The following is a 105,033-nucleotide window of genomic DNA, read 5'->3' as shown; positions in this document are numbered from 1 at the left end:
CTGTCCACCTTGATAAAGTTTTATGTTTTTTAATGGCCATTAATCTTTTTAATCTCATTTAAGTGTTTGATATTTATTCATTACACCTTTTTAATTGTGGTTCCCTTTTCAGAGTTTCAATGTCTCTAGTTCAATTTGACATTGGAAAATGGCCAGAACATTAAATAACTCGACACCAGGACTGAAAAGGCCAACTTCAGGTGACTAACGCTGCTGTTTGAACTATCCGTTAGTCTTCCTGGCGAGTTATGATCGTTATGATCATAATCCATTTGGCTAGAGAAAGTCCTTTACAACTTCTCTCACTCTGCTTTCTCTCTTAACATTGTAGACTAGATGTCAATATTGGTTTTATGCTTTTTCTGTTTTTCAATGATGTTTTGTTTTACCTTTATTTCCTTTTACGTATTTTACTACATTTAATTTATTTTTATCTTTTTACTGGACGTTTGGCACAGATAGCCTAGCTGCTTTGTGCCATAAAACACTAAATCAATCAATCAATCAACACATTTACATATGTTTAAGCAAATTGTTTTTGCTAATCACAAACGTATCTTTATTAAATATAACTATTACTGCACGCATTATTTTTACTTAGTTTTAATAACAACACTAAGAGAACTGAAATGCTACAGGAACTGTATTGTGTAGCGGAAGGATTTGTTTGTCTGATGTGAAAGGCTGAGACTTTTTGCAACTTGTAATCCGAAACAACACGATTAGTAACTCAGATCAAGTACATTCCTAATGTTTTTAGACCTAATAAAATCTTCACTGCCTTTTATGATAGTCGAGGTCTTTAAATCTGTGCAAATTTCTTTTAGTTTGGTAGAATAAGGGTTATAAACTTTTCTACGATTCAACTGAAAAAGATCATAGTTTGTATGGCACGATTGATATCAGGACCGAAACAAAGTCCGACTCTCGAGACTACATTTCTACCTTAAACAGCGGCATTTAGTGAGAAGATCGTGAAGGATTATTTAAATACTGCAGATAGTGTCTGTACTTTGTACGAGTCGTGGGTCGTAGGAAAATATCAAATCATGCTTTTATTCGTTTGTTTGAAGATAAGCACAAAACTATACATTGAGCTATCTGTGCTCTGCTCACAACGGGTATGGAAACCCTTGTGATAATGATTTTAATAAACTATATTCTGCAAATTGTGAACCCGTATTCTGGATCGATTTTTCATATATTTAAAAATGGAACAAGTTTAATACCTTAGACTTACCTTACGTAACCAGTTCATTGAATCATGAAAACCGAATTATTTTTATTAACTTAATTTATAGTTCTGATGCAACTTAGAATTTGTGATACTTACAAACTTACCACTGATGGGGTTGACAGGGGAATACATTTTTATTACGTACTGAACACCAAAAGCTGGAGAAGTATGTATGTGTGTGTGTTTTTTTTCTTATAGCAAAGCTACATCAGGCTATCTGCTGAGCCCACGGAAGGGAATCGAACCCCTGATTTTAACGATGTAAATTCGCAAACATACCTCTGAAATAACGGGGGGCGCTAGAGAAGTGTTAGACACCGATACACCTGACACATGAAGTTTGTTTTTATTTACCACTCATGACAGTGAATTCGTTCCAAACGTCTTTTTATTGTATTTGTTTATAACATAAGCAGCTCCTTGGTCGCCCTCCGCTAGTACAGCGGTATGTCTACGGATTCACAACGCTAAAATGAGAGATTCGATTCCCCTCGGTGGGCTTAGCAGAGAGCCCAATGTGGCTTTGCTATAAGAAAACACACACACAGATTTCCTCGGACACCATATCATGGTATCATTAATTTGACAGTATGTAATTATCTCAAATGGTCCGCTAAGTAATATCAATTTTCATCCTTATTAGAATAAAAACCTAATTCCGCGAGAAGTGAAACAAACATGGTTTTGTAAGTGGTATGTTAGAATATCGTGGAGTTTTGTAAAAAAAAATGTTTCAATATATGTCTTGTTCGGTCTGTGATTTTACTTACGTATATTAATGATACCATCTGTTTTATTAACTTACATTAATGATACCATTTGTTTTACTTACTTATATTAATGATACCATAGATTTTACTTACTTGTATTAATGATACCATCTGTTTTATTAACTTACATTAATGATACCATTTGTTTTACTTACTTATATTAATGATACCATAGATTTTACTTACTTGTATTAATGATACCATGTGTTTTACTTATAATAATGATACCATATGATTTTACTTACTTATATTAATGATACCATATGATTTTACTTACTTATATCAATGATACCATATGATTTTACTTACTTATATTAGTGATACCATATGTTTTACTTACTTATGTTAATGATACCATTCGATTTTACTTACTTATATTAATGATACCATGTGTTTTACTTATAATAATGATACCATAGGATTTTACTTACTTATATTAATGATACCATGTGTTTTACTTACTCATATTAATGATACCATATGATTTTACTTACTTATATTAATGATACCATACGATTTTACTTACTTATATTAATGATACCATATGATTTTACTTACTTATATTAATGATACCATATGTTTTACTTACTTATATTACTGATATCATGTGTTTTACTTACTTATATTACTGATATCATGTGTTTTACTTTCTTATATTAATGATACCATGTGTTTTACTTATTTATATTAATGTTACCATATGATTTTACAGTTGCGACAGAAAGTGTTCGTACCGCTGCGTTGTGAGTAGTTTTTTTCCTCATAACTTAAAAAGTATCACGATTAGGATAATGAAAGTATAAAATATTATAGATATACACTAACACACATCTACATAAATTTCTATGTAAATTGAACGACAAATAAACTGTTTATAAACAAATAACCAAACATAGGAGGGGCAGAAAGTGTTCGTAAGTCTACTTTAATGGTTAGTTTTGTTGCCTTTCAGGTGAATTACTTGGCGCAATCTCTCCTCATAGCCCTTCATGATCGTTTAACAGTACTTGACTGGTATTTTCTCCCATTCTTGTTTACAGAAGGCCTCCAACTCTTGCAAGTTTTTCGGATGACGCTGATGAACCCTAGTCTTCAACTCATGCCAAACGTTTTCAATTGGGTTGAGATCGGGTGACTGCGATGGTCACTCCAAAACGCTTATATGGTTTCTCTACAACCAGGATTGCACATATTTTGATCTGTGCTTCCGGTCATTGTCGTACTGGAAGATCCAACGACGCCCAAGCTTTAAAATGCTTAGAGATAAGATCTGGAAAAAAAACTGACCATCTTGAAGTTTTTATCTAAAATGGAAAAACCAAAAACTTAGACACTGGGAAGTGGTGCATAAGTTTGGTTTGGTATGCATTTCGCGCAAACCTACTTGAGGGCTATCTGCGCTAGCCGACCCTAATTTAGCAGTGTAAGACTAGAGGGAAGACAGCTAGTCATCACCACCCACCGCCAACTCTTGGGCTACTCTTTTACCCATGAATAGTGGAATTGATCGTCATATTATCACACCCCCATGGTTGAAAAGTTGAGCATGTTTGGTATGACGGGGATTCGAACCCGCGACCTTTAGATTACGAGTCGAGTACCTTATCTAATTGGCCATGCCAGGCCTGATGCATAAGTTTCTAGAATATATAAACCTTGATAATTCTATTTCTTGCACAAAATGTGTATTATGTTGAACAGAGTTAGCCGTCTTAATTAAAGTCAATCCCTTAAAAACAAAAATAGCTCTAGGAGGATGCTTTTGAATGCCAAAATGTCACGCAATATGAATAATACACAAGTGTTTCTTTTTCTGAAGAAAATACTAAAGACAATGAACTTCAACATGTATTTTTATGGACTTAATAACATCTCGTGAAAGTTTACAACTTTTTAAAATTGAATCGTAAGATTAGATTAATTATTATGATTGATTAAAAACAGCACACGGTATCAGTGGAATTGGGTGTGTCTCGAGGTAATCAAAGACTAAAAATATATCATTGGATGCTTATATCTCTTTATTGAGTTATCGACCGCTGTCTTGCTTGTCACTTTTTGCAGTGTATGTCGTTTATTTTGATATCCTTAAACATAATATATTTTTATTAATTATTTTTAATTATCAATATTTATTAGATTTTGTTTTAATTTTCCATTCCTTTTTAGTTACACCTAATATTACAAGGGGAGAGGATTGTTTAATTTTTAAGAACGCCGGGTTTTTCAACCCCAATATCCTTCCAGATTTTGGATTTAGTTCATGGTACGTCATCACTCATGTTATATACAGTAGTTATAAAAACAAAGCGTGTGAGCAATGTGCGTGTCCTCTGGTGCAAGAAGGAGTTTGATTTATTGTTTTTAATTAATTATTAACCCTAACTATGGCTACTCCAGTCTGTAAATGTGGAGGTAAATGTTTTATTGTTTAATTTATTGATAAAAACTAAGGAAACTTTAAGGTTAGTTTATAATAATTAAAATAGTATGGTAATAAGAATTGCCAGTATGATTACCATTAACAAGGGATTGAGTGTTCCGTTGGGAAAATTCTTGCTTCTCAATAGTAATAATTGTTGTTTATTACTATATTTTTGAAGTTTTATTTAAGCCTACTAAAATGGATTGTTCACTTTAGGCTGATATCCAATTGTGAATTAGTTTAGTTTACGTTCGTATTTTATTACAACAAGTAATAAATGTTGGATTCCAAACAAACATATTACACAGTATTTTGGTTTAATTTCTAAACTTTATTATACGAGATAGGCCTAATATAGTAATCGCCTGTTTTTTTTCAATGTTTCTTCCTTCCATCCCTTCAGTTCTTTTGGAAAGTTGATCCTATTCGGAGTCAATAAATTTGATTTAGTTTTAAAAGAAAGTTTTGATCGTTAAGTGTCCTGACAAATGTTGGCTTTAATTATGTAATAGTTTTTAGTTTGGCTTACTAGATGGATCAATAGGTCTTTTGTTGTCCCTGAACTTTGATAGATTCTAATGCCTCCTGGCACTAAACTACAACTTTTGAATTCGTGGAGCTGCTGTACTTTAAGAGGGTTGTTTAGTTTAACTTGCCCATATGTGTAACAAAATCTAATATGTTCTAGAAGACGCTAATTGATGGTTAATAGGTAGTTTCCTTTTTTGTTTTCACTGAATGGTAATATAAATGCAAAGTTTTATCTTCACACTTCTTCTGCCATGAAGAACAAAACAACGTTTTATAAATCTTTATTAGCTACGAAAACACAGTAATATGGGAGCCTAATCATACGTGCAATTTACACATGATTACTTGTAGTAGTAGTCGTACGATATATATATACTTCTATTTAAAGATGCTGCGTGCTCGTGTGGCGGAGGGTGGACGTGCAGCAGTGAAGGCGGATTTAAGTGTACTAGGTATAGCAAAATAGACGAAACAGAAAAAAGTCGGTGGAAGTGTACAGGTATGTAAGGCCTAACTCTACTTAAATATATTTAAATTTAAACCATAAATACTTTCTTCGTTTATGATCACGTAAAGAAAATTTTAACTTTAATTTCTATTAGCCCTAACTTTCATTTATTATAAATTTAACCTTTTCTATCTTGTAACTGGGTGAAAGAGTGTTGTTATTAATGGAATTGGGTTAAACTGGATTAATGCCACGAGTGGGAAACTTCAGGGCTCAGTGTTAGGACCTTTACGTTCCATCACAAAACAGGTGAAGGTGCGGTCAATAAATTATTTAAATTTGCCGTTATCGAAGTTTTGAGCGCTTCTGGTTTCGAGGAAGTTCCTACTGCGTTATTAGAAGTTTAGGATTAAAGTTTGAATGACGGTTCCATTAAAATTAAATGGAAGTTAAGACTTAAAATTTTTAATAAGTGCATGCTTCTAACAGCTCCTCATGAGCTATCGTTGATTGACGGGAAGTCATTAATTGGGTTTTGGATCCAACCACGTTTACCTGTTGATTATTGGAATTAATCTGTTTGGAGACGGACAGAAACAACGTCACCTTGAAGACTCTTTATCTGATGTTCTTTGATCTGGCAAGGAAACGTACGTTTCCATTTTCAAACTGATTTTTTCCACTGCACAATTATTTTTTTTGTACTCGTTAAGAAATAATCGACACAGCTAAAAACATTTCTTCCTATGTTGGAGTTTTTGTGTTTTTTTTGTGTAAGGAAACAACCAGCTTCAATTCCATCTCTTCAGAAACAGTGTGCTGTTCGAAGCTCTTAAAGAATCCATACCATCTTGTAGCACTTTTTTAAACTTTGTATTAAGTTATTTTCAGCTAGTAGTTTTCTGTCTAGATGTTGTACCTGCCACACAACTACTTACATGAAGCCTGAATCATTTCTTGATTACAATCGATACCCAACACAGTTACTCTAATAAAGATTGTTTGTGGTTGAAAAACTCGTTGAGAAGGAAACGCACGTACACAGAAATACCAGAAGCTTGCATTCTAACATCTCCTTTCATGAAGTTTATGAAAATCTGACTGAATTTGATGTGTTATCAATAGCGTCTTTGTGTCGGCAGGTATTGGACCTGTATGTTTAGATACAGAATCACGTGATAAACTTGATGGTTTCACTATGCCTGTCAACGTGCATAATCTCTCATGTTTATTGTATTCTAACGTTTCAAAGAATCTTACTGAAAGGGTAACCTGCTTTTCAAACAAGCTTTTTTTTATACTATAAATTGTTTCAATTTTTTCTTGAACTCTGCCTTTACTGGCATGTAGGAAGAAATGGGGTTATTTATTGGGTCCTGTACTGTCCAGCAGATTTGGGTTAGACATGTAAGCCTCACTTTTGGAACATCAACCCTTAACTTCTTTCACTGTTTTCTCATAGGGACATGTGAATGATTGGTACCTTCAAATTTCCTACCTCCATTACACTTACAGAAACCATTTTTATACTCTTCTATTATTGTATAATATTTAAAAAACAAAAACTTCTGGGGCTTATGGATTCTTAATACTAACCTAGCACACGCCTAATATTTGCAGTAGAAACCATTACAACTATAATTCTTTGGTTCATGGTTGAGGACATTTCTAGACTTTTTAGCAGTAATAATTAGGACCTTCATTTGCTATTGCTTAAACATTAACCTGTTCACTAAATCCCCAAATGGGACGAGTTTGCCAATAAAGGTAATTTAGTGCATCAAAGTTTAAAATTATAGTTTCTTAAGTTTGTATAGGTAAATGAATTTTTAGTTTTGAAGTTGTTTGGTACGTAATGAAAGACTACTTTTCTTTTTTGTGCCTCAGCAGGCTTTTAATTTTCAAATTATATCTTAACGACAGATTAGGTTAAGAAACCTTAGCATGGAAGGTAGGAACACTGTACTGTCTTTTGAGAAGTGATTCTCGAAGTAAAATTAATGATTCTTGCACTGGTTGTAATTTATACATCACAAACTTTCTTATAAAGAGAAACCTGAACAGTTGATTTTCTTGTTTCTGATCTGGACAAAGTTAAAATCTATGGTGATTGCATTTCTAGTAATTCTAATCACTAACTTCATAACGCTGTATAAAACTTCGTACGAAGATACACTATCATAGAAGATTAATATCTGATACAATATATGTACTTTTTGATTTTTAAAGATTTTGTGTACACTTGCGGTGGAGAGTGCAAATGTAAAAAGGAAGATAGTTGCAAATGTACTACGTGCAACAAAACGGTCCAAAGAGATAAAAGTCAATGCAAGTGTACAGGTATGTAAACTGTTCTCATAGTAAGCCAAAATCATGATTTTATTAGTTTTTATTTTACTATAATAAACAATTATTATCCTAATAATGTTGCAGCTTTATCAACTGTTTTTATTATAGATGGAAAATCTTGTGAGTCGTGCTCATGTAGTAAAAAACAATAACGTTCCTGTATTGCTGGGCTGGACTGAAATGTGAATCAAACATACCAAAAAGATTTTAATGAAAATGTGGTTTGAAATTATTTTGTATAACATTGTTCATTTTGCGTTTGAAAATAAACTTTAAAACATGTATAGACGTTCTGGTTGATGTATTCGTGAATAAGCCTGTTACATTTAACTTTGGGGTCTTCAATGTTTGTGGTCATTCTAAACATCCAAACCCTTACCTGAAGTACATCAACTCCTATTGGTAAAGAAAACTAAACCCAACCAAATTGAATAAACTGGTGTTGGTCCTACAGCAATTTTGTAGCATGGGGTTTCATTCTGCTGTGAATATCGAACTGATTTTGTCGATACAAACATTCCAAACCCTTAATTTTTTTCTTGTTGGAAATTCTAGTTTTACCACCACTTTCAAACTATGAAACTTAATTGAATTACAAGGCTTATCAATATTACTTTCAAAACGGCAAGTTTGATAATTAATTTTGTATCAAATATTTGGTTTAATTCTTTTAGACGTCTTAAACATTCAAATTTTGTTTGTTAGTGGTGAAAAGTGAAAGATTTCAAATTATCATTTGTCCATAAATTATTAAATTTCAAAAAATAAATAATTACATCAATCAGACCTTAACTAAAGTGGGTTTTTATAAGGATTAGTTTCTATTTTGTTTAATTTCGTCGTTCCCCGACAAAAGTATTGTCGAAATAACTATTTGAAATATTTCTGTTAACGTAAACACTTGTATAAAGTTATTGGTCCCATTTAACTGTACTGTGGTAGCACGATATTCTCCTAAATTAAATACAGTTCAGTTATTTGGGAAGTGTTGATAAATCTCCTAACTATAGTTGGAATAACGTAATATCCAATTTTATCTTGCGTTATTACAAAAAATGGAGACTGGAAAATACTACAAACGTAAGGCATCAATAAAACAGACTAAATTACTGCAGAATTTTATCCAAACATGTTGCTGTTTAAACCTTCCAATCATTCTTCTGGAGTGACCATGTTCATTTTCAACTTTGTAAACTTGCAGGACTTGCAAGATTAAAAGGAACTGTATTTACATAAAAGATTTAATAAATAAAAATGTCTGAAGTAGTGAAGTTGAGGATGAAACTTTCTTCAAATTGAACAAGTATACCCATGATCAATACAAGTTGTGGAAAACAGAGGACATTGCAGTAATTCTTGGCACTTCCACGTTACTGAAAATATCTAATTCGTTACCATTTACCATCTCTCTGTAGCTGACGGATCAGAAAATTTGATCAAGTAAATGGGACCCTTAGTGCTCCATGTGATGACAGTTATATAGCAGTTCCACATTCCCAAAATGTCCAACACAATACAACTATCTATGATTGGACTCTCACAGATTAACACACTCTCGACCTCATGTAATTTATTTTGAGTCGGAACACTAAAAGATTTGTAGTTGCAGGATATTCAGAATAGGAGAATGAAATGTGTCATTGTAGGCCGCTGGTGATGAGGATTTTCTTTGAGAAATATTGCTCACCATTAGGGAGAACCAGAAGTGTTCGGTGGTTTCTGTGTCGATTAAGTGAATTCTTTTCCACCATAATACCCACTGCAAGTATTAAGTCCTGATTTCATTGCCCAACTGAGCCACCAGGGAGAAGTGTTGAATGGACTAACAAATGAATATCATATATTAAAATCTGATTCCAAAAGAGAAGAACTGATAACTTAAAGATAATTAGCACTAACATCCAAAAATGACCAAACCAAGCTTGTAAACGATCAGAACTAACAAAAGGACCTTCATTAAACGAAGTATACTAGCTGTCAGAAATAAGGGTCAACACTGAGAACAGACATTAAACAAATGAAAAGTATCAAAATTCAACTATTTTGTGACAAATAACTACTAAGTAAATGAGCGAAAAAACGTGCAATATAAAGATAGTTAAACACTTGGTTTTTAGTCATCTGTTCTACTGTATAGAATCGGGGTTCATTATTTTTTTTTCAATTAGAAATAATCAAAACCTGTAATTGTTAGAATAGAGATAAAAACTTAAATCAATGATTCTAATAGAAAGAAAGGAAGACTGGAATCCTCTTTTATAAACAAAACTAAAAACCGTTTTGTGTGTGATAGAAGTACAAACTTGGGCACTCGATAAATCGAACTCCAAACTTTAGGTTTCAAAGATCTGAAACTATTTCTTGATAAAGTGATAAGTGGGAGAGAGTGATCCAGCTGAGAAGTAAAATTTAATTCCCTTGTATGTAAAGAAATCTATGTAATACTTCTTAATGTCATTATTTCATCTCATTTACTTGGAGAAGTTAGAGAATTTATTGGCTGCGATTGTAGCGTTGCGCGAAATTGAGAAAAACAAACAAAAACCACAAGAAAACTATATCAAATGTTATGGAAAGCACACCTACGGATTTGTATATTCCTTGGTCGTCTGTTCACAATAGAAATCATTGTATGAATATTGTTAACATAATTGTACAAGGTCTCTCTGTAACACAGACTGGTCCTTCATTACAGTGCTACATCCCATAGTAACAAACAAAAGACAATACTATGTGTGTAAAAACGGCTGGTTTGTGTTGAGAAAATTTTATGTAGAGGAGCGAACAACGTCTTGACCTTCTTCGGTCATCGACGTAGACCATTATGTCTACAGATGAACTTTTAACTACAAGTTGTTTGTGTAATAAATTCTTCATTTGTCACTAAATGTTTGTCACTTATTTTAACTTCACGTTTTGTCATACATCTAATTTTTGTTTCCTATTTATATATAAAAAAAAGAGCACCCTGCAGTTGTACGTCATGCACGTGCAGAAAGTAAGAATGAAATTTCTTGTATCCGTAAGGCTGGTTTCTATTTAACAATTTTATTAAATTGTTATATGATCCCCCAGTGGCTCGGCAATATGTCAACGGACTTACAACGCTAAAAACCGGGTTTCGATACCCGTGGTGAGCAAAGCATACATCGCCCATTATGTAGCTTTGTGCTTAATTCAAAACCATAATAATAACAACAAGAATGTTATATTATTTGTTACATTGTTTTTTCTTTGAAAATTAATAGATTTAAAACGTGAGACTTTCTATTTATCAAATAAAAATTACTTTCGAAGGAAAGTTCGTAAACACTCGATGTAAACCTTCTAGTTACAACTATTGTTGGGTAGGCATTGTCAGGTGGGTTAAAGCAGTCGACTCGTAATCTGAAGGTCGCGGGTTCGAATACCCGTCTCACCCAACATGCTCACCCTTTTAGCCGTAGGGGCATATAAAAAGTAACCTAAGAGTTGGTGGTGGGTAGTGATGACTAGCTGCCTTCCCTCTAGTCTTATACTGCTAAATTAGGGACGGCTAGCGCAGATAGCCCTTGAGTAGCTCTGCGCGAAATTCAAACAAACAAATAATACACCTATTGTATTCAAACCTTAAGTCATTATTCACGTAAGTAAATCGCAAGGTGATTCCAGTGTGAGTTCGGGAACTAAATGACCTGAAATTGATTTCTCATTTACTTCCATAATTGTACTGTACAGAGTGAGAGATTGTATTTGTACCACTAAATTTTTCAAACGTTGGAGTACATCTTAACTGTTACATCTTATTTAAGGTTATCCTTCACCGATTTGATACCAGTAAAGTACACGTAAGAAATGATATTATTTTTATAGAATGTTTACATCAGTTTATCAACGTCCTTAATACCAATATCTACCCCCCCACACACACACACACCAAAAAAGAAAAAGTGAGTGTTCGCCAGTCAACCCTTATTCTATTATACCGTTCACCGGTTGTTACATGGAAGTAATTTACTTTAAGGCTATCTCATAAATACCACTGTAATACTTCATGACTGTCCACTAGATATAACTGTAATACTTCATGACTGTCCCCCTAGATATCACTGTAACATTTAATGACTATCCCCCCAGATATCATTGTAATATTTAATGACTGTCCCCTAGATACCAGTGTAATACTTCAGGACTGTCACCCTAGATATCACTGTAATACTTCAGGACTGTCACCCTAGATATCACTGTAATACTTCAGGACTGTCCCCCTTGATATCACTGTAATATTTAATGACTGTCCCCCTTGATATCACTGTAATATTTAATGACTGTCCCCCTAGATATAACTGTAATACTTCAGGACTGTCCCCCTAGATACCACTGTAATACTTCAGGACTGTCTCCCTAGACATCACTGAAATATTTAATGACTGTCACCGTAGATATCACTGTAATACTTCAGGACTGTCCGCCATATATCACTGGCACCAAATGAAATGACATACTTATAATTATGTTCGGTAATGATTATGTTTTATAAATAAACGTTTATGGCTAGTCAACAAATTATTTAAGCTGTCAAGAGTAACAGTATTGACTTTTAATAGGAGCTGCGGTACTTTACTAAACTTAACTGTTATTTCAGTACAAGTTTCGAACTGGAGGCGAAATAAACAATTCTGTGCATGCAAACAATACATTATTTAATTCAAAAAAACTTTGGTGTTTGTTTCTATATTGTAAATGGTCTAAAACATCACAACTATCCACCTTCTATAGGAGAAAGAGAGAAGTGACAGGTACTCACAGTGTGAGGGTATGGTTTTATTCTTTCTTTCTTTCAATGAAAATTAAGGCTAAAAACTGTCTCGATTAAGTATTTATAATATAAGTAATAAAACGATCAGTTTTATGTTTGGTTTGTTAAGCACAAAATTACACAATATAACATTTGTGCCGGGCCCACGACGATTTAACTTGCATCTTTTGCCTTAGCACCTTTCAGTGGAGTTTTTGACTCCTCTAATTTGTTCATCTGTTGTTTTTTCTTGGACTTAACTTTATTACACTTTAGATTATTAGTCCTAATGAACTTACGCTATTCTGTCTTCACAGTATTAAACTTATTTTATATAACTGTTTTTTGTTTTTTTTTAATATCTGTTGCAGAATTTCCTGCAACTTTAACCATGACATTTCAGTGTATAAACTGTTGTATAATATTTACTTTTTTTTTTACAGATGTATTGTCTTTCAGAAGTAGATCATATGTTGTGCTTGTGACAACATTGTTTCCACTGAAAAATCAACAGTATCTATATGAGTGGATCTTTAAGAATGATGAATGCTAAAGCTGGACCATGACTAATATTTTTATTCAGTCTGACAATCACCAGTTGAACACAACTTGTTTAGTGCAGAGAATGACTTCAGATGATAACACAGTCTAATAACTCCTATTACCGCATGCACGTTCTGAAGTGTTGGCTAATAATGAACAGATTCAGTCTGTATAACCTGTGTTTACATTCCCTAAGAAACTTGCTTTGGTTGGTCAATAATGAACACTTTCAGCCTGTATACACTCTGGTTACATTCTTTAAGACACTTGCCTGTGTTGGTCAATAATGAACAAATGCAGTTGGTAGACACTGTCTGTTTACCTTCAATAAGAAACTTGAATGTAATAGCCAATAATAAACAATTTCACTTTGCAGACACTGTCCATTTACTTTCCCTAAGAAACTTGCTTGTATTGGCCAGTAATGAATAGTTTCAGTCCGTGTACATTGTCTGTTACATTTCCTTAGAAAGTTGCCTGTTTACAGAACAGGTTTTCACCTTAAAGGTCGTCTTTCCTGAAATGATTTAGGATTTTATTTCGCTCAACTCATCGGACATCTTTCCACGTGTGACCATATCACTCAAGTTGGTAAATCCACATGCAGGTGTAATGAGCTCTTAAAAATAATTGTATTTATAAAATAATGAATAAGTTCGTACATACTTAAATTCACTGTTGACAAAAATAAACGTGTTTTAAGTAGCGTAGTTTCATCAAACTAGCCCGTGGTTTATCTGTGTTGTCCACCAGGGGTATCGAAACTTTTTTTTTTTTTAGCATGGTAAGCTTTTGTATATATTTATGAGCAAATGGGGAGATCCTTATAAGTAACTTTATTCTGCTAAATGTTACATAAATATATTCATCATTTTCACTGATAAAGCAATTACCAACTTTGTTTCCATCTTTACTTGTTTGTTAGGAGCAGAACTACACAATAGATCATCTGTACTATACCCACCACGTGAAGAAAGTCTGGGTTTTACTTTGTGAAACATATGGTATAACTTCACCTCAAAACTAGGGTCTAGCTTAAAATAATTAAATATTTAGGGTAACAAAGTGAATGAACACCTGTATATTTTAAACGTAAAAAAGGATATTGTACAGAAATATATCACATTGTTGCATTAGACATTGATGTACATATATCACAGTTGATGTACATTTCGTAAAATCTTATGGTTTAATCATTTTGGATTCCCAAACTACATCATACAACTAGAAGTTTATTCCTGATGATAAAAATAAATGAAATTACAGATTTTTTTAAACAACAACAAATGCTGTATGTAAAGTTGTATCAATCCATTTGGTATTTCATTGTACTTAATGTAAAGGAAAAATAAATATTAAACAACAGAAACTTTTGATAAAATTAAAGATACTTTTATTAACACCTCTCGATCTTAATAAAGCTTACAACGCTACCTCATTTTCGATTGTGGAATCACTGGAGAAATCCGAATACACAAATAAATATATACATTGAACTGTCCATTCACAATATTTTTGGTAGTTTTCTTTCTGAAGGACATGGTGTTTAAATGAGATGGTCTCTTACTCCTTGTCGTATTCTCCTGTCCTTTAGTTCCTCGGCCTGGCATGGCCAAGCGCGTAAGACGTGCGACTCGTAATCCGAGGGTCGCGGGTTCGCACCCGCGTCGCGCTAAACATGCTCGCCCTCCCAGCCGTGGGACGTTATAATGTGACGGTTAATCCCACTATTTGTTGGTAAAAGAGTAGCCCAAGAGTCGGCGGTGGGTGGTGATGACTAGCTGCCTTCCCTCTAGTCTTACACTGGTAAATTAGGGACGGCTAGCACAGATAGCCCTCGAGTAGCTTTGTGCGAAATTCCAAAAACAACAACAACAACCTTGAGTTCCTCTTACCTGATTAGATAGGTGGTCTAGTGAATCTATTGTTAGTGGTTCTCTAAAAAAAAAACCCACAAAAAACCATAGATTGTCGTTAGGTTGACTTTTAGATGGAAAACTTTTCTGTACTTACTTGGTTGATCATTCTTTCACTAATTTACTTTTAAAGTTGGTCTTGTCTTTGACAGTCTGTCCTTCTCCATACTTCAAACCATATAATTGACTCTTTTTTAATACAATGTTTGATATTCAAATACAGATTTAATTTTTTAATTAATCCTGTCTTGAGACAAGAAATGTTCCATCATATCTTATCACCTTAAAGAGAGCGAGTATTGTAAGATTTAACGTTAGAGTGACTTTACCATATCACATATTTCACGACAGTGAAATAACAATAATTACCGTTTTGTATATGAATAAAACAAATGTTGAAATTCATGTTAGTAAGAATAACAATTTGTGGCGGAACAAGTTTATTTTCATGATTTTACAAGGAAAACGAATGTTTCCAAAAGGGGTGGTCGTAAACCAAGAACAAAGATAGTTAATGTGCGACAGTTCAGGTTTATATTGAAGTGTAAAACTTACCTTATTGATGAAATATAAAAGATGGTCTCTTTATAATTAAGTTATTTATTATTCCAAATACAAGATAAACCAGAATAAATATGAAGTGAAAATAAATATATATCTATTAAAACCTTCCAATATTGTCAGGTTAATACTTCGGTCCAGCCAAAGTAAAATATGAACTTCATTCCTTCTTACTACACGTGCACGACTCACACGAACAAGGTTCTCCTACAAAAGTAAGAAACGTTAAATTAGTTACTAAAACACCAGTTCGGCTCATTTAACCTAAATTAAAGTATCAAGTCCAACGAGATATCCACACTTTAGGAGAGTTAAAGGTCTAAATTTAAGTATTTAAACTGGACAACAACAAACTTGATAGAATGAAAAAAATTTTAGAAAAGTAGAACATATACATTTAAGTCCAGTATTTCACTGGTGCCACGTGCGTACGAGATGTGTCGGTGTTGTATCATTTAACAAAATCATTAGTTTCAGCTAGAAGTATTTTACCAGTTGAGTTTGTACATAAATGCCAGCCACTGTTACTTCAGTATTATTTTGATTTCTTACTACCGATTCATAAGAGGAAAGTATTCTTAGTTCCTGAACTATACGTTCAGTTTTATACAGTAATAGTATTCCTCTGGATCTCTCTTATCCTTTCTAATGATTGAATATCATTTTATTTTGAATCTATAGTAGTTATAGAGGGCTGTTTCACTAATTACAAAAACATCTGGTTTTTTGGAGTTAGTTATATCTTCAATCTAATGTTTCTTGGAAGCAATAGCAACCTGGATGTTGATGTGTAGTACTGTTAATTTATCCATGGTTGTCAGAGTTCATGATACATATATATATAATTGTTGCTGGTTTTTCCTGACTGTGTAATGTTTTTTTGACTGTTGCAGCATACGAGTTTGCTCGTGTTTGTGGTGCAGGTTGTTTTCTGGTTTGAGTGGTAGTTGGTTTTGATTGTTCTTGGAATATCTGTGTTTTTGGCTTGTGCGTGTTTGGATTTTTAAGTTCGTATAAATGTGTTAATTTTTGTATTTTTGACATCCTTTATAGTTTGCCGCGTGTTCTTCCCCACAGTTACAGGATTTATGTTTGGGGTTTTGTTTAGTACATTGTGATATGTGGTGGTTATTTCCACATCCTACACAACACGCAGTTGCTTGGCATATTGCTGCTACAGGTCCAAACCTTTGGCATTGGTAACACTGTTACTACCACTGACGGTGTTTTAGTTTGTTCTACAGTGTATCTTTGATACCACATTGTGATACCATTGTTTATTAGTTGTGTTATCTCCTGAGTGTTGTCTGTAACTACTTTAAATTTGTTGTTGTTATGTTTGAAGTTATGCGTTCAACTAAAATATATTTTATGTTTTGTTCTGTTAGTGCTTCTTTAATGTCTTCTATGTCAATGGAGTGGTGCAATCCTCGGATTACGAAAGATCTGGGTGTTGACCTTGCTCCAGGCAAGTATATGGTAGTGTGACCCGTTTTAAAAGTGTCTGAAGGCCGTTATTTTAACAATCGACACGTTTTATTCCACGACTAGCCTCTGAAGGGTCCAGACGTGACAAATCATCTCTTGACATGTTGCCTTCATCGCACAAGCTTCCTTCGACGCCAAGATCATCAGTACCCCCGCTAATTCTTGACGAATTACCGTTGGATTTCTCTCCTTGTCAAATTATTGCCTTCATCGACCAGTTTAAACCTACAGTCTAGAATCCTTCGCCGAGGAGGCATATTACTGCAGCCTTCAACACTCCAGGATCATGATTATCCATGTAGACCATAGAAAACATATCAACGTTCAGTGCTCTCCTACCAAAAGTTCAAGTTGCCTATATTCAATATTTATCAAGAACGTTCATTTGTCTATAACACCTGCTGAAATTCAACATTCTCTGGAAACAACAACCTCCACGAAACTCCATGCAGCTCACAGCAACCAATCTTCAAAATTAGTTCTGTTAATCAGAATATCCCTGGTCCAGTAAGCTTTTCATCTTCATGTATGCCAATTATCTCTGCTGCAAGCAGAAATACTTTAATTAATGCTAAGAAGGAAGACAAAGATACTCCCAACCAACGTTGATGTTACCCCTCAGCAGCGATCCAAACCAAAGAAGGCAGCTTCATGCCAGACTTGACCCACGTTCGTTAAGACTACAGACGTATCAACTGCTACAGATAAACATCACGTTCAGCAAGAAGACACCTATCGTCCCAGATCGAAATAGAACGACTCATTGAGACAGATAGGATTGATCACTCAGTTTTGTATCCGCGAACTATCTTTATCCTCCTGGTGCTTTAGATCGATCTTTCAATCAGTCGCAGACTTAACCCATGTGTTTTATAGTTGTATATTATTTGAGTGTTTTTGTTATAAGCTTTACTAGCTCTCAATTTTCTTTCCAGCAACTTCCGGGTACGGTCAGGGTAGATTTTTTGGCGTCCTGATCGTGAAAGTGGGTTTTCTCGGGGTACTCCCGTTCTCCCCCCCCCCCAGCAAAATCAGAGGTTTTTGGATCTACAGATCCCCATCTTTTCTTTTTTTTTTTTTTTTAAATAGAGTCAGTATTTAACCTCCTACTAAACTCCTGCGGACAACCATTGTACCTTTGCCACCCGATTGGATTACAAATTCGTTAACTTTAAATCTTGTCGGTTTAGCTATTAATAATCAATCACTAGCCCAGTTACATTTCACTTTACGAGTATGGCGAAGAAAAAAAAAATCTACTGATTTAGTCAGCTTCTTTAATTTTGTGTTTATTTATGTTTGTTTCTTTATTTAGTATTTGAGTGTTTTCTATGGTTATGTTGTGTTTATTTGACTTGCAGTGTTCGAAAACGTGTGAAGGTGACTTTTTCTGTTCTTTAAATCTGGTTTCCATTTTTCTACTTGTTTCTCCAATATAGAAGTCGTGGCAGTTATCACATTGTATTTTATAAATAATGTTGATGTGGTGTTTGTCAGTGTAGTTTTTACATCGTATAGACCTCAGTTTTGTCGTTTTGACTGAAATGTCGTATTTTGTTACTAGTTTTTGCCAAATGTTAGTTATTTGTCTGCTGATGTCAGGAATATATGGTATACAGCAGTATATGGTTTCGTGATTTTTTGATTCGCGAGATATATTTACTTTTGTTGGTTGATTTTGCTTTCTGTCTAGGTGTGTGCGTATAATGTTTTCTACGGTTTGTGGAGGAAACTTATTGATGTTGATGAAGTATTGTTTTATTTTGTCTAATTCATCGTTAATTTTATCTGGTGAGCATAGTTTTATGGCTGTGTTTATTTGGTTTCTTAGTATGTTGAGTTTTTGTTTTGTTTCATGTGCTGAGTCCCAAGGAATGGGTAATTTTTCGGTGGATTTCTGTTTTGAATTGTGTGTGTCGGTTCTTGTAATTTTGAGGTTAAGAAATGATATTTGATTGCTTTCTTGCTGTTCACATGTGAAGTTAATGTTGGGATGTATAAAGTTAATGTGATTGAAAAAATTAAGTGTGTGTTCTGTTGATGCGAATCCTGCAATCGTGTCGTCTTCATATCTGTACTATTATAGTAGTGGATGTAATGTTATGTTAATTGCTTGTGTTTCAACTTGTGTCATAAAAAATATTGGATAGAACTGGTGATACTGGGTTGCCCAGTATGGCTTAGGCCATTTCTTTGTATATAGTTTTGGTTGTTGAACATGAAGTTTGTCTTTATCGTGGTGAATTCTATGAGAGTTGCTAATTGGTTGCTGGGAATGTCTATAGTGGGGTTAGGGTCTCGGATATAGAGTTCTAAGGCTATCTTGCAGGCTTCAGTGGTTGGAACTTCTGTAAAGAGGGATATAACATCGAAACTGGCCATTAAGGCTTTATGATTAAGTTGATTTAGATTAGACTTGCAATTAAAAGAGTCTTTGATGAATGAGCTGGTTGATGTTACATATTTGGAGAATGCCCATACTATGTATTTACCAAGATTGTAATTAAACGATTCATATGTGGACATTATTGGTCGTAATGGACAATCTGGTTTATGAGGTTTGGGGATGCCGTATATTTGTGGTGTGCGCGAGTCGGTTTTACGTAGGTAGGAATAAAGTGTTTGTGAAATTGTGTTGGCTTTTTTTCATCTGTAGTAGTAATTTGTTCAGTTGTGTCTCGTGTGTCTTTGTTGGATTTGTGTGTATTGGTTTAAATTTGTTCGTGTCTGATAGGATGTTCTTCATTTTTTGGATATATTAATTCGTGTTTTTTTCCACATCACTGATTATTAATGTCTCTTTTTGTAAGGTTGTTTTTTAGTTTTCTGTTTTGTGAAATTATGTTGATGGTTTTGTGAGAAAATTCTTTGAAAAAATCACTGGTTTGACCCCAGTTACAACATTTGGGTGTTTCTTTATCTTTTTTAGATATGGTGTTCCCCACCACAGCCGCAGCACCTCGGTGTTGCTAAGTAGACTGCAGAAACATGTCCATATCTTTAGCAATTGTAACATTGTGTTACTACAATTGTCGGAGTTTTTAGCTGTTCTACTTGGTATTTTTGATATCAAAACGTTATTCCATTACTTGTTAGTTTTAGAATGTTGTGACTGTCGTCTATGTCTATACGTAGAAGATTTGTGGGTGCTTGTGTTTTCTTCGAAATTATTCGCTGTATATATTGGTATGTGGAATGCCTTATTCGTCTAAAGCTTGTATAATTGATTCAAGGTTTATGGTTTGATGAACCCCTCTTACTACAATGGCTTTAGACTGCAGCTTACTTCCTGGCAGGTGGATTTTAATTTTAGCTGGTTTGAAAGCATCTGCTGGCCATTTTTTTTACTAATCTGTTTAGGTCAGCCGCGGCTTGTCCTTGAACAAGGACACCGCCTCTGGGCAAACGCTTGATATTAACAATAGTCACATGCGGCTTGCAGCGTTTAACCTCTGTCGCAAGTAAGGGTTGATTGTATTGGCCTGGAATACCTTCTATAATGATTGAGAATTGTGGTGGTTGTTTTTTGTGCAATATTGTTACTTATTTTTTGTTATTTCTGTAATGTTTTTTTTTTCCTTTTTGATGCAACTGTAATGAAGCCTTCTTGATCTTCGGTGTCTGGCTCACTGTCTGTGGTATTTTTCACAATATTATTTTGAGCGTTTTCAGTAGATCTATCAACATCCACGGTGTTTGTTTTTACTTCTATTTCTTTTACATTGTTAGTTATTTTATTGTTAATTGCAAGGGAAGCTACCTCTACCTCGGTATTAGTAACAACAACTGCTTCTTCATTTTCAGAATTTTCCGTAGAGTTAGTTAGTTTAATCATTTTTCTTACATTATTTTCATTTATATGCAAAAACGGCTCTTCTATGTTGTTCGCTCTTCTATGTAAAAGTGTTTTCTCAGCCCAAACGAGCCGTTTTTGCATATAAATTTCTCAACAAGTGGGTTTCTCGTCATCACTGATTATTATTTTCATTTGTTTTTTCTGCTGTACTAAAGTTCCTTTTTAGCTATAGTACATAGCGCTAATAATGGTGAACTAATTAAATTACTTTTCGATTTGCCACCAAGACTTGACTTACTTGTTTTCTGTATATCCTGATCGGCATAGGTACTTTTTGCGTGTGCCATAGTTTGTCCTGGTCTGATTTTAATCTCCAGGTGAGATCTTAAACGCGGTTTCCCGCTCTGCTGTCAGTGATTTCTTCAGATGGCCGCCGCTGGCGTAGTAGTCTTTGTAGTCAATCGCACTGGTAGGTAGGTATATATTTTTCGGCTGTATTAGGTGGGGAAGACCCATTCTATTCAATCTTTCCTTTTTAGCGTTGAGAGAATACATCTGTATCTTTCTCACTCCCCAAAATTCACCAATTCGTTCCAATGGTATCTGGGTATTTTGCCCTGGAGGGTCAGGTTCACTTTGACCTCTTCCTCCTTCCTGAACTTATTTTCCTTAACTGTTTGTATGTTAGGTCCTTTTCAGGGCAATGTCCATTTATAGTCTATTATTCACAGTAGTCAAGCTAGCTGGTGGCAATTTATTTATTTATTTTTTATCTGATTATTATTTTAAAATACATAAATATGTAAACTATAAATATAATATTTAAAGTTTATATACATACATATTTTACTTTACTTTATTTTTCTTTATGTTTAAAATATATGTTAATTGGGGGGAGGTATTTAGGATTTTCTTCATCATGTATGAGGTACCTATCTAGTTCGCATAATAAATCATTTTTCATCCAATTTTTGTTAAAATATCTAATTGTAATATTTAGGAGTCTATCTGATATGGTTGGTATGTTCGAGTAATTGTGAATGAATTTAGATGATGTTGATCTCGGGGCTCTGTATGCTGTTGTGAGAAGTATGTTTTGTATTGTTTGTAGTTTAGTTTTGATTGTTTTATTACTTACAGTTACCCATGCTGGAGCTGCATAGTCTATTACTGGTCTTATATATGTTTTGTATATTTTCAAAATGTTATCTATAGATGCTCCACTGTGTTTACCAGTTAGACTCCTAACATAGTTGGTTCTTCGCCAAATTTTATTTTTAATTTCGTTGACATGATTGATCCAAGTTAATTTTGAATCATAAGTCAGACCTAAAAATTTTGCTGATTGGGCAATCTGGAGTAGAGTGCCATTCATATATATTTCTAGCTGTTGTTTTCTGTGTTTTGTCGATTTCGTAAAGAGTACCAGCTGAGTTTTTGCTTTGCCAAAATTCACCACCACCTTTCCGTTCTAGGTATTATATTGAGCGCGCAAACGTTTCGTGTGCAAAATAAGAAGTAGAGTAACCAATCATAGTTCACTATTTGGCACGATATATTCCTTTTGGTTCAGTTAGCTTGAAAATAAACAAAAGAAACCTATTAGTGACGCCTAAATAATTGTTATTCGTTGATCAACGTTTTATTGTTGTGTCAATTAGTGCTTTTTCCGAGCTTTGTTTAATTTGATTTAATACATTCAAAAGTCGTGTGAGTTGGCCCTAATTGAGTGTGTTTCATGTTGCGCGAGTTCTTTCGTTAATCTGTGTAGCATTTTGAGAATTCGTGTCTTTTTTACGTGTGCCCGCGGACTCGCTGCCCTCGGGGGTAATAGACTCCCTAAATTAACTTCTAGGGCAGGGGCAGGTAACTCCATGGCCACTGGATAACATAATTGTGGCTAACTCGAGTTTAGGAATCAACTTTTTCCATAATTTATTTTTTTATCGCAAATTTGGTAATCAGCAACTGCACTGCCTCACGTCATTGCTAATGTCGGGCGCTTCATCACTGTCACAGACTCCACCCATTTTATAACGTCAGTCTGGTTTAGATGTTTGTTATCGAGTGTGCGTTGTTTTGCATGCGCTTGCAAATATATTTTTATTGTGCAACTTTCAAGTGTTTAAATATATTTTGTTATTAATCCCATAATATGGATAAGTGGATACATTGGAAACTAAAGACTCCAGGTGATGGTAAACAGACTGTTTGTATTTTTCTTTAGCACTAGATGAGTCAACAGATGTTAGTAACACTGCACAGTTGATATTTTGAGTTCAATATGTAACTTCAGATCTTCAAGTGAGGGAAGAAATGCTTGGTCTTTGTGGATTACAAGATCGAACATGTGGAGAAACATCTTTGAAAAAAATTCTTGAAATGTCAAAAAATTGAATCTGGATCTTAAAAAACTAGTTTGTGTCACAACAGACGGTGCTCCCACCATAACTGAGGCGAAATTAGGATTTGTTTCTCTTTTTAAGCAGTATTTAATTGAAAATAACGTGAAGCCCACCCAGCCATCTTTCCATTGTATTTTGCATCAGGAAAATTTATGTGCTCAGATGTTTAAAAGTGATTAATTGAAAAATATGATGGACATTGTTGTAAAAATTGTGAATTATACTAGAAGTGGAAGCTCTCTCATCCATCGACAGTTTGTTGAGTCTTTGAAGAAAAGCAGTGACTGTACTTTTGATGATCTGACTCATTTTGCATATGTAAGATGGTTAAGTAGAGGAGAAGTATGGGAATGATTTACTTCCTTATTTCCTCAAATAAAAGAATATCATGTTGGAAAAGGTAAGATTGAAAAATTCCCTGAAATTGAAACTTTTGTCATGGCAGTGTGATTTGCACTTTCTGTGTGACGTGATGGCTCACTTGAAAAATTTGAATACGAAGCTTCAGGGAAGAGGTAAAATAATAAGTGAGCAATCACAAGCTATTCATGAATTTCAATTGAAGGTAAACCTCCTTGTAGAACAGTTACAAAGGAATGATTTGACACATTTTGCGAAGTTGAATAGTTTTCTAAAAAATAATAATGACTATGATTTCTCTGATGCTAAAGATGATTTCTATGTAAACTGGATCAAAAATTTGAATCACATTTCTCCGAATTTAAAAATTTGAAATTGATATTTCAATTATTGCATGATCCATTCAATTTGACTTAGGAAATTTCAGTAAGGAAATTATATGTTTTTTTGTCTTTGTATAAGTGTGGATTTGAAGACGAGATGCTTACCCTGTAAAATGTAAAACATATAAAAGGTAAACAAAAATGTTCTATCAGAGAGATGTGGCTCACTATTTTGATAAATGAGAGTCTTCTAAGTTTAAAGATAGCAATTTCGACATTATTTTCCATGTTTGGATCCAAATAGATGTGTGAGTCAACATTTTCTACGCTAGATTTTTCTCAAGTCTAGATACAGATCTTGGCTTAGTGACATAAATTTAGAGGCAGAGCTAAGATGCTCATTGAGCATAGATACTAAGCTAAATTTCACGAAACTTGTTGATGAAAACCTCCATCCATCAAGTTTTAACATTGAAGGTTAGTTGAAATGCGATTGTTTTGATTAAACTAACATGTTTCAATTTTTTTAATAGTTTGGCCAACGTTATTTTTATTAGCCACAGTTGTGGCCACTATGAGAAATAAGTTGCTCACCCCTGTTATAGGGGGTATTCATTTGGAGTGCTTGCAACATTTTGGAGGAGGGTGATACGTGGCGACCTTGTCGTCGTTCACAGTTGCCCAGACTCTTTTGAATAAAGAAGATTTGCCTTTACTGGATTAAAGGTTTCAGTGGAGCCGGCTAGACAAAACGTTAAATGGATTACGATTCTGTCAGCTCCTTATAAATTACCTCACGACGCGATAGCGTCGGAACTAAATAAATATGGCAACACAATTAAATTATAACACGAGTCGTATGAAACGGACCCAGGAGTGTGCACGGCAAATAGGAGGGCATGTGTAAACATGAAACAGCCCATCTCCAACTTTATACAAATTAAAGGTTTCACGCTCATGATTCACTATCTGGGCATACAGCGAATGTGGGCTTGGTGGCATTGTGTCATCTGAGAACATGATACCAGGTTCGTAACTGACGTGTGTGGTTTTTTTCTGTTCCTGTCGTCTGTTCAGAAAATTTTATTATAATTTTTGGGTGTAATTTGTCGTTCCTGTTTGACTTAGAGTGAATCAGCTCTAATTTATTTTGTGTGCGCGGTAAAGAATATCGTAAGTTTTCGTCTTTGTCTAGTAGCTAAGCTTCAGCCGGTATGGCTGCGGCCATCCGCCTCTACTCTATCCGGCTACGACTATTAAGATTCGTAGATCCTGTGGATACACTACCTTCAGTGGTAATAGATGCTGTGTGTAAAAAATTTGGGGGTAATCATTTGAGTGTTTACAGCATTTTGGTGGTGGGTGATATGTGGCGACGTTAGCGTCGTCTGCAGTTGCCCAGAGGTTGTTACATAAAAGTAACTTCACCTTTAATGGGAAAACAATTATAGTGGAGCCAGCGGGATAGAACATTAAATGGTTAACCATCACGTCAGTACCTTATGAACTGCCCCATGACGCAACTTCAAACTTCTGAACTTCAAAGGTTACTGTACACTACTCCATCTTGGGCGTATTTTGCTACACTTCCTTCCAGTGCTACAGTGGGAGTGCAGACAGATCTCTTCGTGTCTCCAAAATAATAATTTTCAAACCATGTGAAAAGTCTTTGCTCTCCATGGTTAACAAAGTTGATGAATCAATGTCAACAACCATCTCTGTCCCTATCATTCGTTCCAGCAGATCCCTGGATCCACTTCCTTTGGTTCGGGTCCATCTTCTTCTCCAGCCACAAGATGCAGAAATGTCATTCGTTTACTCCCTCAGTTGCTGGAATCTTCTTCCAACGACAGAGACCTGCCTAATCGACCCAGGGCAGGATTTATGGAGGTCGAGAGACCTCCTTCAAATAAAGAAAATGAAAAAAGACGTGGTCGAAAACAGAAGGGCTCTCCACCCAATTTGCCTAAACATAAGTAAAAATGGTCACTTTGATACAGTGGAACTGTCGAGATTTACGTTTTGATATAAATGACATCACTGTGTGGCTTTGTTTACAGAAATTATTTCTGAAACTTGCTGATACAATTACCTTTCAGCAGTTTCCTTGTACAGAATTGACAGGTTCTGTGATAGACGAGTGTATGGAGGGGTGCCACTGTTGGTTGATCAGCATGTTCCCACCCTGTCTTTGCCACTCGACACATCCTTGGAGACCATAGTCATCCGTGTTTCCTTGGGTAGTACCATCACTGTTTGTTTTCTCTATCTGTCTCCTATGATCAATCATACCTTGATGCTCTCGTTGAATAGTTGTCGTCTCTCTTTTTAATCCTGGAGACTTTAATAGACATAATCCCCTCTGAGGTGGTGCTGATATTGATGAAAGAGGTTGCGTCATAAAGTGTATGCTTTAAATTCACAACATTTCTCTCTTGAATACTGGTTTTTATACTTATTTTCATGTACCTAACCATTCTTTTACTGCTATTGATTTCTATGTCTGCTCCCCTTCACTATTCTTTGACTTTTCATGGAAGGTTGACAGTAACCTACAGGACAGTGATCATTTTCTTATCATTTTGAGAGAGACTAGCTGTGATCGATGCCACCCAACCCATGTGCCCCGGTAGAAGGTGAATCAACCCAACTGGCTTTCTTTCATTGCTTTCACAGAACTTGATTCTGTCGTCGTCTGCAAGCCATCAATAGAGGATTGTGTAGTATCCAGGCAACTGCTCAATGTATTCCTAAAATCTCGACACGTTTTCCACGGTATCCTCTTCCGTGATGGAATCCTGCCTGTCACATGGCACGGAAGGCTCAATAATAGGCCTGGGATACCTTTTGTAAGTATCCCACACCTTCAAACTGTATCACTTTTCAGCAAGCATGTGCACATGCTCGGTAGGTAAGTCAAAACCAGAAGAAATCGTGGATTAAATTCATAACCCACATTTCTTCTACCACCAGTTCCAAAGTCATATGGGACAAGATTCAGAAGGCCAGTAGGCAGTATAATTCTGTTCTCCTATCAATCTTGCTCTCTGATGGTCAGGAGTAACTGATTCCCAATAGTTGCAGCAAAAGATTTTGTTGGGTATCTAGCACTTCTGCTTCATCCTCCACCTTCTTAACCATCAAGACTCGGGCAGAACGATCGTCTCTTTCCTTTCAGTCTGATCTGTAATCGCTCCTTTGCACTGGTGGAACTTAAGCTGGCTCTTCATCAGCCTGACAGCATATCAGTTGGACCAAATGATATACACTACGAAATGTTGTACCATCTATCTCCTACTTCTCTTGCTATTGTCCTGGTTGTTTTTAACTGGATTTGACAAGATAAGGTTTTTCTTGATGCGTGGTCCCAGGATATTGTTCTACCTTTCTCTAATCCTGGGAAGGATTAAAAGATTCCTTCAAATTACTATCCAACTGCTTTGGAGAGATGTCTCTGTAATATCTTGGATAGGATGGTTAATGCTCATCTTGTTTGGTTTCTCGAATCAAAGAACATCCTTTCGCCCACCCAGTGTGGATTCCGATGACAGCGCTTCACTGTGGACCACCTGATTTGACTTGAAACTTCCATTAGAGAAGCCTTTCTCAAGCGACAAATCCTGTGACAGAATTATTTTACCTTGATAATGCTTATGATACTACATGGTGGTATGGCATTTTGAGAGCTCTCTTCTTATAAGGGTTGCATGGCCTTTTGCCCATTTTTATTAAAAATATTTTAATAAGCAGGCAATTCCAAGTACGTGTAGGTTCGACACTTTCCCGTTCTTTCCTACATGAACTTGGAGTCCCTTAGGGCTGTGTTTTGAGTGTCACACTTTTTGTTATAAAGATTAATGCCATCACTGGACAACTTCCTCTTACTGTTGCAGTGTCAGTCATCAAACACGAGGTTTATTGAGTGGCAGCTACAGACTGCCCACAATTGTTTACTGAAGTGGACCACAGCAAACTGTTTGCATGCACTTCTGCCGCCAACAGGGTATTGACCTTGATCTTGAACTCCGTGTCGGTGAATTTTGTTTCCCGTGGTCCATGAGGCGAAGTTCGTGGGCTTATCTTTGACTTTAAGCTGACCTTTATGCTATATATCAAACAGTTACTAGTCAAGTATACTAGGGCACTAAATATCCTTTGTGTCCTCTCTTCCATCTTTTGGGGAGGCAGATCAATGCTCTGCACTAAAGATATATCATGCTGTTATTCGATAGAAACTGGACTATAGGTCTCTTGTCTTTGTCTCTGCCAGGACCATGACCTTGAAGATACTGGACCCCATTCATCAACAGGGGCTTCAGCTTTGCATGAAGGCTTTCCATACTTTCCCAGTCCAGAGTTTGTATACAGAGTCTCATGAACCCTCTCTACAACTTCGCCGTTTACAACTGTTCTTATTGTATGCTTCAAAACTTCGAACCTTAGCACATAATCCTACCTGGGGTTATGTTTTCCTTCCTCAGTGGGCCATGCTTTTTCAGAACAGATGATTGCCATTGTTTCTTTTGGCCTTTGTATCCAGACACAGTTGGATGAATTGGGTCAGTCCTTATATGACATTACTCTATCCACTGGTCAGCCCATTCAACCATGGCTTATTACCATCTCCAAGTGTGACCTTACTTTGAGTCATGTGAAAAAAACAGACACTCCCGATTTTACGTACCATCTCTTATTTGCTGAACATCTTTCGAACCAACCTTCCATTCCTATTTATACGGATGGTTCGAAATCAGGTGATTCTGTGGGCTCTGCCATGGTTTGTTCTGATTCGGTGATTGCACACGTAATTCCTTCTACAGTCTCTCACCTTGTGCTCACCAATATTCAAAACCAACTGGTTCATTTCACTTTAATATCGACTTCTATTCACTTCTTCTGGATAGCTGGTGACATTCGTATTCGCGGGAACGAGCTCGCTGACATCACAGTTAAGTCTTTCTATAGTTAAGGTATATAGTACAATAGTATTATCAGTAAAGACCAAGATTATTTTTAGGGATAAACTTCCAAGATTTTTTTACAAATTTATACAGTTTTGAAAATATGTTAATTACAAGCACGATTATCAAGCTGAAAAGCTTGAAAATAATAAGTAAAAAATAAACTAAAAAGGTTTTATTTAAGCTGTTTTTTCGCCATATTCAGTCTACGAGGAATAAACTTAGTATACAAGTTAAAGTGTTAATTAAGCAATACTTAACAATAATGCTATAACGAAACTCTTGCTTGCATTATGCTTGAAAAACTTTTACGCAAAGTGGAACCCCTAACTTCGCGAAATTTTTATCCTGTGTGCATGTAGATTTGCAATACGGGTCACGATGTTTCCGTTTCGCCACTGTTTCCTGAAAGGGCGAGCATGTTTGGGGCGACCGGGAGTCGAACGTCTTAATACACTAGGCTATGCCGGGCCTCCGTTTGATTGGAATTATTACATGTAGTAGAAGGATTTAAGATAAGAACTTACGTAAATTATAACAAAAAGTTATTGACAATTTCTGCATGATGAAATGCCCGTATAATCAACATATCTTAACTAGTCAAATACAAAGCTAAACCATGATTATTTGCGTGCTTACCGGGGGTATCAGACACTGGATTTTAGAGTTATGAGTCTTGAGACATACTACTGAGCCCCTGTGAAGCCTGCTGAGATGGAAACTTCAAGGTAATAGATGATTGAGGTGTTTCAGACGACTAAGTTGATAATAAATAAAGTGAAAATGAAGGTGTTAGCTCAAACATTTCAAGTTAATTCTGGAAAAAGAACTAATTTTATAGTATATGCGTGCTATAAAGAAACATTCAGGTGAGAGAAAATTATTTGTCTTTGACACGTAAACAAGAAAAGCTGGTAAATAACTGTGATTGTAAGTGTGAGAAATAAATTCGTAATAGATTAGATGTAAACTATATTACCTTATTGCTAACTGTTCTACTGGATAAAAATATTAATAAGGGAAGCATATGTAAACATTGCTAAAACGCAGTTATCCAACTTATGAAAGAATAAAGTTTAGTCATTCTTATGGTATGACGCATTTTACGAGCTGATGAAGAATCATTGTAATTATACTTGTCATTAGACATTATTAACTTTTAAGCACTACGTTATTTATCTAATTCCTTACGGATTTTCATGGATTTGATAAGAATATATAATATTAATATTTCAACCAAACTATATTCACCGTATCCACTGCCCACAAGAAATTCCACGTGTACAGGTTGGATGACCTCTTGTCCTTCATTGTAGCTTGTAGAGTCCTTATTAGGTGATAAAAGTTTGGAGACGGTTTGAGTGGGTATTGAAGAAAACTTTGTTATGAATGACAATGATGTTAAAGTTATACTTCTGGAGTTTTTGGAGTCATCTTGCTGTCTGATCTTCCGAGTTGCAGAACTCACTAACTATTCAGTGCCACCTGAACTGTCTGAATTGTAAACATTTGTCCATTTAAGTAGTAGTTGTAGGGTATGTCTTCAATGTTTTAATTCGGATGTTAGCTAGAAGACGCTTGACTTTAAGATCCTTTAAGTTAATAACTAAAATAATCTAGATGACTTCACGAAAAGCTAGTAATTTGAGAAGTATCTAAAAACAAAGCTAGATTATAATGTGTTATCATTATGTGAACTAGGTTTTGAGTGATTTTCAACAAATAATTAAAAGACGACTTAGGAAGGTCGAAACGTTGTTCTCTGCTTATCGATAAAAATGTTAACACTCATACCAGCCGAATTTAGATCATTGTTTTAGTAGTGATGAAACGATTAAGAGAAAGCCAAGCTGAAGGATAACGAAAATTAGAAGAAGAAGAGGAAAGGAACAGAAGATTGGAATAATGAGATAAAGAATTCAAGAGAGGAATTAAAAGGATGGATGTAATATTTAAAGAATAATTTACATCAAGAATAAGTCTGGTTGAAGACAAGATCGATGAAGATATTACAACAATAAAATTGAAGAAGTAGGGAAAGGTTGGGGCTACATGGTTGAATAAGTTCAAAAGAGTATTAATGAAGTCACAGTTGAAGTATTAAAGACATCTATAAAAACAGAAATATTATAAAAGCAAGATAAATGAAGTTGAAAAGAGCGTTAGTGACAAAATAACACTTGAAAAACGAAATGACAAATTAAAAGGTAATATGACATGGCTATATAATCTCCTCAGCAAGACAAAATTAACTCCAAAGGTAACCAGTGCTAGGAAGTATCATCTATTGTAATTAAGAGTCAATGATGTATTTTATAGAATCCGGCAGAAAAGGTCACAGCTCATCCACCATTCATTGTTCTCGAAAATACGTCATGAGAGAATATCCATTTGAGTAACTCCAGCAAAATCTCACAGCTTGCTGAAGAGCCCAGGGTTCCTGTCGAGATGACTTCCAGAAATCATCAAGGATGGATCTACCAGTGTTTTCACTTGATCACTTACTCAATAAGAATTTAGGTTTGATGATGAGAATTTTTTTTTTTTAGAAAATAAAAGTTTGGAGACGGCTTGAAAGAAATGCTAATACATTATCCCAGAGACCATGTGTTGCTAAAGTATGTAAGCACTGTGAAAAGACGGAAGCCCGAGATAGTAAAGATTACCAACACAACATACAACAAAGCATAAACTATGATGTGACATATATTTATATGTGAAGATGAAACACTCGTGAACTCCATCTTTCACCGAACGATACCTAGGCAAAAGATATGAGTTCGACAACAATTACCAGTTATTTAGTGACTTGATAAAACAGAAAAACCTTCATCACAAAGAGTTGCTTCCATACAGCCAGAAGAAAAAGATTTATTTTGGCACAAAAGATTTATTTTGCTTACAAGATAGCTTATTATATCAAAAGTGAGGAAATACTAATGGACAAAAGCAGTGACTATAGTAATACCTCCATTATCTCTACAATCAACAGCACTGCATCATCTCTACGACATTCTACTGGCTGAACACTCAACTCGAGAGTATTTATATTGTGGTTTGGTTACCAGCGGTGTCTATGGAATTGGTGTAAATCCTTGAACTATACTATAAGTATAAAAATCAACAAAAGAAACAACGCTTTAGAAAGTTGTTCCTAAGGTGTTTAATCTTCTGCTACAGAGTAACAACGGAAATAGATACATAATGTTATAATGAACTATTTTACAAAAAGATCAAAAGCATATGCTGTTCCTAAACAGGAAGTAGAAACTCCAGCATGGAAACCCTTCATACACTTCATTTTAAGAACTGGCATGTTTATAGAACTTCGCTTATATTAGGGATAGTATTGTTTTGAACCAGCCACGTTTGCAGCAATTTTTTTGTTTTTTGGGATACAAAAACCAGTACAACAGCTCTTCATCCATCTTTTCATGTCTTGTGGAGATATTTCATTGTATTCTGTTAAATCAATTAGCAGTATTGTAAATGAATATAAAAAAAATGTAGGATAAAGACCTACCACTATTACTAGTAAGCTATTATACACCAGCACGTGAAACTACAGTCAAGAAACCATCGACACTGATTCTTGGTTAAAGCACCATTGTATCTTTTGTATTCCCATACATAGAATGGCTATTCAGAGGAATCTTACAGAAAATGTACGTGGAGAAATCTCCTGTCATACATAACGTAAATCAGTCAGTGATAAAATGAGAAGTCGGCCTTTGTTTTTCACTCACTCTAGTTGGGTTATGGTTTGTTTTTGTGGAATTTCGCGCAGAGCTGCTTGAGGGCTACCTGCGCTAACCGTCCCTAATTTAGTAGTGTAAGATAGCTAGTCATCACCACCCACTGCCAACTCTTGGGCTACTCTTTTACTAACGCATAGTAGGATTGACCGTCAAATTATAATGCCCCCCACGGCTGAAGTAAGCCTTACTTTACTTACTTTACTACAACCTAATTTTCATATCTTTATCTTTCATGGTATCTCTAAACTGGTCACTTGCCATTGAATTCACCATTTTATGAGGAGAGTCTGCTTAAGATAATTGGGAAAGTTAAACGATAAGTTTAACTAAGTCTCCTCTATTCACTGTACTCTGTTTGGATACTAGGTTCTGGTGTGTCACTCTAAACCTGTTGGATAAAGTTACCAATACTAGGTATTTGTTATGATTCATATCTGAAAAATTATTTAATGGTGTCAAATCTAGTCCTTTTAAATAGTCATCACTTTGGAAATTATTTCAAACTGAACTTAACATGCCTCCTTGGGTACCTCTGTGTGTATGATCCACTGGTTTCTTGATTGGCCAATGTTGAATTGGTCAGTTAAATTCTGGAACTTAACTTGGTAGTGTTATGGCTGTAGTTCAAGAAGGCTCTACAGTAACAAAAGACACAACAGTAGTGGTAATAGAAAGGAAGAACTTACTTTGTCTATACCTATATTTTGTAATAGTTGGTATTTGAGGTTGGTATTCTTGAGCTTATGCAGAAAGAGATGTGACTAATTTTATATTTGAATTCGTCAATTCGTATTTAAATTGTTTTATTTTAACACTTGTGTATCATTTCCTACCTCAATAGTCTCTCTTTTTTTTGTACTACTTTGATTTTGTATTTACAGGGTTACACATTTCATTCATATTTTCGGTATTTGTATGTCGTCCCGTACTTCTTCAATCTTATTGATGTAATCCCTCTGTTTTTCTCTTATCACTTCACCAGTTTTGTGATCAATCATAATTATTTTATTTTTATTTCTTCTTTGAATACTACACTTCTCTCTTTCTTTCAAGTTCTCTCTCTTAAATGCCCCCCAGTGGCATAGCGGTAAGTCTGAGGACTTGCATAATGCATAGCATAGATATCTCATTGTTTAGCTTTATACTTAACTTCAGACAAACAAACAAATTTTATTAAATTATCTTCTCTTATTTCTTAATCATTTTAATTTTTTTTGTAATTTTCTCCTTGGTTTTTTACATTTTCTCTCGTTATTATTGACCTCTCTTTTTAAATAATTTCACAATTTTCAGTAACTGTTTGTTTACACTGCCATGTCATCTGAGGGTCGCGGGTTAGAATCCCCGTCACACCAAACATGCTCGCCCTTTCAGCCGTGGGGGCGTCATAATGTGACAGCCATTCCCATTATTCGTTGATAAAAGAATAGCCCAAGAGTTTGCGGTGGGTGGTGATGACTTGTTGCCTTCCCTCTAATTTTACATTGCTAAATTAGGGATGGCTAGTGCAGATAGCCCTCGAGTAGCTTTGCGCGAAATATAAAACAAACCAAACCATGCTGCCGTGTAAAATTGCTATAAATTAAGATTAATTCAAAGTGCAACTCATGTAAGGATAACAAAATAATTTGTTTCTTCTTTAAAGTATCTACAAGCTGTCTTGTACATTGTTGTAACTTGCACGTGTTAGTTTGCAATTCACGCTCAAACAGAAAATTCATGTTGTTGTACAACATCTAACGTAGAAATATAAGTACTTATACAATTTCCTGACTTATTGAACAAATAAATGAATATATGCGCTAACTGACAAGATTTCAAGTTACGATATTGTAAAAGTGTTAAAATTTGGAGTAACGTTAAAAGAGGAAATAAAGTAGCATCTCTCAATTGTTTTCACTAGATAATTTGAGAGAATCTGTGTGTGTGTATGTGTTTTCTTTTGGCAAAGCCACATCGGGCTAAATGCTGAGCCCACCAAGAAGAATCGAACCCTTAATCCTACCATTGTAAATCCGTAGACTTACCGCTGTACTGGAGGGGGGGACTTGAGAGAACCTCTCAGCAAGATAGCTACGATATCACAAACTTTAAGAAACCTTACAAATATAGAAAAGAAAGGGAAAAAAGCAACCTTAAAACACAGTTAGAACACTATATTGCCACGTTTCACGATCGCATTATAAATTTGTTACATGACATATAAGATACAGGTAACGATAGTTACATTAAAATTGACAGCACGCAATAAACTGAACATCAATTTACTCATATTGTTTGAAAGTAAAATATCGATCTTTTTAGTTTGTTTTAAAATTTCGTATATTTCTATTAATGTTGTAAGCCTCTTGAAGGCGTCATACTCTAGTGTCATCTATAGTAATTTTAAGTTTTTGAGAACAAACTATTAAATTAAATGTGGTACGTGGAGTTTGATATAAATATATAGTTAGCACATTTTTGCGTGTTAAAATTATAAATGAAGTTTTTAGTGGCTGTACTTCTACCTTTAGAATTTCTTGTAGTATTTTTCAGAAATAAAAAGTATTGACTTTGTAGTTGAATCTATGTCAATTTTCTTCTCTGACTCTGTGATTGAGCGTTAGGCGTTAGTAAGTTGTTATTGCTTACCCTCAGTGCTCGTTGTTAGGTTAAGGGTTGATTCAACGGTAAGAGTAAACTGAGATTGTAACTTTTCAAGTATTGACATTTCATGTTTGCTATATGGAATGACTTCTGCTGTCTTACTCATAGTGGATACTTTTCAGAAATATATTTTATATGAAAAGGGAAAACTATGAGAACGTGACTTCATCAATGTTTTGGACTATAGTGCAGTATATAAATAGTAAAGTCGTACTACTACATCTAGTGTGTTTGTACTTTCAGTATTGGCAGTAGTATTACTGCTAGTTTACTACTGTTGCAGTGGTGACTTTAAAGGTTTTGTTGGTAAGTACATTTCATAATTTGATTGTTTAGAGAAAGGTAATAACAAATTTAGACATAAGAAAATGAAAAACAATCTGAGTAAATTAAAGAAGGAACTTTAACATTCACATAAATCTATCTCGTCTCAAGTTATAATTTGTAAAATGTATTTTACTGACGTTAAGAACTGTACTTTAGAAACCATAAAGACGATTATCTTTTAATTCGGCTATAAAACCAATTAACACACATGACGATTAGGGCAGGAACTTGTGTATACATGGTGCTGTATTTAGGATAAAATTTGAACTGAAAAAAGAGAAATTGGATAAGAGTATTATATATACTTACCTTACTTAGGCCTACTGATGTGGCCTTAAGTTGTCAAAAGTAGACTAATTGAAACAACATCAGACTTTTGTAATAACTTTAAGGTGAAAAATTTTAAAAGTAGAAAATTATTTAATTATTTTGGTAGACAGTGTAATGAAAGAAAGAGTTGACTAGTAGTAATAGGGTCTGAGAAAGACTTGTGATGTTTATTGGAATAATTATGTAATTATAACAACAGACAAGGAGGGACTATTTGGCTGGAAATAGCTAATGCTTTTATGTTTTATTAGGAGTATTGACAATACATTGTGGATGCCTGGTGGATATTTAATATGACTAATAACCTAGGTATCTGTAATATTAACTTCTAATTTAAAGCAAGCTACTTACATAGATTAGAATTAAAATGTACACAGTAATGAGTAGAACTAATTAAATACAACTATCATAATCATAATGATTCGATTATATTGTTTATCAGTTAGGTTTTCTTACTTTTAATATTATTTGTAACCATAAACCAAATATTTTCATATATTTCATTAGGTATTGGTTATTTTAAGCCCATAAAGTAATCTAATAATGAAGAAAAACATTATAAAAAATTAACGAACATAAAATTAAATTAGAAATAATTAAAATAAAATTACATATACTGACTATTCTAACCAACAGTTTGTCTGGATTATGGTGAAAGTTTTACTGGTTAAGGCTGATTTCCAAGTAGAAATTACCACTGTTGAAAAAGTTGTATTTGATTTTGCAAGTTAAAAGATTTAAGCAGTATGAAATGTACAAATTAATAATGGAAATAAGAATTACTTTCTAAGTATAATAATCAGTGTTGTTAATGAAAATAACTTTGGAAGATAAGATAGGATACAACTGTTTCGATGTTGTTGCTGGACATTAAGTAATACTTATAAAATCTGCAAAGTTTGAATATCTAAGTATCAGAACAGTATCTTCACACATGGAGTATGTGTGAATCTGATAACACAGTTGGTCATTCAATTATAAAACTAGAGGGGAACTTGGTAGAATGCATATCTCTGTCATATAGCAGTGGTTGTATTCAACTCTCATAAAATACAAAAATATGTTCATCATTATCAATGGGCATGGATCATTCTTTGCAAAACAATGAATAATAATATTCTACATGTATCCACCAAGTTTAATAAAAAATGCTCACATTATTTTGGCTCTATAACTCAGTCAAAAATGATCAGATTTTGATTGAACTCAGTGGACATGTGTAGAATATTATTCCTCATTGTATTGCAAAGAATGATCCATGCCCATTGATAATGATGAACATATTTGTTTATTATTGTGGTTTTGACACTCCAAATATTAATCACTTCTAAGCTGGGTTTTGTCCAAATCCATTTAGCTGTTTTTGAGAGATCTTGCTAACAAACACATAAATGGAAATGAAAACAAAGCCTCTATCCACCTTTGGTGGTAGAAATAATAACTGAGGGATTTTAAGTCTTCCAGCAATAACCTGCTCTGATAGTTGTAGACATTGTAGTGTTGACTTCTATATTATGAATCATGTGTAAGACAGACTGGGAACTGTCAAGCTTAACATACAAACATCAAGGGGCTGTTTGGTCCTTTAAGGCTGTACAATCACTCCTGAGAAAAAGTCAAGAAGATTTGGAAATTTTTCATTTCCTGTGTTACATCAAATAATACTAGTATACAAGTTATATTACAGTTTAAGACCCAGAAACTGGAAACAAGTCATGCTGTAGATAAACAAACTTTAAGTAAGTTATAGCTGAATGACGTAGTTTGCCTAATAAGTTATAGTGTGAAAGCAAGCCTTGGATCATAGGTCATCAACCTGGTTTTTGTATAATTATTTAATATTAAGTGTTTAAAACAATTCAAACATGAATCCTGGAATACTAAACTTTAGTCATATTGGTAACTTTAAATCCTTGTTTATTTTAGAGTTGACATCAATTTAAAATCTACTTATTTCTAACAAAGAAAAGACAAAATGTAGATTTATTGAAATGTAAATTTGTAGTGGTGCTGAGTTGTATAACAAATGTTGACCTACATTTAATATTCAAGCTAAATTTTAAAACATACATCTTGTACATCAATGATAGATTTGAAAGCTGAGGTGGTTCTTGTTATAACATTGCCAATTATAACATTAACTAACCAAAATACAATTTATTTCATAATGTATTGCATGTTTATAAATGAAGATCTTAGGTTTGTAATATCAAGATATTAATTTTGGTCATAATTTTGACCTGTTCAATTTACTTATTCTCCATAATACTTTGCAAACAGTTTCTTTAGATATGAAATGACACTTCTTCACGCATAAGAAAACAGTTTTTGTGGCTTGAAGAAACAAAACACTGCACCTATTGGAACAGTTTTTCTAATTGGTTGAAACTTTAATTAAAACATCAGTTAGATCTGTTACATCTAATTGTTCTTGCACTATCTCTAAAAGTACAGTAAAACATAAGTTATAAATTCAATAGAGTCTTTACTGCTTATAGAAGAAGTTTTAGTGATAAAAATATATTTTATAAGAGCTATTAACTTACACTGCTTCAAAATACAGCATGTGGTCAGTAAGCAAATGTTATTAATGTAAACCATACAAAATACAGCACGTGGTCACTAGATAAATGTTATTAATGTAACCCATCTAAACTTTAACATATGGTCACTAACTAAATGTTATTAATGTAATCAATGCATAATACAGCACATGGTCATGAAATAAATGTTGTTAATCTAATCAATACATAATAGAGCACATGGTCACGAAATAAATGTTGTTAATCTAATCAATACATAATCCAGCACATGGTCACGAAATAAATGTTGTTAATCTAATCAATACATAATACAGCACATGGTCATGAAATAAATGTTGTTAATCTAATCAATACATAATACAGTACATGGTCATGAAATAAATGTTGTTAATCTAATCAGTACATAATACAGCATGTGGTCATTAAATAAATGTTATTAATGCAAATCACATGAAATACATCACCTGTTCTAAAAGTACATTGCTGGTTAAAAACTAGTTAATTGGAATGTATGATGTTAGAAGGCCAACATTTATTATTAATGGAGCCCAGTCAAACTTGTCTTGTTTTTATATAAGAGTGCCTTATTTGTCAATGTTTTTTTTTTCCTGTTGTATTTGATTTATGATGTTCATAAGACATAATTAATAAATTAGTAAAATGTAGGTATTTCTAGCTGTAATTATGATAGTAATGTTCAATGGAACAATATTAATCAGTTGATAAGTTGAACAAATACTTGGTAAAATAATGTTAAGTGTAGTAAGTGTAGGATAGTTTACTTGGATCACCATAATTTGGATCCCATATTTAGTTTAAATTGGAAGCACTTTATAGTGTGACTCAAGAAAAGGATCTCAGCATAATAATAAGTTGTAGAATGCTCTGTTGTCAGTGATAAGTAACATATTCTAGGAAATATTATAAACATTTTAATTACAAGTAAAATAGGTGATTATTTTTATACGATTCACTTGTTAGGCCACTTGGTATAGTATGTAGAGCTTCCTTATCTAAGAAAGGTTACTGAAAGACAGAAGTTTCAGAGAACTACTTGGATAAAAGAGATATTTTATGGGATGGATATGATATCTAAAATTATCAGTGAAGTGTAAAATATGATGTTTTTCAGGTTGGAAAGATTATTTCAACTTATTAAATGTGTATAACATTAACATATTTCCCTTCCCTAAAACACTCTTTCTCATATATTCTCAGCAAGAGAGTTGCTGTCGTTGTTATTGGTAAAATGTACCACAGCACTGTGTAAAATGTTTTACAGTGTTATTATTTGTGAGAGAGTAGCTGTGAGTTTTAAACTCATGATTTTTAACAAATAGATTTCACCAAGTGAGATCTTAAGCAATACATGAAATAATCTCTATTTATTTATTGTATTCCCTGTCAGGTTATTGTTAAAAAGACATTTTATCTAAAACAATTATGAAATAAAAGCACATTTAATTCTTGATTTATTTCTATGTACTCACCAAATATTAAAATTATGTGTTGGTAAATTTGATATCTGAATAAGTAGTTGAGTTTGGTTATCAGTTACAAGCAACTTATCAGCTATTTGCATCTCTTATGGTTCAAAATAAGGTTTCAGCAGACACAGGTATCCCATTCTGTAAGTTATTTGAAAATACTAAGATTACTGTTAGATTAAGCTGAGTAAATGTGAACTGATAAACAATAATAATGAGAAATCATAATGATAATAACAATTCAGTTATTGGACAGTTGGATTGATAAAGAAAAGCAGTTCTCAGAAACCTTTATTCTGATTACTAGATTATTTTAGAACATGAATTAAGTTAATCATTAAGCTGTTATTGGTTTGAAACTATTATTTATTGATTATAGGCCCCATGTGATTATATTTAATTAATTGAAGAATACAATGTTTTTGGAAATGTGATATGTATTCCTATGTACGAGCAATATAAATGTGCCCCAAGATTTGATTGTGGATGCCATTTGCCTTCCTGATTGTTCACTCTTTAAAGCTTGTGATAGTAGCAGATGGCATTAGTTTGTCTTGACAGAGTGAGGAAGTTTTAAGAGTAACTGGAATTGAACCTAAGACCCTCTGATCATGAGACCATGCAGGTCCACAGCTAAACAAACTTAAGCAAAAAACATTTTAAAATGTTAAAATCTATTAGTTGACATGATATTAATTAATCTAATTTTTATTCATCGGTAATTGATTATGTGGGTTAATTGATTAAATGACCCACAATTGACAGAATAGCTTTGTTCTTAATAACAAACCAACATAATGACAATATTTTGATTACTTGGATGATCAAGAATAGTAATAACCAGAACAAATTGTTTTGATTAGTGAGTTATAATGGTTGTAATTTCAATAATTGACTGTTTTAATAATTCAAAATAGTAATAATCATAAACACTAACTTCAGCTAGATGAATATTTTTCCCATTATTAATAAATTTAATGGTGATCTTGATTAAGTGATGAATTATGTGGCATTAATTGATGAAATTGCTGCATACAGGTAATACTAATTAAAAATATGTGCAAGATTTTGAGTTATCATTATCCAAGAGAGACTACACACTTTTATTAATAACTAAGAAATACCAGTACTTGACTGCACTTTTCTGTCTCTTTGTTGGTCAAGCTTGATTTAGCAAAATTTCAGTTGGATATGTAAGAGGAGGTAAGAGGGGTGGAGGTAGTACTTCCCCCATCTATTTTGTAATTATATAAAATGATTATATTTACTTTTCTGCACAAATCAAATGGGTTTTGATGTGAACATACACTTGCTGATTTTTGTAGACTTTTTCTACCTATCTCAGAGTATAGGTTTTTATTTGCTAAAAAATAAAGTCTGGTTTCCCTTGTGTGTGTTTTTTTGTACTCTAATAGTTCATTATTATAGTCCTCTGTAATGCTTTAAAGTCAGGTCAATAAAGGGTAGGAACAACAACTTGTGAAGTTTGATTTTGATACAAAGTTTAAATCTCATTGGATAAAGTAGGTTTATAACACACATCAGTGGCTTTCAAATTGTGTTCCATGAAGGGTCATCAGGCCCCACAAAGAGAATGTGTAATATCAGTTCATTTCAATTTTTCAGTGTTAATCTATTGGTGCCCAAATGCTTTTTTTTTGTTAAATCATGAGTCAATTAATATTCAGCATATTTTGTTTTGTCTACTGACAAAACTATCTGTTAAGAATTTCTTCACAGTTGTCTAGACTAGACTTGACTTTAAAGGTTGGGGGGTTCAGTGGAAAATAATTGTAATAAGAGGGTTTCATGGCTTTATAAGATTTGAAAACCATTGAACTGTGTCAGTTTGAAGTAAATTAAGTGGTGGGAGAAATAGCTTATGGCTTTGTGAGAAAATAAGATGTGATTTTTGCTGAGGAGAACAATGGAATTTAGTTTTATGTTTAAAAAACTTGCAAACAAACTACATGTGTGATAACTTTATAGAGCTTGATTTTAAATCCTGGAAATTTAAATTATATTTATTTGAAAGTTGTGTCAATTTTCTTCTGTGACATGATATTAGCTAAGCCTTATAAGATTCAGTGTATGGTAGCAACAGTGATATTTTCTGGAGTTTTTAATGTGGCTTAATATTTTTTTAGTGAATAATATTGTTCAATTTATCATATCCAAGCAATCCACTTAAATAAAAGAAATCACAGTTAAAATAAAAGTTATTACATATAAATTGACTCTAGCTAAGAATAATGCTAAAACATTGTTTCCTAGCCTTACTTGACACCCTTTTTGAAGGTCAAGTCTTAAGCTACTGATAAATCTGTGTAAATTGACAGTGATTGAGAAAATTATAGGATTGTTTTGAAATATCCTTTTGAAATTTTATGCATTATTTGATGTAATGTGATACATTCAAGTGTTAGAGAATGGGGTAAGTTGATATTTTTTTAATTATCTGATTTTTTGGTTAGGCTTTCCTTACAGCTTTAAGCTACATATATTCTCTAAACTTTGAATGTTGTTATTAAGCTTAATGTTAATAAATGCTCATTTACATAACATGTACTATAGGCAACAAGGAAAAATTGGTCTTTTAAGGCTGTACTTGCACACCCTTCTTTGAGAAAAGTAAACATTTTAAACCCAATGTTTATTTTCCAGGAAATTGGATTCCTTTTTGAGATTCTGTTGAGTGCTAGGATCCACTACTACTCACATCAGCTTACAGTCACATTGTTTGAAATATAAAACTTTCTTATATTCTCTCTAGCATCTCTACTGACAATGTAATACTCAAATTTAACAATCAAAAACTTAAATACCTGAAATTGAGTTTCATTTCTAGGCTAACCTGGTAATTAGCTAAATGCAAACAATAATATTTTGAAACTTTGGATAATTTTATTATGCTGTAGTATGTATATAAATAAAAGGAGAATGTTAGGTATAGTGAAATATGAATGTTTGTTTATTAGCTAACAAGTTTCATATAAACTTATCATCTATCAAATACAGATCATTTCTCTTTATTAGTTTTATTAACCTTCTAATCATTCATTGAAGATGTTTAGGTTAGTTAGGAGCAAAACTACAAGATTAAAAACAAACAACCTTATACCTTGTATAAGTATTATTTAAAGAACATTGACACATTTTTATTTAAAACCTCAACCATCATTAAGGTATAGAATCCAAAGAAATTTTCAATAAATCTTGTCAAATGTGTAGATATCTTATTGTCTGAGTTCATAATCAAAGCCGTCTATGTAAGACAGTGTGAAGTTGTAATCTTAAAGCTGTAAAATGTGTAGTTATCTGTGTAGTTAGAAACATCTTTGAGAATTACTTCATGCAGTTGTATTATGCTTCTAGCAAGAAAAAAATTAATAAAAAATGTTTCTCTGTAAGTGTTCATTTCTTAGTTTATTAACAAAATATTAATATAAACACATTTTCTAGCTTTTTTCCAAGCTTGTTGTTCAAATATGTTGGTTTGGTTGTTATCAAAATTAAGTGTGGCACAACCTTCCTGTAAAAAAGAGGTAACTGCTTAGTTAACTGCTACATGTAAAGTACTATGTCCTCAGGGAATAGACTTCCTTGAATACTTCAGAATGGACTGAGTCTGCCCTCTGTGCTGCATGTTACTGCTTTTCTGTCCTCATTAATTTTCATAATTGAAATGAGCAGTCAAGCATGTAACAATTCTTCCAAAACAATACAGTTATTACTGCATGATATTTCTTCATTGTATTTAATGAATTTATTTAATATGCTATTGTTCATTCTTCTATCACTGACAATGTGGCTTCACAGAGGTAAATAACTTATAACAATCAATATATATTTGAATTTCTTGGTCTCACACCATATTGTACAATGTGTAAAACAAAGTCTACTTCCAAGCGTATAGTTTTTAATCAGTCTATTGTATAATGATAAGAGCTAGTAATAGTGTTTTACCTACAAGTTGCGTACAGATATGTTACTCTACTGTTGGTTTCTGTATCTACCATCCATTCTTAATGCTATTTTGATTTTCATCATTCTGCAGCCAATATAAATATCTACTGCCCTCTGTCCATGTCACTGTATGCTTATTTGTTTTTTTTTCTTGTTCTTGTCACATTTAGATAACAATAGTATTTCCTGGAATAGCAGTTATCTACATTAAATGATTCATCATGTAGCTCACCTGTCAGAACTAGTAATGAATCAGCAACTGATAATCACAATGAAAGGAAAAATCCATTACTTCCATACATTCAATGTCTAGTAGAAAAACTTTGAAGGGTAATGAATAAACTTAACATCACTGGAAGTCCTTCTACACCACAAGACAGTTTTAGAAAGGTAAAAGTCCCTAGTTCCCAGAACATGGTTTATAGCACTCGGTTTAAGTATACAATAATATACAGAAGAGAAAACACCAAAGGTTGTCTGACAGTATTAATGTTTTTCACTGGTATCATTATTAGTCAAGTTCTTTATGATCAAAGGAAGCTATTACCAAGCACAAGATAGTGGAACATCAGCAGTCATTAATCAAAACAACAGCCAACTACTCGGTAGTTCATGGATGCCACTAATTAAACATATTTCTGTGGTATCAAATAAAGTAAATCTTGATTCCACAACGTATTATTTGAAGTACCAACAATTTATTTTTGCATATAATGCCTCCTATTTATTACACTGAAGTAATTGATTCACTTATATAATGTTAGGCTATAGTGGGTATGAGATTTTTATGCTTTTGTAACAGCTTAAATCTTGGATTCTGTATTCGTGTTTTACCAAAGCCTATTGAAGCTTCAGATCTGCTGTATTTTGTATGATTATACAGGAATTTCTAAAACAGTAAATGTTAACAAAAAGTTATTAGAGAAACTGCATTAATAATTTTCGTAAATTATAAGAAAACAAGAAAAGGGAGGTGTGTCTTATGGGTGGAGCACTAAAACCAGCTTGGTATCAGTCAGGCAATATTGTTTCCAGGTTAACAATCAGTATATGTGTGTGTGTGTGTGTGTGTGTTTTTTGTGTATTAAATACAAGGAATGGATTTATAATTCTTTTATGTATGTGTAGACAAATGGCTTTTTTTCCTTTTCTGTCTTCATTCTTTGTTTTATTTTCAGACCTTTTGTTGTTGTTTTCTTTTTTAATGGTTTTTAAGAAACAGGTAATTACAAAAATTTCCTTCAAGAGTTTTGTTTAATGTAATGTACTGTTATAATAAATATCCAGACAGAGAGAATAATCCATTTATTGATAAAATCTGTTATTGTATAAATACAGGTGATTACAAGTCTAGAATTTGACTGGGCACTTAGTAACCACTGTATTATCCTGCATACTTGTGTACAATATTTCAAGTGTTAAGAGAACTTATTTGCATATATCCGAATGCAAAACAGTTTGGTCTGGGAATATTACTATTAGATTCTTATACAACGAGAGACCAGTTTGGCCAGTTAGTATTACCATTAGATCCTTGTAAGAAATGTGATCAGTTTGGACAATTAGTTTTACTGTTAGATCCATGTTAGAAACATGATCATTTTGTATATGTAAAAATGGCTGGTATGGATAGAGAAAACTCCTACGTAGAGGAGCGAACAACTTTTCGACCAGCTGTTTTTACGTATGTATATTTCTCTACGAGTGGGTTTTTACATTATCACGGATGATCACTTGCGTCAGTTAGTATTACCATTAAATTTCTGTAAGAAACATGATCAGTTTGGTCAATGAGTATTACAATTAGATCCATATAACAAAAGTAACCAGTCTTAGTATTTCTTCTGGATCATTGTACAAAATGTGACCAGCCTGGCCATCACATCTCTGTAGTATGCTTGGTACTCTTCTCAAGCTAGTAAATACCATGAAAAGATGCTGTAGCAGATACATTCTGCTTGTTGTGAGCTGCTACCTATTTACTTATAATTAAGCTTTGAATAGCTTTACAATTTTCTATAGTGTGATCTAGTCAGGAATTCTGTGTTTTAGGTAATTAGGCTTTTCTGATATAGCTTATAATGTGTAAAGTAAAAATAAAAAGCTGTATATGCCTATTTCTCACTGAAAGTGTAGCAGTACATTGAAATTTGTCTACTGTCAAATCTAATCAACTAATCACTGATATTTCTATCTCTAGTTTATTACAGCATCTAACCAAGTGATCACTAATGATTCTATCCCTTTATTACAATATCAAACCAACTAATCACTGATATTTCTATCTCTAGTTTACTATGGCATTTAACATATTTTAATTGGTATCATTATTAGTCAAGTTCTCTTTGATGGAAGATTGTCTAGCATTATTAATGTTTTTAATTGGTATCATTATTAGTCAAGTTCTCTGTGTCGAAGGTTGTCTAGCAGTATTAATGTTTTTAATTGGTATCATTATTAGTCAAGTTCTCTGTGTTGAAGGTTGTCTAGCAATATTAATGTTTTAATAGGTATCATTATTAGTCAAGTTCTCTGTGTCGAAGGTTGTCTAGCAGTATTAATGTTTTTAATTGGTATCATTATTAGTCAAGTTCTCTGTGTTGAAGGTTGTCTAGCAATATTAATGTTTTAATAGGTATCATTATTAGTCAAGTTCTCTGTGTCGAAGGTTGTCTAGCAATATTAATGTTTTTTGCTGGTAAATAGCTTAGGCTTGTGAATTTTAAAGTTCATAATAGTTCTTTTGGGTTTAATAGCATATTTTCCATAATTCAGCTGCAGTGATTTCAAAATAATATTCATTTTTCTTCTATCAAGTAGGGAGTTTTTACTAATTTGGAAGAAATAAAACTTTTCTAGATCAAATTATTAATTGTATATGAGAGTGAACATTTTATAATATTATGTGTATTGAAAAGAAACAATCTGAAGGGAAGAACATTGATGGGAAATGAATATGTATCCTGTTTCATCTTGATTTTTTTTGTGAAAACTAAGTATTTTAGTCTTGATAATCTGTGTTGTCTTTTTTGATGTTTTTGTATGATGACATTTTGTTAAAACTTTATATGTGAGGAGGAAAATTGAAATCATTTTTGGATTCAGTGTATAGGATTTACTATCGAACATGTAAATATTCCAAGACAATGAAACCATCCCAGACTTGTGTTATTAGTGAAGTTTTTTGTGATTTAAATATTTAAAATGTTGAAGTGAAGCATATTTTTATTATTGTGTATTAATAAAGTAGTCCTTGTTTAACTCTCCTGATTATTTTATGTTCATGGATATCGTATTTGAAACAAGCCATTGTGTGTTGCAACTGTAAATTTGTGCAGATTTTGTATTTATAAGTATTGGGTTCTTTTCTGTATTTAAATGTAATATATTTTCTGCCAAACCCCAATTTATGTATGGAAAATGTATAGTGATTTCTAACATACCCAAAAGTGATGCTTTACTTTGAGCTTTGCTGTGTAATGTTGTGTTTGATCTAGTTAATAGTAAAAAATATATGATAAATAAAAGAACTGAATAATTTATTTAATAAACGTGGCCTAATACAGTGTATAAGTGGTGTCCATTTGTGGGTAACATTAGCATGAGTGAACAGGTGTCTTTAATATGAAATTGAATTGCCACACCAAATTTAAAGACTATGATTTGTAGTTTGCAGCTTTCATGACACAACCTACTGAGTATTAGTAATTCATACAACATTGCTATACAGTTTTGAAAGCATGATGAATTTTTACAAGACTAAGGGTAATAACACTAAGTTTGTCAAGTAACTGTACATCTTATTTGTGTATTGTTCTACAAGTATTACAGGTAATGTGGAAACTGTCTTAAATATGAACTGGAAATTATCAGTGATGTCGAGAAAACCCACTTGTGGAGAAATTTATATATATATATATGGGTTGAGAAAATTTTTTATGTGGAGGAGTGAAAATTTTCTCAACCCAATTGACCTGGTAATTAGTTTTATGATCAAAATGATTTTTTGTCTCAGTGCCAAGAGTAATCGAGTGATTGGATTATAGTTTAATTCAAAATGTCATCCACTGGATATGTAGAAAATGTCAGAATTATGTGATTAATAAATCCAATTTTTTCCCCCAGATGAAGATACTGAAGAACTGATTCTAACTTTAGTTTGTATGTGCAAGTTGGCCAGTATTACAGTGACATGATGAATTTTGTTAGAAACTTCTTTATTACAGTCATAGATATTTGACTTTTTGTTGGTCAGTTAGATTCTTCTGGTTCAGAATAGTTCCGTAAAGAAGAATGTATATAAATAAGTGAAAGTAGCTGAAGTACTTGTCCCATGGACTGAAGTTATCTAAATTCATGATTAATGATAAGTTGTCTTAGGACATGAAAAGTTGCTTTCCTTACATATAGCTGTAAAATAACACTCATAAAAAATACAAATTTATACATATTTCTGCATGGGCTCGACAAACCTCCATATCATGTCTAGTTATGATTGATCTACATGGGTCAAAATAGTGGTAAAAAATCCACAAAATGCAAAGCTGAAAATTTTTTTGGACCTAATGAACTTTGACACCAATTTTGGTGAAGATCTATCCATATCCTATGAAGTAGTTATAAGGGTAGAAAACAGTACTGTTATATTTATGTAGATACACTATATCTGCTACATCCAATACATCTGAGAATCATAAGTTTTGGAGATTGATTCATTCCCTCTTCTTGATATAAGACATAACACTAACTAAGAATTAATATACTGGAGTGTTGTTTGAATGACTTTATGGTGTTCTGAGGTGTGGACTTAAATTAGCAATAACCAAGTTGGGTGTCATAAAATTAACAACAGAAAATTGAAAGCTAGTGGTTTGAACTAAATTTATTGAAATTTATATATGTGCTCTTTCTATAAAATTTAAAGCAGAACTAAGTTTTGTTTAGAAAAGAAAAGGCACATTTATAGTTTCTGCTATTTATTTTAAACTATAAAAAACATTGGATCTGTTCTGGTAGCCCAGGCTTAAAAATTATCATTATGAAAGTGATGAAATATTTTGTTTAATTGCACGACAACAGACAATAAAGCACAAGAACTAATTTTAATTTCACATCTGTGATCATGTGCACATTTTTTGTTTTTATTGTTATCTTACAGAACTACCGTTAAGTATAACTTAATTGTCTAACAATACTCAGTATGAGTTTAAAAGTGTATAACAGAAGTGCAGCGTTAACTAAGAGTTTGAATTGCGTCTAACAGAAGTGCAGCGTTAACTAAGAGTTTGAATTGCGTCTAACAGAAGTGCAGCGTTAACTAAAAGTTTGAATTGCGTCTAACAGAAGTGCAGCGTTAAGTAAGAGTTTGAATATCTAACAAAAATACAGCATTAAATGTGAGTTTGGATGTGTATCTAACAAAAATAGTGTTACACAACGGTTTGGATGGGTGTGTCCTTTAGAGAGTTATAAAAACAGTAGACTAGCGTACTGTAAAGAGATACATACATAACGGCTTTAGATTAACCCTGGACGCGATTCCTGTCGGTTTAATGATTATAGTTCAATCTATCATCCTTCCCTAGAAAGAAGATGCTATTTATACTCCTTGCTTCTGTTGTAAGCGACTCAGGCAAGGAGAAATAAAACTTTAAAAAATCGTCAGGAACGTATATTTTTTGCCGATAAGCTTTAGATTAGGCCTCTTTTTTTTCTTGATCTGCATGTTTTCGCCATCACGTCAGCAAAGTTTCTTTCTGTAGAGACCATTTATTACTTTTGGCTTTCGTTTAACCTGATACAAACCTGTTCTACGTACCACAATAAACATCTACAAACCGTGGAAGCCACATGCTGTTTGTAATACAGTCCCATGTGACTCATCCTGCTTGTATTTTATTTTTCTGTTTTGTCTTTCCCCACGATTTTAATTGGTATCTTTTACTGGGTATGCAGTTTATAATATACATAAACACTCAGTTTGTGGTTTAGTAGGTTTGTGTACTTTGTGTAATATTAGTTATAATTTTCTAGTTATTTCTCGATAACTATTGTTTATTTGGGTGGAAGATTAACACAGTGTGGTGGACGTGGCTTTTCTGCCTACAGCTTTAATGAAGTTCAGGAAAAGTGAGCCACATATAAAAAAGCGAATTTGGTTAAAATCTGTGCATTTCTTTCTTTGCTCCTTGTCAGTCATGTCAATACGAGTTTGTGTTTCAACCAAATAAATTACCAAGTAAGTAGGATTTCTGGTCGAGGCGTTGTTTATTTGTGAACGTTGGCTGCGCTAACCGAGGAATATAAATAAAAAAAGAGTTTTGATTATCGTTAACGATAGATTGGACTTTCCATTATTTTACTTAATATTATCTGACGAACATAGAAAAACCAACACAATACAGAGATATTTAACGTTCACCGTAAATGTGTTTTGACTCAGGCTCACAACATAGTTACACGATTATTATCCTATAATTCCAAGAACTTACGAGTGAAAGTATAGAATAATCAGTCAGTAATGTCATTTGTGAAAACGTATTTGTGTTCGTCCCTGTTGAACTTAGCTGACCCGATTTTGGTCTCACGGTTCGCTATACCCAGGATACGGTCATTAGAATGGTTAACAATTTATGTCGGAAGGTGTTGTGTACAAGTAAGTTTTGTGAACGACTTTCGAAGTATGAGTTCCACAGATCTTAGTTTTAAACAGTGACTTGAAATAGCACAACTTTATATATGTCTACACATTCTACTAACGGAATAATATTTATTCTTTCTCTGCGTATGAATATAAAAATAGAAAACGTAGTACAGGAAATAAAAAACTAGTAAGCCCTACTAAGAACTACTCTTATGGATATACGTGTTGTTAAACTTTAAACTATAAAACTTTACATACTTCATACTATTGAAATTATTTTCATCTAATAAAGTAGCATCAAAATTAATTTTTAAAAGCTGATTTTCATATCAGTTTCTGTCGTTTCGTACTCATGGAAATGTTACATTTCTATAGTTTAAATAAAATACTCGTGCAATAAGCATGTCTGAACTTTTCGTTTTTGAGTTTCCAAGTGGTTGACTGTGCAGTTTGTTTTCTCTTTACAAATTCAGCGTTCTGTTTAGGTCTGAGAATTTTAACAAATGTAAAAACATTAATAACTAATTAGTTTTGAAATAACTACTTTAGTACATATTAGTAATCAGATATTCGATTTTCTGTGGTTAGATAAGAATGTGAGTTGAGTGAAATGCCACAAATACATATATTTTGTAGAATTTTGAAACTTTCTACTGGTATGTTATAATATGTCAACTACACCACAGCTGCCATATCCAATGCTGAAGAGGTCTTTCAATTAATGCCAGGGTCGACTGGGATACGACAGTAGTGTTAGATAATATATCACCATTTCCATGAATAACAACTGTTATAGTGTGAACTACTGTACGTAAAACGATGAACAGCATTATTATTTATTTTTTTAAACTGATTTCAGTATGATTCAGAAGAAAGGAAACGCCACTGTGTGCAGTTCACGTGAATTGACATCCCAAGATTACCTGCTTATCCAAATGGCAACCAGCTGTTTTCAAACGTAACCACACGTGTTGTCCATATATATTAATAACATTTTATTTAACGGCTTTTCAGTTCACGTCTTTGGCGTTATTTCAAGAGAACAGTGTATATTATCAGTAGAAGGTGCAGTGAACAGATGGAGTTGTGTTACTAAACTATAATGCCATCGCTACGTAATTCGTTGTTTATTTTCGAAATAACACTTGACTGAACAACAGTTTCCGTGTTTTTGGTTGTCAAGCGTGTACTCATCTCCCACATGTAAGTTCATTGACCTGACTTGGGTCTGGAATTAAACTTTTAACGCATACCTTGAAATACTGGATTGGCAAGTTAAATGATATCCGTTCATATATAATATATTTAATCTCTAAAAGTTTATTTAAAACACGTTTTCTTCCTCTTTTTCTCAATGACTTTACGTAAGCACCCTTTGGGTCGCGAGAAGTGTCACAAATATTTGAAAATGAACAGTTATAAAGCACATAATTTGAAAGCGGTTATATATCGACAACTGTTTTACATTAGAATATGACATTATATTTTGCGAAAATGAATCTTGATTTCTGTAGTGCGAAGTGGAGAGGTTTAGAAATTTTAGATTTAAAATATAAAAACAAAGGAATTTGGCCCTGAGGTGATAGTAATAAATTGCTTGTTCTAACCAACGTTTCGCCATTGCGGCTTCATTAAGGCTAGTGTCATAGGAATTACTTCTCGTAATACTTTCCCTGATGAAGTTCCTTTAACGAAACGTTGGATAAATATAAAATATTGTTAAAGGATAAAAGTAGCTTTTATTATATGTAACTTTATTACCAAAACAACCGTTGGTCGAACATATTTTGTTCTTGGTAGAGAAACGTGATTAACAAATGTAAAAGCATTTTTATATACTGGTATTTTATTAACATTTGTAATTTAAATTAAGAATTATGCACAACGATAATAAAACTCATTGTGACTTACATTTATCACATTTTTAAATGTCTAAGATATGTGTGATAACGTACAATAGTATTCGATACACGATATTAATTTTAGTCATACTCTTGTTTTAAGCCTTATTGTTGCGACACAATTTTTTTCCGTATTCCTCCCCTCTACGTTTGCTCCAACCTTTGGATGAACCCTGAAATGTTTGAATCGGTGTGACCTACATACTGAAATGCAGCTTTTACTGTAGCCAACACTAGGGTTGTAGTAGTTATACTGTAGCGTTGGTAGATAGGTAGGTGTTAACTGTGGCCTGGAAAGTTTTTTGGAGTGTGTTTGTGTGTTTTTCTTATAGCAAAGCCACATCGTGCTATCTGCTCAGCCCACCGAGGGGAATCGAACCCCTGATTTTAGCGTTGTAAATCCGGAGACATACCGCTGTACTAGCGGGGGACAGTTTGTTGGAGTATAAAAATCTAACGTTTCGCTTCCAATTCATCAGTCTTACTCTGCCATGGACATTTCTTCCCCATACGATGACGTCAAAATCATATTAAAGTAATACGTGTTTAGTCTTTGTAATTTGTATTCTATTATAATTGTAACTAATAAATTACCATGACACTAACATCCTCGAACGTTACAGTTTGTGATTTTTTTTCTTTAAAACTAAATCCCGGTTTGTTTGTTTTTTTTAGGGGGAGGTATTAGGCACTCTCCAATAAGCCTAACTTGTGTGATCCTTTAGGCCTTGTTAATGCTCACTGGATGTGTTCACATTATTTGTAATGTATAGCAATTTCAGTTCATGCTTTCCAGACGCACCTACAGTACCTGACTTGTTTCCAATTTAACCATTTTATTATTTCAGTCATAATCACGCTCACAAGTACTTGACCTCCAGAGTGATGCACAGTTACTGTTTTTATTTTCTGTTTGCACGTACATCATATGTTTGAACTTGTATGTTGGGGAAAAGGCATGTAAAAACTGTAATAGACAATTAGGAAACTGAAAATACTATTGTATTCTATTAGATCTGTTTCACACACTATCACTCTAGCTCCTTGGCTACTTATCTAATAGTCAGTTGAGCTTTTTGGCTGTTCATTTAATAGGGAGATAAACCTCTTGGCTATTTATCTGGTAGTTAGTTGAGCTTCTTGGATGTTCATCTTGTTGATGTAGCTACCTTTAGTTTATCATAGCTGTTGAAGTATAGGTGCACATCTTGTTCACCTTGTCAGTCTAGCTACTTTATTTCCCATAACTATTAAGAGTGTAGTGCACATCTTGTTCACCTTGTCAGTTTGGCTACTTCATTTCCCATAACTATTAAGAGTGTAGTGCATGTCTTGTTCACCTTGTCAGTCTAGCTACTTTATTTCCCATAACTATTAAGAGTGTAGTGCACATCTTGTTCACCCTGTCAGTCTAGCTACTTCATTTCCCATAACTATTAAGAGTGTAGTGCACATCTTGTTCACCTTGTCAGTCTAGCTACTTCATTTCCCATAACTATTAAGAGTGTAGTGCACATCTTGTTCACCTTGTCAGTCTGGCTGCTTCATTTCCCATAACTATTAAGAGTGTAGTGCACATCTTGTTCACCTTGTCAGTCTGGCTGCTTCATTTCCCATAACTATTAAGAGTGTAGTGCATGTCTTGTTCACCTTGTCAGTCTGGCTGCTTCATTTCCCATAACTATTAAGAGTGTAGTGCACATCTTGTTCATCTTGTCAGTCTAGCTACTTCATTTCCCATAACTATTAAGAGTATAGGTGAATGCCTTGTTCACCTTGTCAGTCTAGCTACTTCATTTCCCATAACTATTAAGAGTGTAGTGCACGTCTTGTTCACCTTGTCAGTCTAGCTACTTCATTTCCCATAACTATTAAGAGTGTAGTGCACGTCTTGTTCACCTTGTCAGTCTAGCAACTTCATTTCCCATAACTATTAAGAGTGAAGTGCACATCTTGTTCACCTTGTCAGTCTGGCTGCTTCATTTCCCATAACTATTAAGGTATAGGTGCGTCTTGTTCACCTTGTCAGTCTAGCTACTTTATTTCCCATAACTATTAAGAGTGTAGTGCACATCTTGTTCACCTTGTCAGTCTGGCTGCTTCATTTCCCATAACTATTAAGAGTGTAGTGCACATCTTGTTCACCCTGTCAGTCTAGCTACTTCATTTCCCATAACTATTAAGAGTGTAGTGCACATCTTGTTCACCTTGTCAGTCTAGCTACTTCATTTCCCATAACTATTAAGAGTGTAGTGCACATCTTGTTCACCTTGTCAGTCTGGCTGCTTCATTTCCCATAACTATTAAGAGTGTAGTGCACATCTTGTTCACCTTGTCAGTCTGGCTGCTTCATTTCCCATAACTATTAAGAGTATAGTTGCACGTCTTGTTCACCTTGTCAGTCTAGCTACTTTATTTCCCATAACTATTAAGAGTATAGGTGCACGTCTTGTTCACCTTGTCAGTCTGGCTGCTTCATTTCCCATAACTATTAAGAGTGTAGTGCACATCTTGTTCATCTTGTCAGTTTAGCTACTTCATTTCCCATAACTATTAAGAGTATAGGTGCATGCCTTGTTCACCTTGTCAGTCTAGCTACTTCATTTCCCATAACTATTAAGAGTGTAGTGCACGTCTTGTTCACCTTGTCAGTCTAGCTACTTCATTTCCCATAACTATTAAGAGTGTAGTGCACGTCTTGTTCACCTTGTCAGTTTAGCAACTTCATTTCCCATAACTATTAAGAGTGAAGTGCACATCTTGTTCACCTTGTCAGTCTGGCTGCTTCATTTCCCATAACTATTAAGAGTATAGGTGCACGTCTTGTTCACCTTGTCAGTCTAGCTACTTTATTTCCCATAACTATTAAGAGTGTAGTGCACATCTTGTTCACCTTGTCAGTCTGGCTGCTTCATTTCCCATAACTATTAAGAGTGTAGTGCACATCTTGTTCACCCTGTCAGTCTAGCTACTTCATTTCCCATAACTATTAAGAGTGTAGTGCACATCTTGTTCACCTTGTCAGTCTAGCTACTTCATTTCCCATAACTATTAAGAGTGTAGTGCACATCTTGTTCACCTTGTCAGTCTGGCTGCTTCATTTCCCATAACTATTAAGAGTGTAGTGCACATCTTGTTCACCTTGTCAGTCTGGCTGCTTCATTTCCCATAACTATTAAGAGTATAGTTGCACGTCTTGTTCACCTTGTCAGTCTAGCTACTTTATTTCCCATAACTATTAAGAGTATAGGTGCACGTCTTGTTCACCTTGTCAGTCTAGCTGCTATATTTCCCATAACTATTAAGAGTATAGGTGCACAACTTGTTCACCTTGTCAGTCTAGCTGCTATATTTCCCATAACTATTAAGAGTATAGGTGCATGTCTTGTTCACCTTGTCAGTCTAGCTACTCGTAGAAAGGTAAGAACCAATACCTGTTTATGTACACCAACTGATCTTTCAGTTTTATTCATACAGTTCATGCATTTTGTCTTCCAAAGTTAAAGAATTTTTGTTCTACATTTAAAGAACTGACAAACCAATCTATTTTAATAAAGACCTACAGATATTTTATTAAACTCAGTCAGAAAAAGTGTTTTCCACAATAAATAACAACACATTTCGTTATTCTCATCTTCATATGACAAATGTTTCCTCCTTAAAATGTTAATGTAAATGAAGTTCATTTCACACAAGAACAACACCAGTAATAGTAAATATCAGTTATTCAATTCTATATAATTACTTTTTATAATATAGATATTACTCAGGGAAAACATAGTCTTCAATGTAATTTGATTACGTAAACTATAAAATCATACCTATGTGCCACATCAGTATGTTTACACAAACTGCCAACAATTCTGACGTTTAACATTATTTATAACTAGTATTAAAAAACGAAAGTTTTAATCCATCAAGTGATGTGTATTATATTATTGTTATATTATATTATTACTGTTATATTATTGTTTTTTGTAAACAGAGTTGTTTATTTCGTCCCCACTTCAAAATTATCAAGAGTGAAATGTTTAATAACGTTGTACAGTTCGTACTGTAAAAGAATATTGTCACATTTACACCCCTTGGTGTGGATTCCTGTTCTTGGTGAGGGGACCTCCCAGGGAAGGTTCTGTTCTTTCAGTTTACCTCCTCTGGGATCTAAACATCCACCCACGTGTTTGCTGTGCATGGCAACCTGTGAAGGGGAGGAGAGGATCCTGGTGGTTGAGGGGTCCAACACTAACACACCACTTTGGCCTTGAATTTCTGCAGACAAGCGGCCTATGGGTGGGCCCCCTTGGGTCAATCGGCTGGTCCGCTTGGGCTAGAGTCAACCAAGTACCAGTGTTGGAAGTTCTCAACGGGTGTTGTGGACACTGTGTCTGATGCTGGTGTTTGGGTATAGTGCTCACGAAACCCTGGTGTTGCTGCAATGTCCTTGCATGACATTGTAGTGCATCCCCTTGTAGGGCTCCATGGTGGGTGGGGTCAGTGGGTACTGAAATTTTCCTTTTTTCCTATAGATCCTCCAACAAATAATTTAAATAAAATAGTGAAAAAACAGTCTATAGGTAAACAACCACGTCTTGAAGACTCTGAGCAGCAATCTTCAACACCTGTACCCCATTTTCTTATATTACATTCTCTTTCAGAAAAACTTTCAGGGCAGATGTCCCCCTTTTTTATTCAGAAGGGACTAGAGGGACTTGCTGACTCTCCAAAGTCAGTAAAGAAGCTTCGATCTGGAAACATATTGGTTGAAACATCCACATCTCAACACAGTGAACTCCTCTTGAATTCAAAGGCAATTGGGGATGTACCTATTGAGGTTATCCCTCATGCTACCTTGAATTCATCACGAGGAGTTATTGTTGAGAGGGATTTGAAGAACGTCCCTGAGTCAGAGATTCTCGCTGGTCTCTCCATTCAAGGAGTTTCTGCAGTGAGGCACATTTCCACTTGCAAAGATGGAGTTACACTGCCGACAAATATTCTCGTTTTCACATTTACATCACCATGTGCACCTGCCACCATCAAGGCAGGTTATCTAATTTGCAGGGTACAGCCCTCCATTCCAAACCCTCTCTGATGTTTCCAGTGTCAGAGGTTCGGCCACTCAAAGACATCCTGTCGTGGTTCCCTGACATGTGGTCATTGTGGTGGCAAGGACCACGATGCCTATGAGTGTCACATGGACCCACATTGTGTCAACTGCAATGGTTTCCACCCTTCCTACTTTTGTTCTTGCCCAAAATGGTTGGAGGAAAAAGAGGTGCAGTGTTTGAAAATGACTCATAACATTAGTTATCCTGAGGCTCGGAAATTGCTGTCTGCCACTCCATCTCGGACACATGTTGCTGCACTGCATTCCACAACTACAGTGGGAGTGCAGGCAGATCTCTCTGTACCTCCAAGAGAATCATTTTCAAAACAAATGAAAAGCCTTTTGACCTCCATTGTTAAAAAGGTTGATGAATCAACTTCTACACCCATCTCTGTTCCTCCCATACATTCCAACAAACTTCAAGATCCACATCCTTCGGTTTCAAGTACAGGCATTTCTTCTGATACATCTTTTTCTCCCACCCCACGATGCAAAACAATCATTTGTTCGTGTCCTCAGTCACTGGAATCCCCTTCCAACAACAAAGACCTGCCCAGTTGACCCAGGGCAGGATCCATGGAGGTCGATAGACCTCCTCCGATTAAGGACAGTAAGGAAAAAAGACGTGGTCATAAACAGAAGGGTTCTCCACCCAATTCACCTATTAGTCATTACAAATGGCCACCTTGATACAATGGAACTGTCGAAGTTTATGTTCTAATCTGGATGATATCAAAACACTGTTTGCTTCCTACCAGCCTGTATGTCTTTTCTTACAAGAAACATTTCTCAAACCTGCTGATACAGTCACCATTCAGCAGTTTTCTCTGTACAGAAATGACAGGCTGTGTGATGGACGAGTACGTGGAGGGGTGGCACTATTGGTTGATCAGCATGTGTCCACCCCTCCAACAAAAAATTTAAATAAAATAGTGAAAAAACAGTCTATACGTAAACAACCACGTCTTGAAGACTCTGAGCAGCAATCTTCAACACCTGTACCCCATTTTCTTATATTACATTCTCTTTCAGAAAAACTTTGTCACTCAACACCCCCTTGGAGGCCGTAGCCATCCGTGTTTCCTTGGGTCATACCATCACTGTTTGTTTTCTCTACCTGTTCCCTTGAGAGAATATGATCAATCGAACCTTGATGCTCTTGTTGAACAGTTGTTGTCTCCCTTTCTAATCCTGGGGGACTTTAATGGACATCATCCCCTCTGGGGAAGTGCTGTTATTGATAGGAGGGGTTGCAATGTAGATCGTATGCTCTCTGATCACAATTTTTCTCTTTTCAATACTGGTTCTTCCACTTATTTTCATGCACCTAGTCAGTCCTTTACAGCTATTGATCTCTTGGTTTGCTCCCATTTATTATTTTCCCATTTTTCATGGAGGGTTGACAATAATCCACTAGGCAGTGATTATTTTCCTATACTTTTGAGAGAGACTGGCCATGGTCGATGCCATCCTACCCGCATGCCCAGGTGGAAGCTGGATCAGGCAGACTGGTCCACTTTCACTGCTCTCGCAGAACTTGATCCTGCCATCATGAATCAGCCATCAATAGACAATTATGTGGCAGGGTTAACTGAATGTATTATACAAGCAGCTGCTCAGTGTATTCCTAAAACCTTGACACGTTTTCCATGATATCCTCATCCGTGGTGAAATCCTGCTTGCCATTTGGCACGGAAGGCTCAAAAACGGGCCTGGGATACTTTCCGTAGATATCCCACACTTTCGAGCCTCATCACTTTCCAACGGGCCCGTGCACATGCTTGGTGGGTAAGACGTCAAAGCCAGAAGGAATCTTGGATTAAGTTCACAACTAGCATATATTCTACCACCAGTTCCAAGGTCATATGGGACAGGATTCGAAAGGTCAGTGGGCACTACAATTCTGTCCCCCTCTGCACCTTACTCTCTGATGGCCAAGAGGTAGCTGATGTTCGGAGTATCGCCGACACTCTAGGTGAAAGCTTTTGCCGGGTATCTAGCACTTCTGCTTGTTCCTCCACCTTCTTGGCCATCAAGACTCGGGCAGAGCGTTCACCTCTTTCCTTTCGAACTGACTGTCTCTTTGACTATAATTGTCCCTTTATACTGGTGGAACTGAAAATGGCCCTTCATCGGTCTGGCAGTACATCTGTTGGTCCTGATGATGTACACTATGACATGCTGCATTATCTCTCTCCTGCTTCTTTTGATATTCTTCTAATTGTTTTTAACTGGATCTGGCAGGAGAATGTTTTTCCTGATGCCTGGTGCCAGCTATTATCTTACCTTTCTGTAAACCTTGGAAAGATCCAAAGTTTCCTTCAAACTACCATCCAGTTGCTTTGAGGAGCTGTCTCTGTAAGACCTTAGAGAGGATGGTTAATGCTCGTCTTGTTTGGTTCCTAGAATCAAACAACCTCCTCTCACCCACCCAGTGTGGGTTCCAACGACAGCACTCCACCACGGACCACCTAATTCGACTTGAAACATCAATCATAGAACATGTTCTGTCCCAGGGTTTGTCTGTAACATTGGATAGTGTTATTGGTGATGGTGACACTGTCCACCTTGATAAAGTTTTTAGTTTTTTAATGGCCATTAATCTTTTTAATCTCATTTAAGTGTTTGATATTTATTCATTACACCTTTTTAATTGTGGTTCCCTTTTCAGAGTTTCAATGTCTCTAGTTCAATTTGACATTGGAAAATGGCAGAACATTAAATAACTCGACACGAGGACTGGAAAGGCTAACTTCAGGTGACTGTTGCTGCTGTTTGAACTACCCATTAGTCTTCCTGGCGAGTTGTTATTACAATTTTGCTGCATGTCTTTTAACACTTTTCTTACTTTACCTTTTGGTACTGGCCATAATGACACATAACCCGGAACCAGGACTAGAAAGACCAACTTCAGGTGACTGACAGTGGTTCTTGTACTTACCTGTTAATCTTCCTGGCAGGTTATGATCATTACCATTATGCTACAGAAAGTCCTTTACAACTTGGTAGACTGGATGTCAACATTGGTTTTATGCCATTTTCTGTTTTTAATTGCTGTTTTGTTTTTACCTTTGTTTCCTTTTACCAATTTTACTACATTTACTTTACTTTTACCTTTTTACTGGACGTTTGGCTAATTATTAGAATTTTGCTATATGTCTTTTAACACTTTTCTTATTTTACCTTTTGATAATGGCAACATAACCCGGAACCAGGACTGGAAAGGCCAACTTCAGGTGACTGACGGTGATTCTTGTACTTACCTGTTAGTCTTCCTGGCAGGTTATGATCATTACCATATTGTAAGAGAAGGTCCTTTACAACTTCTCTTACTCTGCTTTCTCTCAACATTGTAGACTAGGTGTCAACATTGATTTTATACTGTTTCTGTTTTTCAATGATGTTTTGTTTTACCTTCATTTCCTTTTATGTATTTTACTACATTTAATTTATTTTTACCTTTTTACTGGACATTTGGCGCAGATAGCCTAGCTGCTTTGTGTCATAAAACACTAAATCAATCAATCAATTTTGGACAGTATCCTTGACAATAGTAAGTTATGGCCTTTTCTTTTAAATGCCTTTATCCACCCTGTATACTTACTAATTAGCCCCTCTGACCTACCTTTTTCTACATCACTAGCTATTACATACACGACAAAAACTGCTTCTCTGCTAGCTCCTTTTATCATACCTCTTGCTTTGTCAGTTATATCCTCCACCTGTGTTCCTGAGTAGCATAATATGATTCTTTTTCTCCCTATTTATCTCACAGACTATTTTATCCACATGCCTTGTCAGGGAATCATATATAACTATGACCTCTTTAACTTTATATCCTTCTCTATTTCTTTTGCTTTTGCTTTCCATCTTTTCAATAGTTCTTTATATGCACAAGCCAGGGGCTAAAATTTGTTGCTGAATAGAATGGGCTAATCACAATTCATTTTATTACTTTTAACTCTTATTGTACAATATTAACTTAGTAAAAGTCATTGTTAGCAAATGTATACCTCGAAATCCTGCTCCCATTACTCACACTTCTCTCTATTTATTGTCTCTACTTTAATTATCTAACTTTTTCTTCAACATACAAACTCTGCTTTAAGACAATTCTAAGTGACAATGGGATGTTGTTAAATGTTAGACAGTTCTAAATGACAGTTTAAGTATTGCTATATGGTTGCTGCGTAGTGTTAATATTATTTTGGTTAGTTTAGTAAAACTCTTCTTTCAGATAATGTGTCTTATTTTTGCTACCTTAATTTCAGACAGATGATTCAAGCATCCTGTTATTCTGTTTAGTTTGAAGTAATAGATCATTGTTTTATGTCTAGCACATAATGTCAAATATTTAAAATATTTTCTGATTTTATTAGTTTTCACATGATCATTCAAAAACCAGTCTCAAGAAGAGTACTTTAACTTCTAGAAATGCTAAAATAAAATGAAGGAAGTTTAACACTTGTTTCACTAATGTTTGTTGAAGTTTCATTTTCACTTTTGTGATCTTGATATAGCTATGTGTCAATTTTAAAAACCATCATGTTAATAATGACCATTTTTTTTATCTTTTAGAAAACATAATGAGTTTCTCAAATCCAAACTATCATCTTGACCCTGCCGATGATAATCGAAATCAGGAGGTTTTAGACGACTCTGGCTCTGATGAAGATGATCCACTGTATGATAGCTTGGATGCTGTATGCAAGCTCAATAGGAAACCTTCTATAAAGAGCCGACGAAGCTATGCTCAGCTGAAGATTGAATCCATGGGAGTTGATCTAAACACTGACCCTGCAGATGCCTTGGAAAATCAATGTTTATTAGAACCGGATAATGAAAATAACATGTAAGAAGTTTGAATGTAATCTTCTGACTTGGTTATGTTTAGCAGTTGATTAACTATATCAAGTATATGATTCTTGTAATATGATTAACATCAATTAACTTCTAGTGAGGTTACGTACATAAGCTATATGATATTGTAACAAGATTAACAACATGGATAATATGTAACATGTAGAGATGTTAAATACATCAACTATACAATATTGTAGCAAGATTAACAACATGGAGAATATGTAACATGTAGAGATGTTGAATACATCAACTATACAATATTGTAGCAAGATTAACAACATGGAGAATATGTAACATGTAGAGATGTTAAATACATCAACTATACAATATTGTAGCAAGATTAACAACATTGAGAATATGTAACATGTAGAGATGTTAAATACATCAACTATACGATACTGTAGCAAGATTAACAACATGGAGAATGTGTAACTTGTACAAATATTAATAACCTTGTGTGTTTATGAATAGGCTTTTCCATCATGATGTCATAAATAAATTATTAGTCCTGAATAGACTTTGGGAAGGGTACTAAAGCTTTTATCACTTTTTATTGTTGTTTCATTTCCTTTTTTTTTATAATACGTTATAGTAGGTGCCAAGGTAGAATTTGTGATGTAATGTTTAGAAATAAGATGCAAACTTTCAAATTGCATGTCATTCCATGTAGTTCTGTTATAACCTTTGCTCTTTGTTCCAGCAAGTTTTTGTTCAGGGATTTCCCATGTACCTGTGCTATTGTAGAGTAGTTTTATTAAAGTATCTTGATTTCCAGTACTACGTCTGCTGGTGATCAGACACCAAACATCTTCACTGCTACATTATCATCGGACGATAATGACAATGTAAAGAAGTATTCTAATGATAATGATCATGCTGTTAAGAGGCAGACAAACAGTTTTCTTGACTATTACCTTGGGCTTGAAGCTGCTTCTTTACAATTAAGTGAACCATCGTTTGAACACCAAAGTGACAGCAGCTCTGAAAATCATATAAAGAAACAAGAAACTAGGTAAGTTTCAGCACTCTGTTAGTAATTGTAGTATCTTTGATAGTTTAAATATTGTTAGATCAATACTTGATCTGCTGTGATGGGCTCAGCTTTACTACACCTGCTATGTAATGTATTATAGTATAAAGAGTATAGAGGTGTAGTGAACTTTATAAACAGAACTTTTTGATACTCACTGCAGTACATATTACCGTGTCTAGTTATATTCTGTCTGAAGACTGTGATGTAGACAACAGCCTTGCTGAAGTTACATTTAATAAGAAGCTCTTATAATTCTTCTGTGTCTAAAGCACACTATTTTTTTCCTAAGTGCTTTTCATAATCCATCTGGTTTTCATAGATGACCATTTTCTGATTCTCTCCAACAGTTCACTCACAAAGAAATTCAATAGTTTAAAGTACCTGAGTTTGTTCCGGTAGTTTAAAGTGCCCAAGTTTGTTCCAGTAACTTAAAGTATGTTATTTGCACTAATACTAAATATTAATATCAGCTGATATGGCTGGATACTCATCAACTATCAGAATTGGCCAAAAACAATTTAATCAGTGCATCCCTAAATAAATCTGTTGTGTATTCCACTACATATAACTGCAATAAAATGGTGTTGGAACAAAATAAATCTGAAAATAAGTGTTAGATACTATCAGTGAAAATCAAAATAGCAATTGCTTTGATTTGCTCAGATATCATATTTGATAATTGTTATGTATTTTAAGAAGTATGGAGATTAATTTCTACTCTGGCTTACAGAATTACAAAACAATGCAACATTGACATAAAGTTATCTCCAGTGGAACCTTTTTTATTCATTGTACTAATACATCATGGACTAATTATATCATCGACAAGTTTCCATTTTTTATGTAATGAATGGATTAACCATTTTTCAAAACTACTGTTTTCTTTTTTGTATGATATTGAAACAGCTATTTTATTGTTTCATAAAATATTTTTTTTACAGAATAGAAGTTCATGGAGTGATTGGAGACAGAGATGAAGTATTTGAAAAAGAAATTCCTCACATCCAGGGAAGTGTAAATAATGACCTGTATGCAGTTCCTATGAGGAAGAAAATAGGGAAAACAAACACTGAGAAGGATTGTGAGTCTTTGTCTCATAGTAACTGTCTTCAAGAAGATACCAGCAATACTTCAAGTGACACTGATGATGACTTGTTACCTCCTGGGTGGGAAAAACATGAAGGTTTGAAGATGAAATGTATTTATATGTGTATATGATGCATAGTATTGCAAATGAAATATACTTATGTTCTTATTTATATAGACTAGAATGCACATGATATACATACTTACACTGTTTATTTATAGACAATAATGTTTGTTTAGCTTGTGGAAGTGCCTTTGGTAAATCTTACAAGGCTTATATGTTTTAAAGGATATGACAGGAAGACATAGTATTTGGGTTTGTCTTTCTTTTGTATATTAGCATGCTGATTTATCAACTGATATGTTATAGAAAATTTGAAAACAAAATTCAGCTTTTTCTCATATTAAGTCTTAGAGCTATGGCTTATTAAATAAACAAATGTTTTTTACGATTTTGGGTTTTCAGGTGATTTTACAGCCTCACTATGAAAATCCTAAGAGAGATAAACTTGGTTTGAGACCATTTTTGAATTCTGTGAGATTAATTCAGTCAGTGCAGCAAATTTAAGCCTCCTAGCACCATTACTCTTGCAGCTTTAAGCAGCCAACGTTGCCTGAAAATGAATTTGCCAAAAATAACAAAAATTAATTAAGTTTTACAGAGCTGTAAATCAGAAACTATTAGAGATATTGATCTAATCTTTGGCAAATTTTCATTATATGGGTAGATGAGCACATGTCAAAATTTTCAAGGCATTCTGAGGGGGTCACCTGGAAATATTTCCAAAATCTGGATGATTTTGACATGGAATGACCCTAAAGGATTTCCAGGTTTAGATGAAAAATACCCTTCTTCATCTCACAAACCTTAAATTTTATTTGCATAATCTTTAAATATTCTGAAATAAAGTTCAAAAGTTTAGTTTAGTCTCACATTACACTATGAAATTACATTATCCACAAGTTACTCAGAGATGCTGACAAGGATATGTCATAAATATATTTTATTATATTGGTATTGTCATTTATTTGACATAAACTAATCTAATCTAACATAAAAACTTTCCTATTTCTAGATTTTGATTACTTTTATCATAATAAATAAAGAATAAAGATGAAAACAATAAATACATACCCTAGTCTTTTATTTTTAATACTCATGGCTGTCTGTGACATTTAACTCTACTTTTTATACTAATTGGAGAAATGCACTAAATAAGTTTCTATTTAATTAAATAATGTGCCAGTGAATACAGAATAATAATTTGCATAAAGCAGACAATGTTACATAGCTATTACAATTTTTGTGGCATTCCACCTATGTGATAAGAGCTATTAATCATTCATGTAAGCTTGTCAGTGTGTTTCCTGTGTGAATCATATTTGAACTGAAAATTAAATTGACAGTTCTCCTTACAGAAGAGAGTGCAGTATGATACATCATTTGATAGATGAAAGTGTTGGTATAAGAAATGTAGTATTAAATGTCAAAGAGAACTATAGACAATTTCTGAAAGAGAGGATGTAACAGGTGCATGTTGCAAGGGAGTTCTGGTTGTCTATTTCATTGTTATGTAACAAAATGATATTGAAGACTGTGAAAATTATGCTTTGCCTGAACAATGATCATATTATAATAGGTAATTTATGTTAAATTGCATACTTCTTGGAAGGGTGGTAAATAAAGCAAGAGACAAGGAAATATCAAGAGAGCAAGTCTAATAATTCTCAGATTAGGGGAATTTCTAGATTTTAATATTTCCTTACAAAAGTGAAAACTTAGTTATATATCATTAAGTCATGTATTTACAGTTATTTTATGTCCCATTTTTATCTAAACATCTGACATATGACTAAGTTAATCCATCTACAGTTGTCTTATGTCATACATTTTCTAAATAGGTGACAAATGGCTGTAAATTTATGCATCTACAGTTATCTTATGCCCCATCATCTCTAAACATTTAATACATAGATAAATATATAGTTGTAGATTCATGTATTTGCAGATTTTCCCCAAACTTGTGGTACATTTCTATATTTCCACAGCTCTGATTTTGGGGTATTTGCTAAATGTGATGTATCTAATAAATTAATGATTAGTTTGAGCATTTTGTATCATTTTAGATATGTATTTGAAATTATGTGTTAGTTGATGGTAAAATTAAAAATGTTTTATTGCAACAACAGCTGCATAGTCTGTTTTAAATTCTGTCACACTTTGTGCATTTTATATCAATATTTACTATAAACAAGTGCATTGTCATAAGTTAGAGATCTGTTTTAATGTTGTGTCTTACATAAGTATCCTCTCTGTTTGCTGTCTGCAGATGACAGTGGACCTTATTACTGGCATATCAGTAGTGGTACCATCCAGCGAGAAGCCCCTCCACCTTTACCACTGAATGAAAGGAGCAGAGCAAGAAAAATCTTCAAGGGCTCTAACTTACAGGTATGTTGTCTTTCTCATGTGTAATATAAGGATTATCTTAATGATTTAATCTAAGCCTAGCACTTATATTAGGTAGTCTGCATATTCTGTTTCTTAAATTAAATAGTGAATTATATTTATGTTTTAAAGTTAGTGCTAACAAAATGTCATACAGGAATTCAGTTTTGCATTTGAAATTCACACATATTCTCAAAGTTCACAACTTTTTTTAGTGTGAAACATTCAACTGGAAATTGTTTGTGTAAGAAATAGCGTAAAACTTGTACAAACTACCTAACATAAGTGTTTATTTTTCTGAAGTAGAGATTACAGAAGTATGAACTGTTATGGCATTTTAAGGATTTTCATATTTAATTCTAGGTTATTGCTTGAAAAACTAAATAATTATATAAAAACACAACTCATATATAAAGGTTTCGTACCTTCTGCTTGTATTAATCATATAATTTAAAAGTATGTGTTACATAGGAAGAACATAAGTTCATTGTCAACATGTATATTGTAATTTAGACTTTTAACCCATTTATTTCATTAGATATATTTCTGTGGTTAAGGATGTATTTTCATATTTATTAACTCGAAACACCATTGATAACACTTCCTGTGATTAAAGGTATAATATTACAAGAGAGTATTAAACTTTACTTAATAAACTGACGTCACTGACAACTAATTTTAACCAGTGCTGCATTCAGCATATCAAATGACTCACTGAAATCTATATTTAGGTGTGTTCTTTTAATATTTACTTTTATACTAATAAGTTAACTTATATATAATATTAAATTTTCTATTATAATCTACAATTTGATACCAAACTTTATTGACATAAAGTAGTAGTTCAATAAAATTTTTGAATACAAGAAAACAAATGTAATGACATGGTCTTTCACCCTTGACCTGTTAGAGTAATGATTAGTGTGTTTTGGGTTGATGTAATGTGCAGAATTACAGAAACTCCATCCAAAAAGAGTAAGCGATATCACATAAACACAACAAACTAAAGCAACTTGACATTGCATCATTTTATTCAGCTTGTTTTGTAATTTTTCCAACACTTAGATTCACTGCACCAAATGTTTATTTAATGGTCCATACACTTTATATATATTATAGAGTGTTAATCATTGAACTAGTTTATTTAGTGGTCCACCTATCAAAAGTGCTTAGGTTATAGGGTTTCTATTTCATTTTTATCAAGACTTTTGGACCAATGTGGTTTTAGGACATCATGAATCACTGAACTATATGTTTATTTAGTGCTCCATATATATTCATACATATTACAGTATTAATCACTCAACTAGATGTTTATTTTGTAGTCCATAAACTTCATACATATTACAGTATTAATTGCTGAACTTGATGTTTGTTTTGTGGTCCATATACTTCATACATATTACAGTATTAATTGCTGAACTGGATGTTTGTTCTTTAGTCCATATACTTTATAGACATTAAAGTGTATGAGGTGTTACTGTTTGGTTTAAATCAGTTCATTTCCAAATACATTTTGTATTTTAGCATTAATGTGTTTTCAGATTTCAGACAGTACTCCTGAACCACCCTCTCGGAATAAATCTATATGGTCTTCTGTTCCATCATCAATGCAAGATGTAAGACCTTCAAGGAAGTGGGAAAATCAAATAAAGTATGTATGGGAAAGTAGGGGCTTAAGCTCAAATATTAGATTAAATACTTTACAACAACATGAACTCTTTGAATACATATTTATTATTCTAGCCAGAAGTTTGATGGAACTGAACTCCTGCTGTTTGAGTACATTTTAGTGATTCATCTGATTGTGTGATGTCTGTTGAATTATTATGATTCTGAAATGTCCCACATGATAGAGCAGTATCTTGATTATGGAATACATAGTCTCTATTTGGCTAGGATCTAGTGAAGAATTATGATTGCTTGGACTTATTTATTATTTTTGATGTTACAGATGATTTGAGGTGAAATATGGCTCTGATGGTGAGTGAATGAATTACATCTTTCATCTAGCTGTGAAAACAAGTTTTTGAATTGTTTTTATATTGTCTAACTATGTACTCCTTATACTAATCACCAGTGGTGTAGAATCCTGGTAAGAGCAAATAATACAGGTAGAACACAAGCAGTGCTTTTTTCTTGCTGCTACTTTCAGTGCATTGATCTTTATGGTAACGATGGTTATCGTGGTGTTTATTGGCTAGTGAAGGTAAGGTAGTTACATCCAGGTATTTTAAAGTTTCTTCCAGAGAGATGCCATTGCTCTCAAAAGATATTGATAGATTGTTCCCATTAGCATGTCTTTTGTTGAGTTTTCTAATCATGGCTGTGGATTACCAAGATTGATGACCACTCCTATGTCATTGCAACATTTGTATCTTGTGTTCAATTACATCCTTGCTACTCCAGACTGTTGTTGGTAAAGGTTAGTACCCAGCATCAGTTGGACTTCCAAGATGGACTAAACCTATGGTGTAGATTTTAAACATGAGTAGCAAGAGCCATGATCCTTGAAACAAGTCATCATTGCTTGTTATCCATCCATGCTTTGTGATGTATTTTGTGGTAGTCAGTATATCTATAATGCATCTTACACTGATGCTTTTACTGAGTATTTTTTCAGGAAGAACAGACAGTTTGACTCAACTGTATATATCTCCCACATCTAAAACTAATGCCATACAATGTGACTTGTGATAACAGTTTCTTTCCATCTGTAATGATCTATCTGTTATTGCATTTAGATCATTTTTATACTTTTCTCACCTTTACTCAATTAATGTTTGTGTGCTGTTGTTTCTAAACTAATAAAGTGTTTATTAATTAATTTAGAAATGTGTGGGTGTTACTTTTCTCATGTATTTAAATGTTTCTTCATTACTGTATCAATGTGTATGTGTTAATTTATCAAACACATTCTTTTATTTCAGGAGGAGAAGCTATCCACAAGGATTGTGTAGCTTAACACCAGATAAAGTAAGTTTGTACCAGTAAACTATAAAAGAATTGTTGATGTTTGTTCAATATCTGTTTGTTGTTAACTGGTGGACAGAGCTAATACATTCAGTAGAATGCAAAAATTAAACAAGAAATTAAAATAGCAAAAGAAACTAATTGGCAAAACTTTTGTAAAAACTTGGAAAAAATAAAAAACAATCCAAAAGAATTTTGGAAAAAAATTCAAGAGTATTTCTTCCGACAAAAACACAAATCACATGCTACAACATATCACACACAACAATAGAATCGCAAGGACGGACGTAGAGAAAGCCGACTACTGCGAATCCTCCTTCAGCAACCTAAATTCAGTCGACTTTGACACACAACACCAACATCATGTCAACAACTTCATAAATACAAATCAAGCTTCATTCTCACCACAATTCCCTGGTGAGACACTGGAAACATACTCAAGTTCAATCAACAGGAAAATTACCATCACTGAACTAAAAATTAATATTAAAAACTTGAAAAACACTTCCCCCAGACATGACCAAATACCAAACATTATTCTGAAAAAAAGCTCTACTCTCCTATTACAGCACCTCACAAACATCATGAACATTTCACTAACAACTGGATATTACCCTGACTCTTGGAAAAAAGCCATCATAACCACGATTCCAAAGAAACAAACTAACAGGACCAATCCAGATAATTTTCATCCCATCAGTCTGTTAAGCTGCCTTGGCAAACTGATGGAGAGGGTTATCTCTAACCGTCTTCTTCATTTTTGTGAAATAAATAATATCCTTCCAGAATCCCAAAATGCCTCTAGGAAAAACAGGCAAACAACAGATCACCTCACATGACTCATCGAATCAGTCTACAAAGCTTTTAATAACAACCAAGTAACCATTAGTGTATTTCTACACGATAAAAAAACATTTGACAGCGTATGGCACAACGCCATCAAGTACAAGCTAACTCATCTAAAGATAAATCCTACTATAGTTAAATGGATATCTAAATCATTCAATATAACTGCAGGAGTGCCCCAAGGATCAGTCCTTTCTCCACTATTGTTTTTGTCAGCGACATACCTTTCCCCAATTTGACATACACTCATAATTCACAATATGCAGACAATATTGCTATTTGGAGCACCTCCAGAAACCCAGTAATGGCCATGTCTCGCGTGCAAGAATCACTTAACAACGTCTCGACCTGGAGTAACAAGTGGAGAGTAGTTTTAAATCCAACCAAAACACAAGCAATCATCTTCTACAGAAAACTAAAAAGACAAAGGAAAACTCTAGAAAAAGTAAAATTATCACTCGGAAGTACGCCCATTAACATGAGCAAACGCATCACATTCCGTGGTATCACTTTTGACACAAAACTAACATGGAAAAAACATGTCAACAGCATACACTCATCAATTAGACGCATTTCACACTTAACAACTAACCAGCAAACACTCAAAATGCTCACCAAAAACCATTATCCAAATATACAAGGCTTACATCCATCCGTTAATAGAGTATGGATGTCAAGTCACATATAATATGTCAAATAACACACTCCAGAAAATCCAAGCTCAACAAAACAAAATACTAAGATCTGCATTCAAACTACCATCAAACACTCCAGTAAATTATATACATCAAATTAGCAACTTACAAATGCTAAGAAACAGACTAACAGAAATATACTATTTTTAAATACTATTTAAAAGCAGAACACAGAAACAAACTAACTGCATCACTCAGTAAATTAACCAGTGCACCAACCAAATTTATTTCACCATACAACATATTTCAGGAATCACAAATCACACAACAAAGTACTTAAAGGGCAAAACTCAAGTAAATATTATGTATTTCCTTTTTCAGGTCTTGGGCATAGGACAGGTAAAACTTCCGGCACCTATCCTGTGAAAGTGGGTTTATCTCGGGGTGCTCCCATTTCCCCCCCCACAGCAAACACTTTGGCATTGGATCTTTAGATCCCAGCCAAGGCAACTTTATTGCCATGCCCTGAATCAGGTTGTTTCGTTTCATGTTTATGTTTACATTTACTATGCCATCTGCCTTTTGGGACGAGTTCTGGCTGTTTTCTCCGGTGCTACCTTTGCCTTGTTCATGAATAATATTAATTATGACCAACTTCACCCAAAAAGAGTCCAAAAACAAAACAGCTAAATTCAATAACCTTCCATGAAAGGGGACAAAGAGTAACCACAACATTCCTGAACACCCCAGTTGGAGAGAGAATTCTTCTGATTTCTCTCTCTCTAAACTAAACCCCTGCCACGTTAGTTTGCGTTTACATTCAGTAGTAGAATTGTTGATGTTTTGTCATTTGTTGTTACCAAGTGGAGATATTTATGACATCTTCTATCACAGTTGTTGGTATTCAGCCAGTATCTCTTTCCAAGTGAACGGACTTGTGACATCCCATAGTAGAATTGTTGTTGTTGTTAGTATCTCTTACGGAGTGGACGGAATTGTGGCATCCCATAGTAGAATTGTTGTTTGTTAGTATCTCTTATGAAGTGGATGGACTTGTGATATTCAATGGTGGAGTTGTTGATGGTCAGTTAGTATCTGTTACCAAGTGGACATACTTGTGACATCCTGTGGTTGAGTTCTTGATATTCAGTAAGTATCTTATCAACTGGATGGATGTGTGGCATCCTGTGGTAGAGTTGTTGCTGTATTAAGTATCTCTCACCAAGTGGACAGACTTGTGACATCCTGTAGTAAAATTTGTTGATATTCAGTAAGTATCTCTTACCAAGTGGATGGACTTGTGACATCTTGTAGTAGAATTGTTGTTGTTGTTAGTATCTCTTATCAAGTGAACATACTTGTGGCATCCTGTAACAGAATTGTTGTTGTTTAATCTGTATTTATTTGTTATTAACAAGTGAACACACTTATGATATTATGATGACAATGAAGATTACCTAAGAAGTTCGAAACTTTGTTCTGTATATTATTTTAAAGTTTTAATAACCATACCAGCTGCCTTGAGAATATAGATTTGTGACACCTTGTGGTAGAATTGTTGAAAACAGTTAATGTCTGTTATCAAGTGGACAGACTTGTGACATTTGGGACATCTTGTGGGAGACTTGATGTTCCATTGGTATTTGACTGTTGTTATTACCAAGATGACAGAATAATGACATTTTGTGTATATTTGCTCACGTTCAGTCAGTATGTTTCTTCAGCACGTTAAGATATTTGTTCCCATGTAGTTGTCTTATAATCAGGGAATCTCATGAATGTTGTTTGACAAGTTGAATAAAGTGGACAGTTACACTAGTGTGACTCTTTTTAATTTGTTACAGTTAGAAGAAAGGGAATTAATTAGAGGAAGTAATTGTCAATTTTAAAGCAGGTACTGAGTGGCATGGATAAATGTTATAATAGTACTGGAGAGTTTTCTTTAGATTTAAAAAAAATGCAATTGTAAAATAAGTCATAATTGGACTTTGTATTGGAAATATAGAAATGTATGGTTCCTAGAATAAAAAAGTGAATAATCTTTTTAATGTAGAATAACCTCAATATTGACAGTTGTAAGTTCAATTTTATTTCAAAAGATAATGATTGAAAAAAAAACTTGCATTATTATGTTATGGTCTATGGACTGTGATTCTGGCCATAAATTGACTGTCTTCTTATACAGAAACCCATCAGGTTTGCTGTTCGTTCTCTTGGTTGGATGGAAATAGCTGAAGAGGACCTGACACCAGAAAGAAGCAGTAAAGCAGTGAATAAGTGTATTGTTAACCTTAGTGTTGGAAGAAATGCAATTTTAGATGTTGTGGGTCGCTGGGGTGAGGTAATTACCTTCATTTATGCTGTTTAATGAACTTGAAAAGGGGCATTAGTTTGTGCAGTTTTTACCTGCAGAAATATTACTGTTTTAATTTTTGTATAATTTATACATCTATTTCTTTCAAGTACCATGTTTTTTTTAGTAGACCTAGATGCACTTTGTGTAAGTAGCATGTCCATTTAATACATCTGAACATAGTGAACCATGTTTTATATAAGTAACACATCCATTTAAATCTCTCAGTATGATCTTGGTCAATTTGACAGACCACATGACCTCTTTATATTTTGCCCCTTTGAAACTCCCACTGGAATGTTGCCTGTATCTCTGCCTTGAGTGTTTTCAGTCAGATCAACTTCTCTTTGCTGGAACTGGTAAAGGAACCTACTAGAAAAAATTTTATTTTAAATTTATTGTTAACTTGTATATAGAAATGGTTGAAAGGGTGGAAATTGGTAAATATCTGGGTGCATTGATTAGTTCTGATGTTTTACTGCATATGGAGAACACAAACAATGAGAGTGTGGTAAGTGATCTATTGGATAGCTGAAATAATTAAAGATGTTGTTGAAAAGTTGTTCTTAAATATTCAAGGTACAGATTTTCATTATAGATAAAAGTGTGTGTTGGGGAGACTAAGTAAAGACCAAGTTGACTCACAGTTGGATGAAAATAAATAGTAGAATTGTAACTTAACTGATACTGTGGGAGAGGATCAGAAAAGTTGGTAAAACAGGACATTAGAAAAATGTCAAATTTACAGTGAGGATTACTCTTAAATACTTTAATAGTAAGTGAAATGTTTGCAGGGTCTTGAATTGGTAATAAACTAACACTCATTTCTGAATATTGTAAGATGGCTAAGTTACAAAATTGTTATTTATAAATTACTAATGAAGGTTTAAGTAGCATTCATCATCATTGACAGTAGCTAGATGGAAATGAGGTTAAACAAGATGGCTGAATTAATTCTGATAAAACACTGGGAAGTTTAAGAATGATAAGGATCCTGGGCCAGATTATATTTAAATATGGGTTTTGAAAGAGATTATTGATAAGATTTATGATCCCCTTGCTACTATTTTATGTAAGTTCTTGAATCAGTGGGCAGAACTAAAAGATTAGAGCTGACTTGTGTTACTTCACTTTTCGAGGAGGTAATAAAATTTGTTCTAGTAATTATGGACTTGTTCATCTTACATCAGTTGTGGCAAACATTTTATAAAGTGTGGTAAAAGATACTTTGCAAAGTGATTTAATAAAGTGTAAAATCTTACTGAATAGTCAACATGGTTTCAGTAAGGGAGAATATTGCCTTACAAATCTTTTGATATTATTTGAAAATGTTACTGTAAATATAGATGAGGATAAAGTTGTAGATTTGGTGTATCTGAATTATCAGAAAGCATTTGACAAGGTGCCACATAAAAGGATTGTAAAACATTAAATCTATAAGTGTATGGGATAATTTATCAATTTTAATGAAAGAGTGGCCAAATGGAAGAAAGCGGAAGGGTTGTTATAAATGGAGTTCAGTGAAATTGGATAATATTGTGGGTAGGGTACTTTGAGAATTATTGTTAGAACCTTTGTTTGTTTTTTTATTTAAATCAAGAAATATAGGAGGAATGGTCAACAGATTATTTAAATTTTCTGATATCAAAGTTTTAGAAAAAGATTTGGCATACTTGGTGAGCTGGGCAAACAAATGATGGATGACTTTTAATCATAATAAATGAAAGATAATGCATGTGTGATGCTACAGTTTGAATTATGAGTATTTAATTTTGATGTGAATATCCTTTATAGTGTCATGAAAGTAAAAAGTAATGGTATTCTGGTTGATCAATCCCTTGAGACATCCAAACAGTGTACTGTGCTATTGGTAGGGCAAATAGAATTTTAGGTTGTACCTATAGAATCATTAAATACAAGTCTAAAGAGGTTATAATTTCATTGTATAGGTCACTGATTAGGTCACATTTTGAGTATTGTGTTAAATCTTGGGCTCCTTACCTTAGGAAAGATGTTTAATTATTGGAAAGGGTTCAGAGAATGGTATTGAGGTGATATCTGAGAAAGTTTGTCATATGAGAATATGATTTTTGAACTTGTTTTCTCTTGAGAAAAGAAGAGTTATAGGGGATCTGACTGAGGGGTTTAAGATTTCTTTTTCTAGTGTTGATGCATCATTTTTTAACAGCAAGAATAGTAAGACTAGGAAACATATATAAATTTTGACAGTAGAGGAGTAATCTTCAACTAAGGTAGCTTTATTTATCTTTGAATGGATTTCTTTCAGGTGTTGTAGATGTAGTTAATATAAAGAATCGTAAAGGGAGACTTGATAAGTATTTAAATAAGGACTGGCTTTAATTTTTTTTAAAGTTTACTTTACTGAAGAGTAACCTAGATGAATCAACAAGTTTTTTTTAAATACTTAAAGTTTATGATATATAAAGATGTATTTATGTGTAAAAGTAGCAGTAAATAATTATCAAACAAACTATTTCAGCTACTACAAAATGCAAAATTGTAAACAATTCTTTTTTTTGTGGAACTAAATTTAATACATGTATGACATAATTATTTTTGTAGGGAAAAGATTTATACATGGACCTTGATGACTACTGCCTTCGACTGGTACATCCTCAAGACATGAACGTCCTAAATACACAACCTATTCACACCATTAGGGTGTGGGGAGTAGGTCATGACAATGGCAGGTAAAGATCTATAGTAGTAGGTTAATTCAGATGAACTGTTTAGTTAACAAAGTTTGAAATAACTTCATTTTTTAATATCTTGTTGGCTTAGAAAGTGTTGCTGTAACTTATGTTTTTAGTTTAAAATGTTTGAAAATTACTTTTACTCCTTTTTTTTTTTTTACTTAAATCATCAGATTTTGCAGTTCTGTTAAAACTTTTGTTGTATATTTGCATCTTTTATTTGCAGTGAAAATGTGGTATGAAAGTTATATAATGTGTATTTTGTATCTATCTGTGATAGCTGTTAACTATTCTTTCTCACTATTTCAACATCATATACTTAGTATTAAAATAGTTCATTTTGAATGCACAATATGTCCAAAAATATCAGACATAAAACTTAATCCCTCCCCAGTAACCTGTAAATAAAAGCATTTAAAAATAGTTTGTCAAAGAGTAAGCATTTGTTGAATAATTTTAGATCAAATAATTATTTGTTGACCATTTTTAGACCTGATAATATAAATACATGAGTTTTTACTGAATATTTATAGATCAATAATAAAAATAAGAAAGCCCTTGAAGACCAATTTATGAAAGCATATGTCCTTATTCATTAATTATAGACAAGCACCATAGATACAAAAGTCCTTTGTAGATCAGTAATATGCTAAATAAGTCATTTCTGATATATGTAAGACAATAAGAAAAATATATGCTTGTTGAATATTTATAGACCAGTAGTATAAGTAAATAAGTTCTTGTTGGTTGTTTATTGATTGATTTTATAAATACATGAGTCCTTTTTGGTTATTTATAGACCAGTAACATAAATACATAAGACATTATTGGTTATTTATAGACCAGCAACATGAGTGCATAAGTCCTTGTTGGTTATTTAGAGAGCAGTAATATAAATATGCAAGTCCTTGTTGGTTTTTTAGAGACCAGTCATATAAATATGCAATTCCTTGTTGGTTATTTAGAGACCAGTCATGTAAATATGCAATTCCTTGTTGGTTATTTAGAGACCAGTCATGTAAATATGCAATTCCTTGTTGGTTATTTAGAGACCAGTCATGTAAATATGCAATTCCTTGTTGGTTATTTAGAGACCAGTCATGTAAATATGCAATTCCTTGTTGGTTATTTAGAGACCAGTCATGTAAATATGCAATTCCTTGTTGGTTATTTAGAGACCAGTCATGTAAATATGCAATTCCTTGTTGGTTATTTAGAGACCAGTCATGTAAATATGCAATTCCTTGTTGGTTATTTAGAGACCAGTCATGTAAATGCACAAGTCCTTATTGGTTATTTAGAGACCAGTATTAAAATAACCAGTAAGGACTTGTATAAATAAATAAGTTCTTGTTGAATATTCATACAGCAGTAATAGAAATATCTAAACCTTTATACAAAGTGTTCAGATCCAGTAACATCAATACATCTATAGAAACTTATTGTTTTCACTAGATTTGTGAATGTTATAGATCAGTAATATGCTAAATAAGTAATTTCTGATATATGTAAGCTAGTAAGAAAAGTACATGCTCCTTTCAGCCTGCATATCCAGACACAGTTGTATGAATTGGGTCTGTCCTTGGATAACATTGCTGTATCCACTGGTCAGCCCATCCCACCATGGCTTATTACAGTTCCCAAATGTGACCTATCTTTAAGTCATCTGAGAAAAGCAGACACTCCCAATTGGAAATACTGTTTGTTACTTGCTGAACGTCTTTTGAATTATCCTTCCATTCCTATTCGTACAGATGTATCGAAATCAGGTGATTGTGTGGGCTCTACAATGGTTTGCTGTGATTTGGTGGTTGAGTGCAGAATCCCATCTACAGCTTCTGTGTTCACTGCTGAACTGTATGTCATTTCTCTTACCCTGGATCACATAGAAGCTAAGCAGTACTCAAATTGCACTATTTATACTGACTCAGTTCTCTACTGGCCCTGGAATCGCTTCATGTTAGTTCACACCCTGTTCTCGCCGATATTCAAAACCAACTTGCCCATTTCTCTTTAACATCTACTTGTATCTAGTTTTTCTGGATACCAGTCCACATTGGTATTCACGGGAATGAGCACAGTGACATCCCAGCTTAATCTATCTGCTCTGTCACTATCACTGCTGTGCCTGTTCCATACATGGACTATGGTCCTGTATTCAAGACTCGGCTCTGTTCCAGTTGGCAGTTGAGTTGGAGTGAGCAATGTGAAAACAAGCTTTTCTAAATAAAACCCTCTTTTGGACTTTGGATGTCATGCTTTTGTAAGGATCAGAAAGAGGAACTTGTTGTAACTAGACTACACATTGGTCACAGTTTTTAACTCATTGTTTTCTTTTACCTGGGACTGACCTCAGAAATGATTTTAGTTTTTTAAAGGCCATTAATCTTTTTAATGCTATTTAAGTTTTTAATTTATGTATTAAATCTTTTTCTAATGTGATTCCCTTTTAAGAATCAAAGTACATCTAGTTGGATTTGAAATTAGAAAATGGCTGTAACATCAAATAACTTGTGACCAGGACTTCAGGTGACTAACGGTGGTTGTTGAACTTACCTGTTAGTCTTCCTAGCGAGTTATGATAATTACAATTATGCTACAGAAAGTCCTTTACAACTTGTGTTACTGTAGTTTTTCTCTAACCACTATAGACAAGATGTAAAAATTGGTTTTAATGCTATTTGTTTTTTTTCTTTGTTAATTCAAAATTTAAACTTTGTTTTGTTTTATCTTAATTTCCTTTTATGACTTTTACTTTAATTTTAACTTTTTACTGGTTATTTGGCACAGATGGCATAGTTGCTTTGCACTATAAAACACCAAACCAATCAACCTTTCTACTGCAGTGGGAATGGGGTCTTTGACTCTTCTTCTACCACTTGGTTGAGCTCAGTTGAGGTCCTTTAGTGGGTCCTACATGGCTGATGGAACCTTCCTTGGGATCTGTTGATTTCTTTCACTCCTTTAATAAAGTTTTGATTAACTCTTTTGTTGTTGAGTCCAAGTTCATATTTTGCAGGAACATGTTCCCTACTCCATGAATAGAAGAAAATCTATTTGTGGATGGGTACCTTCAGGGCCAGGGTGCATCTATCAATTATAACCTGACTTTTGGTTCTTGGTATGATGTTCCTTGTTTTCTTCTTATCACTGTCCTAGAGCTTCATGCTGTTCACTGGCTTTGGAATCCTTGTTTCCTATACCTAGAAGTTGTTTGATGATGTTTCAATCTGACCACTCAACTCAAATATGAGTTGTAGCTCATATTTCTATGATACGCCTGGTTGGGATCTTTGTGTTTTTCTACTTGGATATTTTGGGCTCATGATGGCCAGATTAATTTGTTGTGTTATGTGCAGGGTTCCTTCAGAATTCTGGCAGATCGTTCTGCTAACAGGAATGAGTTTACATAATGTGGCAGTCCTCTCATTTCATATTTTCACTGACTTGGAATTTGGTGATTTGTTCCCTATGTTGTTACATTTATCTTCTCCTCCTTTCACCAGTTGGTTTTGTTTTCTTTTCCTATTCACCTGGGCCTGGTCAAACATTTTCCTTTTCATTTATTTTCCTTTCTGTTACTTTGTTGGTTTATTTCCATTCTACATAACATTCTGTTCTTTGTCCTTTGGATTGCTTATTCTTAACCCATTTATCCATTGTCTTCTCTTGCTCCATTTTCAGTTATTCCTCCTCTACTTCTCCCTTCCTTTCTTCTATTGCTGTCACCAATTCACCATCTGAACCTTTTCTTTCATCATATTCCTAGTAGACTACTGTTTTTGGTTCTTAATTTGGGGTGCTGTTTCCTTATCCTCATCCTCTTCATTCTCCATTATCCCAACATTTTTCCTTTCCCTGTCTTTATCCTTTATTACATTCTTTCTAGATGCATTGGCTGGATTCACATTCTGGTGCTTCCAGATTGGACCTTCATATTGTAGTGTTTCTTATTTCCTCTTTCATAATTGGTGTGGATCTTAATCCCCAATTCTTGGGTGAGAGGGAATGTAGGCATGGTCCTCATCCTACCCTTGTGGTTTGTTGTTTCCCCATGAAGGAGGTATGGAATGCTATGTACCTTCCGTGTATAGTTCAGCATGCCCTAACCACGTGACACCTCACATTTTCTCTCCTTGTGATTCCCAAATTATACCCAAAGATGAAGAGTATATCTTGTTCAGAAGTGATGTGGTGTCCCAAATTTTTCTCTCATGATCAAAGGTATCTTTTAGACACTTTCAGGGGTATTTCCATTTCTCCCTCTCCTCAGTCTCTCCTCCATTTCAGTATGGGATTCTAGCTAATCTTGTGAGAGGGCATAAGTCCTGTACTTGAATTTACAATTTTTTCTATATTGAAAATGTATTTCCCATAGGTACTTACCTCCTCCACACTCTCCATTACTGCTGATGTTTTCTCCATCTGCCAAATTTTGATGTGAGGGTTTGGTAAGGGAGTGTAGAGGGAGCTACGTACACCATGCAAGCATGTAATGCTCCTATTAGTTAACAAATGATGCATGATGATTTGCGTGAGAAACATGTTGGAATCTTTACAACAGGTGGAGTGTAAGGCTTGTAGCATGCATTAGTAAAAAATAAGTTTACAGTTAGAGAGCAGCAGTGGAAAGAATAGCTTATCTTGTGAAAGAGGTAAGTATCTATTGGAAATAAATTTTCAGTGTAGGAAAATTATAACTGATTTGGAACAAAAGATTTACCATTTTAGAAAGACTATAAAAGTTTTACAATTCTAAAGATGAGAATACAAAAGTCTTTGAGCTTTTGAAAGGTGGAAATTTTGTTAAGTGGCAAACAGCAAGTGTAATAACAGTAGTGATTAATTTTAAAAAAATGCTCATAATTGTAGGAAAACAGTAGTGATGTGTGAGAACTTTGACTGCTGTAGAACAACAATAGTGATGTAGGAGAAGATTTCACAATTATAGGACAACAGTAGTGATTTAGTAGAAAACTTTTACAATTGTAGAATAAAAGTAGTGATATCAAGATGATGCACATCTCTTCACACAGAAAACTAGAAATTTGCATGCTAGTAGCCTTTAGACAACTCATGATTTGCATTACTGCACTACTCAAGTTTGTGGTACTTCTACAACTGAAATGACTGTGCAGTATCCTCACCCTAGTCATGTTTTCAAATTGGCTGCCTATAGCACATTAAATGTGGGTGATGTAATTGTTATTCCATATAGGGGATTAGGTTCCATTATGTAACTTGTAGTTTTGACACCCATAAGTTGATCTTGTGTTCCTTCCTTTATTTAAATTTTTTTATTGGACAAGCAATTCCCAGTTTGTGTAGATTCGACACATTCCCTTTCTTTTCTACAGGAACTTGGAGTCTCTCAGGGCTGTGTTTTGAATGTCACACTTTTTAGTATAAAGATTAATGCTATCACTGAACAACTCCCTCTCACTATTGCAAACGGACTCTGTGGAGACAACTTTCACATCTCCTGTCAGTCGTCAAGTATGAGGTATATTGAGCGGCAGCTACAGACTGCCCTCAATTATTTACTGAAGTGGACAACAGCAAATGGTTTTAACTTCTCTCTCTCTAAAAGTGTTTGCATACACTTTTTCTACCAACAGGGTATTTGCCCTGATCCTGAACTCCGTACCAGTGAAGTTGTGCTACCTGTGATCCCTGAGACAAAGTTTTTGGGGCTTATCTTTGACTGTAAGCTGACCTATATACCACACATCAAGCAGTTACGGGCCAACTGTACAAGGGCACTGAATATCCTCCGTGTCCTCTCTTCCACCACTTCAGGAGTGGATTGATGTTCTATGCTAAAGATATATCGTGCTCTTATTTGATCAAAGCTAGACTATGGGTCATGGGTCTATGGCTGTGTAAGGATTTCGGCCATAAAGATGCTGGACCCAGTTCATCATTCATCTGTGATTTCACCCACCTAGACTGTTGTGTCCTGTCCATGCTGTTTTGTGTTATCTTGCCTTTCTGTCATCTCTCCTTTCAGAAGACTGCTTAATGAGATCTTCTGGGCTGGGGTGTGGATTATGTCTCCCATCTTCACTCACTGTTACCTCTTGTGGGCTACTGTCTGCCTTCACTTGCTTTCCTACACTTGCTCACCTTTGTTACATGAGTACATTCTCGTTTTTTTCCTCTCTACAGTTTTGCTACAGAGTATCCTGCCAAATAGCTAATGTTTCTTTCAACAGTACACTTCTTAAAATTTTGCATGAAGCCAGGTTAGTGGAAGGTGCTTGTACTAGTTAGTCACCCTGGCTCTCTATATATGCCTACTGTTTAGGTGGGGTATTCTGCAAGACTGCTTGGAATATCCTCATAGTGGATTCTGATATTTGTTTACTTTTCATTAAAAGACCTACTGCACAGGCAAATAATGGAATTGAGTATTTCTCTGGGTTTTCCCATCATGAATCTCCCCCCTTTTTTTCTCAAGTGGAGCACAGGAGACTATTACCACTTACAAGCATCTGGTGTGCTGATTGAGACAGAATTCAGTGGGAAGTGGGGCAGTTGTTGTGCCCTGTCAAAGTAGCACAGGTTATCCCTTATATAATTAAACTCATTAGATGTCAGTATTCTACTACCACCTAGATGCCAGTTTCTGGGTGACCTCATGTTGGATTAGTGTAGAATCAGCCAACAGATGCTCTCTCTATCACTGCCAGTGTCAGTTCCTGAGTGGTCTGGCAATGTATTAAAGTAGGACCAAATAAGTCCTTGCACATGATTGCTTTAGATCTTTCTCTTATCAAGGACCATAAGAAATATTCCTGATACCACCTGAATTTGGACTGGAGTTCACCCACCACATTACATCCCCTCTTCTTACTGTTTCCCAAGTGTCCTGATGTTTTGTTCTGAGTTTGCACATGATACCTGCATGGGTTGTTGGAATGAAAACTACTTTTCCCTTCTAATTCCTGGTCATAGATGAAGTCAGTTAGCACCCTGTTCCTACCTCAGACTGAAAGACACACACCTGATGCTGATTGGTTTTGGACAGGAGTTGACTCAGTAACTACCTGCAATAATATTATTTTTTGTGGAGTTGAAGAGAACACTTACGAACAGATTGCACCCTCTCCTGCAAGTGTTGACTACAATGCTTAAGCAAGTATTCAGTCCCTTCCACAGTGGGTGTCATACCAATGTATTCTGTGTTTCAGAACAGCTGGTATAGGTATTAACACTTCTACTAATAAATCAGAGAGGAAGGTTGAAACATTGTTTACTTTTCATTAAATGACCTACTGCACAGGCAAATGATGGAATGAAGTATTTCTCTGGGTTTTTCCATCATGAATCTCCCCCTTTTTTTCTCAAGTGGAGCACAAGAGACTCTTACCACTTACCAAGCATCTTAGAATCTGTCTTTCAAAAGATACTTCTTCCTTTCCTTTGCTCCAGTCCCTCCATGTATTCAGTGTTGGATGCTAGTTATTTATTTGAGCATAAGTAATATACTTTATTGAAAGTTATAATTTTTGTATACTAGAAATGTATTTCTGATACATACCTACTTCCTCTCACACTTCTAATCCTTCCTCCTCCTGAAAACAAATACTTCAAACTTCTTCCAAAACAGCAAGTGATAGCTCATTTGGCTAATCTGAATATTTTTGGATATCAAGTTTATCAGTCTTTGATATGGTTTTGTGACAAAGCATTCCCAGTTACACATTAGTTTCTTATCTTTAATCTGACGTAATTCACAATTATGGATGTTGCACATACACATTGATCTACTTATGTTTTTACTCACTGTTTACTAGCTGCATTCTACTGGTGCATTTCAGATTGGTTTGTATCATAAACTTTTGTAGGAGAATTTATACAAGTAAATATACATCATTGTTAAACAATCAGTTATTATAAATTAAGTATACATTATAGTTATAAGTCAGTTGTTATAAATTAAATAGATATTACAGTTATAAGTTGGATATTCTAAAGAATTATTAATTCTTTTTTTGTTTTGTTTTTTCCAATTGTCTATCCCTTCGTGACATCGTTGATGCTTCGGTTTAGGGAAAGGTAAAGAACCCTTGGATTTTATCTCTTTCTGAACTTGCTTTTGCATGAAAGACATGCTGAGCATGGAAGAACTTTTAGCAGTGTTGGTGTGAATCAAAGTTCTTAAGAAATAATAAAAATGTGGATTGGAAAACATGAAAAATGTAACTCTGTATTTATTGGTGTTTACTTCACTTGATACATGTTATCTGTTAAGTGTAGGGCAAAACTCTTTACTTTAGTGGCAAACAAGCCACACTGTATTTGTGTATCAGTGGCTATATATGAGTTACGTGATTAGGACCTACTGACTATTGTAATTAGTTAGCGATTAAAGTGTAACATACATGAATAGAAGTATGGTTTTGTAAAACTGTGGGTGCTTAAAATTTGTATTCATTTAATAGATTTTCTCATCACATGTGTTTGCTTTTATTATATGCTTTGTAAACATTGCAGTATGAAGTCTTGTTTTTGTAAGCATTTGTTTATTCTGTTATTTTGCATGTTATATTAATTTTGGCTGGCTGTGCATGCAGTACTACAGATTAATAAAAGATATTAATGTTGGTTTATTCAATTAACCATATCATATGTAGGTATAAAAATATTGATTAACTGCAATACAGAATAGAAATTAAACAATGGGTTTTATAATTTCAAAATATTGATTTTTATTGAATACAATTTGGAATTAGAATACTGTACTTCTCTGATGTCTAGGGACTTTGCCTACGTGGCCCGTGACAGGTCTACCCGAAAGCACATGTGCCATGTTTTTCGATGTGACATTCCTGCTCGAATTATTGCTAACACCCTACGAGACATCTGTAAGAAAATCATGCTGGAACGTAGCCTTCAACACAACCTGGCTAAACCTGTGGGTGGGCACGAGACACCAGCAAGTCACACAATAAACCATCAGAAGTGTACATGGCAAAGAGGAGCAGTTCGGCCCACAGAACTTCCAGTCGACCAGAGAAGGCTTAGACTTTCTAATTCCAACACCTTTCAGACTTGTAAGCTTCTTTACAGTTTGTATGTTTACAGCATTAATGTAATATCCAACATTTACAGTGTTAATGTTTTGGTCTTAATATACAAACAGACAGTTTAGTGGTGAGCTAATGTAAGAATGTAACACTTTTAAAGTTTATAGGTTGTTACGCAAAGATATTTTGTTTTATTTCAGGAGGAGGCTTGACTTAAAATGTCACTTGTCCTTATGAAAGAGCAGATGCTATTTGATCAAAGATTCTGTACTAATTTGTCTATTTTAACCTATTGACTGTCAAGTATTTCAGCTGCGACAATACAACTTTAGTGTTTCTTCATTTTGTAACTTTTTTCGTGACAACATTTTGGATCTTTATATGCAAAAACGGCTCGTTTGGGCTGAGAAAACACTTTACATAGAAGAGCAAACAACGTTTCGACCTTCTATGTAAAGTGTTTTCTCAGCCCAAACGAGCCGTTTTTGCATATAAATTTCTCAACAAGTGGGTTTCTCGTCATCACTGAACATTTTGGATCGAAAGTGAAACAATTTGTAAGTAGGTCAAATGCATGTATGGTGCTGACATCTAGCGTTGAAGTTGGGTATTATTGAAAACGAATTAACTCGTCTGTGGCACTGTGTTACCGATCGGCTTGGACGAGTTATCTTGTCTATGGCACTGATCACGTTAAAAACGGGTGTATTTATTTGCCCTGTTTGTAATGATGGATTAAAATACATATTGGCTTTGACTCTTTTTGCAGAAATTAACACAAATACAAATACTTAAAGTGACTTGAATAACAGTGAAGTAGTGCAAGTAGTTAATTATTTCTTCATAATTTTACACTAAAATTTCTCGGGAGGAACATTTTTACATTAGCTACAGAAGGTAACTAAAATGAAATGTTTGTTTTAGCATAAGTAATCATTTCATGTTTCAGAATATAAGTATGTAAGTTGTTGGTAGTGTATATTTTTTATCCTTGTTATTGCAGAGAAAGCTGTGATGTATGCCTTTTTTCTTAACACAAAAATAGGTGAAGAGTAAATGTAGGTTTTTTTTATATTTTATAAAACTATCTAAGTATTTATGCAAGTGGATCTCTGAATTATTTATCTATAGCAATTAGTAGCTGAGTACATATGACAGTTGGACCCTGACTAATTTACCTCTATTATGTAGATTACATATGGACAGTTGGCCCCTGAGTAGTTTGTCTCTGCTATGTAGAGTACATATGACAGTTGGCCCCTGACTAGTTTGCATATACTATGTAGAGCACGTGACAATTGGTTTTTGATTAGTTTGTCTCTAGCATGTAACAGTTTAATACATATTACAATTTGTTCCCAACTAGTTTATCACATAGCATTTAGCATTACATTTTATTCCATTAATGATTAAAATAGTGGCAGTAGTTAAGAACTATGAACTTTTATTAGTGAAATATTTTGAAAAGTTTGTTTGTTGAATTTAATTTTCATATTTTTACTCTTTCTCATATACTATACAAAAGAAACTGCTACATATAAAATGTATTTCATTAAAAACCAATAAATGTGCAGTTTCCAAATATTAAATATGTTGAAATTTGGCAAAACCAAAACTGAATTCACCGAAACAATGTTCAACATCTGGTAATCCCATTTTCATATAAACAGTTGATGTTTCCATATTCAGAAAACCAGTACTTAATCTCTAGAAGTTTCATATCCATATAATTAGCATCCAAAAGATACTCTTGCCATATTCACAAAACTGGTACTTAAGTGCTAGTACTACTATATCCATATAACTTATTCACTCTGGTTATCCTTTATTATACATGACAACGTTTTAGTATCTTACATTCAAAATTTTATTAAACTATTATTGTGTATTCTTTGATAGATTGTTTAGGCAGAGTATACATGATGAAACTTTGAAGAATGTACAGCAACTACCTGTTGTGGAGGTACAACTGTAGAAGAAGACTTTTGAAACTTCATCCTCTACAGTTGTGTCTCTACAACAGGCAGTTGCTGTACATTCTACAAAGTTTTATTATTATTGTGTATGTTATACTAGCTAGTATAGCATAAACCCTTAACTAATAATCCATATTTTAATAGTATATAAATTTCAAGTTCAAAATTCTACAAGGAAATATAAAAAAATATATACTTGAATTTCTCCTAGTATGACACACAACATGTTTCCCTTAGGCATCTCGTCTTCTCTATTATTTCCATTACTACTCAAAAGAGTAAAATATTATATGTAAATAACTTGCTATAGAATTGTCATTTCTGAGTCAAACCATAACTTTTATAGCTTTCAATTTTGTTTAGTTATAGAGCTATCAGTATAAAACCAGATCCTTCTTCCACACCCTCCTGTCATATCCTCTCTTTGAGGATACTTTCATAGTTTTTTCATATGTTTAAATATGTATTATATATAACTGATAGAAAGTCAAGGTTTTCATCTATCAAATGACATATAATGTTGTATTTTGGATAGATAATAGTTCGTTACACTCGGAGTACAAACACTATTCCAGTGGGAAAATTAATGAATAGCTTGGATGAATTTGTATGGCTCTTGTTGCATAGTTAGAAGCCAGAAAAATTGTGAAGTTACAGGAAATTATCTACTTTTTACATGTTATTTGGTGTGTTAGTTAATTAAATGAAAATTATTTAGTGCATTACTACCATTACTATAAAAAATTAGGGTTTAATGTCCTTGATAATTAACATTAAGAAAAAAGAGTAAGTACTTTAAATAAATATGAAAAACAAGAAATACTTATTTTGTATTATAAAAGTAACTAAAATGTAAAAATAAGGATCTTTCTAGGTTGGTTAACCTTATGTTAGGTAAAATAAGTAATCATAATATAATAAAAATGTTTCATGAGGCACACACTTGAGTAGCATACAGCTAATTTAATTCTAATTCGGTAGCTTAATGTGAGCTGCACATGACCAGAGTAAGTTACAACTAATAATGGTGTGAAGATGTATACTGTCGTGTGCTTAAAGCTACTTAGGATAAACAAATATAGTTTCATGTTACAATTTGAAGTCATTTGTTTTAAATATAATTAGGATGTTTTAGAATAATTAAACAAAGGAAATTTGAAATTTTTGAAATGAGAAAATATTTTTTAATCTTAGCATGTAAATTACTTTCCATATGAACTACTCTATTTTCATGAACAAATCTATATTTTAATTTGTTTAAAATTCTTCACTAAAACACATGATATTTTTTGTACGTGAGAAACATAATGTTAACTGAAAGACTCCCAAATTTTGTGAAGATGTATTGAAAAGTACAAAGAGATCACATGATCAGTCAGATTGACCTAGCCCGTGTTGACAGTATCCAACAATTTGTATGGTCATATTCAGGATACTGTCAATACTGCTATATTCATATAAAAAGTATTCAGCAATTAGCATTGACATATTCAGGATACTGGTACTCAACTGCTAGTACTGCTATATCCATATAAAAAGTATCCAACAATTAGTATTGGCATATTCAGGATACTGGCACTCAACTGCTAGTACTGCTATATCCATATAAATAGTATCCAATAATTAGTTTTGACACATTCAGGATACTGTTACTCAACTGTTGGTACTGCTATATTCATATAAGAAGTATTCAACAATTAATATTGACACATTCAGGATACTGGTACTGAGCCATTAGTACTGCTATATCCATTTAAAAAATATCCAGCAATTAGTATTGTCATATTTAAAATACCAGTTTACAACACTTGATACTTCTGCTCGGGAAGCCAACATCCATCAGTTAATGTTACAACATTCCTATAAACAGTATTAAACTTTTGATGCTGTTATATTTGCTAGTTATTGGTAAGCATTGTTAACCAGTATTTTTTTTTTTCTTAGACTAATATTTAGAAGTAAAAGGAAATGTTTTTGAAATGACTGCAGGTTTTGGTGAATTGTACTTAATGTTTGTGTTCACAAGTAACTATTAACCCCTCTTAAACCATGTTACTTTTTAACTTATAACATAATACCAAAAGCATATTATAAGAGCCATTATGAATTAATGTTGTCAAATGTTTTAAAATTATCCTCATAAGAATAGTTATGTGTAAATATTGTTAACAATTAGTGATTTATAAGCACAATGAACCAATGGGTCTGAATGTTGGTCTGTCAAAACAATACAGTGTGTTCTCCCAAAATAAATTGCATCATCATAGTTAGAAGAAGTTGTTTGCCAATTTATTATAACAGCATATATTGTTTCATGTGGACTTATTGTGCTAAAAATCGGGTTTCAGTACCTTTTGTGGGCAGAGTACTGAAACCTATTGTGTAGTTTTGTTCTTAATTTCAAACAGTACTTAACTATAGTCATATATAGAATTTAAGTGAAGAACATGTGTAGCCATGAAAGTATCGTTTTTGAACTCTTACAGCTCAGTCTTTTCCAACCCCCATGGAGGAGCCCAAGAAACGACTGAAGGCACACTATGTCGGCACTACCCCAACTCTGAAGGCTACTGGTATTGATGTCCTGAACTGTGCAATAGATGAATTAGTAGCATTGGTTCCTCCAGAAGAATACCAGCTTGTCAACATTGCTGTTGCTCCTTCTACAATCTCTATAGCTGAATCTGGGGTAAGCCTAGGCTCCTGTGCAGGTGATATTGGTAGAGAAAGGTTTTATACATATGTTGTTTTGTGGCCATAACCAAATTTATGACAAACATGTAACATAAATTGTAATTATAGTAATTGTACTGTAAGAAGTTTGAGAATCTTAAATCCGAATACTTATAAGTTAGCAATCACAAAGACCTCGTTTCATCTACACCTATTATTGATATCATTATAACATGTCATTGTACTAAAAAGCTCAAATATTATGATAACAACTAGATTGTGTATCCACAAAATATGCACAGTATACAAGGAAGATATAAGGACCAGGACCCATTTACATTTCTTTTGGCATAAATTTGTCTCTTTCTTTTTAGTTATCTTAACTTTTGCCAAGTTTTCTTGATTTGATTGTGTCATCAACTGCTTTTTCTTTCTCTTATTAAACAATTTGTTCTTTCTTGAACTGTTTCTGAACTATTTTTAGTTTTATTCAAAATTTTACTTTAGACTTTATTTCATAGTTGGTGTTACAAGCAGTCCTTTGAAATGAAAAGATAACGTGACTTGATAACTCTCACTCAGTATGAGCTCCTTCAATTTAACCAACCACATGACCTTTTTTTAAATTCAATACTGCTAACTCTTAATATAGCTCCAATGTCTTCACAGATTTTGACATGACAGTCTTTTAGTTATGATGTGTTTTTAGTAAAGTATATTTTGTAAATTGTAAAAAGGTTTGTCTGTAACATTCAGGGTATCTGTGCTCAAATAGTACTCAACACAAGTATTTGTTTGGAATAGTCTTTGTGCAAAGTGATTTTCATCTAAAGATTAAAAGTATTCTTTGATTGATTGTTCAGGCAAGAGTATTCATGATGAAACTTTGTAGAATGAATGGCAACTAAAGATGAAAGGCGGAAGACTTTTAGAACATCATCCTCTTGTGTCTCCACAACAGGGAATTGCCTTCCATTCTACAAAGTTTCAAGATTAAATGTACTTTTCTTCAACTCTAAGACATAAAATTTAATTTTTATAATCTCTAATACCTCCTAAATATATTTCAAATGCTTGTTTACAGTAAAACTACCCTAACTATGTACAAGGTTGGTCAGTTTGACCAATCTTATAATTACCAAAATAAATCTGAATAAGTCTAAATTACCTTCTTTTTCTTTCTAGAATGAATTTAAATTGTAACATAAAACTACATTTGTTTATCCCAAGTAGCTTTAGATTTGTAACATATATTTAAATCTTATTGCTTTATTGCCCTTTGAACCATGCCTAAGTACTACTTGTACCATTAAAAGTTGAAAATTACTTGTGGAATGTGCAACTCATATTAAGCTATTAAATTATCATACCCACCAGCTTTTCACATTAGTCCCTGGTGAAACAATTTTATATGATTATTATTGTTTATTATTTATTATACGTAATCTAATTTTAAATAACCAATAAAGATCTGTATTTTACATGTTAGTTTTCCTTATAATAATAAATAGAGAATAAAAATGAAGAATAAGAAACAAAGTACTTAACCGAGTATTCTTTTTCCTGTTTGTTTTTTTCCTCTATGACACGTAGCCCTACATTTTTGTATTACTGGTACTAATACACTCAACAATTTTTATTTAATTATGTAATGCACCAGAGAACGTAGAATAATAACATGCAAAAAGCAAACAATTTCGTCTAACTATCATAAATTTTTTGGCTTTCCAAATATACCACAAGACCTATTATAAATTCATCCAAGCTAGTCATTATCTCTCTCCTGGGAAAAGTGCTTATACTAACAGAGAAACTGACACTTCTCTGTTCAGAAAACATTATACAATGTATCATTTGGTAGATGAAAACATTTTATACTATTTATAATATAGAATTAAACATAAGAGAGGGCTACTAACAAATCCTGAAAGACAGGATGTGACAAGTGGGTGTGGCAGTTGTCAGTTAAGATTAAAGAATTGCAAGAAATATGTTATAGTTATTGATAAAGTTAACTGTGATATTGATATAATTCTATACATTAATTATGATGAAAGAAATTAATACTACATAAACTTATTAAAGCTGTCAACCAAATCCAACGATATAGTAATTAATAATTTTGTTAAAGCTTATTATTTTATGTAGATTTGCAGTTTATTTATGCTATTCCAAAATTACATGAATCTCTAATTAAATTCAGATTTATTTCCAATTTAATTAAAACGATTATCAAACAACTGGCCATATTAAATAAATTACTTAATATTTTACTTGATAAAATAGAAAATGTAAGTATTAACAATAAAAGACATGCATTTTGGATAACAAAAAAACCAACCCATTTTAGAATGTTTAAAAAAGTGTGAGCAGGTAAATAGTAGTCAAACATTTGGTTTTATAACCTTATATACCACAATACCATTCAAGATTTAATCTTTGTTCTAAATTCATTAATAAAACAATATTTTTATCCTTTTATTGAACTGGAAAAATGAAAATATAGTTCCAAAAATATAAAAGTTTCTGTATTTATAAGAATTTTGTTTATTTCAATAAATAAGTTGTTAAACAAGTAATAGGAGTTCCAATGGGAGCTAACTATTCAACTTGTGTAGTAAATTTATATTTATATTACTATGAAAATATATTTATTGACAACTGTACAAATCCAGATATTTTTACTTGTGGATATATTGATGATTTAATCAGCATAAATAATTCTGAAATATATAATGTTATTGACACCATTTATCTAACAGAATTAGAAATTGAAAATACTTAAATTTCTAATACAGATACACGTTATTTAGATTTAGAGGTTAAAGTAATTGATAAAAAGGATATCAATATAAATATTTTTGATGAAAGAAAATATTTTGATTTTCCAATGTACAGTTTACCCTCCTTACATAGTAATGTACCATACCCATCTATTATAAACATTATAACTTCACAGTTATTCAGATATTGTAAACTTTGTAATAAGTTACAATATTTTAATAATAATAGTGACATACTAATATGAAAATTAATAGTTAATGGATTTAATTAAGAAATTTTAAATAAAATTATTAAATTCTGTAATAAATACAAAGAAAGTAAAAATCAGAGAAATTTTATTAAAAATTATTTTTAGTTAAAAATAAGGTCATTTAAGAACTTGGTACTACTTTATGGGGATGTATATCGTAAGCCACATATAAAAGCACAACAATAACTGTAAACTATCACTTTACTGATGTCGTGTTAATTAGTGCTTCTACCATACTGGGGTCAGGAATCTTTTATCTTACCCCCAAATGATAGTACCTTATTTTCATCTTTTATTTATTTATTTTTATTTTTCATCATTTTATGTCTATCTTTCTCTTATTTTAACTTGGGAGAGCAGTCACCTTCCCACAACTGTCTGCAGGCAGTGAAGGGTGATATAGAAGTGGGATGTTGTGGGCTCAAGCACCCACAGCTCACTCATCTAATTTCTAATTTTCTTATGTGAGACTAGCAAATTGGAGAGTAAGTGTGAGAGGCTGTGTATTCCCACATCAATGAGAGTTCTACTTTCACACTCACCTCCAAAACTTAGGATTCATTTTATAATCCCACGTTGCAGTTTGTACCTTTTTAAAAGTATGCAGAGTATTTTGTTTCATGTTAATGTTTTGTTTATGGCTTAAAAATTTAAGGTTATAATATATATACATACTGTAACTCCAGGGGTTATAATTTTTTCAGTATTTAAGCCTTATGGAATGTGTAATATAACTGCATAGTAGTTTATTTATCTGTTTAAGGATTAAGAAAATCTTGTGGAATATACAGCTGTTGTAATATAACTGTAAATTAGTATATTTATCTGTTTCAGAATGAAGAAACGCTTGTTGAATGTACGGCTGTTGTAATATAACTGTAAATTTACTTATCTGTTTAAGGATGAAGAAAAGATTCTTGTGGAATGCAGAGTACGTTTTTTATCATTCTTGGGAATTGGACGTGATGTGAAGTAAGTGTTATTTTGTGTCTTCTTGTTACTGTTTGCTATGAACAGGTTAATGCAGTATAAAAATATCATATTTAGCATAAACCATAAATTCTCAAAGATTTTAATTTATTATTAAAATATGTTTAAGATCTACTGCTAATGTCATATTTTTAAGGTGTTCTGAATATGTGAAATATTTTTAAAATCTTTAAAATTATTAAAGATTTTGATGTGCTATGACATTTTAAACATTATTTTATACTATTTATATTTGAAATACATTGTGCATGTATATATTCTGGCATTAAATTACTTTGTTTTAGATTTTTACATCTCACGGGTGTGGATATAATGCATTTTAAACAACTTTCATTTTACTGTTTAGATTTCAAAGAAGTATAATATAAGATTTTTAAAATGTTTACTTTTACAAAAATAAAATTTCAAATAATGTGATCATTTTAAATATGTAGTGGATTTGCCATTTCAAAATAATAATGGTGTGATAGGTTTAAATGTAAAAATATTCTAATTCATGTTAGATTTATCATGTTACCACTCTAAGAACAGTTTCTTTATTAAAAAGGTTGTCAATTTATGATTCTTTTACCTTTAAAGAGTTTCTTTTAAAACTTTTCTGTTTTGGGGAACATTCTGTCTTCCTTTATATTTTATGATAATTTAACCTGTAATCACTAACTTCATTTCTCCTTTTTACAGATATTGTGGATTTATAATGCATACAGCTGATGATAAGTTTATGGCCTATGTATTTTATTCTGAGCCTTCTACTGGAGCTCTGTGTAAAACAATTGAAGCTGCATGTAAAGTAAGTGTCATAAACCTGTTCTGCTCCAGTTCTTCACAGTTTAATAAACCTGTTCTGCTCTAGTTCTTCACAGTTTAATAAACCTGTTCTGCTCTAGTTCTTCACAGTTTAATAAACCTGTTCTGCTCTAGTTCTTCACAGTTTAATAAACCTGTTCTGCTCTAGTTCTTCACAGTTTAATAAACCTGTTCTGCTCTAGTTCTTCACAGTTTAATAAACCTGTTCTGCTCTAGTTCTTCACAGTTTAATAAACCTGTTCTGCTCTAGTTCTTCACAGTTTAATAAACCTGTTCTGCTCTAGTTCTTCACAGTTTAATAAACCTGTTCTGCTCTATTTCTTTACAGTTTAATAAACCTGTTCTGCTCTATTTCTTTACAGTTTAATAAACCTGTTCTGCTCTAATTCGTTACAGTTTAATAAACCTGTTCTGCTCTAGTTCTTTACGGTTTAATAAACCTGTTCTGCTCTAGTTCTTTACGGTTTAATAAACCTGTTCTGCTCTAGTTCTTTACGGTTTAATAAACCTGTTCTGCTCTAGTTCTTTACGGTTTAATAAACCTGTTCTGCTCTAGTTCTTTACGGTTTAATAAACCTGTTCTGCTCTAGTTCTTTACGGTTTAATAAACCTGTTCTGCTCTAGTTCTTTACGGTTTAATAAACCTGTTCTGCTCTAGTTCTTTACGGTTTAATAAACCTGTTCTGCTCTAGTTCTTTACGGTTTAATAAACCTGTTCTGCTCTAGTTCTTTACGGTTTAATAAACCTGTTCTGCTCTAGTTCTTTACGGTTTAATAAACCTGTTCTGCTCTAGTTCTTCACGGTTTAATAAACCTGTTCTGCTCTAGTTCTTCACGGTTTAATAAACCTGTTCTGCTCTAGTTCTTATCGGTTTAATAAACCTGTTCTGCTCTAGTTCTTCACGGTTTAATAAACCTGTTCTGCTCTAGTTCTTCACGGTTTAATAAACCTGTTCTGCTCTAGTTCTTCACGGTTTAATAAACCTGTTCTGCTCTAGTTCTTCACGGTTTAATAAACCTGTTCTGCTCTAGTTCTTCACAGTTTAATAAACCTGTTCTGCTCTAGTTCTTCACAGTTTAATAAACCTGTTCTGCTCTAGTTCTTCACAGTTTAATAAACCTGTTCTGCTCTATTTCTTTACAGTTTAATAAACTTGTTCTTCTCTAATTATTCACAGTTTAATAAACCTGTTCTTCTCTAATTATTCACAGTTTAATAAACCTGTTCTGCTCTAGTTCTTTACGGTTTAATAAACCTGTTCTGCTCTAGTTCTTTACGGTTTAATAAACCTGTTCTGCTCTAGTTCTTTACGGTTTAATAAACCTGTTCTGCTCTAGTTCTTTACGGTTTAATAAACCTGTTCTGCTCTAGTTCTTTACGGTTTAATAAACCTGTTCTGCTCTAGTTCTTTACGGTTTAATAAACCTGTTCTGCTCTAGTTCTTTACGGTTTAATAAACCTGTTCTGCTCTAGTTCTTTACGGTTTAATAAACCTGTTCTGCTCTAGTTCTTTACAGTTTAATAAACCTGTTCTGCTCTAGTTCTTTACGGTTTAATAAACCTGTTCTGCTCTAGTTCTTTACGGTTTAATAAACCTGTTCTGCTCTAGTTCTTCACGGTTTAATAAACCTGTTCTGCTCTAGTTCTTCACGGTTTAATAAACCTGTTCTGCTCTAGTTCTTCACGGTTTAATAAACCTGTTCTGCTCTAGTTCTTCACGGTTTAATAAACCTGTTCTGCTCTAGTTCTTCACGGTTTAATAAACCTGTTCTGCTCTAGTTCTTCACGGTTTAATAAACCTGTTCTGCTCTAGTTCTTCACGGTTTAATAAACCTGTTCTGCTCTAGTTCTTCACGGTTTAATAAACCTGTTCTGCTCTAGTTCTTCACAGTTTAATAAACCTGTTCTGCTCTAGTTCTTCACAGTTTAATAAACCTGTTCTGCTCTATTTCTTTACAGTTTAATAAACTTGTTCTTCTCTAATTATTCACAGTTTAATAAACCTGTTCTTCTCTAATTATTCACAGTTTAATAAACCTGTTCTGCTCTAGTTCTTCACAGTTTAATAAACCTGTTCTGCTCTAGTTCTTCACAGTTTAATAAACCTGTTCTGCTCTATTTCTTTACAGTTTAATAAACTTGTTCTTCTCTAATTATTCACAGTTTAATAAACCTGTTCTTCTCTAATTATTCACAGTTTAATAAACCTGTTTTGCTCTAGTTCTTTACGGTTTAATAAACCTGTTCTGCTCTAGTTCTTTACAGTTTAATAAACCTGTTTTGCTCTAGTTCTTTACGGTTTAATAAACCTCTTCTGCTCTAATTTTTCACAGTTTAATAAACTTGTTCTGCTGTAATTCTGTTTTTCATCACATCATGCTTTTCTAAACAGTTTCTTCAGTTCAGCAAGACTTGTAAAACTATCACAGAATTACACTTTCAGAAATTAAAATAAATTGAAAAGTTTTTATTACAGTGGTTTATATTTTTATTACTTGTAATCTCCATTTAAAGTCTTTATTAGAAAGGTCATATTTTGTTGTTTTGACATGAGTCATTCCCTATGTAAATCTTCCAAAGGAAACCTACAATAAAATATACCTATTTGAAAGTTGGTAAGATATATCTGGTAGAATAAATCTTCAAAACAGTTATATTTTCAAATGAATCTTTTTATTAAGCCAAAGGTGACCTTAGAAGGTCGAAGTGTTCTCTGTTTTATTAGTAAAGGTGTCAATACCTATATCAGCCATTTTGAGATACATGTTCCTTTAGGTCGGTTTTTTTGTCATCACGATATACTTTCAAATAAAATATCTAGTTTTTTATCATCTTCACTGTTATTTTAAATTACTAATATAGATAAATATTTTGTTTTGTTTTAACAGGAAATAAGTGGATCATCCAGTTAAGAGTATCACTAGTAAATCTAACTTTTTACATCGAGATGAGAAAAAAACAACAACTATGAATTTATTCATCCTTGGGCTTTAATATACAATTTAAAAAGAATCATTTGATGTAGATAATGGCAGGAGAGATGTGTCACATTTACTTTATTTTTGGACTTCAGATATACCATATAACTAGAATACTTTACTATTGATAATGGTAGATCAGATATGTCACATTTACTTCATTTTTGACTTGAGACATATTATAGAACTAGAACATTTTAGTATAGATAAGGTTAGGTCACATGTGTCACAAATGCTAATTTGTTTCTGTTTTCTTGAAAGCTCCGATACCAGAAATGTCTTGATGCTCACAGAGAAGTGTTAGCAAAGAGAAATGCAGAAAGTCAAAATAAGGTTTGTGAATTATCTAACTCTTTCTTCATTGTTTATATCAAATTAAATAGTTGATACTTAGAGAGAAGAAAATGATTACAATGAACTATTAGTGTAACACTTATTTATTATGGCTGAGAATACATTGATGATGAAACTATCCACTTACTACAACACATTGTTAATAGATACCAGTTCCTAGGCACAGTAGTTATAGAAACTGTTAACAAATGTATAAGATTCTCACACATGATAGTTTAAGGAAGAATGATACCCAATAAACAAAGGAAACCTACTTATCAGCACTAACTCATTTATAGCAAACACTAAGGTACCTATAATAGACTACCACATAAATATAGCCTCAAAGTAATGACTAGATTCCTTTTCACCCCTGAAAAAGAAATTGAACATGGTGTAAAATATATAAAATGAATTTACCCTGCCAGGTAAATGTATAAAATAGAATGTATCAACTGCACAGTTATAGGAGTTTAGATTAAAATAACCCCAAAAGTCTCTATCTTAAATTCATGGAAATATGTACTGAAGCAACCAGAGTATTAGGTAACCAAAGTGTTGCCACACTAAAACATGAACCTGATATTAAGAAGAAAAATCATAAAAACGATTTTAATGAATGATGTATGAGCCATAATTGTATGTCCTGCACAACATCTTCCATCCACTCAAATTTCTCTATTTCTGTTCTTTTCAGTTATATATTAATAAAGCGTAAATCCCTGTGAATTAATGCATATGTAACCATTATCGATTCTTTATTTGTTATATAATTGAATGATTACTTACATACAGAAAGTCCTTTACTATTAAAACATCACACCAACATTGAATCATAATTATATAATTAATTAATTAATAGTAATCTCATACCACATTTTTTCATTTCTCAGACACAGAACTGTAACACTTGTTAATAGAAGGAAAGTATGACTGTGATGTTTAGTGAGATAAGTACTGTAACTGTAACATTTGTTAATGGAAGGAAAGGATGACTTTGTGAAGTTTAATAACATAAGTACTGTAACTATAACATTTATTAATGTAAGGAAAGTATTACGATGTGATGTTTAGCAACATGAGTACTGTAACTGTAACATTTATTAATAGAAGAAAAGTGTGGCTTTGTGATGTTTAGTAATGTAAGTTCTGTAACTACATATCTTATTGTATTTAGTGTTGTTATTAAGATATCAACAAATTTAATCATCAAGTTATGTGTGGTATTCTTATTAAGATAGTATATTTAAAGGTCAGGTTAATATTTGTAGATTTGTTGTTACTATATTAGTATATTTAAAGGTCAGATTAATATTTGTAGAGTTGTTACTATATTAGTATATTTAAAGGTCAGGTTACTATTTGCAGAGTTATTGTATTATATTAGTATATTTATAGGGTCAGATTAGCAGTTGTAAAGCCATTATTATTATATTGGTGTATATATATATATATATATAGGGTCATGTTACTATTTGTAATTGTTATTAATATGTTATAGGTCACGTTGCCATTTCTGGAGTCGTTATTAATGGATTATCAGATTTACAGATCAAGTTATTCTTTACCTTGCTTAAGATGTTTTAATCCACATTGTGCTGGAGAATTTCATTTTATTCTGTCTAAATATATAATTTGATGATAATTTCATTTTCGTGTGTAATTTAACAATGGTAGGAAGTTATGAAAGGTTATAAATCTTTTGTTTTTATTTTTTGTGTGTAATTAATCCTACAAAACATGTACTTGATTCAAGAAGTTTATTTTGTTGTCTTTCTAAATGAAACGTTTTAGTTCTTGTTGTGGGTATCAGCATGTTAATATCCCTATGGTTGTGTTTATGAATTAAATAGAAATATCTGCAGTAATTATGATAAGTGAATGAAAATGGACAACATATTATAGTTGTTTCTAAAAGGGAAAGAACTGTTGAATGCAGCAAGACTTGTGTTTCCTAATCATAGGATGTGTTTCAGAACATTAACACTTTATACATCTACCCATGACTTTCAGGTTAGCATCTCATTGTGGAAAAAACAAACAACTCACTAACTCTTCCGTAAGTTGTCTTGCAGAGCTTCAACTATTATTTATTTTCTTCATTCTTGGATTAAGCTGAGTCCCTGTCTTGCATGCCTTTTTACTGGAATGTTTCCCTGCTTGTTGATTATCACTTTTGCATACTTTTCAATAATAATGTGTTTTCTTATTACTGAACATGTAAAGAAAAGCAAAACTACTTTTGCAAGTTGTTAGTTAAATAGAAGCTGTATGGATATGTAACAATATATTATTGAACAAAAGCTGTATGGATATCAGGTAATTAAAACTACTGTAACAACTAGATTATTGAATACAAGCTGTATGAGTGTCTGCTTGTTAAAACTACTGTAATAAGTTGATTGTTCAATAGAAGCCGAATGGGTATTTGCTTGTTGAAACAACTGTAATAAGTTGATTGTTCAATAGAAGCTGAATGGGTATTTGCTTGTTGAAACAACTGTAATAAGTTGATTGTTCAATAGAAGCTGAATGGGTATCTGCTTGTTGAAACAACTGTAATAAGTTGATTGTTCAATAGAAGCTGAATGGGTATTTGCTTGTTGAAACAACTGTAATAAGTTGATTGTTCAATAGAAGCCGAATGGGTATTTGCTTGTTGAAACAGCTGTAATAAGTTGATTGTTCAATAGAAGCTGAATGGGTATTTGCTTGTTGAAACTTTCATCTTCTCCCTACATAATTTCTTTGTGTGACAGCTGTATGCTCATTAATATGTTTATTATAGTCTAGTTTATCTTTTGTCTCATACATACATATATTATATACCTGTTTCAAGGTATGAATTCACTATGCAGTTTTTTCTTTCTTTACTCTGTTGTTGGTTTCCAGTAAGGAGGGTATTAAAGTTTTTGTATACACAACAGTTATATAATTTTTAGAAGTTGAAAAAAAATCATTGTTCTTGTTATTTAGTTTATCTTCATTATAGTAATGTCAAGTATCAGTCACAGTACAAGAGTGGAACTTCCAAAGTCAAGAAGTACTGTTTTTCTGGAGCGGGTTACCACACTACATGGTACTCGGTTCCAGTCACATTAATAGAAAAGTTAATCAAAATTCACAGAATATAGTGAATATGTTTCTTAAAACACTATCAGCTTCTCAGTTCTGTTCAAAATGTCAAAGTAGGGTTCAGAGAAAAATATTTGAAAAGGAATGAGTCAAGTTTTGAAATAAAACTTATACCTGACATTGGAGGTTTTAGGCATCATCAACTATATTAGGCTGATCTACTGCTGAGTTTAGAATTGTATATAAAACAAGTTTTTTTTTAATATTAAACTAGTTCAGACTTTAATTTTTTTTAAAGCTCTAACAATAAAATGTTCTCTTAATTTACCAGTGTGTATTTGTTTTTTTCTATTGCATAGTCAGACACATGTAGAGCTATCTATTGGCAAGTTATCGAGACTTTATACAAACAATTCCCCCTAATGTGTCATTCTTTTCCAGGGCTTGGGCTCATCATTACGCAACCTTTTAGGAAATCTTACAACAAAATGGAACAAGACTGGCCATGCATAATTTAAACTGTTCATGTCATTTAGTTATTGAAAACAGTAGCTACTTAACTGTATAAAATATTTATTTTTTTTATGGATGACTATTCAAAAATATTTGTGTTATAAGATTGTTACAAACTTTCAAGATATTGGACATTAAAGCTAAAATATGTTATTTTGTGCCATTAAATTAAAAAATTAGATGAAAATCAGGGAAATGTAATTTTTTAAGAAGGTTAAATCAATATTTCTTTTATTACAATTTTTTGTATATATTTCTTTGTAATACAAATCTTGTATGAAACTTGAATTGACAATATCTTTGGATTTTCAATATTCTCTTATACAGAGTGTATGATTATTAGAAATATGTATATAATTATAGTATGGTATGATCAAGTGAAATATTGGGTTTAAAATACAAGAATAAATGTTGCTATTTCTTTGTTATCATTAAAAATATTATATATATCAATTAATTGTAAACATTTAACTGAGGTAGAAGTTCGTGTACACTAATGTTCATCATAAAAAAGGAGCTGTAGTAGCTGGTGTTCTAGATGTAAAAAACAGCTTGAAGTGTGAAGAGGAAAAATTTTGTAATCTACAGGTTAATGTGGAGAGACTTAACAGGAGAAAAACATTTCAATAATTAAAACCAGTAGTGGTGATGAAGGAATGAATTTTATGATTTTAGAGTGACTTGAAAAACTGATGTAAAAAGAACTGATAATTAGACAGTGATGGTGATGTAGGACACATTTCAATTTTTCTTAGTGTGAAGATCTTGCTACTTAGAAGACTTGTGCTTATTGTACTATATCAACCTCATCTCTTGTTTGTAGTACTTATTTATAGAAAATACTAGTTCCATGTTTAAAGTGACATATTTAATTATATTCTACAAGATTAGTTCAGCCATGTCACTATGCATCAGAGATGTTCTAAAAAGAGTGCATGGGGTATGTGAACAGGAAAAGATCACAACAGGATTGTGCCAATACCTATCGTAGTGTTTTAGCCATTCTATCCCATTGCAATTGCATAGTGAATTTACTCTTAATGAAGTATTGTTAGATTGTTTTTTTTTAGTTGCAAAGTAATAGTAATAATGACAACATTAAGAAGTAATTCTGTGTAAGAAAGGTTGCTCGACTTGTTAGATTCATCTGTACGTAATGGACTTCTAAGTTGATAGAAGTCGTATCAGGTAGCTATACTATATTCAGGTAAAGATTGTTTGCATTGTACTTTGTAAGTAATGATGCAGTCCCTATAGGGGTCAGGGTGATTTAAAACTGTGTGTCAACTAAGTTACATTTCTAGTTATTCCTAAAATTTTGGTGTTCCACTGATAAATTTACTACAATTAAATTTAGGAGTTTTTCAGCATAATTCGACAAATACTCATACTGTTTCTTTCTCTGAATATTTCTTATGTGTTTACTCGTAGCAAAGAAATGCACAGATTTTGATAGGAGTGTTTAATATTTTTTTCAGTGATACAAGTAGTCAGTAATTTGACTGGCACTTCAGATCTATAGGGTTTTAATTAGAAAAGGTTAGATCACAATTTCAAATTCCAGTGTACAGTTGCTGTTTTGTATACATCTGCATGGAAACTGAAACAGTTATTGTACTAGTTTAATCAAGGATTAGAGGGTCGTAAAATTATTGGGATTTCACATAAATATTAAGAATCAGTAGAAAATATAAATGAACAAACAGAAGGAAAACATTTTCCAATAGTTAGAAGTTTTTTTTCTACTTTATACTACTTGTATCTCATAATGTGGATGAAGTTTCTCTTTCATCAGATTGTCCTGATGCTGTTTTATCATCCATTGCTTGGATTAGATTACCTTTTTCTGTTATACCAGTGTTAGAGCTAGTTTTTATGTTGGATCAGATTGTGCTCATGTTGCTTTATTATCTATAGTTTGGTTTAGATGACTTCTTTCTATAATACCAGTGTCACAGTTAGTTCTTATGTTATATGAAATGGTACAGGTGGTGATCATAATACAAGTACTACTTTACAACTGATCAACCATACAAATGCAGAAATAGATCCAGAATGAGCTGAAGCTAATTTAAACAGTGACAGCTTGCTGACCATAGTAAACTTCTAGGTTACTGATGTTGAAAAAAAATGTAATTTTGAGCTAATATTCCGTGGAGATACTGGTCATTACTTTAATAAAAATGTGTCATTACAAACTTCCCTTTCCACTGAACAAAATCATGAGTCATGAGTGTTTAAAAAAATAAACTGATTCTCTTGTTGGTGTAAGGAGGGAAAGGTAGCCATAATTCTTTATATATAAAGTGAGTTTCCATGTAGAATTCCCTAAAGTTTTTACACCTGGATTTCAAAATTAAAACTCGAGTTATGGCTACCGTTCCCTCCCTTCTTTGGAAATGCAATGTTTTATGTATATTATGAGCCTGATAAAATAAATGCTATACAACATCCACAACAGCAAGGTCTCCAACTGAGGAAACTTTATTATAATACTTATCAACAAGGACAAGGTATTTATGTAATTACCATGTTGAATTTTACTTGTGCTTGCAGCAGGGAGCTTGTGGTAAGTTGATTTATAAATGAATATAGAGTTTCTGTTTATCCACAAACTAGTGAATGACTTGAAGTTTAAGGTCTTGTTCTGTAGAAATTTTATTAAATCCTTGTCTTACCTGTATGTAGTGTCATGTTTCTTTCACTATTAACACTAGGTGTGAAACATGCAGACGCCATAACTATGTACTCAATAATGTTTGCTAATATTACTAGAGAGGTTTACGCATCACCCAAGGACTCAGTATGATAGATTTAACTTTACTCAGTGTTACAATTATCTGTATATTACTAAAAAACAGCAAAACAAAACCTACTAGCGGCCTAGCATGGCACAGTGTGTATGATGTTCGACCCAATCTGTGGGTCGAAGGTTCAAATCCTTATCACACCAAACATGATTTCCTTTTCAGCCTTGTGGACTTTATAGTGTGACAGTCAATCCAACTACGTGGTGGTGGATGGTGATGACTAGCGGCCTTTCCTCTTGTCTTTCACTGCTAAATTACAGC

General features: G+C 33.4%; 1 protein-coding gene and 1 long non-coding RNA gene across 7 annotated transcripts; both read left to right on the top strand.

The window, feature by feature from the left end:
• Nucleotides 1-4,263: 4,263 nt before the first annotated feature.
• LOC143238514 (uncharacterized) lies at nucleotides 4,264-8,044 on the top strand. Its single transcript, XR_013020619.1, has 4 exons — nucleotides 4,264-4,422; nucleotides 5,352-5,462; nucleotides 7,641-7,751; nucleotides 7,869-8,044. It is a non-coding gene; the product is annotated as an uncharacterized LOC143238514 (long non-coding RNA).
• A 26,976-nt stretch (nucleotides 8,045-35,020) lies between these two features.
• LOC143240977 (protein Fe65 homolog) lies at nucleotides 35,021-104,643 on the top strand. Of its 6 annotated transcripts, none has more exons than XM_076484331.1 (16): nucleotides 35,021-35,600; nucleotides 62,177-62,450; nucleotides 63,237-63,473; nucleotides 64,436-64,677; nucleotides 66,911-67,032; nucleotides 68,574-68,683; nucleotides 69,960-70,005; nucleotides 73,669-73,824; nucleotides 76,420-76,547; nucleotides 85,314-85,609; nucleotides 90,045-90,247; nucleotides 94,167-94,237; nucleotides 94,937-95,045; nucleotides 98,303-98,374; nucleotides 100,388-100,433; nucleotides 101,891-104,643. In XM_076484331.1, the coding sequence occupies exons 2-15, from the start codon at nucleotides 62,185-62,187 to the stop codon at nucleotides 100,424-100,426; spliced, it is 2,097 nt and encodes a 698-aa protein (XP_076340446.1). In that variant the 5' UTR covers nucleotides 35,021-35,600; nucleotides 62,177-62,184; the 3' UTR covers nucleotides 100,427-100,433; nucleotides 101,891-104,643. The 6 variants fall into 6 exon arrangements, with proteins under 6 accessions (XP_076340446.1, XP_076340444.1, XP_076340441.1 ...); XM_076484327.1 differs by lacking the exon at nucleotides 100,388-100,433 and adding an exon at nucleotides 51,605-51,793 and having other exon boundaries at nucleotides 35,058-35,600; nucleotides 101,809-104,643; XM_076484330.1 differs by lacking the exon at nucleotides 100,388-100,433 and adding an exon at nucleotides 51,605-51,793 and having other exon boundaries at nucleotides 35,060-35,600.
• The last annotated feature ends 390 nt before the right edge of the window (nucleotides 104,644-105,033 follow it).

This window comes from Tachypleus tridentatus, chromosome 13 (assembly GCF_004210375.1).
Source record: "Tachypleus tridentatus isolate NWPU-2018 chromosome 13, ASM421037v1, whole genome shotgun sequence".
Taxonomy (NCBI): Eukaryota; Metazoa; Arthropoda; class Merostomata; order Xiphosura; family Limulidae; genus Tachypleus; species Tachypleus tridentatus.
The sequence above is the reverse complement of the archived record's forward strand: the minus strand, read 5'-3'. Positions and strand labels throughout refer to the sequence as shown.

Coding starts and splice junctions, on each gene's coding strand:
- LOC143240977 (XM_076484326.1), top strand. CDS start 62,185: ATGAGTTTCTCAAATCCAAACTATCATCTTGACCCTGCCGATGATAAT. Junction 63,474..64,435: donor ATAAAGAAACAAGAAACTAG/GTAAGTTTCAGC, acceptor TTTTTTTTACAG/AATAGAAGTTCATGGAGTGA. Junction 64,678..66,910: donor TGGGTGGGAAAAACATGAAG/GTTTGAAGATGA, acceptor TGCTGTCTGCAG/ATGACAGTGGACCTTATTAC.